Genomic DNA, 144,179 nt, shown 5'->3' with positions numbered 1-144,179 from the left:
TCACCACTTACCAAAACTTAGCTCAAAGTCAACAGAACACCTGAACAAACCCATAACTGAGGCAGGGATCAAATCAGTGATCAAAGATCTCCCAACAAAGAAAAGTCCAGGCTCAGACATTTTCACTCCACAATTATGCAAAACATTCCAAGTAGACCTAACCCAGTCCTCTACACAGTATTCAAAGCAATTGAAAAGGAAGCAACACTTCCAAACTCATTCAATGAAGCCAACATTGCCTTAATCCCAAAACCCATAAGAAAACTAACAGAGAAGGAAAACTACAGTCCGATATCCCTGATGAACATTCATGCGAAGTTTGTCAAGGAAATTCTAGCCAATAGAATAAATAAATAATAAAAAAAAAATCAGATTCATACCTGGCATGCAGAGATGGTTCAACATTCGAAATCCAAAAATGTAATATGCCACATCCAAAAACTGAAGAACAATAATCATATAATTGTATTAATAGACGCAGAAAAGGCTTTCTACAAAATCCAGCACCACTTCATGCTAAAAACCCTAGCCAGGGTAGGCATAGAAGGAACAATCCACAACACAATCAAAGCAATACATGAAAACCCCAATGCCAGCCTCAGAATGAATGGAGCAAAACTGGAACCCTTCCCACTGAGATCTGGAACAAGACAAGGATGTCTGCTATCACCACTACTATTCAACATAGTCCTGGAGGTACTCGTGGAAGCCTTAAGATAAGACAAAGAAATCAAAGGAATCCAAATGGGAAATGAACAAGCCAAGCTCTCACCATTTGCAGTCGACATGATCATTGTCATAGAATACCTAGAGACGCAATACAGAGACTGCTAAAACTTATAAGAGTGTGGTAGGGTGGCAGGGTACAAAATAAGTGAAGAAAAAACAACAACCATATTGCATGCAAACACCCCCAAGATGGAAAAAGATTTTGCTAACACCATAACATGCAAAATAACACAGAAAATTATCAGGTACCTAGGAATTAAACTCACCAAAAATGTAGGAGACAACCACAGTAAGCTTAAGAAAACAATTGAGGAGGACTTCAAAAGATGGAGAAACTTCCCAGGCTCCTGGATAGGTAAAATCAATATCGTCAAGATATCCATACTACCAAAAGCAATATACACATTCAATGCAATCCCAAAGTACTCAAAACATTCGTCATAGAACTAAAAAAAAAAAAAAAAAAGATACATAGATTCATCTGGAAACACGAAAACCACAAATAGCCATAAACATTCTGAGGAATAGGCAGTTAACAGAAGAAATCACAGCTTCGGACCTAGGGACATACTACAGAGAGGTTGTCATCAAAACAGCTTGGTACAGGCACAGGGACAGAGAGGAGGACCAATGGAGCAGAATAGAAACAACAGCTGGGAACCCACACATATACATCTGATCAATATTTGACAAAAAAAAAAAAAAAAAACAGACAACAATCCATACAAATGAGAAGGTCTCTTCAATAAATGCTGTTGGGACAACTGACTGATAGCCTGTAGAAACCAGAAGGCCAGGAGGTAGATCTGCACCTCTCACTACACACTAAGATCAAATCAAAAAGGATAAAGGACCTAAACCTACACCCAAAAACCTTCAAACTGTTGGAAGAAAATGTAGGAAACACGTGGCAAGAGCTAGGTGAAAGCCTTGAGCTTCTAAATAGCCAAAATTAATACTACTCAAGACCAAAATAAACTATTGAGACTATAGCAAACTAAAAAGCTTCTGCACAGCAAGGGAAATAATCAACAAAGTCAGAAAAAAAAAACACAGAATGGAGATGATTTTGCACACTACATAGATGATGGGGGCTAATCTAAAGAACAACCAAACCACCAAAGCAAACAAACCATTCAGAAAATCAGCATGGGAAATGGGCACATATTTCACAAAGGAACAAACCCAAATGACAAACAAACATGTGAAAAAATGCTCAAGTTCCCTAGCAAAGGGAAATTCAAATTAAGACCTCAATGCGGTAAGATCTAACACCAGTAAGAATGGCTCAGATGCAAACAACCGCCAACAACACTTGCTGGTGAGGATGTGGTGACAGGGAACCCTTATCCATTGCTGGTGGGGCTGCAGGTTGGTACAGCCTCTATGGAAATCAGTCTGGAGAACATTCAAACAACTGAAAATTTGCATATCATATGATCCAGCATTAGCACTCCTAGGAATATATCCAAAACACCTGCTGTACGAGAAACCTACGCGCAGCCCCATGTTCATAACACAATCAATAATTGCAAAAACTTGATAGCAACAGAAATGCCCATAAGCAGAAGACTGGATAAGAAAGCTATGGCTTATTTACTCCATGGAATATCACTCAGCTCTTTAAAAGAACAAAATGCATTTCTTTGTGGCCAAATGGACCCAACTGGAAACCATCATGCTAAGGGAAATAAGTGAATCACAAAAGGTTAGATATCACGTTTGACACAATTTAACTGCAAACGCTGTCAATGTGTAAAAAAGTACCAGGGAAATGTAGTTTTACATTGTTAATTAACCTTGTAATGTTGGAAAATGTTTGTTGATGTTATATGATGGCATTTAATTGGTCGAATTGATAATCTGGCAGCTGTGTCTATAGACCAGAGTTGGTATTCTCAAGAAACTGTTGAATTCGGCTGTGCAATAAGATACTGCACACTATGCAAGGTACATTTAAAGAAAAAATCTTCAACACATAAGCATACATCTAAATGAGAGTTAAAAGACGTTTTCATGTCACATCTGGATCACAGGTTAGAAACACTACTCTCTGATTGGAGGTTCATTTCTGGTAAGAGTTTACTAAATTTTGAAATACTTATCAATCTTTCCTTGTCACCTTCTAGTCAAGTCTGCTCAGTTGACCTGCAAAAGGAAACACACCAGGCAGCAGAAGGTGAGCAGCTCTTAGATCCCATTCACTAAAAAATTAATTACAATAAAAATAAAAAATAAGGAATAATCCTGTTAAGTCCCTCACATCTAAGAGGAGAAAGGACACCAAATACTATTCGCTGTCTTCTTCCTGTCCCGATCTTTCATAACAGCTAACATGATCTGTAAATCAGATAAAAGTTTTGCATCACACACACATTGAAACCTTCCAACAACCCTATGAATCTTTTACTAAATCATTAAAAAGATGAGGAATGTGTGGTATAGGAATGTGAAGTGTTTAGGGAATCGATTTCAAAAAGAAAAATCTCCAAGTGCCTGGTGGCTAAATCCTCACCTTGCACAATCCAGGGTCCCCTGTGGAAACCAGGTCATTTCTCAGCTGTTCTACTTCCTATCCAGTTCCCTGCTTATGGCCTAGAAAAGCAGTGGAGGATGGCCTCAGGACCCTGCCCCCACATGGAAGATGTTGAGGAGGCTAAAAATTCCACTCTACAGATCAGCTTGCCTCTGGCTGTTGCTGTCACTTGGGGAATGATCCAGTGGATTAAGGATTTTGTCTCTCCTTCTCACTGGAGATCTTGCTAGGAATATATATTGTTTTGTGTTTGAGTTTTTAAAACATGGTAAAATGTAACAGCAGTATTACAAAAATTTTTTAACTCACATTAATGAGTATGTAATATCTAAAAAGTATGTATGCAGAGCCTGGCGTGGTGGCGCAGTTGTTAAGGTCCTCACCTTGCACGCCCGGGATCCCATATGGGTGCCGGTTCTATCCCGGCTGCCCCGCTTCCCATCCAGCTCCCCAACTGTGGTCCGGAAAAGCAGTTGAGGACAGCGCAAAGCTTTGGGACCCTGCACCCACATGGGAGACCCGGAAGAGCCTCCTGGATTTGGATCGGCATAGCATCGGCTGTTGCGCTCACTTGGGGAGTAAATCATCTGAAGGAAGATCTTCCTCTCTGTCTCTCCTCTCTGTATATCCGCCTTTCCAATAAAATAATAATAGTAATAATTTTTTAAAAGTATGTATGCAAATTTACAGATGAGGAAGGTTAGCTGTGGAGAAGTAGCTAACAGTGCACCTGGATTCAAGCAAATTGATATAGGCATCAGCCCATCCAATCCCCTAATCAAATATTCTCTGAATAAATGCTATCATTTTCAGTTTTTATCACCATCTTTCATTTTGAACAATCATCTGATTTCACCTCTTCCTCACCTTATTTATGCAACCAAATGTTCCAGTTGTATTTTATCCTATCTGTGCTTTCTTATATTTTCCCCTTGACTGTCCACAGGTTGATAAGACATACTCTTTTAAAAAAGCCCAATTTACCTGCCTTCACATATATTGTTCTCTAGATTATCTTTCCAAATGACCGCCCCTTTTTCACTTTCATTTGTGCAGAAGAAGTTGAAAATCATCTGAACGAAAATAGCCTCAATTGATGTGATCTATCCCCAAATACACAAGAAATACAGATAATGTTTTCCCCTCAGCATTCAAACACCTCATTTAGTTCCCATATTTGCTGATACATTAAAGAATGTCGTGCACCTGAAAACACTTTCCAATCCAAAAGGATAACTAAACTGAATAGTAAGTTTCAAAATGAAACTGTTACTTTATCATTAAAGGGAAAGCCCAGCAGGCCTTCACATAATGAAATGAGTATGAAGGATACCTCAGGAACAGCAAATTTACTAAACACAACTGGGTCAAAGAAGGGTTGGAAAGCAATTTTTCATCCTAAAGAATCAAACATCTCAGAAGTGGATTCTACACAAAACTTCGGTAAGAAAAATAATTTCAAGAGTTGTCTCTTCAGGCCCACTATGAAACCCAAGGAGGGTGAGGAGTGATGAGGATGATCAAGCTGTGAGAGGTGCAATTGCATGCTTGCGTCACACTCAATGCAAAACAAATAGAGCCTCTAGAAACATGATTACATTTTAGGCTCATTGGGGGCTGATCTAAGAAACAAAATGGGATAAGGTTACTTAGGCTATGTGCAAAAACTTTACAAAGAGGAAGTCAATTTTCCTAGGAGCGAAGTTGCTACTTAATATGCTTGTTTCCCATGGGTTCCAGAATCAACCCTCTCTCTGACTCTACCATATTGTTAATATACAACTTAGTGTTGCTTGTTGATGAGACACATGATTCAAGTCTTTCCATCCTTTAGTGAGAACTGGATACAGCTTTCTGATCTGAGGCTGGATTGCCTGCTCTCAAAGTTACTTAATCAGTGAACATCCCTACCTCTCTCTGCGTTCTACATGCTCTGTTTGTCTCCCCTGATCTGTTGATCTCTATGTGTGTCTTTCTTTTTCTTTTAAATAAACAGCTGTTCAAACGTCAGGGGAAATGAATGACAACCAGAGATTTTTCATGAAAAAAAAAAAAAAAACAAAATCCATACAGCTTTTCTTGACTTGAAAGCCCTATATTTTAATAAAACATTAAACACGAAATTACCGATAACTTCACTTAGTTTCTCCATCTCAGAAGTCAGAAGAAAGGATGAGAATGAAAAATCCCAGATGTACAACGTACAAGAAAGAGTGGGAGAGACATTCAAAGAGTTCAGTGAGAGTGAGGATGATGATTACCTGTGTAAGTGACCCTGTCTACATTCAGAACTCTACTATCAACACCTGCTGGAATGGACATGGGGAGAAAGGTATGCTCTTTCGCTACTGGTGGGAGAGTGGGCTAATATGATCACTATGGAAGTCAGGATGGAGATTGCTAAGAAACTGAAAATGGACTTGCCATATGACCCAGCTATCCGACTGATGGAAGTATATTCAAAGGAAATGAAATCTGCATGTGAGAAGGGAATTGGTAATCCTTTATCTACAGCAGCACAATATACAATAGCAATGACATCAAATCAGCACAGATTCCCATCCATAGAGGATTGGATTAAACAATGGCTACTGTGGTTACAGAAAATGGTTGGACACCACCATCAACTCAGAGATCTGACGCTTCCCAAAGGCTGCCAATTCTATGTACAGGCTGATGATGGACAAAAGCCAACATTCTCTCTCCTATCAGTGCCCAAGCAGAGCTGATGCCAGCGCCCTTGTCAGAGGGAGTAGAAGACCATTGTCTCCACTACCCTGATGGTCTTTCACACTTGCAGTCCTCTCTTCTCCTGTCTAGTCCTCCACTGAACACCATAGTCCCAGGAACTGACTTCTCTTCACATAAAAAAGGTCTGTTTGTACTTGGTTGGTATTTTCTTTTGTCATTAGAACTAACAGAAACTGTGCTACACCTACTCCATGGAACATCACTTGACCACTAAAAAGAATGAAATTCTCCCCTTTGTGACAATATGGACCCAACTAGAGACCATTGTACTCAGTGAAATAAGTCAACCTCAGAAGGACAAATACCATATGTTGTCTCTGGTATAAGGCAAACCACATAGAATTATAAGATCAATATCCTTTCAATATGCTGTCTGTGTTATGTGTCAGGTATTTTGGTTTTAATTTTCATTCATTCAAAGAAAGTATTTATATTCCCTTACTGATTTCTTCACTGACTCAATTACACAGTAGCATCATTGCCTTCAAAAAGATTTTTGATTTTATATTTCATTTCTTCAATAACACTTTGATCATTCAGAACTATGGTATTTACATTTTTGTTACAGTTAATTTTCTGTTTTACGTCCTGCTGTTGATCTTATTTTATGGCTTTTCTTTTATGGGGATGTACAATAACTGTGTGATAGAGACTAATGTATTGAGATGAGAAGATACTAATCCATATACATGTTTAATTCCAAAACAAAGATGTACTCTCGGTGAGACTGTTCCAAACATTGTCAAAATAGAATGCTGCCATTGTCCATGTTATGGATGCTCTTGGCTATTTTGAGTGGTATGCAGTACTGCTGTATTTTCTCTGTATCTTCTCCTTATGAAATGTTGTTGTGTGTTGTTTTGTGTCTTCCAGGAAAGCTGCAAATCTTGTAACTGGGTAGCTATTTAGATATTTTCCTATCTTTAATTTGCCTTTTCATTGTTGAACGGATAGTTTCTTTCTTTGTTTCTAAAGTGTACATACTTATTTGGAAAATCAGAGACATCGCCCAAGTGCTGCTTCCTTCCTCAAATGACTGCAATGTCCAGAGCAGAGCAGTTAGGAGGCTGGTATCCAGGAGCTTCTGAAAGTTCTCTCACATGCCTTAAGGAACCCAAGGGCTTGGACCATCATCTGCTGCTACCTTCCCATGCATGTTAGCAGGGAACTGATTCAGAAGTAGACTGGCAGGACATGAAAGATGAGTGTTTTCTACATGAAATGTCCTAGCAATAGGCTGAGTGAAATTTAAACATGGATGTGGAATGAGCATGAAGTCTGTGTAATGGCAACAAAGAATTATTTCACAAAGAGATCATAAATAAAAATACCACAGAGTTTAAAAAATTACATTTAAAAACATGAAGGCATTATGATAGTATTCACTAGTTACTGATTTGAAGTATATGTTCAAACTTTCCACACTCTTGCTATTGTCTTTACTACTGTGAAAATGAGAAGAGACTATACACATTCCACATGTTCTGTTCTAAGCAAGCCCTGCTTTACTTATCCCCTCAGTTTTAAATTTTAAATCATATGATATTTGCTGAAGAATAATACTGAAAAAGTAAGGGATCCACATGATACATACTGCAAAATCATGACAATGTATTGTCAAACAAGATTATGAAATTCATGGGACTCTTTAGCCACCTGACTCCAACATGGGTAACACACAAAGTGCACGTTGCACAATAACTTTATGGTTTATATCTTGGCAGGGTCTTAAAGCATATGAATAACAACTGAGCATTAGGTATGGAGCCATGATAATAATACACCTTATTACCCTATTGTAACCTGTGAAAGAATGGGAGAGCAGAGAAATCTTCTACCTTTTTAGAATGTGTGAGGAAGATGTGAATTATAACACATCAAGAATATAAGAGGTAACTTACACACAGCAGACTCAAGTCTGTATTAGCCATTAGCAAAAACTATAAAGACAATAAGTGGGATTCCAAAGTGATCCTGACAGCCTCTTCACAGGAGGTCATATGCAGAGCAGGGGTGGGTAGATCCCAGAGTGGAGCAAGAGGACAGGAGAAGTCTTGAATTCCAACCCTGGAGACTTCTGGCTAATCACCCATGACTATCAGTGTTGGCACCAAGAGCTATATCCCACTGCCAAGGGACCATGGGAAATTGGAGTTCCTTCAGAGGCCGAGAAATCTGAGGACACCCACTCCCTTTTGGATCTCCCACGTGGGATGGAAGAAGCTCAGATCCTTCTTTACAGTATCTAACGTCAGCAGAACAAGAGCCAGGATCCCTGATTGATCCTCAGAAACACAAGAACAGAAATCTTCATTTAGGTCTCGGGAGAGGATCTTTCTCTGGTCCTTATTAGTTCCAACTTTGGCTCCCACCCTCTCTTGCAGTGATCATCAGGGTTGCTCTGGAACTCCCCACAGCCAAATTTGATCAGATAGACAGAGACCAATATGGAAAGCTTAGAACAGACAGGAAACTGTCAGCATGGACTCCCATATTCCTTACTAGGTAGGACACAAAGTTTAGTTACGCCACAATAGGGTATTGAAGATTTCTCTGCACACCCCTCCAAAAACTCCTCCATTGTTAACATATGGCTTATTTTATCTATAAGCCTGTTTGAACTATCCTAAAATTTGCCAAGTTTAGTAAAAGCATGTTTTAATAGCATAATCTGCTAAATACTAAAATGAAAATAGATGGCTGAATGATAAATAAAATCATTTTAAGGTGTACAGCAGCCAGTTGTTTTTAAGCTAAAATTGAGATGTCAATGAAGTAATCAGAGGATGTGGTTAAGAATTTGCATTTTGTAACACATTGGTCACTCAGTACTATGTCAATTAACTGCATAATACTGTAAATTTTTGTTGATGTTATGTTGTGGCTTCTCATTGGAGGGGATGGGCTTGTGTCAGCTCTACTTTCAGACAAGAGAGGGTCTCTGCAGGAAACTACTGAATTCATCTGAACAATAAGAAGTTGAACTCTATGCATGCTATATGCTCACAACAAAGGAATCATGACTGGATATAAACTGTACTACTGCAACAATCTGGAGGAATCCACCATGGATTGAGGACAAGGTCAGGGTTGGGGAGAATCCCAGAGCCTATGAAACTGGGTCATAAAATAAAAAATTAAAAAAATAATAATAAAATAAATATAATTGACAGAACAAAAGACAAATCAATGAACCACTCCAGGTATTTGTTCACAATTAAAAGCTAAGAAATCTAAAAGTCTAAAGTGGACTATGTCATCCAGGTTTTTTCAAGAAAAACAGATTCAAATAGGTAAACTTTTCTAAGTTAAGGTGTCCTTTTTTTCACTTTAGAGAGTTCTCCCTGATGATTTCTCTTCTGTATATACATTTAAAAGTATAAAGTATAAAGTAAAGTATACAGTATAAAGTATAAAGTAAAGTATACATTTAAGTATTAAATACATTATTTCCTGTTTTATTTCTGTTCTGTGAGATGGGACTTGAGGAATCTAGATCAGGTGGGGCCGTTAGACTCACTCTTTCTCTAATTAGCATTCATTAAGTCATTTTTGCATAAAAAATGTCCTAAACACATGGACGTTGCATTAACTTGGTGTCCTGACAGTAATGGTTTTTAGTCTTTTAAAAATTATACACTGTCCAAACAACTTGATACAGAAGGTCTTTAATTTATGAGACATGAAGACATATCAAGCACAGTGGGGGAAAAAGAGAGAGAGAGAGAGAGAGAGAGAGAGAGAGAGAAGATAGACAGTTTCTGGGAAAAACCCTGTTATGCCATGGGTTAAGACAGTAACTGTTGTGCCTACATTACAAGTACTGGTTACCCTACTGCCACTGCCACACCAGTTGCTTCCCCATTCATCCTGGGAAGTTTCAGAGGATGTCCTCATTCTTTGAGTTCTGCGCCCACGTGGAAGGCCTGTTGAAGCTACTTCCTGCCACTGTGTCCTTTTTATCTCTCCACTCCACCCTTTTTCTTGGTATCTCTGTCTTCTGCCCCTTCTCCTCTTCGTGTCTCTGCCTCTCAAATAGAAAATAATCCTAATAATCTTTACCAACTAAACAAAACAAAACTGGAGATGTGGATGAGAGAAGGAAGCTGCATTTGGAAAATTGCTTCTGTGATCAATTCCGGGAGAGGCTAAGAAACAATGAAGACACCTCTACCTTTCTAGGTCTGGGACTCCTATGATCCAGGAGAAAGATCCAAGAGAAAGGACTTCAAAGATTGTCTTTGGGAAATCTGAGTTGTGCAGCATGTGTGGTAGGCTAGAGTTAGGGAGTGTATGCAACACCAAATTCTCTAGCAGAAAACTGAATGAAATTTGGAGTTTAGGGAAACTGTGTGTGCTTCAAGGCCAGTCAGGAGAGAAGGTGGATTAGGGTTTCGAGGATGACTAGTGAGGAAAGAAGGAAGAAAGCATGCTTGTCAGAACAAATATGGTATCTACACCTTGGATGTGGGACTTAATTGATCTCATGAGAGAGATACATGTTTGCAGGGAGAGCCCTTGCAGAGTAGGGATTCAAGCAGGATGGAGGCTATCAGAGAACAGATGAGATTCAAGTGTAACAGCACATGGGAACTCAGCATTTATCTCTCCCCCAGGTATGTGAACTGTGCCCGGAATGATGAGGAGCAGAATTTGGTGGTCTTCCAATACCCCAGACAGATATTTTACCGCACCTGCCAAGTCATCAAACCAGGCTGTGAGCTTCTAATATGGTATGGGGATGAGTATGGCCAGAAGCTGGGTATCAAAGGAAGCAGTGGAAAGAAACAGAAGGGAAGAAAAAGGAAGAACTCACAACAGTGAGAGATAAGTAGCACTGTTGCTTTTAAAATTAGTAAAGGAGTCACCTGGGGAATATTGGCCGTTCAACTCTAAGGAGTCAAATGGAAAGCGATGGCTGTCAAAGTCCAATTCAAATGTGATTTCAATTTAGCAAAAACAAAGACCTACTTCTCAAAAGTAGAAAAGAGTTATAAAGAGACTCAAGCAAAGAGAGAGATAAGGAGAAGGAGAGAGAGAGAGAGAGAGAGAGAGAGTGAGAGAGAGCAGGAGATATCACCAGCTGCTCTTTTACCCCAAAGGCTGCACAAGGGCATGGCATGGCAGCCTAGTGGCTAAAGTCCTTACCTTGGACATGCTGAGATCCCATATGGACACCACTTCATGTCCTGATGATCCACTTGCCTTCCAGCTTCCTGCTTCTGGCCTAGGGAAGCAGTTGAAGACAGCCTCCAGCTTTGGGACACTACAGTCACAATGGGGACTAGGAAGACATTCCTGGCTCTAGACTTTGGATTGACACATCTCTGGCTATTGAGGCCACTTGGGAGTGAATCAAAAATACAAACGGGTTTCCTCTATGTCTCTCCTCCTCTTTATATACCTGAGTTCATATGTATTTTTTGAATTAGTGTGTATATGGTATTAAATGGTATTTTATGGTGTAATATTATATTACATTATATCACATTATATTATATTTACACTATTTTTTAAGGCTTCGTCTGCCAAGACTAACTCTGGCTGAAGCCAGGTGCCAGGAATGCGTCTGAGTCTCCTATGTATTTCAGCACTTTAAATATTTTGTACTCATTCCTTGGGTACCTTAAAAGAGCAGGGGATTGAACATGGAGCAGCCAGATTTCAATCTAGTGATTATATGGTCTGCTAGTGTCATATTGACTTGAACCAGTGTGACCTTATACTCACCCATTTTTTTTAATGCGTTTCACTCCTGGGAGCAATTGATCCGCGTTTTTATTTAGTTCTATTATTTTTAAAATAATTTGTGCACAAAAATATCCCAGAACACACCTTTTATTGATTGATTGATTGGTTTACTTTGTGTTATATTTTTGAAAAATATTTCCAGAGTTTATTAGGGCAAAAATGTTCATACCAAGAACAGTGGCTTTTCCTGACTGGCCTTCAATCCAAACTGGTTCTTGCTGTTCTATGTTTCAGCCCAGCAGTGGCTTGTCCACACTCACAGATGGCTGACACATGGCCCAGTAGGTGTTGAGACCTAGCGTAGACATTCCTACATCTACCCTAGTCCTCCAAGACACCAAACAGTGTTGGAGTCTGGCCAGGCTTGGTGCATTAAGTTCTAGTCCACACTTGTGCCTGGGTAGACTACAACTGTATCCTGATAAGAATGCAGCTCCCATTCCAGCCCACACACCACTTGGTGGGAGCCTCAGCCCATTCACGGTGTTCCCTTACTTCCCACCTGAGCCTGTTCCCAGCAATAGATTGCATGCATTCCAGTGGTTGCTCAGACTCAGTTTGGCTCAGGGACTAACCTGTCCTGATTTCGGCCTTAAACACTGTGGCTTAGAGTCCCCAGCCCACGCTGACAGTAGGTGCAAGAGCCTAGTTTGTCGTGACCTGTGTTCCATCCCGGTTACTAGTTTCAATTATGGGCTAAGATTTGCTCAGTCTTGCCTAGGATACCCCCATTGTATTTCCTATTGACACATTAGCTAGCTGATGGAGCTTCGTTATCCAGTTTTCTGACTCCCAGGTCTTGACCACATGTTCACCAGAGGGGTTATGGCTTACCAGAGGAATTTCCTATGTTTCTCCATTTGATCCACTCCCAGACCCAGTTCTCATGCATGCCATTGTGTTTTAGACCTGGTTCTGGCGCAATCTGGCCTTCCATTGTTCCTGTATGAGTTGCAACCCAGCTCACGCCGCACCCTACTCAGGATGCACATTCAGGTGCTGCTGCCTCAACCTGTCTAGACTGTTGTGCATTTCCTGACCTGTGCTTGGTGGCATGCTCTTTGGTCACACCTAGCTTGGTCCATAACCACCCCAAATCTTGAGCTTCCCATGGGTCTTAAATTTCCATGAGGTTTTGTCCACTCCTCCTCCACAGAATCTACCTCAAGATATGGTTCTCGAGTGCTACTTAATGTCATGTCCCTTCCTAATGTGACATATCTCCTGATCCATCATCATGTCAGGTAATAGAATATGATCCTTCTGGAAAAGCCCCAAACTTTAGCTTTTGCATGGACTGGTGCCAGTGGTCAGTATTATTCTGTAATTACAAGTTTGTCTGTAATTACAAGTTCTGCAAAGGAAGAATTACTGTCATTGGGAATCTTTAGGATTTATTCACATCTCAGAAGCACAGTGAGATCAACCTGGAGCTACTTTAGCAGCAATTCAATGAATTAAAATCCCAGAGCCCCTGGATGGGAGCCAGCAGACAGAACCTGGCGCCAAATGGCACAGTGGCCCATGGACAGCTACCCATGTGCATGCGGTTGCTGTAGTTTGTGTTCTGAGTTTCGAGACACTGTGGCCTGGGACCCACCAGCAGCCAGGAGACTGCAGGAAGTTTAAACCCCCAGGCCCATGTTGTGTCCATCCCCAATCCCTACGTTAGTGGCTGGTGAGCTCCATGCCTGCCAAAAACCTCACCCATTGGTGTATTACCCTGCAGGAAGCAGGCACCAGAGCCCAGGCAGGCTCAGGGCTAGCTCAACACGTGCACGCTGTGGCTATAGTTTCAAAACACCTTTTTGAAGCACACAATACAAAAAAAAAAGTTCTTGGTTACTTTGCTGCTCTTCTGCTATGAAAGTTTCTTTTGGATCATGAACAGTGCATTTTAAATTCTCTTCATGCTTCCAAAAAAATGGCATATGTTTTTATTTACTCATTGTTTCAAGGCGATGTTATCATGTGAATTCTGTGCTTAACACTGTCCATGGAAATGGAGATTTGCTGAATAATACAATTGAGTGAAATATGAGTATGAGCACAGCCAAGTGTTTCAAATTAGGTCTGGTTTGCAGTTTTGCTTCTTTAAAAATCTTTGTGAATTACTTGATCCTTTATAAGAGAGAAGAGAGAAATCTACCATCTGCTGGTTCACTTCCAAAATAGACCCCACACCCTGGACTGGACCACACTTAGGTCTGTGACAAAAAATTTCTTCCAGGTTTCTCATAGAGTGGCATCCACAAACAAGGCCATATTCTGATGTTTTCCCAAATGTACTATCAGGGAAGTTGCTCAGCAGCAGCACAGCCAGTCCTCCAGCATTCATATATACAGGCTGACAGCACTGCAGTCTGAGGCTTAATGTACCTCACCGCCCTACTTTTTTTCTCCTGTCTAGATTCTCCTGATGGAAACACTCTTGTGGAGATTTGCGTCATCACACTGAGATTGACAGAGTTTTATGTGTGTAAACCTAGCAGAGGGCAGTAGGTTGCTGAAATTGGGGTTAGAGAGCTAGACAGTCAATGGAGTGATGTATGTTTGATGTGGGAATTTCCAGTGCATGGAAAATAGGCAGACGGAGATTGGTCAATACAGAGCAGTATGACACCTGAGATAGTCTTTCTCATATTATGTGTGGCACAGAGGAGAAAATATTCCCTGGCGTAGGCAAGAGGCAATGGTTGTTGATTGTCTCAGACTCAGGAACAAGCATTACTGCCCCCTGCCTAGCCACAACAGTAACACAAAACACTTATTTTGGGTTGATAAACACAGATCTACTCATAGGTCCTCATCGTAAACGAAATATGTCTTCCAAATTTGTTGATTTCCTGGTGATGTGGCTTCTTCCTTCATAGAGCTCTTCCTGTTCATAAAGAATGTCAAGAATGAAATTCCATCCTGAGAGATCAGAGTGTTTTATAACACCAGGAGATAGCCTCAAGTAACTTATCAGACAAAGTGATAGGAATCCAAGTGACGGGGGTGGAAGAGAAAAGTACAGGGAAACATGAATGAAGAGAACATCTGCAAGGGATGTGATAGAGGTCCCTGAAGTTGAAGCAATGAAGAACGTCTAAGAGTGAAACTGAAGAATGGTACTTTGGATGCATTGGATGAATGGTTTATATGTGAAAAGATCTACTGATACAAACATTTTGGATTCCTAAAGCTGTAATAGAAAAAAAAAAAAGAGGATGATATGACTTACCACACAGGAACACTTGGTGGATGCCAGCTGTTCCTAGTACATGAGGAACAAATAATAGAACAGGCTTAATCCAAGTGAAAGCAGGCAGCTGTGCTGCTTGTCTGTATCTGTCCTAACCTCAAACCATCTTATTTTAGGAGACATAAAATCAGAGATCCATCCTGGTCAACTATGTTCTCTTGCCTTCTCCAGTCACAAGTCCCTCATTTGACATATCATCCTTAGTTACTGCTCTTGGGACTTCTCAGAAGCAGCTGCAAGACAACTCCTGTAACTAGTGAACCATTCTCAAGGGGATGAACACCATCTGATCTACATAGATGCCATGACACAGTTAAGGACAAGAGGTCCATAAGAATTCCAAACCCATTTTGAAAACAAAAAAGCAGAGGGAGAAATAAGTGGTGCTTTTTCTGCCAGTCTCTACCCAAATGTCACTGGAGGCCTTGAGTGAGAGTGAGAAAGAGGATGATCCCATAAGAGCCTAGGCAGTGAATGCAGAGGAAACATCCAAATCTTCCGTGAGGGTAGCATTCCCAAACAGAGTAGGAGCTAAATATGGCAACTGTTTGCAAGGCATCCGTGATATGTCTCAGATTATTATCAGTCAGAAGTTTGCAATCTGGGAAGAAACCCAATGTGTGCAAATAAATGGAGCAAGGCTTCACATAAAAATCACACCTCACCAGGGACTGAATGACTCATAAGGGACAAGCTCTCAATTTGAAGGGAGTGTGGGAGGGTTTTCACAACGAAGTCACATTTCAACACACACCAGATGACTCCTGATACATATGATCAGTATCATAGAAGGCATGTGATTGCAGGGAGTGTGGGTAATACTACACTCATCAGGTTATTAAAAAACATATGTGGGAAGAAACACCATGTTTGTCAAGAAAAATAAAAGAGTACTAAATTGATCTAACAGCCAACACAGCCAGAAGCCTTTAGCTCAGAAAGAACTTGAGATATATGAGTCAGGAGTTTCTCCAACAGTGTACAGGCTGAGGAAATGCTTAACCCTTTTTCACTTTTGATGATGAGAAATGGTTAGAGAAACAGAGAAGTGTTGCTAGAGATTAGGGGGATGTTGACTTGCAACACTTAGACACATTTTCACCAACCTGTTCTGTTCATGCTAATAAATGTTGTCTGCATACACATCTGAGGATCAAGTTACATGCCACGTCTCCTATTACTGTTTTGGACAGAGGTTTTAGGTCAGGTTTCCATAAGACTTCCTGGAGCTGTAAAAATGTATTTCCTTTGGGTGAAAGAGCGGTGTATCTGTTCAAGGAACTTGGGAGAGAAACCTGTTTGTGAATATGCATTGGGGTGTTTAGGAGCGAGATCTTATATCCAGGGAGAAAGGATTGCCTCTTTTTGACTTTGGCTCTGACACTCCCCCAGGAAATGGCATCTTCTGGTTCTTCTGCCTGCTCTTTCCAGGCTCTTTAGCCTCTGTGTTGAAGCCCAACAGATGGAAGGTGTAATTACATGTCAGTGTTTTTATGACTATGTGGGTGTCATGGAAATGTGCACTTGTGTGCATGTCAGGGATTTGTAAGGACAGATGTGTGTATGTGCCTGTGTTCATGAGTAACATATCGGTGTGTTTGTCTCTCCTACATGTTAATTATCCTCTTTCATCTGGGTCTTTGTGGAAGAACCCAATGCTCCTGAGACAGAAAGGGTCCCAGTATTATTTGCAGGTGTGTCTGAAGGTAGAGAACTCATATTGAGTATGATGGGGGCTGGGGAGAATCAGAGAGAAAAGGTCCAAAGTTTCAGGGCCTTTGCAATCATGTGTAGACACACTACAATTAATAATCATTCTACACAGATGCTGCACCCAGTTCAGGGACACCTGTGGCTCCCAGGAGAGGGCTGCTCAGAACTATAGATGAGCTGGTGCCAGTTCTGGGTCTAGGTGGAGAATAACTCAGGTAGTACAAGGGCTTGGGTAGCAGTACTCATTTGTCTCACCAGAGAAGAATTAGACAGTATTAAATGGCATATTTTCAATGGTTAGGGTGAGAAAGTTTCAATTTTTGCTGAGACTTGATTTGGGCCATGGGATGTGTTCTAATCCTAAAAAGGGTTTCTTTCACTGATGAGTCAAGTCTGTACTTTGTAGATATTAGTAAAATATTATGCAAAATGTCTGTGAGGTACATCTGCTGGATAGCATGATTTGACTTTATATTTATTGGCTTTGTATCTGGATGATTCATTCTAAAATATTGTTACTATTTTGTGATATAGTTCTATGAGCTCTGGGATATCCCCTCCTATTTAACCTTCCCTTCCCCAAACTCACTTCCCCTCAAATGATTTCTTGTACAGTCTTACGATAGTATAGTTCTTCATAAACAGTTATAAGGTCACTCTTGCAGACATACACAGACAATAGCAGAAAGTCCAGCATGCTATTGCCATGACAAATTTTACAATTTCATTGGGACTACACCTTTGATCTGCAAGCAGAGATGTGTACTGCTTTTGATCCTCACATGCAGATATGACAGTGTCCATTAGATCGTTATTGTACTTCCTCTTAGATGAAAAGCCACAAAATCAACATCAGGAAGAAAAATAGAAATTAACAATGCCATGAAGTTACATAACATGCTACTGAATGACTAATGTGTCACTGAAGGAATTAAAGGAAATCTGAAACTTTCTTGCAGAAAACAATATGATCTATGAGGGAGTAAAGAATTGATTATGAGAAAAAAAGTTTTGAAGAAATGAAAATAAAAACAAAATCATCAGAATCTGTGAGTTAGTGTTTCTGCTGATCTTTGTTAGTGAGTTATGTCTCCTGTAGAAAATAGATAGAAGATTTTTTTTTTTAACCCAGCCTGCTAATCTATGGCATTTGATTGGTGGGTTTAACCATTTCCATTCAGGATTAATATAAAGAGGTGGTAATTTGGCACTGTCACTTTAGCAATGGGATATTCATTGTTTGATATTTTCCTCGTTATTTTACTGAGATGTTCTTCACATTTACCTTTACTTTTTGTGGGTGCTACTCCTTTTCTCCATCAAGAGAGTATCTTTTAAAGTATAATTTGCAGAGCAGGTTTGGAAGAATTGTATTCATTTTCCTCTTAGATGTTACATTTTATTATGTTTCTTATAATGAAAACAAACTTCAAAAATTTACTGGGCACTGTTGTTTTAGACCCACTATTGGAAAAGTACTTCATAGAAGTCCCCACAACCTGACTGGAAACTCAATGCTACAAAACAATCATATCAGCATCTAATTGCACAAATATACAGTACTGAAATGTCCAACAAAATTATCTTATATACTCTGAGCTCTGATTTAGTGGGTTAAATCCAAGCTTTTTCATGAAAATTCCAAAGCCCTTGATGGCTTGATTATTTCCTATGGCCAAGCATGTCGCCGGTTCTTGGCTCTTTGTAGAGATTGGTGTTCTCTAACCTTAAGGTTTGCAAATGAAAATCTATTTGCTCCAAATACTTTAGCACTTGTTTCTTCTCATACTTCCTGGAGAGAGAAAAGCTCCAATTTAACACTCCACATATCCTCAATGTACAAAATGGAAAAGGTGAAAAGAGGGGATTGGAAACCCTAACCCTGACCCTGACACTAACCTTGACCCTGACCCTAACCTACATGGACCCCCATGTGCACAGCAGCAAAATCAATAATTGCAAAAACTTGTAAGCAACAGAAATGCCCATAAGCAGAAGACTGGATAAGAAAGCTATGGCTTTCTTACTCCATGGAATATCACTCAGGTCTTTAACAAAAACTAAATGCATTCTTTGTGGCCAAATGGGCCCAACTGGAAACCATCATGCTATGGGAAATAAGTGAATCACAAAAGGTTAGATGTCACGTTTGCCTTAATTTAACTGGAAACGCTGTCAATTCTTATAAAAGTACCAGTGAAATGTAGTATTATATTGTTAATTAAACCCATAATGTTGGAAAACATCTGTTGATGTTATATAATGGTATTTAATTGGTCAAATTGGTAATTTGCCAGCTTTGTCTATAAACCAAAGTTGGTCTCCTCAAAAAACTGTTGAATTCAGCTGTGCAATAAGACACTGGACATTATGCAAGGTACATGGTGTATATTCTCTTGTATAGACAAATCTTTACTTACTTTTATGGGATAACTTATTTATAAATTATGTAAATTTTCCTCTTTGCTCTGGTAGTAGTTTCCTGCGTGTAGCTGTTTCATGTGCTTCCAGTGATCCTCCGACTTCCTCTTTGGCATTGCATAGTCATCCCTATGTATATATCTTATAGAATGTCTCTGGTTAAAATATTCAGGATTATATTTAATGGTAGGAATGACAATGTACCTTTTTATTGGTTCAAGATCCTAGTGTAATTCCCTAGAAACTTGGCCACATTCAATATCCTGCTGGGATGTGAGTCCTAAATGCAGTCCGTTAACATATTAAGAGATATTCCTAATTGCAGATTTTGCTTTAGGATTTGAACATGAATACAGGTCATTTGTACCTTTCTTAAAAAGTTAAGTATTTTTGCTGTAAAGGTTGATGTACAGAGAGGAGCAGAGACATAGAGAAAGTTCTTCCATCTAATGATTTAAATACCACGTGAACAACAATCGCTGGAGTTGAGCCAATCTGAAGCTAGGAGCCAGGAGCATCTGCTGGTCTCCCATGTAGATGCAGGGTCCCAAAGCTTTGGGCCATCCTTGACTTCATTTGTAGCCCACAGGCAGGGAGTTGGGTGGAAAACAGGGCCGCCACAATTAGGCACAGCCCCCATATGGGATTCTGACATGCAAAAAGCAAGAACACTAACCACCATGCTATACCAACAGGCCTGCAGGTTGTATCTTAAAAAAATGCTTTTTCTGTGAACTGAGATTATCATGGCTTTCATTTTTTCATAGGCTATAGCATGTGTCACATTTACTGCCTTCCACTATCAAACAAACACTGCATAATGATGTTTATGGTGAACTGTGGGATTTGATGAGTAGTGTTTTCCTGAGGATTTTTGCAATGAATTCAATCAGGGATAGTTCTCTGTCTAGTTTCATTGTGGTTTGTGATTAAGCAAATCAATGCGCTTTGGGATTAAGCACAAAATTCTCAGAAGTTTGAGAGGATTTCTGCCTTAAATTCTTTAGAATATCTAGAGAAGAATTGCTATTGATTATTGGAATTTATGGTAGAAGCTCTCATTGAAGCCATCTAAGCTGAGCTGCTTTAGGTGGTCATAGTCATAATTCCTTCATCTGTAACTACCTCAGTTATTTCTCTATTTAGGTCAACTATGTCATCATGGCTGAATATGGCTATATATTTAGAAATTTCCCTATGCTTGTTTGTTGCAAATAATGTTGTAAGATGACAATAGCAGGGGGACTTGGAGCTTGGGCTTGGCTGGGGAGAGGGGGCTGTGCAACGCTGGCACTGCTGGCAGAGGAGTGCAGGGACAGGGAGTTGTGTGTGACACTGAGAAAAATAGTAACAGACTTTCTGTGTGTATGTGTGTCTGTGTGAGAGACAAAGAGAGATACAAAGAGAGAAACACAAAGAAAGACAGAGAGAGAGATGGGACTGTTGGGAAGTGTGGGAGGTGGCAGGAGGAGAGCCGAGTACCCCAGAGTCTTAGCTCTGGTCAAGACCCTGACGGGGTCAGTCATTTCCAATGTAGTAAGGAGCCAAAACCCAGGCACTAACCACCGGATAAACCCATCCAGCAGTCTGAATGGCTTGGGTGTTGGCCTGTGCATGGTGTGGGGCTGAGCAGCCTGCACCACAGGTGGTCTTGGCTAGCCTCAGCGCCACTCAGCTTGGGCAGCACCCTGTGAGCAAGAGTAGGTCCTGGAGAGCTGAGACAGACCTGCAGGACCCTACTCACAAACTGTGGGCAAGGCTGCAGTTTGCCAGACATGGAGAAGGGATTGTGGCAATGTTCTGCTGAGGATCCAGTGGTGTGGTACAGCCAGAAGCACATTGCTGCTGGACTGGAAGATGAGGTGGTACTAGCAAAGCACCCCCGTGCAAGTGCAAGTTCAGGCCGCAGTCCAGAACAGAACATTAGGGTTGTCCGCAGTGGAATGTGCAACCCCTGTAATCCTGAGCATGGCTGCTGGTGCTGTACCTCAAGGGAGGCGAGGCCTGGAATCAGAGGCCTGGTGAGCTGAGGTCCAGCCTGTTGGGCAGCACATGGAGCTGTGGAAGGGGAGGCAGTGTGACACATGCTGCAGGCTCCATGTTCACTAGTGCCACGGGTGTCTCCTTGACCCCAAGCAGATTACATACCACTTCAGCTAAGGAGTGTCAAAATGAGAAGGATGAAGATGTGCTGAGCTATGTGATTGGCTTGGAGGTGGGGACCCGTGGGTGTGAGTTGTTGCTGGTGCAGTTGTTGGGTGGTGGAGAGAGTGGGTCCTGGCCCTGGAGGTTTGCTGGGAGGAAGCAAGAGTGTGTTCCCAGGGATGTGGAGAAAGTGGCGGGATGTGCCTCTGGGCACAGTGTGCTCACCTTGCTCCCTTTGGCAGGTCAATGAACTCAGCTGTGGCCAGGGGCACTGCAGGATATGCTTTTGCTTCTAGCTGAATCCTAACTTCTGCAACAACAAGATCTACAAGGATCAGAGACTGTATGGTAGGGAAGCCATAGACAGTGGATTCAGTGTGTGTCTTGTCCCGTCATGGGTCCTTTTTGAGATCCCATTTCCACAGGGTACAGGTCTGCATGTTCAGTGCAACCCAGGGATTCTGTGTCTGTGATTTTGATCCAATCAGCTCCAACCTGGGCTCCTGCCCACCGATCTTTGTGGATTGGCTGATGAACCCTGCCTTTCCAGGCACCAACAGGATTGCCAAGATGAGGCCAACCCTCATATGCATCATCTCACTCAACTCCAGAGCCTTTGCTGGCCTCAGGCAGGAATGAGGCTGCCAGAGGTGGATGAGGGCCTTGAACTAGAGCTAGTGAGGTGGGTTGGTGATGTATGCTTACAGTAGGCAATGGTTCCTTCAAAGATGCTCAGGTGATCTTAGGTCTTTCTGGCTTACATGCTCTCCTTCCCCTACCATTGCCCAGATCATCTGCAATAGCCTAGGCTCAATGCCATGCTGTATTCTCCCTGGGAGTTTGTCAGCTTGGTGGGAACCATACAGAAGTAAGGTGAGTAACCAGTGGACTGGAGCATGAGCATTCCCTCAGGCGAGAGGCTGGGAAGCCAGGTGCGCTTTATCAGTAGACCTCTTGCAGACAAGAGATATCTAATTCTCTTAGACACGCAGAGGTCTTCTGCACACTTATGCCAGGGCAAATAGGTGGGAAGCTTGAATCTTGCAAATCCTTTCCCTTTGTCATAAAGACTGGCAGGTCTACCCTCTTGCAGCCAGGCTTCAGCCCTCACCCACTTCTCCCTCTGTCAGACACCAAGGGCTTTACTCTGGTGCTAATGTTGTTGACCTCTGCCACCAGCATCCCATTCTGCCATCAGCATCCCAACTCGCCTGGGAGCTTTGACAAAGCCTGGGCTGCCTGCCTTGCAGATACACTGAGATGTGTGCTGGGTCTGGTGTGGTTGTTGGAGATTCAGGCTGGGCTTGCATTCAGGTGAAAGAGCACAGGTCATCGAGAGCCGGAGCATAAGTGTCTGCACACTGGAGGCAGCCTACCAGGAGCACATTAGTCCGCAATGCGACTGTGGACGACATGGCAGCAGAGGCACGGTCTTGCAAGGCACCTGGGATCACTCCACCACCCTGCATAACCCGCCTGGGTAGCGTGGCAGCATGAGCACAGCTGGGGTTTTTTGGAGCCACATGGGACCTTGCCCTGCCTTTGTGCCTTGACCCAGGTGTGTGCAGGAGGTGGAGCCAGAGGAGGAGGAGCAGGAAGAGGAAGTGGAAGACAATTGAAATTTCCAGTGGCCCACACAGAGAATGAGACGTTCGTCATTGCCAGTGTGTTGGTGTTGTTGAGTTGCCTCGCATCTTCCAACATGCACTAAGAATTTTCCCCAGTGAGCACCCTCCTCAGCAATTCTGCTGGAGTCTACACAGTTGTGGTGCACAAACCAGTTGAAAATGCTGACACTGTTCTTACAAGCCATGAACGTGGAGCTTCACCCATATACTTCTGAAGCCACTTAATTGGAGAGGAACAATACGCTCTATACACTAGGGGATTAGAGTGAAGAACAGAGCTGGATCACATCGCCAGTTACCTGTCACCCATGTCCAATATCTAGTCTCTAAGAAACATCTCACCATTGATGTTAGCTTGTTATTCCTTAACAATCACTGCGTTAGAGAAGGAGGGATTGCTGCAGAACAACCTGATCTTGAAGCTATTCTTGAGATGCTTGAGTATGGAATGCTGTTAGGATAAGATGAAATAAGTTGATTTTTCACCAATGAGTCTCCTTTCAACTGTTCTAAACTACTTCTATGACTCACAGTGCCTTCTGCATAGGACTAGCCTGAAATTAGCCAAGGAACTGACCTGTAGGTTGTTCAAGTATCTAAGGATATATTCATCCTTATCACAGATGATGGGCGAAATTTGGAAATGGTTCACCAGCTATCTATCAAGGAACATTCACAAGAAAAACTCAGTGTGTGTGTGTGTGTGTGTGTGTGTGTGTGCGTGTGCCTGTGTGTGTGTGTGTACAAGAGAGTCAAAAGCAAGGCAGAATATAGAAAAAACAGTCAGTGCAAATTAGAATCCATTTTTGTTGGCTGCTGCTTAATATATTGTTACATAGATTTTTCATCTTCCAATACTTGTTCCGATATGTCCTTTTCACAGCTCATAGGAAATAAATGAAGAGCAAGCCTCACATTCTCAGAGCTGTTTGACCATGCAACAGAATCATAATTATTGAACTGGATTCCCATCATGTAGAACCACAATTCAGACCTATACAACGCACAGCTGGGTTATTAATATTACTGGATCACAATGTCCTAATACATCCTCAAATAAGAGCACCTGGAACATGTTGATCTTTAAGTGAATGAGAGAATGAGGGCCTCTGTCCTCAGTGTAGTGAGAGTCCTGATCCTTGTGAGTTAAGGATGAACTGCCACCGAGAAAATTGTATCTCTGTGTGCCCCAGGTTGTTACTGGCAAACTAGCAGCAATGGAAAAGACAAGAACCTCATTTCTCAGACAAGATAACAGAGTGAAGCCCAGGTCTTTGGCAGCACAGGTATTAGGAAAGCATTTCTCCTGGCTTGTGGTTTCATTGTCATTCTCTTTAGAGTCACATTGGCAGACGATGGCCACAGCCGTGTGATACAATGTGGAGTCCTTGAGCCTCTGTGGACACCACATTCATTCATCTAGAACAGGGACCAACGAGAATGGTTTGACACTGCGTTGGGGTTGGCCCTTGTATGTAGTGGTCCGTTTGCTCAGTGATGTCCAACTATTCGGGACAGATACATGGCAGAAGCTGTCGTGCATCTTGGACTTGTGGAGTAGCAAATGTTGGAGTCTGGAGTTTAGACTCTCAGACATCAGGGTGGGAGCCAGTCATCCCCCAAAGAATGACAGAGAGTCTCGCTGGTAATGCAAACAGCAAACAGAGTTTATTGCGCCAGCATACTGTTGCCAAAATACACTTGGGTTACACAGACCAGCCAAGCCTGGCTGTAGGACTCCAAACAGCCCAAGACAGAAGCTTGTATAGGCCCTTTTGGGCTGGGAAATACATCAAAAGCAACAACCTTAGACATTTTCATTGTTATGGCCTTCCGGGCACAGGCAGCCTGTTCCATTCCCATAACCACTATCATCCCATTCTCACACCCTTATCTTCCTCCTGTTCCTGGGACCAAAGAAGAACTGTGTCCTTGCCCACCTGTACCTGGGTCCTCATAGTTGTAAGGCTGCAAAGAATGATTTATCACTAAAGCGCAGTCCTCACAAAGTCCTCGTGCCTCCTGGCCTAGCAAAGAATCAGTTTCTTCAGCACAAGGGAATCTGACACTGCCCAATAGAAGCATTCTGTTTTAGCATTCTAATATACTATCATAGCATTTACATACACTGCAAAACTCCCCTCTTCTCTGTTTATACTGAGGAAATTTCCTCAGCACAGGGCTACTGCTGATATTGCTGTTGGAAGACCAGCAACTGGACAAGTTTGAAAAATAAATGTGGGGCTTGTAGAGGGAGGGGTTGGAGCAAGGAGTTGGAACGTAACAGAATTAACGGACATAACGATTGTTAATGGAAGATCAGAATAAAGTGCCTCGGAGACTCTCTCTCAAGTTTTGGGTTGATTTCTACCGTGGAACAGGAGGACACCCGATAATTGGTGCTGTGACTCTTATAGAAGGTAACTGGCGCTGTGAATCAGATAGAATCAGCAGATGAACGACAGGAAGGTAAGCTGAGCAGATTGCTCTGGGTGCCGCATCCAGCGGGAATTAGTTTACAACTGAGCTTTTTGCTCCGGAAGCCACTGATAGCAGTGGGGATGTGCATCTCAAGTTCATGAGGTAGTGACGAGTCAAGTTTGCAGATCTAGCGACAAATCAAGTTAGCGGGGCAGCGACCATTAAATCTCAGGTCTAGCGACCATTCAGGCTCGGGTCTATTGGCCATTCAGATTCATTCAGTTTCACTCCTTATTGTGTTTATCAGCCATTCACAATCTCACTTTGCCGCCATTTGGGGTCTAGGTCTAGTGCCCATTAAGGTTCGAGGTCTAGCGCCCATTCACAATCGCACATAATGATTGCTCAATTTCACGGTTTAATGATCAATTTTGTAATTTAACGATCAGTAAAGTTTGCAGGTTAGCAACGATCCAAGGCGTTAGAAATATGGACAATTTAACTTCTTCAGTGCATATGCAGCCTTTATTGCAGAAACTGCTGACAGTGTTGTTGTTTTTGCAAACTATGCAGAGGATCACTCCACAGTTTCTGGAGGAGGGTCTTTTGATCCTGCCACAATTGCAGCACTTAGGCAGAGACTTATCTAAGGCAGAACAGCAGGAGTCCCTCCATCTAGGAACAGTCAGGTTCTGGACATTGATTAAGTCTTGCCTGACAGATGGCACTGATAAATTCAGAAGACTTATACATGAAGGTGAGAAAGTATTATGGAGACACAAAAAAAAAAAAAAAATAGAATGAAAGGTTAAAAGAACTTTAATGATTTCTAGAATGTATTGGGGCATATTAATTGGATCCAAAAATATTTTTGTGTTATTATCAATGCCAAAATTGTGTCTTGTTTTTAATCTCAGCCTTGCTTTGGGGTTAATCCCTGTGGCCTTATGCCTACTCATATTTGGCAGATGGATGTTACCCATGTTCCCAGTTTTGGTTATCTTTCTTTTGTTCATGTCTCTATTGATAGCTGCTCTGGGGTTCTTTATGCCTCAGCTCATACAGGGGAAATTGTTTAAGATGTTATATCTCATTGCCTTCAGGCTTTTGCAGCCTGGGACATCCCTGTGTTATAAGACTGGTAATGGACCTGACTATACAGCCAAAGCATTTGATAATTTTGTTCTCAATTTGCAATTAAACGCTCCACTGCCATCCCATATAATCACTCAGGCCACGTGGTAGAGCGTGCCCATGCAACTCTCAAAGCATTATTAATGAAACAAAAAGGGGGAGTAGAAGCTACCCTATATCCCAACAGTCCTAAACATCAATTGGCTTTAGTTACTTACAATTTTAATTTTTTGATTTTGGATTTGGATGGCCATTCTGATGCCAAACGCCATGCTGTTGGTGCAGTCCCCTGCAAAGATTGGGTGATGTGGAAGGATGTTTTAATAAAACGATGGATGGGCCCGCATCCTGTCTTATAATGGATGCGAGGAACGGTTTGTGTTTTTCCGCAGGATACTGACGGACCGGTGTGGATGCCAGAATAATTGACGTGAGTGATAAGAAAGCCGGAGGAAGATGACAGCGTGGACGTGGTGGATGCTGACCAGCCTGATGTTCATTCAAATGCCGAGAGGAGACAGCCAGAATTTCCAGCTACAAATGCACCATAAAAGGTATGCAGCAAATATTGCCTTGCTGTCTAGGACCTTGGAAATGGCCCCCAGAATGGACTGCTGTCAAAGTACTGTGACTCCTACAAGAGTAGCAACTGGTGTTGGTGTGACCAATTTATTTCCCACCTGTCCCAATTCTGCCTTTGTGGGGTATAACTATATATATAGTAACCTTGTTCCATCTGTTTCTGCTCAGTCTTGGAATGTCTGGGTACTTTGCACTAGTAGGGGTAGGTGTTCAAATATATCAGCTTTTGCATTTATTGATAAGGTAGTGATAAAAATTGTGATTATAATAGTAATAGTTCTAGAATATGGGAAGAAGTTGTTAAAGTTAATTGCAGTTGTGATGTTATCTATAATGCTATTTATGTATAGGTACAAGCTCCATTTATGTTTATTGTTTCCATGAGTGCTAATGTTACCCTTTTGAATTGCTCTGTAGTTAAGTGAGCCCTTACCCAGTGTTGGAATGGCTCTGGCAATGTGGTGCTGGTATGCATTCCACAGCTTATTCCCATGCCTGTTCAGGTGAAAGGAAGTGATCTTCAGGTTCTTGTTTATCATACATTTTAAAACAGGCATTTTATTTGTTAATCAGAGAGTGGACCTTTTGCTGGAAGCAGTGGAACAACTTCTCCATTATATGGCGACCTCTTGTGTGTTTAGTCTAACTGGAATATGTGTCACTCCTTGTATTGTCACCAATGGTTCCTGAGCATTGAATTTGTCCAGAGCGTTATCCTCTGTGCTGTCCCCTAATGGAAGCTGGTCCATATGATTTGATATTTGACATAGGAACTAAGAACCCAAATTATAGGCACAAATAGCACCAAAGTTGAGATTGCCACAGTAGAGCAATGGACAAATTGGATTCTAAATGATTTTTCCTTTGCATGCCAATGGGCCACTATAGTATCCCTGAGCCTTATCTTATTAATTATCATTCTTTGGGGGCTGTGGATGCTTCATCCTTGATCACAGCATCAGCAACAGTAACAGTGGCTGCTAGTGCAAGCTGTTCTTGCCCTTCACAGCAGAAACCCCCAGAAGTCTGGCTAGGCATGCTGGACCAGTAGCCAGAGACGGGTAAGTATCAAATACGTCTTCAAAAACCTAAGAAAGGTGCCACATTGCTAGCCACGTGGTTAGCCCATGACAGGTAAGGGAAGCCGAATCTCAGAACACTAAAGACAGGCAGGGTCCCTTGATTAATAAAACAAGACGTGGGAGCTGTTGGGGGCACTGATCATTTCTTGCCCTGTGATTGGCTCTTTGCCCTGATTGGTGTGCCTTGGTTCTCTTTAAGCTGATTGGACAGGTTTGACAGATAATCATGGGCCTAGGTGGGGAGGGTTTGGAGCATAACGGAATTAACAGACATAATGGTTTTTAATGGAAGATTGGAATAAAGCACCTGGGAGACTCTCTCTCAAGTGTCGGGTGATTTCTTTCCAGAGGGCGTGAGGACCCCCGATAGCAGAACAGGGTTCGATGATAATTTTTTGACACCATGTTGGGGCTGTCCCTTGTATGAAGTGGTTGCCCTGCTCAGCAAGGTTCAGCTATTGAGGACAGATATATAGCAGAAGCTGTCGTGCATCTCAGATTCCTGGAGAAACAAGCGGTTGCCAAAGATGGTTTTAGGGGTTGGTTTGTGTGGGTGTGGGCAGCTGTAGCAGTTTCATGCCCATAGGATTGTTAGCCAGCTGGCACAGGTGGTGTGGAGCTCCAGATGATAGGAAGCTTGCAGGCATTGAGGTGGATAGCTGGACCAACAAGCAGGCGACATTTTTCGGTGGCTGTAACCTCAGCCCTCACTCTTGCTTCACTCACCAAAGCCCTTGCAGCTGTCCAGGTACAGGGAACATCCTGATTGTCTGCCCCTCTGTGACCTCACAGGGCTCTGTGTCCATACCAGCCTTCCGATCAGCAGTCATCTGGTCTTAACCAGCCCAGAATGCTAACTCCTCAGCATTCTAGAAATGCCATTTTGACAGACAGGCCTGTTGCATAAAGCAGGCAGGTGGCTCAAGCTCTGCTTTCTGTGGTCTTCCCAACAACGCCCCTCTGCTCACATGCCACAAAAGCCCTGCCACACAAAGATCCTCCAGCCCTTCCAGGGAGGATGTCCAACCTCAGTGAATGTCACCTGTCTGTGAGTCTATGTGGCACTGGTGTCTAGTGAGTGGGAGTGGCCCAATATGCTGAAAACAGAGTGAATCAAAGGATTTTTGCAACACAGTTACTAGAAAACCATTTCTCCAGAGTTGTGGTTTCATTGTCATTCTCTTTAGAGTCACATAGGCCAAGGATTGTCATATACCTGTGCCACTGTAAGAGTGTGGGTAAAATGTTATTGTTGGGCAGGGTGACATTCCTTTTTGTAGAGAAAACTGCTACTTTGCCAGGCCGGGAGGTTTCTGGACTTTGGGAGGTTTCTACTTTAGTGATTAATCTGTTCTTTGCTGTCCTGCAACTTTGTGAACCTGGATGTACGAGGGCATTGGCACAATTCTTCTCCAGTCCCAGGAACAGGAGGAGGATAAGGGTGTGAGAATGGGAAGAGTCGTGCAGATAATGGCTATGGGAATAGAACAAGCTGCCTGTGCCTGAAGGCCATAAAAATGAACATGTCTAAGGTTGTTATTTTGATGTATTTCCCAGCCCAAAAGGGCCTTTATAAACTTCTTTCTTTTGCTTGTTTAGTGTCCGACCACCCTGGGTGGCTGGACTGTGTACCACAAGCGTGGTCTGTCCCTGCATGTGGGTGCAATATACTCTGTTTGTTGTTTGAATTACCAGTGAGAAAATTTGTGTTCTCTCCGGATTAACTAGCTCACACCCTGACATCTGGGCGGCTTTAGCATGGACTCCAACTTTTGAAGGCCCAGTGAGATTTTTGATGCCATTTTAGGGCAACAAGAGAGTTAACTGGTATCAGAGTTAAGAATTCCTTGAAGGCTCAGGTTAGACCCCAGGAGGAGACAGAGCTCCTTTGGGGGGAGGGTGAATGAGGCCCCAGGTACTGCAGAGCAACTTAATCTCCCCCAGCGTAGCTAGAAGCTCCAGGCACTGTGGCGGGATTTGATCACCACAAAAGGAGCTAGGAAGTTCCAATTACTGCAGCAAGACTTGCTGGAGGCATGTTCCAAGGAAGCCACGGAGGATACAGGGATTCAGGGGAGCAAGGGAGGCTCCAGGGATGAGGCTTCAGGGGAGGGAGCAAGGCCCCAGAGAGAGGAGCCATAAAGCTCCAGCCCAGGCAGGGAAGATTCAGGTTAGCTGGTGAGGCTCCCAGTGACCTTGGAGGGACTTGTGAACCCAGGCAGAGGGGAAAAGGCACAATTCTTTGCTCCCAAAAAGAGGAAGAAGATAAGGGTGTGAGAATGGTATGAGCCATACAGATATGGGTATGGGAACAGAACAAGCTGCCTGGAAGGCCATAAAAACGAACATGTCTAAGGTTGCTACTTCTGATGTATTTCCTAGCCCAAAAGGGCCTATATAAGCTTCTGTCTTGGCCTGTTTGCGGTCCTACAGCCAGGCTTGGCTGGCCTGTACACCAAGTATAGTCAGACACAAACATGTTGGCGCAATAAACTCTGTTTGCTCTTTGTGAAACTCTTCGTCATTCTCTGAGGGTTGACTAGCTCACACCCTAACATTAGAGGGGCTTTAGCCCAGACTCCACCACCACAACTGAGAGCCATTGAGCCACTAGGGAGACCACATTCATTTAGGTAGAACAGGGACCCATGAGAATGGTTTGACAATGCGTTGGGGCTGTCCCTTGTATCAAGTGGGTGCCCTGCTCAGTGATGTCACACTATGGGCTACAGATACATGCCAGAAGCTTTCATGTATCCGGGATTCCTGAAGTAGCAAGTTGTTGACAAAGATGGGTGTGGATGTGTGTGTGGGAGGTTTTGGCTGTTGTAGCAGTTTGATGCCCATAGGATTGTAAGCCAGCTGGCACAGGTGGTGTGGAGCTCCAGATGACAGGAAGCTGGCAGTCAATGGGTGGATGAGTTGGGCCAACAGGCAGGTGACAGCACAGCAACTTTGTTGTTCAGTGACCTCAGCACTCACTCTTGCTTCACTCACCTATGCCCATGTGGCTGTCCAGGTACAGGGCACATCCCAATTGGCTGCCACTATGTGACCTCACAGGGCTCTGTGTCCATACCAGCCATCCACTCAGCAGCTGTATGTTCATAACCGGCCTGGAATGTTATGGCCTCTGCATTCTAGAAAAACATGGTGACAGACAGGCCACTTTGGCCTGTTGCCGAAAGCTGGCAGGAAGCTCAAGCTCTGCTTTCTCTGTTCTTCCCACCAATGTTCTTCTGCCCCCCACCCTGACACACACACACACACATCCCCACAGGCCCTAGCAGGGAGCATGTTCAGCCTCCGTGGAAGCCAGCTGTCCATGAGTGTTTGGGGTTTGGGTGTCCACTTAGCAGGAATGTGCCAATATTTTGAAAACGAAGTGAAGCCCAGTGCTTGAAGAAGGAAAGTTGAACTAAGACCCCCCCACCCTCCAGAAAATGGTGTGTGGTAAAATGAATCAGAACTGTTTAGGGCACAATCTTTCATGTCTCTTATGCAGAAATATTTAGTGAAATGTGGAGCAAATATAACTAGGCACAAATTGCATTCTTATTTACAGATTATTAGTAAATATTATTGTTGGTCTCTATATGAATGGACACTAGAAAATTAATTTAAGAATTTTACTTACAAAAATGTTGAAAAGTCCAGAAGAATAGAAGATATCCAAGTTAGTTTTGGGATTATATCAGCTTTAATTAGAGGTGTTATAATTTTAGAAGTGGAATCTGCAAGAAACTCCTCTAAGAGGAGATATACCAAAATGTAGCTAAAAAAGAAGTGTTTCATAATACGGACAAGAAAGAAAGAGAAAAGGAATCCTTAAGGGACTCACTTAACAGGAAAGGCTACTGTAATATGGCTAAAAAGAAATGCCTCCTAGTACAGATGAGGAGGATAACAAAGAGCATCTTGTGAGAGATTTCCCTAACGGGAGAAGCCACCGTAATGTGCCTAGGAAAGAAATGGCATGTACCACAGATGAAGAAGATGAAAAAGAATGTGTGAAAGACCCTCCTGTGAGGATATGCCACTGTAATGCAGCTAAAAGAGAAAGGCCTTATGCTGCAGATGTGGAAATTAGGAAAAGAAAACTCAGGAGAGATTGTCCTAATGGCACATGTTACCATAATGTGACTGAAAATGAAATGAGAACTAAGAAATAGAAGAAAAATTTTAGTGTTAAACCACAGGATTTCTCTAGTGAGGTAAATGAGGATGGGATGAAAAACAATTAAACATCAGCCCAGGGCCTGGCACGGTGGCGCAAGTGGTTAAAGGTCCTCGCCTTGCACACCCCGGATCCCATATGGGCGCCGGTTCTAATCCCGGCAGCCCCGCTTCCCTTCCAGCTCCCTGCTTGTCGCCCGGGAAAGCAGTCTAGGACGGCCCAAAGCTTTGGGACCCTGCACTTGCGTTGGAGACCCGTAAGAGGCTCCTGGCTTCGGATCGTCATAGTATCGGCCCGTTGCGCTCACTTGGGGAGTGAATCATCAGACGGAAGATCTTCCTCTCTGTCTCTCCTCTCTGTATATCCGCCTTTCCAATAAAAAAATAATAAAAATAAATCTTTAAAAAACATCAGCCCAGCCATCTCACTCTTTAATCTGATCAAAGACATTTCCAAATGTCTGATATTCCCCAGAGATCTCATGAATTCTGATTGCTTTTTCTAATCATACTTAGTCAAGAAAACAATCAATCTACCTATGAAAACCTAGATGTTAATGCCATCAAAGCTCTTAAAAAGGCTTGTGTGTCCTACAGACCTACTTCTTCCTATATGTAGAAATATTTAAATGCCTGGAGCCAGGAAGCAAACTGAATTCATGATGATTTTTAAGAAATAGCAAAAAATAGGGCTTTCTATACTCCAAACTGTGGGTTTCCCTATGACTCATTTGATTTGGAAGTGCAGCAGAAACATTCTTCAATGCAATGCTGCCCCTTGAGAAGATGGAGCCTTTAGTGGAACTGCCTCTAAGAACTGAAAATCTAAATTTGTTTAATATTCTTCTTATTCCACTAAAGATCAAGAGTGCAGACAAATCCTCTACCTTCTTAGGATGTTTGAGGAAGACTTTAAGTGTAACTTATTATTCATAGATAACAAATTCTTAACTGCCTTAGAATTAGAAAAGCCATATTAATTTGTCCTAGGATCCAAGGATGACTCTGACACTCTCTTAAAGGAGGTTGTGTATACAAAGCAGGAGGGAATCTCAGGGAGGAACAGGAGGATAAGAGGAGCTCCCTATTGTAGTCCCGGAGACCCCTGCAGGCCTGTCATGTGCTTTCACTGCAGAAGCAGTAGAAACCTGCCTCATCAAGGACATCAAGAACCATATCCTGACTGCCAAGGAGATCACAAGAAGGTGAGTGCCCTTGGAGGTTGAGAACTCTGAGATCAGTCCGTTCCTATTGAATCTCCCACACGGGATTGAAGCAGCACAGTTCAATTTTCACAGGGTCTGGTGACATCAGAACTTCAGCCAGGAGCCCCGGGTGGCACTCAGAGACAACTGGACTCAGAGGAGGAGCTTTCTCTAGTTCATACCTACCTCCAGTCCTGTCTCCCAGCACTCTGTTACACCAATCATTAAGGTTGTTTCTTCACTCACTAAGTTGTTGGGGATTGCCCTGCTCACCTGCCTAAATATATTCTATTCCTCAATTGTTAAATACAAAGCTCTGTAAAAACCATGCTTTTCACTACGAACTTCAAAGTTTAAGTTTTGGAATAAGAATCTCCCTGACCTGAAAAGCTTTATCAATTTAAAACTGTTAGTGCTAAGCAACATGTAACTGTATAGAGACTTTGATTGTATTCAGCTGTTATGTATGATGGAGGTTAATGTTGATACATTCACTGTTCCTGTGCAACTCTGATTTAGGTTAAATTCAAAAACATTTTAGCTCAGGAGAAATTATAGCTGTTATTTTTCTACCTTCCAACAAGGACGATTAGATGCATCTCCTGGAGAATACCTGGCAGCTATGGCACCCTCTATGCCCATTTCTCAGGTTCAAATAGCCAGAGTGACCACCAGCCCCTATGCCTGATATGCAGCCAGTGGTCATTTTCTGGGTAAAATGATGTTGAGTAGCTAGATGTAATGATAGGCAGTTACGGTGTGTAGTCACTGGTGAAGTCATGTTTGTATGATATGTAATATTATTAATCCCTCTTTTTCTGCTCTTCTGAGAGCATGTTCCGCCAGCTACAACTTTCAGGCCTAATTGTTTAAAGCACAAAAAGTGGATTTGTAGGAGGACATTGTGACCACAGAAGGTTAGTGAGCACAGAATTACAGACCATTGGACAGCATTTACATGAGAACAAAATGGCTACATTTTGCATACCTGATGGGAGACCATTTGCATAGAAACAAAAGAGTGGACAGTATGTGTGTAAGAAACTTGGTGGAACATAACAGACAAAAGGAGTTCCAAACAAAAGCATAGAGACTGTTACTGGGTTTTGTTAATGAAATCATTACTTCCTTTCTTAACCCATATGACCATCAGTGTATAAATTCTGCAGCCACTAATAAACTTTGGGGTTTACCATCAGTCAGGGTCCACGAGTGTTGTTATCAGCTATGTACACCAAGTCCATTGCTGTGGATATAGACAGCAACACTTGCTGGATGTGGGGGTTCGGGTGCGAGGGTGGGCCATTGTACAGGTGGACACCCATAGGATTGTAAGCCCATTGCCACAGGTTGTGTTGAGCTCCAGATATCAGGAAGCTCAAGGGATGGATGTGGATGAGTTGGAGCAACAGGCAGTGACAACACAGAAAATTGTTGGATCGTGACCTCAGCTCTCACTTGCTTCATTCACCTAAGCCCATGCGGCTGTCCAGGTACAGGGAGCATCTAGATTGGCTGCTAATATGTGACCTCACAGGGCTCTGTGTCCATACCAGCCATGGCTGCAGCAGCTGTCAGGACATAACAGGCCCCAAATGCTATGTCCTCAGCATTCAAGAAAAGCCATGGTGACAGACAGGCCTGTCTTGGCCCAGTGGAGAAAGTGTGCATGTGGATCAAGATCTGCTTTCTCTGATCTTCCACCCAATGCCCCACTGCTCACTGCCACTCCCCCCCACACACACACATCCCCAAGGGCCTTGCAGGGAGCATGTCCAGCCTCCGTGGAAGCCAGCTGTCTGTGAGTGTATGGGGCTTGGGTGTCTACCGAGTGGGAGTGTGCCAATATACTGAAAATGGAGTGAAACCCTCAGCTTTTGCAACACTGTTACTAGGAAAGTGTTTCTTCACGGTTGTGGTTTCATTGTCATTCTCTTTAGAGTCAGGTAGGCAGAGGATGGCCATAGCCCTGTGCAAGAACAGAGAGACCTTGAGAATTTAGGAAGACGACATTCATCAAAGTAGAACAGGGACCCACGAGAATGGTTTGACACTGTGTTGGGGCTGTTTCTTGTTTGATTTGTGTGGCCTGCCCTGCGAGCTCCAATTATTGGGGAAAGATACAAGCCAGAAGCTGTCGTGCATCTCCAATTCCTGGAATGACAAGCAGTTGCCAGAGAACGGTGTGGGGATATGCCAATATTCTGAAAACGGAGTGAATCCCAGGTTTGCAACAGTGTTGCTGGGAGATCATTTCTCCCGAGTTGTGGTTTTATTGTCATTCACTTAAGAGTCACTTAGGCCAAAAATGGCCATAGCCCTGTGCCACAAAGAATGTCCTTGAGTCACTACGGAGAGCACATTAATCTAGATAGAAGAGAGACACACAAGAACATTTTGAAACAGTGTTGCGGCTATCCCTTGTCTGAATTGGCTTTCCTACTTTGTGAGGTCCAACTATGGGAGACAGCTACATGCCAGAAACTATCATGCATTTCAGATTCGTGGAGTAGGAAGCAGTTGCCAAAGATGAGAGTGCGGGTGTATGTCTGGAAGGAAAGGATTGCTGTTGTAGCAGTTTGACACACAGAGGATTGTAAGCCAGTGGGCACAGGTGGTATGTGTTGGAAGGGAAGATAAAATGCTATTTTTGGGCAGTGTGGTGGTTCCTTTATATAGACTAAACTGGTACTTTGCCAGGCCAGGAGGTTTCTGGACTTTGGGAGGATTCCGCTTTAGTGATAAATGTGTTTGTTGCTGTCCTGCAACATTGTGAACCCAGGTGCATGGGGCAAGGGCACAATTATTCTCCAATCCCAGAAACAGGAGGAAGATAAGGGTGTGAGAATGGGATAAGCCACACAGATAATGGGTATGGGAACAGAACAAGCTGCCTGTGCCTGAAGGCTAAAAATGAACATGTCTAAGGTAGTTACTTTGATGTATTTCCTAGCCCAAAGAGCCTATATAAGTTTCTGTCTTAGACTTACTCAGGGTCTGACCACCACGTTTGGCAGGCCTGTGTGCCCCAAGTGTAGTCAGACCCAAGCATGCTGGCACAATAAACTCTGTTTGCTGCTTGAATTACTAGCAAGACTCTTTTTTTTTTTCTGGGGTTGACTAGTTTGCACCCTGACATCCAGGGGGTTTTAACCCGGACTCCAACATTTGGAGACCCCAGCGAGATTGTCGACCCCCTTTTTAGAGACCAAATCATGGATTGGAGTCAGAGTCAAGTATTTCTGGACTGCTGGGGTTAGACCCCTGAAGAAGACAGAGACTCCAGTGTGAGCTGAGTGAGGCCCTCGGTTCTGCAGAGAGACTTAATTTCCCCAGAGGGTAGCTAGGAAGCTCCAGGCACTGCAGCTGGATTTGATCATTAGGAGGGGATCAAGGAAGCTCTAGGTACTATTGTAGGATTTGATCATCATGGAGAGGAGTGAGGGAATCTCCCAGGAAACCAGGGAGGCTTCAAGGGAGAAAGAAAGGCCCCAGAGATGAGGCTAGAGGAGGGAGCAAGCAAGACTGCAGGGAGAAGGCTTCAGGGCAGCAAGCAAGGCTTTACTGACCATGGCGGGACTTGGTCATCTCATTTAAGAAGCATAGAAACCAACTGCAGGGCAGGAGCAAGATACATCCTAGAGAAAGTTTTCAAGCTCCTTGATCATTCACAATTCAAGTGGATGCTGTTCAAGGCACTTCTAGTTAAAGAAGTGAATATGGAGGGGTGGTGAATATGTGGAGAAGTGCATAAAGTGGGCCAGTCCGAGTGAAAGTTGGCTTACTGTGAAAGTTTGTGTATTTGCAGGCCTAAACTGGGTGTGTTATGTGTCCTTGTCTTGTAGTCCTGTTTTATTTTAGGCTTGAATTCAATGGCTGAGAAGTTTCTTACTACTTTTGAGTGTTGGCTAAGGAATGGCTTCTAGGCAGCAGGATCTGGCTGGGAGCATACTCTTCAGTTAATTTAATTCTTCCTAGTATGAGAGATTTTGGTCCATTTTCTGGGGTGGAAGCTGATTCTGACTAGGAGTGTGGACTCCTATGTGACTTTTGTGGTGTATTTTACTGATATTGGTGATTGGTTCGTGTGCTGGTTTATCAGGGTTTTTGTGTTATGGTGACTGACTTCACTAAAGAGCTCTCAGTGGTTAGCAATGTTCTCTGCTACTTTTTGGTGTTAAAAGTTATCACAGGTTTCTAGTGGATCAGATCTGGCCTACTTGTTGGCATGCTCTGTTCTCCTGACTTTGGGAGTTCCATAGGATCCATGGAACTCTCAAGGAAAGAGACAAAATTTGGATAATTCAGTTGCTGTTTGAAATAATCTGGATTGTAATCTAACAATGTTATGAAATTATGTAAAAATGGCTGCTTCATGTGTTCTATAAAGTGGTGGATAGTTACATGGTAACAGAGCATGTATATTGATATTTATGTCTGTTGGTCAAATTATTTTAAATCGCAGGTTGTAAATTATCTCTGCTCTTATTTATGCAAAAGTACTGTTTCTAAGATTTTGCCTTACAAGAAGACAATGTTTTAAAGGATGTGTGGTAAAATTGTCTATATTGTGTGCAATCTTCTAAGTATTTAACCTTTTTTAAAGCAACATAATTGAAATTGAAGTTAATCCCTTGTCAGAAGTTCTTCAGTACCCTTGACTTTGATAAACCATGGGACAAGAATACGCAGCAGGCCTATAAGCCCAGGAAAAAGGAGGGGCATGCTTGGAGCCTAACCTTTAAAGAATTTGGGACTTTAGAAACTTGACCTTGGTCTCTGCCTTCATTTAAGAAGAGGGAAGTTCCCAAATCAGCTGGAAAGATGTTAACAGTTTCTGGTCCTGAAGCTGGTTTTTGTTAAGGGGTTGTCTTAAGGATTTCAAAGTTTGTTTCAAAATATAGCTCCAAAGATTTCACAGATAAAGAATGGTTACAAGCCTAAGAATATGCTCTTGGTGAGAAGATTATAAAAGGAAATTATTAAGGAAGAGCATTAATGTGTGGTAAAATATTTTGTCCTACATGAAAATGGCTTGGAAAAGCTAGGACAAAATTGTTAAACTTTAAACATGTTGAAAAAGAGGTGAAGAAGTCATAAAATTTGAGAAATGAATCTTGCAAATTTTATGTGGAACTGATTATAATTTTTGAGATATTGTTACAGCACTATTTAAGTATTACTGACATTTGAACTGTTATCTGTATGCAAAATAGCTTTAAAGTGTACATCTATGGAAGTGCTCCTAAATACCTGACAATGGAAATCTCGAGTTTTGAGGATTGTTAATGGAAACAAATTGATAAGTTTGTTCATTGTCTATCCAACTTCCGTAAGTTCTATTGTTGATGTATGTGTGGTCATTTTATCTAATCTGTTACTGTTTCAGTCAACCTGACCCTTCAGATTTTTGAGTTTCTTGTATGGGCCCCTAGGAATCTCAAAGTCATAAGAATATTTCTCAAAGACTACATCTTTTGGTTAGCAAGGAGGATTGTGTAGAAAAAATTGGTTACAAAAATGATTTTAGAAAACCTTGCCATTGGGGAGCCAGGATTAATTGCAATCTAGAAAGGCTGCAGAAATGGTTGATATGAAAATATACATGAGAGGAACTCCTTGGTCCTCATTCTAAATGACAAATCAACAAAAAGATATTTCTTCCCCCAAGCCGAGGAACAGAAACTAACAGACTAAGAAAAGGCACCTGCTGGATGAAGAAACTGATTGTTGATATGTGAATTCCTCATACCGGCCTTCCCAATCCCTAAGTGACCATCTGGTTGCAGAATTATCAGTTGTGATGGTTAGGCACTTAGGTCCATAAAAAGTACAGGAGTGTATAAAGTCCTACAAGTAGTTTTGCAGTGCTATCTGAAATATAAATGCCTCTACTTGCTTAATGTTTGATAATTTGAAACATGATGTAACTCTAAGCAATTGAACTTTAAAATACGTGGCAAGCTATGTAGTCATATGGCTATATGTATAAGAGAGTTCAATGATAGTTCAGATGTCAGGAAATGTTAAAATGCTCCAAATGGAAAACAGTTTTTACAGCAGACTCATAGACTGGCATTCTGGAGTAGCACTCAGTGGCCTCAGAGTCAGCACAAGAGGCATTCTGGTCTGACAACAGTGCCAGCAAGAGAGCAAGCATATGAGCTGTGGAAAGCCCAGGATGCTGATGCAAGCGTGTTGCTCTGTGAAGGGCCTCAGTGGTCCATGTCCTGGTGCTAAGAAGCAGCCATCAAAGATGGTTGTGCTCTTCTCTCAATAGAGAAGAGAACTTCCACTTTGTGTGTGGCCTTGTCTAATGCCTCTTGGTGTTGGTGTGTATTCAAGTAGCATCCACAGCATAAGCATCATGTGTCAAAATTCTCAGGTAAAACGTACATCACACATAAGAGTGCACATTTTTTAAATTCACTAGAATCACTGTGTACTGACTTTCCATGCAGGTCTTGTATATTCAGAGTTATATTCAAAATATATATTATTAAAAAGCATAGATTTTTCTAAGTAGTAACTTATGGATCTAGAGAGTCTTATTAGTAGGGGGAGCTTAGAATACCAAAGCTCCAGCAGCCTGTTTGTTGGCTGGCATATGTCCAGTGCCACAACTTGGCCTTGCTGGAATAAGAAAACTCTATAAAATCTTGTTAGAACAGTACAAACTGCTAAGTTATTGCAAATAAAACAAGTTAAATATTTTGATGTGACTATCAGGTCTTGCAACAAAATGATTTCAGTGCTGTGTTTTATGTTCTAGGATGTACGTGTCATCCTAAAACTCTTAGGTGTTACAACAATTGGTAAAGTAAACTTTCCTTGACATCGAAAATGAAACAAAGGACACCTCAGCCCATATTGGGTGGGATGATATATGTTTGTGCCCCTCATTGGTACAACAGTCACTTCACTACCTGGGAGCGAAACCAGAGTTCTGTCCTCCATTCAAGATTTAACAAAGAAAAGCAGTGGAAATGCCAGGCTGTACATCAAACACTTATGTCTTCTACCTTCTTTCAAGAACTGCTAGAAGGACCCCATTCTGCTCCTGTTACTCAGCACAGCACCACCTCTCAGCCAAAATTAGCCAAGAGTAGATGAGGACATCCATCTTCCCTTAAAGCAGCTAACATCCTGTCCTCTGTTGGGAAATATAGGAGCCAAATAAGGTTTCCAGCTCCTAAAACTGTCTTGTATAAAGTTTGTACAAGACCTTACCATTCAATTGCTAATCCTCTTACAGCAGTTTCAACAGCTACCCTGCACTGAGAAAGATTCCTCAGTATAAAATAATAGAAGGGGGGAAAGTCAGAAGGGAGGGTAAAATGCTATTGTTGGGCAGTGTGGTGTTCCTTTATATAGACTAAACTGGTACTTTTCCATGCCAGGAGGCTCCTGGACTTTTGGAGGATTCCACTTTAGTGATAAATGTGTTCTTTGCTGTCCTGCAACATTGTAAACCCAGGTGCATGGGGCAAGGGTCTCAGAAGCAGGAGAAAGGTAAGGGTGTGAGAATGGGATGAGCCACACAGATAATGGGTATGGGAACAGAACAAGCTGCCTGTGCCTGAAGGCTAAAAATTGAACATGTCTAAGGTAGTTACTTTGATGTATTTCCTAGCCCAAAAGGGCCTATATAAGTTTATTTCATGGGCTTATTCAGGGTCTGACCACCATGCTTGGCAGGTCAGTTTGCCCCAAGTGCGGTCTGTCCCAAGCATGAAGGCACAATAAACTCTGTTGCTGCTTGCATTCCAAGTGACTCTTTATCATTCTCTAGGGATTGATTAGTTCACAACCTCATGTCTGGGGGCCTTTAACCCAAACTCTAGCATGTGGACAGGAGGTGTATTGAGTAGGTCTGGCTAATGGACCCCATAGTATGTGCGAAATTGCACTGGGAGAGGTTCTGATGGAAGAGCCTGTCAACTCCTCTGGCAAGACACAGACCGTGTGGGTAAGCAAAAAAGCAAGAATGGAAACAGCCCAGATCAGGCCACAAGCAGTTTCCCACTGGCATACATTAGCCATGGATTGGGAGCAGAACAGGCAGAATCTGTTCATGTCATCACTGGCAAATTCGAGCACCAGAACAGAGTGAGTGTCCAGCCAGTTTCAGTCATGATGAAAAACCAGTCCACAATACAGAATGCCAGGATGAGGTTGTACCAGATATGACTGCAGTGCCTATCCAGCACTTGTGAGAACCAGGGAGGAAGGGGGCAGAGACAGCAGGGGAATAAACGGTGCTTCTCCTGCTGTACAGCTACTCCCACTGGAGAGCATGAACTGGGTCAGGGGCAGACCAGACTATGCAGGGCCACAACACCTGTACACCTCATGTGGACTAGATCAGGGAAAAGCCAGACTGGGCTGATTATTCCTATTGGTGCAATCTACAATTAGAGTTGGGGAGAATAGTTTAGGTGTAGCCGCAGCAGCATCAGCTGGCAAAAACTAGCACTGGGGTCTAATTCTGTCAAGTTAAACTGCATAACCACCTGGAAAGAACCAACCCAGCAATTGCAACCACCAGCTGGTCAGGCCGAAGGACTGTGCTTGCTGGTGCATACAAGAATCTGGCCTAGAAACACCTCAGATGAAATTTCTTTGGGGATCTCCCCAGCTGAAATGCCTGACTCAGAACCCTAACCATGAAAGGACAGAAGATGGAACAAGTTAGCCAACCACCTCTGCTATAGGTTGGCAACAAAATACTGGGCAAATAGAGACATTATGATGGACAATGTCAATCAGTGAATATTTTCAGCGACCTCATTGTGTTTGGAGGGGCGAGATTGGCAGCGATTAATAAGTGGTGAACTATTGAAACTACTTGAGTGAGTATCTCAGAGGATGCCAAACATGCGGGATTTGGGGTGGGTGGGAAACTGGGTAGAAATTCTCCCTCAGTATCCCCCTTTACCTCAGATACATGAAGGAAACAATATGGAAGTAGTTGGACCTCACAGAGCACAGTGCCCAATTCAAAAAAGGGACAGCCACAATGTGCTGTCAAATCATTTTTGTGGGTCCATGTTCTATCTAGGCAAATAGTGGCTCAAGGACAGTAAGTTGTGGCTCAGGGCTATGGCCATCCTCTACCTATGTGACTCTAAAAAGAGAATGACAATGAAACTGAAAACTAGGAGAAATGCTTTTCTAGTAACAGTGTTGAAAATGCCCTGGGTTCACTCCATTTACAGCATATTGGGACACTCTCAGTCTAGAGACACACAAGCTGAATAAACTCATGGACAGCTTTCTTCCATTGAGGCTGGACATCCTTCCTGTAGGTAGGGCCTGTGGGATGTGTTTGTTTGTCTGGGTGTGGGCAGAAAGGCATTGAGTAGAAGACCACAGAAAGAGATTTAGCCACATTTTTGCTTTCTGCACCTGTCCAAAGGGGCCTGATCATCCCCATGGAGTTTCCTTAACTATGACGCTGTAGCATTTCAGGCTGATTATGACAAGGTGGCTGCTGAGTGGATGGCTTGAGGTCACAGAAGGGCAACCAATAAGGATGCTCCCTGTACCTGGACAGCCACATGGGCTTAGGTGAATGAAGCAAGAGTGAGGGCTGAGGTCACAGTCCACCAAAATTGCTGTTCTGTCACCTGCCTGTTGGTCCAACTCATCCACCCCTTTGCCTGCGACCTTGCTGTCGTCTGAAGCTCCAAACCAGCTGTGCCTCTGGGCTTACATTTCTATGCATGTCAAGCTGCTACAACGGCCGACCACACATGCACCTCCACACCCATCTTTTTCAAATGTTAGCTACTCCACGAATCCAAGATGTGCAACAGCTTCTGATATGTATCTGTCCCCCACAGTTGGACCTCGCTGAGCTTGGCACCCACTTCATTCAAGGAACAGCACCAACACCGTGTTAAACCATACTCTTGGCCCTTGATCTACCTAGGTGAATGTGGTCTCCATACTGGCTCAAGGACAATCCATTGTGGCTCAGGGTTATGGCCATCCTCTGTCTACGTGACTCAGAAGAGAATGAAAATGAAACCACGAGCCAGGAGAAATGTTTTCCTAGTAACAGTGTTGCAAAAGCCCTGGGCTTCACTCTATTTTCAGCATATTGGCAAACTCCCACTTGATAGACACCCAAGCTCCATACATTCTAAGACAGCTCTCTTCGACGGAGGCTGGACATCCTCCCTGGTAGGGCCTATGGGGATGTGCTGGTATTGGGTATGTGTAAGATGACGGAGGGTCATTTCATAACACCACACAAAGCAGAGCTTGAGCAACCTGCCTGCTTTTTGCACCAGGCCAAAAGGAACCTGATGGTCGCCATGGATTTTTGTCCCATTCAGCAGAATAGTAAATGAATGTCGCAACCAACCTAGGAGAGAATGGAGGACAAGATACATGAGAAACGGAAGCAAGACAGAAAGTCTGATCCTGCTGACCAAAATTTTATTTTCTACTCAGAGATTTATAATCTGCAAAACAGGATCTATGGGTGGAGAGAAAGAGGAAACAAGCTCATGGTAAGGATTCACAACTCTCGGTAGCAATTTCTCACACCCCACTATGCTCACAAGAGGATGCCAGCAGACAGGGCATAAGCCAACATTCTGTCAAGCAGAGCTTGAGCCACCTTCCCACTTTCTCCACTGGGCATGCATTTTTGTTTCATTCAGCGGGACAATCAACTAGGGTCGCAGCCAACTTAGGAGGTAATCCGGGACAAGAGACAAAAGAAGCTGACAGCAAGACAGAATGTCTGATTAAGTGACCAAAGTTTCATTTTTTACACATTGCTTTACAGTCTGCCAAATATGATCTCTTGGTGTGCAAAAAGAGGAAACAAGCTCAGGGTATGGTTTCACAACTCTGCATGAGTAGCTATTTCCATGACCCTCCTATGCTCTCAAGAGGATGACAGCACACAGGACATAAGCCAACATTCTGTCATGAACACCAAGGGTGATCAAAGCTGGGCGATTTGCTAAATGACTTGTAAACCACAGGGTATTTCAAAACTTGGTTTCTCTTGCACTTTGCCAGCTGATGCTTTCCACTGACATTTCTTTATATTCAAAATGACTTCAATATGCCTAGATGATAAGGCTCCCAACATCTCCCGATTCTCTAATATAATAATGAAAGTGGTGAAAGGCAAAATATTCATTAAGGCAAGATAAGCATCACCTGTGTTAGGTTCATTCTGAGGAACCCTCAACTTTTACCCATCCCTGGCAGCCATGCCAGTCATCCAGGATTCCCTTCTTAAGTTGATCGGGTATCAGAAAGCTACATGTCATTGGCTAAATGCTTACTAAAAAGAAGCTTTATGACAGTCCATAGCTGGAGCTTGTATCTCCTGGCAAAGCTGCCATTAATGACAGCCTTGCCTGGAACACCTGCCCCAACCATGAAGGGCCACATCATGTTAGATGAACTGACTTGAAGACTGACACCACATGTTGCAACATGGGGGATCATCACTCAGGGAGTCAAAATCTTCCATACACAATCTATCCTCTAAATCTAGGTGATAATATGCAGCTGAATTGGTTTTGAAGCCAGGTGATCAACTTGTTGCTTTATGAAATTGGTGATTTTTATGAATGCCCAAGGACCAAAGGAAATTAAAAATCATAATTCAACCAGAGGTCCTAAAATGGTGGGCAATAAGGTAGTTAGCCAGGGAGAAGAGGAAAATGAACTTTTAGACCAACTCTCTTCTCTCTATCTATCTCTTTCTCTCTTCTCTCTCTCTCTCTCATTATTCAACACCTTCATGAACCATTTTTATGTTTCTTTCACTGCATCTGCTTTATCTACATGAAAACAACATTCCTCTTTAAGGACAGCACAAAAACCTCCTTGTTGGAGAAATACCAAATCTAAACCACAGTGATTTGGTAACACAAATTCAGCTAGGGAGGAAAGAGAATCGGTTAAATCATCAATACTCTGTTGTAAATGCTGTACATCCTCAACAATGTCTGCACGCAATTCAACATAGTGATTTTGGGAAAGAACAACAGAGGAAATGCCTGTGCCGGCATCAGCAGTGCCTAGTCCCAAAGAACAGAAACAGTAAGGGCAGTAATTGGCTCATGCTTGGAGCCAGAGGGGAAAATAGGACTGGATTCCCAAAACAGCAAAAATTCTTCAGAGGCATAATAGGACAAGTGAGGGACTAACTGGACTAACATACAAAATTCCTTATAATATAAAAAATCTTGATAGGAAAGACAGGGGTGAGACTGCCGGTGCAGGCCCACCAAGCATTGCTCGGGGGAAGAAGGTTTTGGGAATGGGCTTCTGGAATAATGTTGGAATTACACAAATAGGAAAGGAATCTAAATGGTGGGAACTATGGGAGGTAATCAAGCAAAGACCTAAACCAACAACCTGGGTTAGAGATATACCAGACCAATCATCACTGATCCACCTACAAGGGGAAAAGGAATTGGAATAATAAAAAACATCAATCAAAGCAATATCTTCATAAGGACGGGCATTTGTACAAAGCCAACAATCATTCATCAGCTCAGGTGAGGATTACCGAACTGTCAAGTCATTCTGATTAACCAAGGTTAGAATGAGGTTTTTGGAAAGAAGGGAATGTGGGTCAGGATGTGGGGAAGGAGACAATGGATGGAACAGAGAAGGAGAAATAGAAGGAAATGCGGTAGGTTGAGGGATTGAAGAAGGAATGGGAGGTCAGATAGGAGGGCGGGGTAAAGGCGGCTTCTATGCAATTATACATGATTTCGTCCATTATTGGCAGGATTTCAGCATTAACAGGCTCTTTTAACAATTTGATAAAAAAAAAAACAGTATCTGTTCCTATTTCATATAATCTAAGTCCCCAATCATGGCCTCTCATCCACAACTCCTCTGTATTTCTGTATGCTCTGGGAGTGTGGCAGATTTCTAGGGGCACACAGCAACCATTTGTAACAGGGTTTTCTGCTTTACAAATTGCCATGCTTTGGGCGGGATGTATGGGAGAATACAGATGACTCACAGAATCACCAAAGGGCATAGGAATGGAGGGGATTTCCACAGTGGGGTGACTGAAATTCTTTTTTACAGTTATTAAGTCCCGTTCTCCTGTTTTCAAATTGCGAAGCCAATAGACAGTACCTGTAGTTTCACATCCCCAAGAAGCACAAAAGTAGTCAGCAGAGCCACAACACTTGTGGAGTAGGCGGCAGTCACAATGACTCCCTGGACACACATAAAAATCAATTTCTTGAAGAAGATTTCATTGTTGGAAATTTCTGCACCCTGGGGTGTTTGAGTTCTGGAGCTACAAAAAGTCCAAGGAGAGTATTAAGACCCCACGGGTTGGTGGCTCCGAGGACAAGCTTACACAAATCCGGGGTGAAGACTTCTGACCACCACATGTGAGAAGTGATCCAAGACGTTGACCAAATGACATCGCTCGGACAGCACAACCCAGGTATACTTCCATGACTGATGAGGATTATGAGGCTGGGGCTTGAGATTCATGGCAATTATTGGTGACCTCTGAATTGGACTCTGCAGAATCCACAGGTATAGCAGCAGCAGCATCTGAAACAGAAGAAGAAGAAGGTGTCTCAGAGAGGGAGTTGGCCTTCTTTCTAGGCGGTGGTGAGCTAACAGCTTTAAGAAGCTGCTTTGGTAGCCAGCATGGTTCTGCCTTTTTTCTGTCATCCCCAGATAAGCACTGGGTCTGGTCCTTTCTATGCTCCTGTGAGGGGATCCTTCCACATGGCTAAGGCATGTGAATCTTGGATTGTGGAATGCCAATGTCAATCAGCAGCAGATCGATTATTATTATCGAGAATTTAAAAATTTATAATAAAAATGGCTTGGTTAAATCTATTCATAGGAGTGGGTGTCACGGATAAATCTGTGGAGAATTCTAACTTCTTGAGCATGTGTTTTAAGGTCTGATGTGCCCTTTCAATAATTCCTTGTCCTTGTGGATTATACGAAATGCCAGTAACATTTTTAATTCTTAGTTTAGAACAAAATTGTTGAAACTTAGCTGCTGTATACCCTGGGCCATCATCAGTTATAAGGCTGTTAAGTTTGCACACAAGTGACATGCTTTTTAGCATGTGGATAATAACATCCTTGGAGTGTTCTCCAGTAAGTGCTTTGGCATGGATGAACCCACTATAGATGTCCACTGTTACATGGACACATGAGTCTGCCAAAAGATCAAAAATGTGTTGCATCCATCTGCCATTTATCATTTGGAATTAAGCCTTGATGATTAACTCCTACATGAGCCACTGGAGAAAATGGAGCACAGGAGATACAACTTTTTTTTTAAGATTTATTTTTATTATTTTTTCATTGGAAAGGCGGATATACAGAGAGGAGAGACAGAGAGGAAGATCTTCCGTCCTATGATTCACTCCCCAAGTGAGCGCAACAGTTGATGCAATGACGATCCGAAGCCAGGAGCCTCTTCCCAGTCTCCCACGCAGGTGCAGGGTCCCAAAGCTTTGGGCCGTCCTCGACTGCTTTCCCAGGCCACAGGCAGGGAGCTGGAAGAGAAGCGGGGCTGCTGGGATAGAACCGGCGCCCATATGGGATCCCGGGCATGCAAGGCGAGGACGTTAACCACTGCGCCACCACGCTGGGCCCAGGAATTACAACTTTTGACAATCTTTCTTCCTTGTTCTCTGGTAATTTTAAACATCTGGCAAAGTGTGAATGCATTCAAGTGGTGTAAGGCATGTGTTCAGTGGGCCTTGGACACAGAGGGATCTAGGGTTAGGAATACCAGCTACTTAGCATTGTCTGCTTGGGCATTACCTTTAGCCAAGTGTCCTTTGAGTCATGTATGGGCTTTCAAATATCCTATAAAAAGGGACCTCTTCTTTCTCTAATTAAGATTATATCTGAACAAAAAGCTGAGAAGTTGTGGAAGTGGTCTTAATATATTGAACTGTCTCTAATAAAGGAATGGAATGGGCTATATAAGCATTCTCTGTATTCAAAATAAAATGGCTGTTGGAAACCTCTTAAAAAGCTGAAGCACAGCAAACAATTCAACTAATTGAGCAGACACATAAGGGGATTTTATTGGGAAATAATAGCCTTGAATGACATAAGCAGCAATTCCATTTGAGGAACCATCTGTAAAAAATGTAATTCCATCTTTCAGGGGACTATTAGAGGTGACATTGGTGAAAACTAAGGAATGATTCCTCACAAATTTTATTAAAGGGTCATTTGGATAATGGTTATCTATGGAGCCAGCAAATGATGCCCAAGCTACACCCCATTCATTGTTAATTTGGAGTGAAAAAATTTACCTGCTCTGAGGTATAAGGCACAATGATAGTATCCGGATCTTTCCCAAAATATTGTATGGCTAATTTTTTTGGCATTGAAAATTAAGGCATCTTTGGGGGAATAACAGGTGGCAAGAACCTTAACCGGTTTTGACTGTAGGGGCACATTAAGGGGTGTCCTGAAGAGGATTTACTCATTCACTTTTGCAAAAAACTCCTAGATGGGGATGTGCCGTGGCACATGCAATAAAACTTAAAGGGAGAAAGGAATCATACTGAAAAATAATTTGGGAGGAAACAACATTACTTATATTAAGGACTCTGCTTTATGCCTCAGGGCTATAGCAATCCTCAAATTACATGACTCTAAAGAGAATGACAATGAAACCACAACCTGGGAGAAACGCTTTCCTAGTAACAGAGTTGCAAAACCCGAGCTTTCACTCCATTTTCAGCATATTGGCAAACTCCCACTCGGTAGACACTGAAGCCCCATAGCCTCATAGACAGCTTTTTCGTACGGTGGCTGGACATCCTCCGTGACAGGGCCTGTGGGGATATGTTTGTGTGTGGTGTGGGTGTGAGCAGAGGGGCATTGCGGTGAAAGTCACAGGAAGCAGAGCTAGAGCTCACTCTCTGCACTGGGCCAAAAGGGGCCTGTCTGTCACCCTGGCTTTTCCAGGACCATGAGTCCATAGCAATCCAAGCTGGATATGACCAGGTGGCTGCTGAGTGGACAGCTGGTATGGCCACAGAGCTGTGTGAGGTCACAGAGGGTCAGCCAATCAGGATTCTCCCTATACCTGGACAGACGCATGGGAGAAGGTGATGAAGCAAGAGGGCTGAGGACAGGGTCTACCAAGTTGCTGTGCTGTCACCTGCCTGGTGGTACCACACCTTTACCATCATGCCTGTAAGCTTCCTGTAATCTGGAGCTCCACACCACCTGTGCAAACTGGCTTACAATCTTATGCATGTCAAAGTACCTCAGTGACCCACCCCACCACACACACTCACGCAGGCACCCCGACATGCTCCTTTGACAACTGCTTGCTACTCCATGAATCTGAGATTCGTGGACAGCTGACTTCTACGGAGGCTGGACATCCTTCCTGGTAGTACCTGTGGGAATGTTTGTTTTTGGGAAGGTGCTTTTAGCAGAGTGTCGATGGGGGAAACCCCACAGAAAGCAATGCTTGAGCCACCTTCCAGTTTTCTGCACCAGGCAAAGAGTGGTCTCGCTCTCGCCATGGCTTTTCTAGAATGCTGAGTCCACAGCATTCTGGGCTGGTTATTACCAGGCAGCTGCTTTTTTGGAGGGTGGTACAGCCACAGATCCTCATCTTCCCTGACTAATCAACCCCAGGAGAATACTCCTTTGATTAAATGTAAAAAGGGAGGCTCAGGCTGTACTTATGGCTCAATGAAAAGTGTTCGTCCTGAAGATAATATTAAGGGTTACGCAAATGATCAGGAGGATTTAACAGAGGAGAAAGATCTTTTAAAATCACAAAAATTTAGGTCAAGTGTTAAGGATGGTGAAAAAGTGCAGACAGCTGAATTACATGATATGGGTGGTCTCCTGCTGTGAATGATAAGCTTCCTAATAATTCAGTGAAGCAGTGTGAGCCCTTTCCAGCTAGACCAGATCCAGCAAAGGTTGGATTTAGAGAGGCAATGCAGCAAACACATAAGGGAGATGAGTTTTTCTGTTTTCCTGTTGTCTATGAATGGGATGAGTCTGAATGGGAACTGTTGTCTTATAAGCTTATTAAAGAACTAACGTGTGCTGTCTCTGAGTATGCGCCAAACTCCCTCTAAACTATGGCAATGGTGGAGGGACTAGCAGCAAAGTGGGTGACTTCGTATGATTGGTTTCATGTTGCGAAGGTTTGACTCACAGGAGGAAACTTCCTTTTGTGGAAAATGGAATATAAGGAATTAGCTAAGGTAGAGGTGAAATCTCAGGGATCTGTGAGGCGTGGCAAAACTCGTTTTAAATTAGCGATGCATTTAGGAAAATGTACTCATCTTGGCACTTCAGAAAAACTTACTCTGCCTAAGGAGACAATACAGCTTATCTCCTCCCTGGCACTTTGAGCATAGAAATGCCTGCCATCTCCAGATCAAAAGTCTTCAAATTTTGTAAATGTTAAACAGAATCCTGAGGAGCCTTTTGAAGATTTTGTGGCTTGACTTGCCGAAGCAGTGGGCCAGACAGTAATTAAAAATACAGCTATAGATATCAGAGTTAAACAGCTAGCTTTTGAAAATGCTACTCCAACTTGCCAGAACTTAATTCAGCCAGTGAGGACAGATTTGTCAGACTATGTTCGAGCCAGTGCTGAAGTAGCTCCATCTTACATGCAAGGGTTAACAATTGCTGGGGCTCTTCGTGGTCAAACTGCCACTGAAGTCTTAAAGAGTATGAGACACAATCAAGGAACTCAAAGGAGAAATAATTGTTATTCTTGTGGTGGAGTAGGGCATTTTAGCCTTAGTTATCCCAACAGAAATTTGTCTCAAAATTTCAGACAGAATACCTAGCCTCTTGTACTTTATAAACAATGTTTGCGAGTTATTACAAAATAAAATTTTTAATTGTTATTGTACATTATTATCTGTTTACTAATTCAGAAATGAAATACTTTTAACTAACTCTTAAAGTTTTTGTAACAAAATTTATTTAGGGAAAAGCTGTATTTGTCTAATATATGTTCCTTAAGCCATCTTGATAAAATTTTTATCATAATCAACTTTGTATTCTCCTTCATCTATATTTGTAAACCACCTGAATAACCACGCAAACTTATTTTACTACAAACAGGTTATTCTAACCAATTTATCATTTCAAAATGTTTAAATATCTTAGATCATTACAGAAACTACTTTATTGTGCTGCCCTTAGCTAATGTTGTTTTTAGATTCACATAATGTAATTCTCAGACTATCACTGAAAATGTTTGTCATCCATATGTTTGTGCTCAAGTTCACTTAATAACGAGGTTACTCATGGTACATTCTCACTGCCTTTTCAATGTACAATTTAAGCCTGTATCTTTATTTTAAATTTATTATTTAGTAGTTTTCACATGATATTCTTACTAAGAGTGATTAGCTTTCTGTTCACTTCTCTTCTACTTCCTCTCTAAAAATTCCAAAAGGCCTCTCAGAATATGCAGGTAGATCTCAAGAATTTATGTAGGTATGGCTAACTTATAAGCCTGACATCCCACAGACTGTCTTTACAGCCCTATTTCCCAAAGGCCCAGAGGAAGAGTACTGACCTAGGTACTGGGAGGAACCCTGGTGCTATGTCTCATTCTTGCCTTCCCCTGGCCAAAACAACAGAAAATGTTTCACTAGTCTCAGTGCTACCCTTGCTGAGGTCAATGGACACTTCCAGCCGGAAATGTTTTAAAGGCCAAGTTTTGCATGGATCAAGACCTGCCATGAGGACACACCACGTGTACATCTGCTGACTACCATCTACCACTTAAGACATCCCCACGCATGACTGAAACTACTTCCAAATGACTACTAATAAGTAACATTCTTCCCTTACAAGATGGAGCCTTAAGCTGCCTCTCACTTTCCTGAGATGGCTCTGTATATGCTATAACTTGTACAAAATGTGTTGTCACTAATTGTCGTAATTCTAAGCGGATACCTAGTATTTTTGGTGTCTTGAGAAGACCCTCATATGTGATGTTATGATGCTGCTTGTTATGAATTGGAATGGTTTTCAACAACTTTGTCCATGTTTTGTGGTTTATCTTTGGACCTCACTGCATTTGTTACCATTATTGGACCTCTTACAGCTGGTGCAATAAGTTCATAGGAAAGTATTGTTAGATTTAGAGCCCCAAATTTGTGCATTAGAAGAAGCAGAAATTTATATTGACAATGAAACTTAACATTTAAAAACCAGATTTGGTATCACTTGCCATAGTGCTTGCAGATGAATTTGTGTCACTCCTCTCCCTTATAATGACTCTCATGTCTCTTGGAGTGATGTTAAAACTCAGCTCATAGGTGTATGGAATGTCACATCTACCAGGATTAGCATTCAGGTATTACATGCCCAGATTTCTGCAATTTCTCACTCTCATCTTCAAGCTCTCTCTGCAGGAAGTGTTACTAATCAATTCTTACAATCTCTTTCGTCGTTTATTTCTAAAAAGACCTCTACTCATTTTTTATAAATTAGGAATCACAGTATTTCATTTTCTTTTTGTATTGTTTTTTGTCCCAGTAATCCTCTGACATTTGAGCTCCATGATTCAAGCCACTTGCAGAGAACTACGCACCCCCAACATAATAAGAAAGGGGAGATGTTGGGTTCTGTGCAATGGATGTAGCAGAGATGAAGGTGTGAAGTGTATTGTTCCATTTCAGGCAGGGCCATAAGCATCTTTCCACCTGAATGCAGCTCCACCTTCATTTGCATAAACACCAGACTACCCTGCGAAAGAATTTTAATCCATCCAGGCATTTGGTTGCTACTGTGAGGTTGCCTTTTTAATCAGTGTGAGCTTGGAGGTTATCCTGCAAAAGGGCTTTCTAGTATCCCTACTGTCTTGGCTGTCCCCATTGACCTTATGCTATTCAAGGGACCTATAATTAGGCTTTCATTCTTTCCTCATTCTTTAGATTCCCTTTTTCTTTGTGATACAAGATTGAGCTACAGGATAAGAATTGTAACAGAAACTTTATGGCTCCTAGACAAAACTAATGCCAGAATTATCCATAGAAATTCCCTACTAAGCCATGACGTAAAAGGTCTGAGCCACAGTTTGCCTGATTGTGTGTAAATAAAGCAGACAGCTTTCCCACATTGTTCATTATGAGCATGAAATCCTAGTGGTCTCTCTCTCTCTTTGTGCCTCATCCAAGCACCCTTCTTGAATACAGAACTCAGCTGGAGATGCACTCCAGTTTGAGCCTCCTGCCTGCTTTCTGCACCAGGCCAAAGTGACCTGTCTGTCACCATGGCTTTTCTAGAATGCTGAGGCCATAGCATTCTGGGCCAAGTATCAGGATATGCTACTGAGTGAACAGCTTTTAAGGACACAGTGTTGTGTGAGGTCACAGAGGGACAGACAATCGGGATGCTCCCTGATCGTGGACAGCCTCATGGGTAAAGCTGAGTGAAGCAAGAGGGCTGAGGCCAAAGTCCACCAAAGTTGCTGTGCTGTCACCTACCTGCCTGTTGATCCAAGTCATCCACCCCATGCTTGTAAGATTCCTAGCATCTGGAATTCCACACCTGTGCCAACTGACTTACAAATCCTGGGGGTGTCAATCTGCTACAACGGCCCACCCCCACACACACACATTCACACAGGCACCCCAATATGCCCCTTTGGGCAACTGCTTGCTGTTCCAGGAATTGGAGATGCACGACAGCTCTAGCATGTATCTGTCCCCATAGTTGGCCCTCACTAAGCAGGGTGACCAACTATAAAAATGACAGCCCCAACACAGTGTCAAACCATATTTGTGGGCCCCTGTTCTACCTAGATGAATGTGGTCTCTATAGTGGCTCAAGGACTCTCGCTTGTGTCTCAGGGATATGGCCATCCTCTGCCGAAGGAACTCTAAAGAGAATGACAATGAAACCACAACCAGGGTAAAACACTTTCCTAGTAACATAGTTGCAAAAGCCCTGGGCTTCAAACGTTTTCAGCATATTGGCACACTGCCACTCGGTAGACACTCAAGCCCCATACACCGATGGACAGATGGCTTTCATGGAGGATGGGGAGGATGTGTATCTGTGGGCGTGTGTGATTGTTTCTCTGTGTCCATGTGTGTGTGTGTGTTTAGGGGGGTGAGCAGAGGGGCATTAGTGTAAAGACCGCAGAAAGCAGAGCTTGAGACACCTAGTCACTTTCTGCACTGGGCCAAATGGGGCCTGTCTTTTGCCATGGCTTTCCTAAAATGCTGAGGTCATAGCATTCCTGACCGGTTATGACTAGGCGGCTCGTGAGTGAATGGCTGATATGGCCACAGAGCCCTGTGAGGTCACAGATGTGCAGCCAATCGGGATGATCCCTGTACGTGGACAGCTGCATGGGCTTAGGTTAGTGAAGAAAGAATGAGGGCTGAGGTCACAGTACACCAAATTTTCTGTTCTGTCACCTGTTTTTTGGTCCTACTCATCCACCCCCATGCCTGAAAGTTTCCTGTCATCTGGAGCTCAGCACCACCTGTGGCAGTGGGCTTACAATCCTATGGGTGTCAAACTGCTACTTCAGCGCATCTCCACACACACACTTACACAGGCACCCCAATATGCCCCTTCAGCAACTACTTGTGTTGCAGTATAGGTAAATGCTATGATAGTATATTATATTACTAAAAGAGATTGATCCCATTGGACAGTGTCAGATTCCCTTGTGCTGATGAAACTGCTTCTTTGCTAGGCCAGGAGGCATCTGGACTTTGGGAGGATTCTGCTTTAGCTGTCTCCCGAGCGAGAGAAAAACGCTTCTTTAGGGTGCGGGCACTAACATGCCAGCACTAATGGAAACACTGGGCTTCTTCTTCCATCAAAAGTGCCAATAAAAACTGAGAGGCAGCATCAGCCATAGCATTGCCCTGGGCCAGGGGCCCAGGTACAGCAGAATGGACACGAATGAAACCAATATAGAGGGGATTTTTTGTAATAACAAAAGCTGTCAAACCTGGAACAGAGCTTCATGGATGGTGGAGCATGGTAAATTATATTCTACCAGCTCCAAGAGCTTCAAAGCATTCACCACCTAGAGGCTATCAGACAAAAGATTCAATTGTTCTTTCATGACTTATCCGCTAGGCAGGATATAATGAGTGTCCACAACCCTACGATCCTTGGTAGTAGGGGTTTATGCTGATCCTCTCAGGATAAGTCTTGACCTAAATGCTCCCACTGCGGCAGCGTTAGGAGTCTCTCCTCTAGAAACCAGGGAGCGTGCTGCTCTGCTATCTGCAAAAATGAAAGTAATGTGTGTAACTTTACCGGCGTTCCATTCTTCTTCAGTAGCTTCTGCAGTAAACACTGCATGTGTGCTGAAGAAGTTGAATTCCCCATATGGTCACCACTTTCGATGAGCTTACTCTTGTCGCTATCCTGCGAACATAGAGTATGCTTCCCACTCAAGGTGGCTCCCTGAGTCTCTGCTCAGTTGCATTTTACACTCCCCACTTCTGCGGCTCCCTGGGCTCTTATCCAAAACTACGGCTTACCTTTAGTTACACTATCAGAGTCATGGCACCAGATGTCAGGGTCCCTTGGCCAGCAAGTCAAACCCAGACACTTGTTGTCTTTGTGGAACCTTTATTGTAGAGACAACATAGCAAAACTGGAGCGCAGCGGCGGCCATGCAGCCGCCGCATAGCGAGGGGTGCTCTCTCCCTCTCTCCTGCTCCCATTTCTCTACCTCCCTTATATTGGGTAACATGGCCAATCAATGTAAAGGTCACCTCTGCATACAGCGGGCAGGCCAATCCTCACTCAGATCATGCTCTGTCCACGTGCCATCCATCCACCCCTGGGACAATCACAGCAGACTTCCTTAGACTTGTTTTTTCTACCACAGAAGGAAGCAGCAGTTTGGTGCCATCCAGCTAGGGTGTGGGCTGCAGGCTCCCTACAGCCAGGAAGGTTTGGGTACCAGTATCTACTAGTCTTTGTAGACACATTTTAGTGGGTAGAAGCATTCTCTACTAAGAAAGAAATCAGTCAGCTGGGGGCTAAAATATTGTTTGAGGACATTTTACCTCAATATGGGGTTCCAGTTATGCTAGGGTGGGACAATGGCCCCGCTTTCATTAATAAAGTCCTACAAGGGCTGGCCTGAGCCATGGGAACAAATTGGAAGCTGCATTGTGAATACCATCCACAGAGCTCAGGGCAAGCAGAAAGAATGAACAGAACCATGCAGGAGACCTTATCTAAATTGGCCTCAGAGACTGGCAGAGATTGTGTGACTCTCCTTCCCCATGCCCTCTTCCGAGTTCAGAATTCTCCTTATGTGCATGGATTGACCCCATTCGAAATTATGTACAGGGCTCTGCTCCCTATTGTCCAATGATCTCTCTCTATGGATAAGACCAAAGTGGCTCTGAATTAATTGGCCAGCATGTAGGCATGGCTTACAGTGGAGTAAGAGATTTGGCCTCTGCTGCAGGCTTATTATGAAAAGAATGAGTATCTGATACTGGAGCATGGCATTGTCCCAGGGGACTGGGTCTGGGTATGACATCCTTGAGCCAAAACTCTTGAGTCACAATTGGAAGGCCCTTATGTTGTACTACCCCATCTGCCCTAAAGGTCGACGGACTTGGACCATGTGTGCATCACTCACACGAGCAAAATGCCACAGCTCCGTCCCGTGACCTGGAGACCAGCTCCTCATGGAAAGCACAACAGAATGCCAGCAACCCGATAAGACTCAAGCTGGTGAAAAACTCCGAGGCAAGCATTTGGTCTACATGTCCCTCAGACTCATGTTCAGAGTCCTTGCATCATTGTTTGGAGAGACTACCGCTGACAATCCACATCAGCCTTATAACATCACCTGGAAACTGAGAAGGCCCCATTCATGAGGTTCTTGCCTGGAAGTCAGTGTTACAGCCTCTAAACTCGTGGTGGCTGGATTTATACTTCAGCTTGAGAGACTTGACCACAAAGAAATGGTCCCCAAACAATGTACGTGTGGCAGGTTTCTATGCTTGCCCTGAATCCACTAGAAAAACTTGCAGTACATGTGGGGGTGAGAATGACTATTACTGTAGGAGTTGGGGCTCTGTATGTTCTAATGATGGGCCCCAGAAGTGGGCCATTGCTAAGTCAGATTTAATCCAACTCTTTTGTTCACCTCGTGACATGGGAAATGTGGTGTTCACCTCCTTGGCTTAAGTGGCTTAAGAATTCGTGTGGGGCCAGGTGAAGTGGCGCAGTGCTTAACGTCCTCGCCTTGCACACCTGGGATCCCATATGGGCGCCAGTTCTAATCCTTGTGGCCCCGCTTCCCATCCAGCTCCCTGCCTGTGGTCCGGAAAGCAGTTGAGGATGGCCCAAAGCTTTGGGACCCTGCAGCCACATGGAAGACCCGGAAGAGGCTCCTGGCTTCAGATCGGCATAGCATCAGCTGTTGTGCTCACTTGGGGAATGAATCATCAGATGGAAGATCTTGTTCTCTGTCTCTCCACTCTGTATGTCCACCTTTCCAATGAAAATAAAAATAAATCTTAAAAAAAAAGAATTCACGTGGCAAATCCCCACGAGACTTAGAATCAGATTCACTGAGCTAGGGAAGAGAGATAGGAGGTGGAAATCCAGACTGACCTGGGGTGTTGTGTTATATCACGCATACGCCCGCAAACCCAGTGGAACCCTCCTTGTGTTCCAGATGGTGGAGCCCATTACCCCACTTTCTTATTCCAGCAGCCCTCCTTACACCCTCCTTCCTTCCTTGCAACATCCCCACTGTTGAAGAGGAGCAGACTGAAGCTTCCCTTCTCCCAATCTGGGTCCAAGAGAAGAATGAGCCTCTGTGGAAGCTAACCTAAACATTACCAGTCCTGACCTAACCCAGAAATGTTGGTCACCCCCCATTTTACAAGGCTATCAGTGTCAACTCTAGCTGGAGCTATTCACCAGTAGTCCCAACTAAATGGGTTGATAGGAGTACCCCTCTGACTATAGCCCAAGTTAGTGGATGGGGATCCTGCATTGGCACTGTCTCTAAAGACAAGCACAGACTTTGCTCCTCAATAGCAAGCCTTGTTGGTTCAGTTAAAACTGATTGGTTATCTCCCACCTCAGGGGATTAGTGGTTTTGCTCTTGTACTGGATTAACCCAGCATCTATCTAATGCTGTTTTTAATGCAACTACTGATTTTTGTGTTTATTGTGACATTTCTTCCTCTTGGCCTGTATCGCAGAGAATGATGTACACTAACACTGGGAAACTGACTCTATCCTGAGGTTTAAGAGAGAGCCCATGACTGTTCTGACCATAGCTGCCCTGTTAGTTCTAGGACTTGCGGGCACAAAAACAGGTGATGCATCGTTAATCACCCAGACCAGAGAGATCAACTCCTTAGGGACAGCAATTGATGAAGAACTGGAGTACATAGAATGATCATTTAGCCGTTTAGAGAAATACATCAACTCCTTATCTGAGGTTGTCCTTCAGAATCATAAGGGGTTGGACCTAGTATTCCTAAGGCAAGGCGGTCTTGGGATAGCCCTGGGAGAGGAGTGAAACTTCTATGCAGACCACATTGGGGTAGTGAGGGACTCCATGGCTGAGATCAGCAAAGGTCTAGCCACAGGAAGATGGAATGAGAATCCCAGCAAAGATGCTTTGAGTCACGGTTCAACAAGAGACCTTGGCTAACTACATTATTTTCCTCTTTGATGAGACCTTTACTCATCATACTTCTACTATTACATTGTGGCCTTATATCCTGAAAAGACTGGTAAAATTTGTAAAAGACAGTGACTATTGTCCAGTTGCTGGTCTTCCAACAGCAGTACCAGCAGTTGAGGAACATTCCTCAGTATAAACAGAAGGGGGGAGTGTTGCAGTATAGGTAAATGCTATGATAGTATATTAGATTGCTAAAACAGAATGCTTCTATTGGGCAGTGTCAGATTCCCTTGTGCTGAAGAAACTGATTCGTTGCTAGGCCAGGAGGCACGAGGACTTTGGGAGGATTGCGCTTTAGCGATAAATCATTTTTGCTGAGTTGCAACTATGTGGGCCCAGGTACAGGTGGGCAAGGACACAGTTCTTCTTTGGTCCCAGGAACAGGAGGAAGATAAGGGTGTGAGAATGGGATGATAGTGGGTATGGGAACGGAACAGGCTGCTTGTGCCCGGAAGGCCATAACAATGAACATGTCTAAGGTTGTTGCTTTTGATGTATTTCCCAGCCCAAAAGGGCCTATATAAGCTTCTGTCTTGGGCTGTTCGGAGTCCTACAGCCAGGCTTGGCTGGCCTGTGTAACCCAAGTGTATTTTGGCAACAGTATGCTGGCGCAATAAACTCTGTTTGCTGTTTGCATTACCAGCGAGACTCTTTGTCATTCTCTGGGGGATGACTGGCTCCCACCCTGACGTCTGAGAGGCTAAAATCCAGACTCCAACATTTGCTACTCCACAAATCCAAGATGCATGGCCGCTTCTGCCATGTATCTGTCCTGAATAGTTGGACATCGCTGAGCAAATGGACCACTTCATACAAGGGCAAACCCCAACGCAGTGTCAAACCATTCTCGTTGGTCCCTGTTCTAGATGAATGAATGTGGTGTCCACAGAGGATCAAGGACTCCACACTGTATCACAGGGCTATGGCCATCCTCTGCCGATGTGACTCTAAAGAGAGTAACAATGAAAGCACAAGCCATGAAGAAAAACTTTCCTAGTAACAGTGTTGCAAAAGCTGAGGGTTTCACTCCATTTTCAGTATATTGGCACACTCCCACTCGATAGACACCCAAGTCCCATACACTCATGGAAAGCTGATATCCACGGAGGCTGGACATCCTCCCTGGTACAATCTGTGGGAACAAGTGTGTGTATGGAGGGGTGTGAACAGTAAGGCATGGGGGAAAGACCGCAGAAAGCAGACTTTGAGCCACCTGCCGGCTTTCTGCACTGGGCATAAAGCTACCTGTCTGTTGCCATGGCTTTCCTAAAATGCTGAGTCCATAGCAATCCATGCAAGTTATGATCAGGAAGCTGCTGAGTGGACAGGTGGTATGGCCACAGAGCCCAGTGAGTTCATGGAGGGGCAGCCATTTGGGATACTCCCTGTACCTGGACTGCCACATGTGCTTAGGTGAGTGAAGCAAGATTGAGGGCTGAGATCACGTTCCAACAAAGTTGCTGTGATGTCACCTCTATGTGGGCCCAATTCATCACCCCATGCCTGTGAGATTCTTGTCATCTGGAGTTCCACACCAAATGTGGCAGCTGGCTTACAATCCTATGGGTGTCAAACTGCTACAATTACCCAGCCACACAAAAGACAGTCACACAGGCACCCCAAAATGCTGCTATGGCAACTGCGTGCTACTCCAGGAATCTGAGATGCATGACAGTTGCTACCATGTATCTGTCCCCCATAGTTGGACATCGCTGAGAAGGGTGCCCACTTCATACAAAGGACAGCCCCAACATAGTGTCAAACCATTCTCTTGGTTCCCTGTTCTACCTAAACGAATGTGGTCCCCAGAGTGGCTCAAGGACTCCCAATTGTGGCTCAGTGCTATGGTCATTTTCTGCTGAAGTGATTCTAAACAAAATAACAATGAAACTGCAACCCGGAAGAAATGCTTTCCTAATAAAAGAATTGAAAAAGTCCTGGGCTTCACACCATTTTCAGCATATTGGCACACTCGCACTCATTAGAAACCCAAGCCCGATAAACTCACAGACAGCTGTTTTGCACCAAGTTTGGACATATTCCCTGGTATGGCCTTTTGCTCTGTGTGTGTGTGTGTGTGTGTGTGTGTTTTGATGGAGGTCAGCAGATGGGCGTTGGGAAAGACCACCGAAAACAGACCTTGAACCTCCTGATTTCATTTGCCCCAGGCCAAATTGGGCCTGTCTGTCACCATGGCTTTTCTAGAATGATGAGGCTATAGCATTCTGGGATGGTTATAACCCAGTGCCTTCTGAGTAGACAGCTGGTATGGCAAAATAGGTCTGTGAGTCACAGATGCGGAGCCACTCGGGTTTCTCCCTGTACCTGAACAGCCGCAAGGGCTTAGGTGTGTGAAGCAAGAGTGAGCATTGAGCTCAAGGTGCCCCAAAATTGTTGTGCTGTCACCTGCCCTTTGGACCAACTCATCAACCCACATGCCTGCGACATTCTTTTCATCTGGAGCTCCACACCACCTATGGCAACTGGCTTACAATCCTAGGGGCGTCAATGTTCTACCCACCCACCCACCCCCTGGCACACACTCAGACAGGCACCCCAAAGTGCCCCTTTGGCAACTGCATGCTACTCCCAATTCCAAGATGCACAATAGCCTCTGGTATGTATCTGTCCCCTATAGTTGGACCTCGCTGAGGAGGATTCCCGATTCATACAAGGGACAGGACCAACGTGGTGTGAAAGCATTCTCATGGGTCCCTGATCTAAATAGATGAATGTGGTCTCCTTAGTGGCTCAAGGACTCCCATTGTGGCTCAAGTCTATGGCCATCCTCTGCCAATGTGACTCTAAAGAGAATGACAATGAAACCACAAGCCGTGAAGATGCTCTCCTAATAACTGTGCTGCCAAAGACCTGGGCTTCACTCTGTTATCTTGTCCGAGAAATGAGGTTCTTGTCTTTTCCATTGCTGCTAGTTTGCCAGTAACAACCTGGGGCACACAGATGTATCATTTGCTCGGTGGTAGTTCATCCTTAACTCACAAGGATCAGGACTCTCACTACACTGAGGACAGAGGCTCTCCTTCTCTCATTAACTTAAAGATTAACATGTTCCAGGAGCTCTTATTTGAGGATGTATTAGGACATTGTGATCCAGTAATATTAATAACCCAGCTGTGCGTTGTATAGGTCTGAATTGTGGTTCTACATGATGGGAATCGAGTTCAACAATTATGATTCTGTTGCATGGTCAAACAGCTCTGAGAATGTGATGCTTGCTCTTCATTTATTTCCTATGAGCTGTGAAAAAGAAATATCGGGACAAGTATTGGAAGATGAAAAATCTATGTAACAATATATTAAGCAGCAGCCAACAAAAATGGATTCTCATTTGCACTGCCTATTTACATATTCCCCTTGCATTTGGCTCTCTTGCACACACACACACACACACACACACACACACACACACACACACACACACACAAACTAAGTTTTTCTTGTGAATGTTCCTTGATAGATAGCTGGTGAACCATTCCCAAATTTCGCCCATCATCTGTGATAAGGATGAAGACATCCTTAGCTAAATGACCAACCTATAGAGAATATTGTTCCTCTCCAATTAAGTGGCTTCAGGATCATATCGGTGAGGCTCCAAGGTGCATGGCTTGTAACAGTGTCAGCATTTTCAACTGGTTTGTGCACCACAACTGTGTAGACTCCAGCAGGTTTGCTGAGGAGGGTGCTCACTGGGAAATTTCTAAGTGCATGTTGGAAGTTCGGGGCAATTCAACAATGAGCTAATTTCTCCTTTTGTCTAACAGATAATCTACGAGGATATTTGGGTCAAACATCTGCCATATTATCTTGGGACTTAGGCAGCTGATGATGGAATGCAGAAACATGATGAGCAGCTCGTGACGTTTGGTAAGAGCTTGTGTGTAGGGACATGGTCCCTTATTTTCTAAAAGATGTACCTGAGGCTTAGTGGAGACAAATGGGATTCACTACATTTTGGTCAGCCTGGGTATCAGAGTGAAGCTGATGTGGGGGAGAAGTATGATACAAAATGGCTAACCATTGTGTGTACACATACATGTAGGCATACTTTGTGGCCACCCTCGCAGATACTAAACAAGCTTGAAGTGTCTTCACTTTAGTAGAAATATTCCTGGCCATACATGTCAAGTCCATTTTCAGCTCAATACCAGAAGTTATATTTTTGATTCTTTAAACATTGCTGTCATCATTGATTCTCGAAATATCCGTGAATATTTAGGTTGTGTTTTGGCCCTTAGACACATTAGGAGTTTAGGTTTTAATAATATATGTCCTTGTATTTTATATATGTCCATGTATTCTTTCAGTGAACATTAGCAATTGCTCTGGAATAAGGGGGAACTGATTTTAATCTCTCTCATTAGTGCACTCTTGTGGGAGCACTAATGAAGGGTCACATGTGAGTTTTGGAGAGCTTTCTATGCAGATCCTTTCCAGTTTGATACACATTTAGTGTTGTTCTGAGAGGACATGCGTCCTTATGAATTTATGTGTTTCAGAGAGCTTTTCATTTGGAATGGAATCTGTTGGAGACTGTTAAAACCCTGAAAATCCTGGTATGGAATATGCAAGCTTGTCTGCCACATCACTGAAGGAAGATACAAACCTCAAGTGCAAGTTGGGAACAGTTGTGTTAACCCAACCTAATACAATAAATTCTGTGACGTGCATGTTGTGTGTGTGTTCCAGTGATTCTGCACCAGATTTGAGAAAGAAATGTAGATCAAGTCCACATGAGATTTCCTATTCCAAGCCTGTGATGAGCTATTCTGTACAGTTTTTGGACTAAGACCCTTGTCAATGTGGGTTAAGCCTGCCCCCAAATACCAGTTCCAGAATAAGTATTTCAAAACACCTTTTGTATTCGAAGCAGAGAGAAAAGAGGAAGCAGGGATATTTGAGTTCTTCTGTGTTGAGTCCAGTTCCTACAATAGAAGCCTTGTGATAAAATGCTCCAAATAAGGAATTAGTGATGCTCCTCCTCACATTCGGGCACTGTACTGGATGGCAAGCTCCCTGGTTTGGTGCCTCTGTGACTTTCCTTGGGATTCCAGGGTTACAGAGATATTGCACTGTGAGACACATGCCCCTGCAACCAGCTTGTGAGTGTGGCACAGCCTGTCCTCCCCCTTGGTTTGAAGGGAGCCATTGTACCCTACAGCTCTAGAAGCTATACCCAATACAGGAGCGCTGCCTGGGTCCAACCTGATATGCCACATAATGGCCAGCTGTGCAGAGCCCCTAGACCACCTAAGGCTTCTGCTGCTGCTATTACAGGCACAACCCCTAACCCTACCTTGCATACATGTGTGCCTCTCAACCACTGTGAGCACCATCTAAGCCAGAGGAATCCCCTGTGGACAGCACATTGTTGAAGCTCTGGTCATTTAATAGACACAAAGTGTGTTTCCAGTGGCTGTGGAGGGGTGGGGAATGAGGGAAATGGAGGGACACCACCTTTGAAGAAAGGACACGCCATCACACTGGCAATGACGAATGTCTCATTCTCTGTGTGGGCCACTGGAAATTTCAATTGTCTTCCACTTCCTCTTCCTGCTCCTCCTCTTCTGGCTCCACCTCCTGCACACACCTGGGTCAAGGCACAAAGGCAGGGCAAGGTCCCATGTGGCTCCCAAAAAACCCAGCTGTGCTCATGCTGCCACGCTACCCAGGCGGGTTATGCAGGGTGGTGGAGTGATCCCAGGTGCCTTGCAAGACCGTGCCTCTGCTGCCATGTCGTCCACAGTCGCATTGCGGACTAATGTGCTCCTGGTAGGCTGCCTCCAGTGTGCAGACACTTATGCTCCGGCTCTCGATGACCTGTGCTCTTTCACCTGAATGCAAGCCCAGCCTGAATCTCCACCAACCACACCAGACCCAGCACACATCTCAGTGTATCTGCAAGGCAAGCAGCCCAGACTTTGTCAAAGCTCCCAGGAGAGTTGGGATGCTGATGGCAGAGTGGAATGCTGGAGGCAGAGGTCAACAACATTAGCACCAGAGTAAAGCCCTTGGTGTCTGACAGAGGAAGAAGTGGGCAAGGGCTGAAGCCTGGCTGCAAGAGGGTAGACCTGCCAGTCTTTATGACAAAGGGAAAGGATTTGCAAGATTCAAGCTTCCCACCTATTTGCCCTGGCATAAGTGCGCAGAAGACCTCTGCATGTCTCAGTTGATGAGATATCTCTTGTCTGCAAGAGGTCTACTGATAAAGTGCACCTGGCTTCCCAGCCTCTCGCATGAGGGAATGCTCATGCTCCAGTCCACTGGTTACTCACCTTACTTCTGGCACAGTTCCCATGAAGCTGACAATCTCCCTGCGTTAGTACAGCATGGCATTGAGCCTAGGCTATTACAGATGATCTGGGCAATGGTAGGGGAAGGAGAGCATGTAAGCCAGAAAGACCTAAGTCACCTGAGCATCTTTGAAGGAACCTTTGCCTACTGTAAGCATACATCACCAACCCACCTCACTAGCTCTAGTTCAAGGCCCTTGCCAACCTCTGGCAGCCTCATTCCTGCCTGAGGCCAGCAAAGGCTCTGGAGTTGAGTGAGATGATGCATATGAGGGTTGGCCTCATCTTGGCAATCCTGTTGGTGCCTGGAAAGGCATGGTTCATCAGCCAATCCAAAAAGCTGGCAGGGCAGGAGCCCAGGTTTGATCAAAATCACAGACACAGAATCCCTGGGTTGCACTGAACATGCAGACCTGTACCCTGTGGAAATGGGATCTCAAAAAGGACCCATGACTGGACAAGACTCACACCAAATCCATTGTCTATGGCTTGCCCACCATGCAGGCTCTGATCCTTGTAGATCTTGTTGTTGCAGAAGTTAGGTTTCAACTAGAAGCAAAAGCATATCCTCCAGTGCCCCTGGCCACAGCTGAGTTCCTTGAGCTGTCAATGGGAGCAAAGTGATCCCACACTGCCCAGAGTCACTTCCCTCCCCTGTCTCCACATCCCCGTCCAAATTCTCTTGCTTCTTCCCAGCAAACGTCCAGGCCCAGGACCCACTCTTACCATCATCTAACCCCTGCACAATCAACTATGCACGCCCAAGCCTCCCCACCTCCAGGCCAATTACGTAGCTCACCACATCTTCATCATGACATATTGATACTTCATTTTGACACTCCTCAGCTCAAGTGGTATGTAATCTGCTTGGGGTGAAGGAGACACCCGTGGCACTAGTGAACCTGGAGGATGCAGCATGTGTCACACTGCCTTCCCATCCACAGCCCCATGTGCTGCCCAACAGGCTGAGCCTCAGCTCACCAGGCCTCTGATTCCAGGCTTCGCCTCACTGGAGGTACAGCACCAGCAGCCATGCTCAGGATTACAGGGGTTGCACCCTCCACTGCGGACAACCCCAATGCTCTACTCTCGGCCACAGCCTGAACTTGCACTTGCCAGGAACTGCTTTGTTGGTACCACCTCAACTTCCACTCTGGCAGCAGTGTGCCTCTGGCTGTACCACACCACTGGATCCTCAGCAGAACATTGCACTTTCCCTTCTCCAGGTCTGGCTCACCACAAACTTGCACACAGTTTGTGGGTAGGGTCCTGCAGGTCTGCTTCAGCACTCCAGGACCTACTCTTGCACATAGGGTGCTGCCCAAGCTGAGTGGAGTTGAGGCTAGCCAAGACCACCTGTGGTGCAGGCTGCTCAGCCCCACACCATGCCAAACCCAAGCTCCAAGCCCCCGTGCTATCGTCATCTTACAACATTATTTGCAACAAACAAGCATAGGGAAATTTCTAAATATATAGCCATTTATTCAGCCATGATGACATAGTTGACCTAAATAGAGAAATAACTGAGGTAGTTACAGATGAAGGAATTATGACTATGACCACATAAAGCAGCTCAGCTTAGATGGCTTCAATGAGAGCTTCTACCATAAATTCCAAGACTAATCAATTGCAATTCTTCTCTAGATATTCTAAAGAATTTAAGGCAGAAATCCTCACAAACTTCTGAGAATTTTGTGCTTAATCCCAAAGCGCATTGATTTGCTTAATCACAAAGCACAATGATACTAGACAGAGAACTATCCCTGATTGAATTCATTGCAAAAATCCTCAGGAAAACACTACTCATCAAATCCTACAGCTCACCATAAACATCATTATGAAGTGTTTGTTTGATAGTGGAAGACAGTAAATGTGACACATGCTATAGCCTATGAAAAAATGAAAGCCATGATAATCTCAGTACACAGAAAAAGCATTTTTTTTAAGATACAACCTGCAGGCCTGTCGGTATAGCATGGTGGTTAGTGTACTTGCTTTATGTATGTCAGAATCCCATATGGAGGCTGTGCCTAATTGTGGTGGCCCTGTTTTCCACCCAGCTCCCTGCCTGTGGGCTACAAAAGTAGTCAAGGATGGCCCAAAGCTTTGGGACCCTGCATCTACATGGGAGACCAGCAGATGCTCCTGGCTCCTAGCTTCAGATTGGCTCAACTCCAGCGATTGTTGTTCACGTGGGATGTAAATCATTAGATGGAAGAACTTCCTCTATGTCTCTGCTCCTCTCTGTACATCAACCTTTACAGCAAAAATACTTAACTTTTTAAGAAAGGTACAAATGACCTGTATTCATGTTCAAATCCTAAAGCAAAATCTGCAATGAGGAATATCTCTTAATATGTTAACGGACTGCATTTAGCACTCACAGCCCAGCAGGATATTGAATGTGGCCAAGTTTCTAGGGACTTACACTAGGATCCTGAACCAATAAAAAGGTACATTGTCATTCCTACCATTAAATATAATCCTGAATATTTTAACCAGAGACATTCTATAAGATATATACATAGGGATGACTATGCAATGCCAAAGAGGAAGTCGGAGGATCACTGGAAGCACATGAAACAGCTACACGCAGGAAACTACTACCAGAGCAAACAGGAAAATTTACGTAATTTGTAAGTAAGTTATCCCATAAAAGTAAGTAAAGATTTGTCTATACAAGAGAACATACACCAGTAAGAGACAACTACCAGGGACCACAAAATGTAATAAACTTTGTATACACAAATGGCACCATGCAATAGAAAGAACTTGTAAGCTCTATGAAATTTACAAATGAAAAAAACGTGCTTGTATATTTGTTGTATGAATTCAAATGTCTTTACTCCCAAGAGCAAGCTACAGATTCAGCATGATCCCAGTTGAATTATGCACAACTTCCTTCCATCTGAAAATTCACTGGGACAAAATCGCATGGCACTGAGTCCTGCTAAAGGGGACATAGTGCATATGAGAAAAAAAAGGACTTAGAGAGAAGAGCAGATTTAATGAGGGTAGCCTGAGGGAACTCTGTCAGCAACTGAAGGAAAGTTGGCTCACCCAGCAGTTTTATTCTGAAAAGATTTCTCACCTTCAGTGCCTACATGTCTTCAGGGACAACACGAGATTGCCACAGCACAGGAGGATGGAGAGGATTAGCATGAAGCTCCAGGCACACAAACTCTTCCAGTTTGTTCTCTCAGTAATACCCACTTGCAAACACACTGACACTTTCCACCCTGGGCTCTGTCACAGGGCTTCTCTTTCCTAGTTGCAGACTTTGTCAAGTGGCATCACCTGGGGAGACTGATGTTCCAAGGCTCCCACTTCACATGCTTCTGGTGTCATCTCAAGCTGCCTGAATTTTTTATTTTGTTCTTCTTGTAAAGGATTTAACTATTTTCCTGGAATGATAGATCAATAGAGAGGAAATAGAAAGATCATCCATCCACGGGTTCACTCCCCAATTGGCTGCATGGCCCAAGGTGAGCTGATCCCAACACAACAGCCAGAAGCTTTCTTCTCACAAATCAGTTGAGGGATCCAATGTTTTACAACTTATACTTCTTTCTTATTTTTCATTTTTTATTTTTTTCTTGCATTTAATATTATAACAATGTTTTATACGCTCTGATGTCCCCTCTTCTCCTCCCATTGCCCTTCTTCCATAGTGGTTTGCTCTACTTTATTGCAGTGTTATAGTTCAAATCTATTCTTTATTCTTTTAAGGCAAGCATGTACCTTGCATAGTGTCCAGTACCTAATTGCACAGCTGAATTCAACAGTTTCTTGAGGAGACCAACTTCGGTATATAGACATAGCTGCCAGATTATCAATTCGACCAATTAAATGCCATAATATAACATCAACAAAAGTTTTCCAACATTACAAGGTTAATTAACAATGTAATACTACATTTCACTGGTACTTTTTTACACATTGACAGCGTTTCAAGTTAAATTAAGGCAAACATGTGATATCTAACCTTTTGTGATTCACTTATTTCCCTTAGCATGATAGTTTCCAGTCGGGCCCATTTGGCCACAAAGAAATTCATTTCGTTCTTTTAAAGAGATGAGTGATATTCCATGGAGTAAATAAGCCATAGCTTTCTTATCCAGTCTTCTGCGTATGGGCATTTAGGTTGCTTTCAAGTTTTTGCAATTATTGATTGTGCTGCTATGAACATGGGGTTGCATGTAGGTTTCTCGTAGAGCAGGTGTTTTGGATATATTCCTAGGAGTGCGAATGCTGGATCATATGATATGCAAATTTTCAGTTGTTTGAATGTTCTCCAGACTGATTTCCATAGAGGCTGCACCAACCTGCAGCACCACCAGCAATGGATAAGGGTTCCCTTTTCCTCACAACCTCACCAGCAAATGTTGTTATCAGTTGTTTGCATATGAGCCATTCTTACTGGTGTTAGGTCTTACCGCATTGATGTCTTAATTTGACTTTCCCTTTGCTAGGGAACTAGAGCATTTTTTCACATGTTTGTTTGTCATTTGGGTTTGTTCTTTATGAAATATGTGCCCATTTCCTGTGCCGATTTTCTTAGTGGTTTGTTTGCTTTGGTGTTTTGGTTATTCTTTAGATTAGCCCCCATCCACCTATGCAATGTAGTGTGCAAAATCTCCCATTCTGTGTTTTTTTTTTTTTTTTTTTTTTTACTTTGGTGATTGTTTCCCTTGTTGTGCAGAAGCTTTTTATTTTTTTTTATTGTTGCTTACATTGTATTATGTAGTACAGTTTTATAGGCGCTGGGGATTCCCCCCACCCCTCCCATACCCCTCCCTCCATAGTGGATTACTCCACCTGTTGCATAACCATAGTTCAAGTTCAGTTGAGATTCATTGCTTGCAAACACATGCCTAGCATAAAGTTCAGCGTCTTATTGGCCAGATAAGTTCAGTGGCCTCTTGGGGAGACCTTCTATGGTCTGAAGTTAGGTCTAACAGAGTAAAGATCCGGTCAGTTAAAAGCCCCAACAAAACCTCAGTATCAATATACAACATTATGGAATTAATTGACATAGTATTGGGTAAACAATATGTTAAAAATAATGCAAGTTCCATTCTTCTAAACATCTGGGTTGAGACAGTATCAATGTCAAGTTCAAAAAATAACAAACAACCAAACAAAAAATTACAGGTTAAATTAAGGCAAACATGTGGTATCTAACCTTTTGGGATTCGCTCATTTCCCTTTGCATTATAGTTTCCAGTGGTGCCCATTTAGCCACAAAGAACTGCATTTTGTTTTTTTAATAGGTGAGTAGTATTCCATGGAGTAGATGAACCAAAGCTTTCTTATCCAATCTTCTGCTGAGGGGCATTTCGGTTGCTTCCATGTTTTTCCAATTACTGATTGTGCAGCTATGAACATAGGGATGAATGTTGGTTTGTCGTAAAACAGGTGTTTTGGATATATTCCTAGGAGTGCTATTGCTGGGTCATATGGTATGCAGATTTTGAGTTGTTTGAGTGTTCTCCAGACTGATTTCCATAAAGGCTGCACAAATTTGCAGCTCCACCAGCAGTGGAGTAGGGTTCTCTTTTCCCCGCATCCTCGCCAGCAAGCGTCGTTGGTGTTCTTGTTTATGTGGGCCAATCTTACTGGTGTTAGGTGGTACCTCATCAAAATAAGAAGTTAGCAGGGGAAATCACAATCCCGGACCTCTGGACATACTATAGAGCAGTGGTTATCAAAACAGCCTGGTACTGGCACAAAGACAGAAAGGAAGATCAATGGAATAGAATAGAAGCACCAAAAGGGAACCCACACAAATACAGCCAATTAATCTTTGACAAAAAGACCAATGACAGTTCAAGCAAGTGGGAAGCCCTCTTTAGTAAATGTTGTTGGGACAACTGGCTGATAGCCTGTAGAAACAAAAAGATAGACCCACATCTATCACCATACACTAAGATCCAATCTACATGGATAAAAGACCTAAACCTACATCCAGAAACCTTCAAATTATTGCAAGAAAATGTAGGAAATACCCTGCAAGACCTAGGAGTAGGTCCCGACTTTCTAAGAAGGACACCAAAAGCAATAGCAGTTGAGAACAGAATAAACAAATGGGACCTCATCCAACTAAGAAGCTTCTGTACAGCAAGAGAAACAATCAACAAAGTAAAAAAGCAACCCACAGAGTGGGAGAAGATCTTTGCACACGATATAGGCGATAGGGGGCTAATTACCAGGATATACAAAGAACTTCAAAACAACCAAAAAACCAAAACAAACAAGACACTCAAGAAATGGGCACGGGAAATGGGCAAACATTTCACAAAGGAACAAGTCCAAATGGCAAACAAACATATGAAAAAATGTTCCAGCTCCCTAGCAATAAGGGAAATCCAGAAGCTTTTTAGTTTGATATAGTCCCAATCATTTATATTGGTCTTGAGTACTATTAATGTTGGCTTTCTATTCAGAAAGTCAAGGCTTTCACCTAGCTCTTGCCACGTGTTTCCTACATTTTCTTCCAACAGTTTGAAGGTTTTTGGATGTAGGTTTAGGTCCTTTATCCTTTTTGATTTGATCTTAGTGTATAGTGAGAGATGCAGATCTATCTTCTGCTTTCTACAGGCTATCAGTCAGTTGTCCCAACAGCATTTATTGAAGAGACCTTCTCATTTGTATGGATTGTTTTCTGTTTTTTTTTTTTTGTCAAATATTGATCAGCTGTATATGTGTGGGTTCCCATCTGTTGTTTCTATTCTGCTCCATTGGTCCTCCTCTCTGTCCCTGTGCCTGTACCAAGCTGTTTTGATGACAATCTCTCTGTACTATGTCCCTAGGTCCGAAGCTGTAATTTCCCCTGTTAACTGCCTATTCCTTAGGATGTTTCTGGCTATTTGTGGTTTTTCGTGTTTCCAGATCAATCTATGTATCATTTTTTTTTTTTTTTAGTTCTATGACGAAGGTTTTGAGTACTTTGTTTGGGATTGCATTGAATGTGTATATTGCTTTGGTAGTATGGATATCTTGACGATATTGATTTTACCTATCCAGGAGCCTGGGATGTTTCTCCATCTTTTGAAGTCCTCCTCAATTGTTTTCTTAAGCTTACTGTGGTTATCTTCAAAAAGTTCTCCTATGTTTTTGGTGAGTTTAATTCCTAGGTACCTGATATTCTTCTATGTTATTTTGCATGGTATGATGTTAGCAAGATCTTTTTCCATCTTGGGGGCTGTTTGCATACAATATGGCTATTGTTTTTTGTTCACTTATTTTGTACCCTGCCACCCTACCACACTCTTTTATAAGTTTTAGCAGTCTCTGTATTGCGTCTCTAGGTATTCTATGAAAACGATCATGTCGACTGCGAATAGTGAGAGATTGGCTTGTTCATTTCCCATTTGGATTCCTTTGATTTCTTTGTTTTGTCTTAAGGCTTCCACGAGTACCTCCAGGACTATGTTGAATAGTAGTGGTAATAGCAGACATCCTTGTCTTGTTCTAGATCTCAGTGGGAAGGGTTCCAGTTTTGCTCCATTCATTCTGAGGCTGGCATTGGGGTTTTCATGTATTGCTTTGATTGTGTTGTGGATTGTTCCTTCTATGCCTAGCCTGGCTAGGGTTTTTAGCCTGAAATGGTGCTGGATTTTGTCAAAAGCTTCTACTGCACCTCTTGATACTATTATATGATTATTGTTCTTCAGTTTTTGGATGTGGCATATTACATTTTTGGATTTTGAATGTTGAACTATCTCTGCATGCCAGGAATGAATCCTACTTGTTCTGAATGAATGATCTCTCTCTCTCTCTCTCTCTCTCTCTCTCTTTTTTTTTTTATTCTATCGGCTAGGATTTTGTTGAGAAACTTAGCATCAATGTTCATCAGAGATATCGGTCTATAGTTTTCCTTCTCTGTTAGTTTTCTTATGGGTTTTGGGATTAAGGCAATGTTGGCTTCATAGAATGAGTTTGAGAGTGTTGCTTCCTTTTCTATTACTTTGAATAGTGTTTAGAGAATTATGTTAGTTCTGCTTGAAATGTTTTGTATAATTCTATAGTGAAAACGTCTGAGCCTTGACTTCTCTTTGTTGGGAGATCTTTGATCACTGATTTGATCCCTGCCTCAGTTATGGGTTTGTTCAGGTGTTCTGTTGACTTTGAGCTAAGTTTTGGTAAGTGGTGAGAGTCCAAGAACCTTTCCATTTCCTGGTGGTCTTCTAATTTATTGAAGTATAGTTCATTGTAGTACTTTCTAATTATTTTCTTAATGGTTGCAGTGGTTGTCTTTATGCTTCCTTTTTCATCCTTCATGCTATTAATTCTTACTTTCTCTTTTTTTTTTTTTATTTGTCAGTCATGCCAGTGGGGTGTCTATTTTGTTTATCTTCTCAAGAGCCAGCTTTTTGATTCATTTGTTTTATGTATAGTTTTTATTTTATTTCTATTTGGTTTATCTCCTCCCTTGTTTTGATGATTTCTTATATCTTATTTCCTTTTGTTTGAAGGGTCAATTTGTTGCTCTTTCTCTACTTTCTGGAGGTGGATGTTTAATTCTTGTAATTGGTATCTTTCTTGGGCTTTGACATAGTCACCGATCGCTATGAACTTACCACGCAAGACTTCTTTCGCATTGTCACACAAGTTCTGGAATTTTGTATTTGAGTTTTTGTTGGTTTCCATGTACATGTTTTGATCTTGTCCTTTATTTCTTCTCTGACCCACTGCTCATTTAGTTGTTCAGCGTCCAGGTGTTTATGTACTTCCTGGGGCATATTGATTTCTTGATATCCTGTTTCACTCCATTGTGGTCTGAGAAGCTGCATGGAATGACTTCGATGTTTTGAAGTTAGTGAGGCTTGCTTTGTGCCCTATCATGTGGTCAATTCTGGAGAACGTGGCATGCACTGCTGAAAAAAAAATGTGTATTTTGTATCTGAGGGGTGGAGGTTTCTATAAATGTACACCAGGTCCATAAGTTCTATTGTCTGTCTGAGTTCTACGTTTCTCTGTTAAGTTTCTGTTTTGTTGATCTTTCTATTGCTGTTAACTGGGTTTTGCAGTCCCCCAGGATTCTTGTGTGTTCCCTGTTAATTCTACCAACAATTTCTTCACGTACTTCTGTGCTACTGTGTTTGGTGCCTAGATGTTAATAATAGTAATCACTTGTTGTTGGAAGGTTCACCTCAGCAATATGAAGTGTCCATCTCTCTCTCTTTTGATGTTTTGTCACATTGAAGTCTAAGTCATCTGAGATTGGAACAGCTACTATTGCCTTTTTTTCTCTTCTATTGGCATGAAGTATCTTTTTCCATCCCTTCTCTTTCAGTTTCTTTGCATCTTTTTTGGTTAGATGTGTCTCTTGTAGGCAGCATATGGTTGCATTCTCTTTATTAATCCATTCTGTTAATCTGTGTCTTTTGACTGATGAATTTAGGCCATTTATGTTTAGTGATAAAATTGAGAGGTTGTGATTTGGAGCTGCCATGTGCATGAGTAAGCGTGCTAGTGTGTGTGTTTGCCTCTATTGGAATCTCTGATTAGTTGATTTTCCTCATATGGTTTTTAGTGGGGAGGTCTTCCCATTTGCCATTTTGGTTCCGGTTTTCATTTTTTCTTTCTGGGTTAAGCACCTTCCTAAGGAGATTTTCTAGAGCTGGTTTCATACTGGCATATACTTCGAGTTTTTATTTACTGTGGAAGAATTTAATTTCATTTTCAAATGTGAACGAAAGCTTCACTGGGTACATTATTCTAGGTTTGCAGTTGTTTTGTTTGAGGTTTGAAAGGTTTTACTCCATTCTCTCCTTGCCTGCATTGTTTCTTCTGAGAGATAGGCTGTGATTCTGATTTGCCTTCCTCTGAAAGTAATCTTATCCTTTCTTCTTATTTGCCTTAGGATAGTTTCCTTATATTCACTTGAGGGAAGCATGAGGATCACATGTCTGGGCGAGGTTCTCTTGGGGTTAAATTTGTTGCTGGTTCTCGGACCTTCCTGAATTTCTGCTGGATTTATATTTCCAGTGTTTTGGAAGTTCTCCTGTATTATTTCATTGAACGTTCATTTTAACCCTATCTCTTTCTCCACTCCTTCTGGAAGGCCGATTATTCTAATATTTGATTTTTGAGGTTGTCCTTCATTTCCTGTATGCACCTGTTGGCTTTATTCAGGTTTGTCTCCAAGTGTTTGATGAGCTGCTGACTTTCATTCTCATTGTCTTCCATTCCAATATTCTGTCAACTGCTGTGTTCATTCTGTTAGTTAGGCTTTCAATTTTGTGTTCAAGATCGAGGATTCCCTTTTTGAATTGGTTTATTTCTGCAATGACATGTGTTTTTTTAATTTCTTGAACTCTTCCTAGTGCTTCTCGCTGTCTCTAATGAATTTCATCACTATTTTCTTAAATTTCTGATCTGATAATTTCTCTATGTCTTCATCTCACATCTCAGAAATTGAGATTAGATTTTGGTTATTTTGGGCGGGGGTGGTCTTAATCTTTCTTCTGTGTCATGACTTTTTCTGATACTTCTCCTCATTGTGTTGTTTCTTGTCATATTGCAATTTTAACCTCTAACTTGCTTGTCTATGGTTGCTGCCTTCAGTGCTGTAGCCTGGAGGTGGTGTGACACAGCTACTGATGAATGGTATGTTGTCACAAGCATAATACTTCTTGCTGCATTGGGGACCGTAAGTGATGTTGGGGTGTGTGGTGGGTTGTTTTGTAAGCCTCTGAGATTATACCTCTGCAACCTGGCTCCATGGCAGCTAGTTGTTTAGGTGCTTTCTTACATTTTCCAACAGGGGATAGAGTGTGGATGAGAGACTTTGTAGATTTGGGCTTCTTGTCTTTGCTCTGGGTAAATATAAAGCTTGAGGTTCCACACCCTACTACACTCTCACAAATGTGCTCTGCTGTTAGGAAACATACTGCTGTGGCCTGCTTGCCTACGTCTCTACCCTGGTCAGCAGACTTTGTTGAGCTGGGTCAGAAAGCTCTGTGGGCCAGGCCCTAATGTAAGGCTATTCTTCCTGCTACACTTTCTCAAAGGCACTGCCCCACTGTGAGACACATTGTCATCTTTCTGTTAGCGCACACCTCTGTCCTGGTCAGTTGACTCTGTTTAGTGGTGCCCCGCCTGTAGGAAAGGAGCTGAGCACAGCAGGGGGTCCAGCCTGAGCTTCCAGCTACCTGATGCTCAGAATCCACAGCCCCAAGCTGGGTTAGGAAAACTCTGTGTGCCCTGGCCTCGTGAGGCTCCCTGTTACACTCTCTCAAATGCACTGACCCACTGTCATGTCTCTCCAAGCCAGCTAGCCTCTGCATTTGTCTTATTTGTCTGACTGTGGAGCAGTGCCGCCCCACCTCTGGAGTTGGAGCTGAGCATACCAGGGGGTTCTGCAGGAGCTTCCATCTACCTGCTGCTTGGATTCCTTAGCCCCTAGCTGGGCTAGGAAAGCTCAGCAGCCTGGACCTAGTGAGGCTCTGCTCTTTGTTGTACTCTCTCAAAAATGCGCCCCAGTTGTAAGGTACTCATCTGTATCTTTGCTTAGCCTACACCTCTGTCTCGGTTGGCAGACTCTGTGGTGTGGTGCCCCACCTCTCAGGCCTTACCTGTTCAGGCTGAGCACAGCAGGAAATTCCGTGGCTAACAGTTTGAAGCTGAGATTCTGAGACCCAACCCAAGATCGATGCTGCAGCCCCTCTGCACTTTCTCAATAGTGCTGACCTGTTGGATGTTATGCTGCTGGGACCCAGTTCCCTGCTTGTCCTCAACCTCTGCAGAAGTTGAATTCCCCTATGTTCAAACCTGTAGCCACCTCTAGGGTTTCCAGGACTCCAGTGGTTTGTGGCTCCAGCTCATGTGGGGACTTGTTTTTGTAGCTGCCTTTTTCTTCCCTGGATCGGCTGAGACTGCATGGGCCTTCTCTCTGCCTGGGACTACAACTCATCAAGCTTTGCACAACGTGCTGCTTTACTTTTCTTCTTTTTCTGGCTGTCCCTCCAAGCTCTGTTGATCTTCTTACTTCAGTGAGTTCCAGTGACCGTCCCACTCCTCTCCCTACAATTGTATGTCCTGGTTTGTTCCTCTGCTGGATGTGTCCTACTCTCTCCATGCTCCACCGTTTATCAGCTCTCAGAGGTCAGCCACCATTTTTCCCGCTCCCATCATTCAGTTTAGAGGCACATTGACAGAGGATGGACATAGCCCTGTGCCACAACAGACAGTCTTTGAACCACTATTGAGACCACATTTGTCTAGGTAAAAGAGAGACCCAGAGTAATGCTTTGACACATAGCTGGGGCTGTCCCTTGTATGAAGTTGTCGACATGCTCAGCGATATCCAACTATGAGCTGCCATACATTCCAGACACTGTCGTGCATCTCTATTCCTAGAGTAGTAGCAAGCTGTCTCCAAAGGGGCGTGTTGGTGGTGCAAGTGTGTGGGGGTGGGTTTTTGTAGAAGTTGGATTCACATAGAATATTATCCAGCTGCCACAGGGGGTGTGGAGCTCCAGATGACAAGAAGCTTGCAGGCATGGTGGTGGATTAGTTGGACCAAATAGCAGATGACAGCACAGCAACTTTGGTGGAGCTTGAGCTCAACGCTCACTCTTGCTTCACTCACCTACATCCATTTTGCAGTGCTTATACAGGGAGCATCCTGATTGGCTTCTCCTCCATGATCTCCAAGTGTTCTGTGCTTGTACCAGCTGTCCAATCAGCACACGCCTGGTCATATGTGGCCCCAAATATGGCCTCAGCATTCTAGAAAAGCCAGGGCAACTGAAAGGCCCCTTTTGTCATGGTGCAGGAAGCAGGCAGGTGACTCAAACTCTGCTTTCTGACATCTTTCCTTCAGTGCCCCTCCAGCTTCCCGCTACTACTCCTCCCACCCAGACACATATCCCCTCAGGACCTACCAGGGACAAAATCCAGCCTCCGTGTAAGCAAGCTGTCCGTGAGTGTATGGGGCTTGTTTGTCTTCTGAGTGGGAGTTTGCCATTATCCCTAGTTGTTTTGCAACACTGTTACTAGGAAAGCATTTATCCTGGATTGTACTTTCATTGTCAATCACTTTAGAGTCACGTGGACAGAGGATGGCCATAGTCCTGTGATACAAGGGAGAGTGCTTGATCCTCTATGCTGATCACAATCATCTTGGTGGAACAGGGAGAGACCCACAAGAATGGTTTCACACTACTGTGATCTGTGCTGTGTGTGTGTAGGCATGAAATTTTAAAGAGAACAGCTGAGCTTTAGGGTTAATGTTATTGATAATGTGTTGGTGATTAGGCCATTATATGCACACAGGAGTACAATTAAACCCATGCCATTTCTGGAAACCTTTTTATGTACATACTGATTGCCCTGAACTTGTAACCAGATAGATAGCATGCCTTCTGCTAAATGGCTTAATAAGAAATTTACAAAGTAATAGATATAATAGAAGTGATAGCTGAAACTGTTATCTCAATAAATATAGTCATTGTTATCGCAAAGGCTAGCCTCTCTTTGCAAACTTTTGGAGCATAGAAAATGTAATTATTTTAGCTGCTTTTATAATTTTTAGCTGGGGGAATTAAGGATGCTTTTATTAATGAAAAAAGCTTTGTTGTTTATGGGGTTGTAGGAGTCTATAGTTGTGGGGGGATTTAACATTTGAAGTTTCTGTTTTAGATTTTAGGTTTTTCCCTTGTAAATTATTTTTACCGTTAAATAATGGGTAAATTATAGAAATAGAAATGTGGTAGAAATGTACTACTGATTAGCAGGTACTCTCATGTGCCTTGGCCTTGAAGTTCTGCCTGTTACTCCATGGCTACAGTTGAAGAGTAAACAATGGTTTGCATTGAAGAATGTGAATACAGTATTTTGCAGAATTATCTTTAGGGGCAACTGTTTAGCCTTGAAGTGCAGAAGAAATAACCAAATGTCTGTACATGCCCCCTTAGCCTTGAAGTAAAAATAGATAGTTACTTGTGCAGAAGCTATGAGGTGTCTCAGTCAATGAAAAGCAAAGCTTTTCCTTGAGCTGTTGTGAGAATGCACCAAGTGTATGTGTCTGTGTCTTTCTTAATCACAAACTCCACACACCCTTCCTGAGCTCTGAACTTGGCTGAGCTGGACTCCAGCATGACAAAAATTTGGGGCTGTCCCTTGCATGAAGTGAGTGCCCTGCTCATCCAGGTCCAACAATGGGGGACAGATACATGGGAGAAGCTGCCATGCATCTTGGATTCCTGTGGTAGCAAGAAGGGTGTAGAAGGAGGTGTGGGGGAGCACGGGGGTGGTGTGGGAATTTGTAGCAGTTTAAAGCAAAAAGCATTGTTATGTAGCTGCCACATGTGCTGTGGAGCTCCAGATGACTAGGACCCCGCAACCATGAAGGTGGATGAGTTGGACCAACAGCACAGCAAATTTGGTGGACTGTGACCTCAGTCCACACTCTTGCTTCATTCAACCTAGACCATGTGTCTGTCTAGGTACAGGGATAATCCCGATTGGCTGGCGTTCCATGACCTCACAGACCTCTGAGGCTGTACCAGTCATCCATTTAGCAGCAGCCTTGTCATAACCAACCCAGAATGCTATGGCCTCAGCGATCTTGAAAAGCCATGGCGAGAGACAGGCCCCTTTCAGCCTATTGCAGAAAGCAGGCAGGTGGCTCAAGATCTCAAGGATGTGAAAAAATTCTGTGAAGGCAGGGTTTCTAGAGACTCAGAGTGCTTGCACTCTCTCTTGTCATCTCTGGTATGCATGAGTTCTCAAATCTCCCTCTGGGATAGAAGGATTCTGACTTTCTCAGTCTCTTTGACACCCCAGAGCCACTCAACTAACAGCAGGGTACTTCAGGTCTTCAATTACAAGGTCAGCTTAACTCCAATGAGCCCCATTGCTGCGTTTCTTCCAAGCACAAAAGAACACAGCCAGGTGCCAAAAGCCTCCCATAGTTTAACATTGCAAAGAGGGCAGGGATAAGCAAAGCAGTTGTGCACAAGTCCAGGGTTTCTGTAGCTGAAATCAATTCATATACTGTGAGAGGAATTGGGAAGAATGATACTAACTGACATGGGCAGCAATGTTGCCCATTGGCAACGGCCCATTACCCACTCACAACATGATTCCTGTAGAATGTCTTTTCCCAAGTACATGTATGCTGTTCCATGGCCCAAGAATTTAAATTTCCTTGACTATTGCACTCACTGATCCTCACATAGAAGTCAACACAACCTTTACAAAGACAATGCTTTCTGCTAGCCCTGTTTCAAGCAAGTTAGGAAAAGGGTTTGCACATTGTTAGCATTACATAGAGGCAATGTTATACGGAAAGCATTTGTAACCTACCACAATCATTTACACAGTTAGATTGAATGAAGCCTTTATCCTGTTCATCAGTAAGAAAGCCAGGCTTATGCCCTTTTTGGGATTAATTTCCTTGACTTATGTCTTGTTATTCATATATATATAATATTAATACTTAATATTGTTACTAATATTAATAGCAATAATTGTGCATATACTTTAGCATGGGCCACATGCCCTAGTTTCCCAGCTGCTCTGTTTCATTGGGTCAAATGTGAGATGTTTTGCTGAGGTAGAAGACAGTATATAGTGATGTTAAAATGGTCCTGTATGAGATGTGGTGGAGGAAGATAGCAGTTAGCCTGGACATTTCTCAAGCATTCAGAGGAACAACAGTCTTCAAATTGTTCAGCAGAACCACGGGACAGCAATCAAGTTGCTTCAAGGAACTGAAGACAAAACTCATTCCAGCTTTTAAGATGTGCTCTGAGTGGCGGTGTCTAAGCCCAGACATTCTTGTGGAAGCTCCAGAAAGTGAAGAGCTATTCCTTGAGGATACTCACCTTAGGTCTGTGATTTAAGAAGAGACCTTTAAACTTTTATCCCAGCAGTCCATGATGGACAGATCATTTTCTCCTATCGATGGATTCACTCATCAGGAACAGAATAGTCATCACGCTGTGGGGTTTCCTAGAAAACTTTGGCAAATAGTGGAAATCTCAGAATTCAAATTGATTTGGTGGGACAAAGGAGGAACCTCCATCATGATAGATGTAGAGTAATTTCACACAGACGTGTTAGAGATGAAAAGTCATTTCAGAATCTTTGAAACGTGCAACATGAAGAGCTTTGTTTGAGAACTTAACCTTTATGGATTCAGGAAGATGCAATCAACTTTTCAGAGATTGGCTTCCCTTTTCCACTTTATGCCAGAATGTTGTGATGTCTTAAGGATAAGCAAGGTGATTAAGATTTCCATTCCGTTGATTCCAAGGAAATATATAATGTGTATTTATAGTGCTAAATTCTTGTAAAGGATCCAGAGTAGGAAGCCTGAAGGATGCTTTCAAATTTAACATGGGATATTTACTATTTTGTTGTTGCTGTTGTTGTGGAAGATGTTATTCTTAATAAGTTCAGTAGCGCTGTGCATTTTGTATGTACACTGCAAGAACATGGTCATGTTGGTGTGCTGTGTGCTGGAATCTCCTTTTTTTCTTTTTTGGCATTTTAGCAATCTTGAACCAAACTGTGCTTCAATGAACTAAGCATAGGAAACTCATACCAAGAACAATATCAGAATAATCTTACTCTCCCTCATTCTCCATCTATCAATGTGTGTGTGTGTTTGTGCATAGCTGCTGAAAGGAACTTTTTGCCATGATAATAAAAGACTTTAAGAACACAAGATGAAACATTAATATTACACTCAGAACATTCAATACATGGCTTATAAAGTGCTGATACAAATGGTTAGGCAAAATTTTCCAGTTACCAAATATCTTAGCTCCTTGACAGGGCATTTCTGTTTTTCAGAGGATGAAACACCTGTACTGATGCATATATTCAGCCACAAATTGTTAACCATGATTCCACATCAGTAGAAAAGCCAAGTGTAGCTGTCATGTGTCTATGCAGTCGATAGTTAGCACAGTTTGTCTTTGTCACATGTTCACTTCCCTCCTGGCTAGAAATATTGCTGATGCATGTTTAATTTTGTTGCAGGTGCAGTTCTTCCATCATCCACATTTCAAACAAGGCTGTCCTCAGCTTTTATGACATAAGAGTGGGCATTGAAAGAAAGAGTGGGCCCTGGAAATCTCACTTCAAAAACTGCTCAACACCCGGTGCGGTGGCGCAAGTTGTTAAAAGTACTCGGCTTGCACGCCCAGGATCCCATATGGGCGCCGGTTCAATCCCAGCAGCCCCGCTTCCCTTCCAGCTCCCTGCCTGTGGCCTGGGAAAGCAGTTGAGGACAGCCCAAAGCTTTGGGACCCTGAACCCGCGTTGGAGACCCGTAAGAGGCTCCTGGCTTCGTATCGTTATAGTATCGACCCGTTGCGCTCACTTGGGGAGTGAACCATCGGACGGAAGATCTTCCTCTCTGTCTCTCCTCTCTGTACATCCGCCTTTCCAATTAAAAAATAATAAAAATCAATATTGAAAAACTGCTCAAGGAGTCACATCAAGCAGGGGACTTTTTAACAAAGAGTAATGGAAATGCAAGCGTTGTGCCACGGAACAACATCAATTCTCAAAACTATGCATGCTTTGGTGCATCACCTTGCAGATGCAGTCCATCTGTAGCTGACACTATGTTTCCTAAAACTGACGCAATAAGAGGAACCTTTTCAGCTCTGTCATCATCCTTTGCCATACCATAAAACATCAAGGACACACTCACACTTGAGATTTCTCCACAGTTGACTTCAAGTCAGTTGGTCTCATATGGTCAACATCCTCATTCTAGATACTCTGAGTGTTGTTTCAACCACACATTCTTATTTGGACAACTACACAAGGATGCCACACTGCACCCATTCTTACCCAATTATGCTGCAGCCATCTGGGTTTCCCTTCACATACATGGAATTCTGGTCCCATCCACAATCATCTCATCCCCCATTTCTTGTAGGCAATCCACACATCCCCAGGAAAATGATGACACAGCCATCTTTTCCTTGCTCTCTTACTCATTTGATAATAACCCCACTAATACTACAAACTGACTGTAAAAACTGCTATTACAACTTTGCCTTTCCTCTGTGGAAGCATTTCATAAAATTTAGCCAGTGGGTGAATGCTGCAAAGAATATGCTTGAATAATTTTGCAATAAAAGTATCAATACTTATGCTTCATGGCTTATATGTTTCATTCTCAGCGTGCATTTGGGATGCAGCAAAATGGGTTATTGCCAGGGAACAAGCTGAAATTCATGCTGAGTGCTCAAGAAGGATAAGTGACAAAGTAACCACTTCCATACTTGTTACAGATGTAGCACTACTTACAGAAATCACGAGTACCTTCTTTCTCAAAGTAAGAAGGTGGGCAATGGTTGTTAAGCATTTTGGTTAGGTATCAGTAAAAGCTGTGAGGGGGCAGGGACTGAATTCATCATAATCCTTGGCTCAGGCATCCTGCCCCTCCTGCCCTGCCTGCTTCTATGTTATGCCTGCCCTATCTGACTAATTTACAGATTCTGCGGAGACTGGTTTGGACAGGAGCATCCCAGTTTGGATGTTGTACCAGATTTTTCAGCCTCGAGATAATTTTGGGAAAGTGAAGTGAAATGATTTGATACTCCAGCTCATTCATTTCTACCGCTGGAGTAACTGGAGAAGAATCAAGTGCCAAAGGAGCTCATCCTTTTCAATTTTCCTTCACAAATTCTGCAAGGCAAGAGTCAGAGTGTGCATAACTCTCTTCTGTGGAGAGAGCCTGGCTTCAGGCACTCATTACTGTCCAGTCAATTCAGATGGTGAAGCCGTATCAGGGGTCTAGTGATGCAATCACCCTCATCCATGCACAGCATTCCTAAATTCAGGTCAAGGCCAGGGTCACTGAGAGGAATCAATGTGTCTCAGAAAACAAGATGTGGGGAAGGCATAGTAGCACCAAGATAGCTTTGACTATAATAATTCAGTTTCTCAGTAGAGACACACTGCTACATTTCCTTGTGTGCAGTATCTTGAAGTACACATTAGAGTGAGCCCTGTTCAGCATCTGAGGAGCACAGACACATCTGTGGTAAGCATTGGCAGAAAGTGGCATGAAATCTATAACTTTTTGGTGATAATATCTGGTACAATGCAGTTGTTATGAGATAAATCAATGCCCAACAATTTTTTCCAATTCTGGCTGCCCCATTTTACTATCCAAATGTTTTTCTCTAATGTGTAAGTAAGGTGGAGAACTCTGATAGCAGATATAACCTTACTTTCTGCTCTAAGGTATCATGGCATCATAGTTTATTAGCATATTGAGAAGGTAGATTGAAATGCTCCTTGGCTTGTGTAGTTTTTATTGAGCAGTGGCTATGCATACGGCAATGTACTTCATATCCTGGGACTATGCAAAGTTTAAGCATCCCTGAGTGAAATTTAGAGATCCCACCTGGTTCTCCTGAACTCACTTTCCGATACATTGTTCAGTTGGAGAACGTGATGTCTTCTGGAGGATTTTGCACTTGTGTTCATAAGGAGTATAGGTGTGTTTGCTGTAATGTTGTCTTTCTTTCCAGTTTTGATATTAGGTGATGATGGAAGGAATTATGAAGGATTATCTTTCTGATTGCTGATTTGTTGGTCTTTTGTAGGAAACTCACACCCCTTTACACCCTGCTATACCCTTCTTTGGCAGCTGCTTTCAACCCCAAGATTCCAAGATGCACAAAATGTTCTGACATGGGTCTGTCTCCAATAGTTAAAGCTTGCTGAGCAGAGTGCCTACTTCAAACAAGGGACAAACCCAATGCTCTTTCAAAACATTCTCATGGGTCCCTGTTCTACCTAGACGAATGTGGTCTCTATAATGTCTCAAGGACTCTCCGTTGTGGCACAGGGCTATGGCAAGCCTCTGCCAACATGACTCTAAAGAGAAGGACAATGAAACCACAAGCCAGGAGAAACGCTTTCCTAGTAACCTTGCTGCAAAAGCCATGGACATCATGACGTTTTCAGCATATTGGCACACTCCCACTGGGTAGACACCACGCCCATACTATCACCGGCAGCAGGAATCCACGAAGGCTGAACATCCTCCCTTGTAGAGCCTGTGGGGGATGTGTGTAGGGGGGAGGGGAAGGATGGGGCTGGGTCTGAGGGGCATTGGGGGAAGACTGCAGAAAGCAGAAATTAAGCTACCTTCTAGCTTTTTGCACAGCGCCAAACTGGCCTGTCTGTCGCCATGGCTTTTTAAGAATGCTGAGACCTTAGCATTCAGGGCCACTTATGACCCAAGGGCTGCTGAATGGATGGCTGGTACAGCCACAGAACCCTGTGAGGTCAAAGAGTGACAGGCAATCGTGATGCTCCCTATACCTGGGAAAGCCTCACAGGCTTAGATGAGTGAAGCAAAAGCGTGGGTTGATCACCACCCATCAAAGTTGCTGGGCTGTCACCTGCCATTTGGTCCAATTCATTCACCACCATGCCTGCCATCTTCCTGTCATCAGGAGCTCCACTATGGGGGGCTCCCATCCCGCAGAATATATCACCCGAAACTGCAGGATGTCTCAGACTCACTTTAATCAAACCATTATGTCCATTAATTCCGTTACGCAGAACCTCCTTCTCCCCCCGCAAAGCCCCTGGTTTATATAACAATCCTATCCAATCAACTTAAAAATCACAATTGGATGATGTGGAAGGATGTTTTAACACAACGATGAATGGGCCCGCATCCTGTCTTACGACGGACGTGAGGAGCAGTTTGTGTTTTTCCGCAGGATTCTGACAGACTGGTCTGGGTTCCAGAATGTTTGAAGCGAGTGATAAGAAAGCTGGAGAAAGATGAGCCTGTGGACGTGTTGGATGCTGACCAGCCTGATGTTCATTCAGATACCGAGAGGAGACAGCCAGAAACTCCAGCTAAAACTGCACCATAAAAGATGTGCAGCAAATAGTGCCTCGCTGTCTAGTGCCTTGAAAATGGCCCCCAGAATGGACTGCTGTCCAAGTACTGAGTCTCCTACAAGAGTAGCACCTGATCTTGCTGTGACCAATTTATTTCCCACATGTTCCAATTCTGCCTTTGTGGAGTATAACTATACATATGGTAACATTGATCAATCTGCTTCTGCTCAGTCTTGGAATGTCTGGGTACTTTACACTAGTGTGGGTGGGTGTTCAGATATATCAGCTTTTGCATTTTTTGATAAGTTAGTGATAAGAAATTGTAATTATTGTAGCAATAGTTCTAGAATATGGGAAGAAGTGGTTAAAGTTAATTGCAGTTATGATGTTATTTATAATGCTATTTATGTATGTGTACAAGCTCCATTTACGTTTATTGTTTCCCTGAGTGCTAATGTTACCTATTTGAATTGCTCTGTAGTTAAGTGATCCCTTAACCAGTGTTGGAATGGCTCTGGCATTGCAGTCTGGTGTGCATTCCTCAATTTTTTCCATCATATGTAGACCTCCTGTGTGCTTAGTCTACCTGGAATGTGTGTCACTCCCTCTATTGTTACCAGTGGTCCCTGAGCATTGAATTTGTCCAGAGTTATCCACTATGCAATCCCCTAATGGAAGCTGGTCCATATGATTTGATAATTTGATGTAGGAACTAAGATCCCAAATTATAGCCATAAATAGCATCAAAGTAGAGATTGCCATGGTAGAGCATTGGACAAATTGGATGGTAAAGGATCTTTCCTTTGCACACCAATGGGCCTGTATATTAAGCCTGGGTCTTATTTTAGCACAGCATCACCAGCAGTAACAGCAGTTGCTAGTGCAAGCTGGGCTTGCCCTTCACAACAGAGAATCCCCAGAAGTCTGGCTAGCAATGCTGCACCGGTAGCCAGAGACAGGTAAGTATCTGATTGGCTTCACCAATCTACGACAGGTGCCTCGTTCCTAGCCACATAGTTAACCCAAGACAGGTAATCAAGCCTGAACTCGGAACACCTAAGGCAGGCAGGGTCCCTTTCATAATAAAACAAGAAGGGGGAGCTGTTGGGGGCACTGATCATTTTCTGCCCTGTGATTGGCCCATCGCCCTGATTGGTGTGCCTTTGGTATCTTTATGCTGATTGGACAGGTTTGACAGTTAAGCAGGGGCTTGGTGTTTAAGGGGCTGGAATGTAATGGTGATAACGGTAATAACAGTCACAGTGGTCATAACTGGTCACAAAGGTGATAACACTCACAACAGAAGATCGGAATAAAGTGCTTTGGAGGCTCTCTCAAGTGTCTGGTGATTTCTTCCGCGGGACGGGAGGACACCCAATAGACTCCAATAGTTTTTTTTTTTTTTTAATTATTTGATTGTTTGAAATTTTGATATTCTGCGTGGAGGAGAGGCAGGGAGGATGATCGTCTGTCTGATTATTTACTCCCCAGTTGAATGCATAGAATGCATAGGCTGATGCTATGCCATTTTCAAGTCAGGATCCAGGATCTTTTTCCTGGTATCCAATATTGGTGCAGGGTCTCATAGCTTTGGGCTGTCCTTGACTGCTTTTCCAGGCCATAAGCATGGAGCTGCCAGGATTAGAATTGGCACCCTTATGGGATCCTGGCACGTTCAATGAGAGGACTTTAGCCTCTTGTCCTCACTGTCTATGCCCATAGAAATGCCTTTATTTTTTTTTAAGTTATTTTTTTATATACCAATATGAAAAGTCCCTGGGACGACTGTGGAGACCCTTGAGGTCCCAACAAACACGATGAAGTGGACGGATGTACCCCGATGACACCATTCTGATGGGTCATTTCACACAAGTGTGCTCTCCATGGCCTTTCCAGCTCTGTTAGTGATCATTCGTTCTTCCAGCATTTGTTGTTGTTGTTGTTGTTGCAGTGGGATTTTAATTTTTTTAAATTATATTTTTGATAATCTTTATATAGTTAATTGGGGTGAAAAGGTTCAACAGCTAAAGGAAATTGGGTAAGACTATTGTTTACTTCATGTTTAAAGGAAGGGTGTTAAAGGAGAAGGCCCACCCTATTTCCCACCCTTACTAGGTCCTGGATGTAGTGTATGCTCTGAGGTCCTTGTTGAAGTGGTTTTGATAGGTCACCAGTTCTAAATTGCTGCCAATCTTGCCACTCCAAGCACTATGAGGTCTTTGAAGAATCCACTGATTGACATAGTCCATAGAGTCTCCGTTTGTCCTGTATTTCACTGCCAACATATAGCTGAGATGGTTGATTGACCTATTCTGTCTTCTCTCTTTCTTGGTTAGGGTTCAGAGTTGGGCATTTCAATTGGGGAAATCTCAAAAAAAACTTTGACTGTGGTGTTCTCACACCAGATTCTTGTATGTGTTAACAGGTGCAGGACCCGGCTCATTCCATCACCCCAATCAGCTGGTTGTTGCAATTGCTGGGTTGATTCTGTTTTCAGCCTCAACTTCCACTGGAACCAATGGGTGTTGCAGTCCAGCCTAGTTCTACCCAGCACATTCTCGGCCCTTGAATAACCAATTGGGAGATGCAGCATAGTTGTAGTGAACCGCAATAACCCCCACCAGGCCCGCCCCCTAGCCTGGTTTGCCAGTATGTGTAGCAGACCAGTCCAGTCTGTCCCACACCCCATTTTATCCCAGCCCCTGTCCTTGTTTTCTTACCCTCCCATAGAAGTGGTAACCCAAGAGGGAGGGGCCCACTATTTCCCTATGTGGCCTCTCCCAATTCCAGCTTATGCACTCTCCAGGTAGTTCTGTGGTTGGCCTTGACAGAACTAGCCCCTAGTGAGAGCTTCTGCCAGAAGATGCTGTGGTTAAGCCCAAAAAACACTCACCCACTCTAATTTAGTTTGTGCCAATAGGAATAATCAGTCCAGCATGGTTTTTCCCTGATCTAGTCAACATGAGGTGAACAGGTGTCATAGCCCTGCTTAGTCTAGTCTGCCCCCATCCCAGTTCATGCTCTTCAGTGGAAGTAGTTGTCCAGCAAAGGAACCACCCTTTATCCCTTTGCTTGCTGTGCCTCCTCTTTTCCTGGTTCTCATGTGTGCTGGTTGGGTGCTGAGGTCAATTCTGTTATAGGCAACCTCACATTGACATTCCGTATTGTGCACTAGTTATTGCGACTGAATCCGGCTCAGCACACACTATTCTGGTGTTCGAATTTGCCAGTTGATGATGTGAACAGATTCAGCCTGGTCATCCATGATCCATGCCAGATGTATGCCAGTGGGTAACATTCCTTTACCTGTTTCTTGCACTTATTGCAGTGTCTGTGTTCTGCCAGAGGAATTGTCCAGGCTCCTCCATCAGAACCTCTCCCAATTCCAGATTTTGGCTTACCAGTGGGTGCATGAGCCAGCCCTACTCAGTTCACCTCCTGTCTTAGCAGGAACAGTGGCTTTTCCTGACTGTCCTTCAACCCAAACTGGTCTTTGCTGTTGGATGTTTCAGTCCAGCCATGGCTTGTCCATGCCCACATATGGCTCACATATGGCTCAGTAGGGGTTGATACCTTGCCCAGTCCATCCCACATCTACCCTCTTCCTCCACAACAACAGAGGGTTTTGGATTTTGGAATGGCCCAGTGCATTGAACCCCAGTCCACATTTGTGCCAAGGGAGACTACAACTGCTTCCCATTCAGAACGCAGCCCCATTCCAGGTCACAAGCCTTTTGGTGGGAACCTCAACCCAGCAGGGTTTCCCCTTAGCTCCCAAACTGGGCCTATTCCCAGTCATAAATCACACACATGCCAGTGGTTGCTCTGATTTAGCTTGGCTCAGCCCCTCACCTGTCCCAACCTCTACCTTAGACACTGTGGCTTAGCGTTCCTGGCTAATGCAGACCAGTAGGTACAAGAGCCTAGCTCAGCATGACCTGTGCTTCCTCCTGATCTTAGTTTTGCTGGTGGGCTAAGATTTGCTCAGTCCTGCCGGGTCTACCCTGTTCCATTGCCAATTGACACATTACCCAGCTGTTGGAGCTACTTTGCCCAGCTTGTCTGACCCCCAGGTCTGGACCACATGTTCACCAGTGGGAGCTATGATTCACCAAAGGTGTTGCCCAAGTTCCTCCGCTTAATCCACTCCCAGACCCAGTTCTCATACATGCCATTGGATATAGGCCAGGTTCCAGTGAAGTCTAGCCTTCCATTCGTCATTTTTTGAGCTAGTGTATTTTGCAGTCTGGCCCACCCCACACCCTATTCAGGATGCACATTTGTGTGTTGCTGCCTTGAGCAGTCCAGAGTGTTGGGGGTTCCTTTACCTGTGATCGATGGCAGGCTCCTTGGTCACACCTAGCTTAGTCCATCAACACCCAAATCTTTGGAGCTAACAAGTGCAGATAGAATAGCCACAGGGTTTGGCACACATCCCTCACAGAATCTGCCCCCAATTATGGTTTTAGTGCTAGTTAATGTAATGGCCCTGATTATTGTGACTCTTCTCTGGATCCAACATCATGTAAAGTAACAGGGTAGGATTCTGCTGGAAGAGTCTTGAGCCATACCTTTTGCAAGGAGAGGTATTTGGCAGGCAGCATTGTTCAGTGATTACAAGATTTTCAAAGGAAGTGTTACTGTCATAGGGGATCTTTATGATTGCTTCATGTAGTAGAAATATATTGGGTTCAATCCAAATGTAACTAAGCAGAGATTCAAAGAGCCTACATCCTAGAGCTCCCCAGCCAGGAAGCCAACAGGTGAAACGTGGCAAAAAATGGAGGGAGCACTGGCCGCCCAGGAACAGCTCATCACATGCATATGGTGGCTGTCATCATTGATTCAGGAATGAGACAACCAAATTGAGACCCACCAGCAATGAGGAGACTGCTGGAAGTTTAAAATACAAGGCTCAAGGCTAAAACTGAACGACAAAGTAACCACAACCCAGGAGAAAAGCTTTCATAGTAACAGTGTAGCTAAAGCCCTGGGCTTCAGTCCATTTTCAGCTATTGGCACTCTCCCACTAGGTAGGCACCCAAGCCCTGTACTTACAAGGAGAGCTGGCTCACTGAGGCTGGACTTTGTCCATGGTAGAGCCTGGGGATTTGTCTGTTTGTGGGTGATGATGTGATCAGAAAGGCATTGGGGGAGGACCACAGAAAGCAGAGCTTGAGCTACCTGCCAAGTTTCTGCACCAGGACAAAAGGTACCTGTCTGTAGCCAGGGCTTTTCTGGAATGCTGAGGCCATAGCATTATGGACTGGTTATGAGCAAGCAGCTGCCAATTGAATGGCTGGTACAGCCACAGAGCTCTGTGAGGTCACAGATGTGTAGCCAATTTTGAAGTTCCCTGTACTGGGACAGCCACGCGGCCATAGGCAAGTGAAGCAAGCGTGAGGGATGTGGTCATTATCCACCAAAGTTGCTGTGATGTCACCTGCCTTTTGGTCCTACCCATGTACCCCCATGCCTGCGAGCTTCATGTCATCTGGAGCTCCACACCAACTTTGGCAGGTGGCTTAAAATCCTATGGGCGTCAAACTGCTAAAACCGCCATCCCATACACACGCACCCTAAAGTGCCTTCTTGCATGCCCATTTTGGCAGCTGCTTTCAACCCCATTAATCCAAGATGCACAAAAGCTTTGGAATGGATCTGTCCTCCATGGTTGGACCTTGCTGAGAAGGATGCTAACTTCATACAAGGCACAGCTCCAATGCGCTGTCAAACCATTCTCGTGGGTCCCTGTTCTACCTAGACATATATGGTCTCCATAGTGGCTCAAAGACTCTCCATTGTGGCACAAGGCTATGGCCATCCTCTGCAAATGTGACTCTAAACAGAATGACAATGAAATAACAACCCAGGAGAAAGGTTTTCCTAGTAACAGTGTTGCAAAATCCCTGGTCTTCATTCCGTTTTCAGCATATTGGCACACTCCCACATGATAAACACAAACCCCACACACTCATGGACAACTGGCTTTCAAGGAGGCTGGGCATCCTCTCTGGTACGGTTTGTGGGGATGTGTGTGTGTGGGAGGAGTAGGGGGTGTGTGGAGAGGGGCGTTGGGGGGAAGACCACAAAAACCAGAGCTTGAGCCTCCTTCCAGCTTTAAGCACCAGGACAAAAGGGTCCTGTCTGTCACCATGGCTTTTCCAGAATGCTGAGGCCATTGCATTCTGGGCTGATTATAAGCAGGTGGCTGTTGACTGGATTCCTCATGTGGCCACAGAGCTCTGTGAGGTCACAGAGGGCAGCCAATTGTGATGTTCCCTGTACCAGCTCAACCACATATGCATAGGCTCGTGAAGCAAGGCTATACTCTATGTGACTCGAAAATGAATCACAATGAAACCACAACCTGGGAGACACACTTTCCTAGTAAGAGTGTTGCAAGATCCTTGTGCTTCACATTGTTTTCAGCACATTGGCACATTCCCACTTGGTAGAAACCCAAGCTCCAAACACCCACGGACAGCTGGCTTCCAAAGAGGCTGACACCCATCCTAGTAGGACATGTGGGGATTTGTGTGTGGGGTGGAGGGCAAGAGTACTCTAGCGGAAGAGCATTGGGGGGAAGTCCACAGAAAACAGAGCTTGAGCCTCCTAACAGATTTCTGCGCCAGCCCAAAAGGGGCCTGTCTGTCATCATGGCCTTTCTAGAATGCTGAGGTCATAGCATTCTGTGCTGGTTATGACCAGGCTGCTGCTGAGTGGACTAATAGTACAGCCACAGAGCCCTCTGAGGTCACAGAGGGCCGCCAAATGTGATGCTCCCTGTAACTAGACAGCTGCATGAGCTCAAGTGAGTGAAGCAAGAGTGAGGGCTGAGGTCACGGTCAACCAAATTTGCTGTGCTGTTGGTCCAACTCATCCACCCCTGTGCCAGCAAGCTTCCTGTCATCTGGAGCTTCACAGCACATGTGGCAGCTGGCTTACAATATTATGGGCATCAAACTCCTACAATGCCCCACAGCAACCCCGTGCTCCCCCACATGTCCTTCTACGCCCTTCTTTGGCATCTGCTTGCTACCACAGGAATCCAAGATGTACGACAGATTCTGGCATGTATCTGTCCCCCATTGTTGGACCTGGCTGAGCAGGATGCCCACTTCATATAATGGACAGCCCCAATTTTGTGCCTGCCAGAGTCAAGCTCATCCAGGTTCAGAGCTCAGGAAGGGTGTTGGAGTCTGCAATAAAGAAAGGCACAGACACATACACTTGGTGCATTCTCACAACAGCTCAAGGAAACACTTTGCTTTTCATTTACTGAGACACCTCATAAATTCTGCACAAGTAACTGATTATTCTATTTTTACTTCAAGACTAAGGGGGCATGTACAGACATTTGGTTATTTCTTCTGCACTTCAAGGCTAAACAGGTGCCCCTAAAGATAATTCTGCAAAATACTATATTCATATTATTCAAAGCAAGCCATTATTTATTCTTCAACTGTAGCCATCGATCAACAGGCAGGACTCCAAGGCTAAGGCACATGCAATTAACTGCTACTCAGTAGTCATACCAAATTCTATTCCTACAATTTACCCATTATTTAATGGTAAAAAAAAAGCTTTACAATGGAAAAACCTAAAATCTAAAAGAAAAACTTCAAATGTTATATCCCCCCACAACTATAGAATCTTACAACCCCATAAACAATGAAGCATTTTTCATTAATAAAAGCATCCTTAATTCCCCCAGCTAAAAATTATAAAAGCAGCTAAAACAATTACAATTGCAAAGTGAGGCTAGCCTTTGCGATAACAATGACTATATTTATTGTTATAGCAGTTTCAACTCTCACTTCTATTATATCAATTACTTTGTAAAATTCTTATTAAGCCATTTAGCAGAAGGCATGCTATCTGTCTGGTTCCGAGTTCACAGCAATCAGTATGTACATAAAAAGGTTTCCAGAAATGGCATGGGTTTAACTGTACTGCTGTGTGCGTATAATGGCCCAATCACCAACACTTTATCAATAACATTAACCCTAAAGCTCAGCTGTTCTCTTTAAAATTTCATGCCTCCACACACACAGCACAGATTGCAGCATTGTGAAACCATTCTCGTGGGTCCCTGTTCTACTTAGATGAATGTGGTCTCCATAGAGGATCAAGGACTCTCTGTTGTGGTACAGGGCTATGGCCATCCTCTTCCACGTGACTCTAAAGTGAATGACAATGGAAGTACAAACTAGGATAAATGCTTTCCTAGTAACAGTGTTGCAAAACAACTGCCCTTCACTGTTTTCAGCATATGGCACACTCCCAAGCCCCATACATTCACTTATTGCTGCATTTCATGGTGGCTGGAATCCTCCCTGGTAGGGCCTGTGGGGATGTGTGTCAGTGTGGAAGCAAGAGTCAGTGTGAGCAGAGGGGAACTGAAGGAAAGATGCTAGAAAACAGAGCTTGAGTCACCTGCCTGCTTTATGCATCAGGACCAAATGGGCCTTTCTGTCAACCTGGCTTTTCTAGAATGCCTAGACTGTAGCATTCCGGGCCAGTTATGATCAAGCAGTGGCTGAGTGGACGGTTGCTAAGTCCACAGAGCCATTTGCGTTCATTGAGGGGCAGCCAATTTGGAAGTTCCCTAAATAGGGACAGCTACACGGGCTTAGGCGAGTGAAGCAAGAGTGAGGGATTGAGGTCACAGTCCACCAAAGTTGATGCGTTGTTACCTGTTTATTGATCCACGTCCTCCACCCCCATGCCTGCAACTTCCTGTCATCTAGAGCTCCACACCAGCTATCACAGCAGGCTTAGATTCCTTTGGGCATCAAACTGCTACAAAGGTACACCGCCCACACTTGCACCACGAACACGCCCCTTTGGCTACTGCTTGCTACTACTCCAGGAATCAAGATGCACGGCAGTGTCTGGAATGTATTGCAGCCCATGGTTGGACTTCACTGAATAGGGACCCCACTTCATACAAAGGAGAGCCCCAATGGAATGATAAAAAATTCATGTGAGTCTCTGTTCTACCTGGATGAATATGGTCTCCATAGTGGCTCAAAAATTGTCCCTTGTGGCACATAGCTATGGCCATCCTCTGCCTACCTGACTCAAAAGAGAATGACAATGAAACCACAACCCAGAAGAAACGTTTTCATAGTAACAGTGTTGCAAATGCCCCAGCCTTCACTCTGTTTTCAGCATATTGGCACACTCCCACTTGGTAGATAACCAAGCCCAATACACTCACAGACAACTAGATTCCACGGAGACTGGACATCCTCTCTGGTAGGGCCTGTGGGAATGTGTGTGTGGGGTTAGGGTTAAGCTGAAGGGCGTTGAGGGGAAGACCACAGAAAGCAAAGCTTGAGCCTCCTCCCAGCTTTCTGCACATGGCCATAAGGGGCTTGTCTGTCACCATGGCTTTTCTAGAATGCTGAGGTGATAGAATTCTGTGCTGGGTTTTACCAGGCAGCTGTTGAGTGGATAGCTAGTATGGCCACAGAGCCCTGTGAGGTCACAGAGGCAGCCAATCAGGATGCTCCCTGTTCCTGAACAATAGCATGGGTGTTGCAAGAGAAGCAAGAGTGAGGGCTGAGGGCAGGGTATATCAAATTTTCTGTGCGGTCACCTGTCTGTTGATCCAACATGTCTAACCCCAATGCCGGTGAGCTTCCTCTTATCTGGAGATCTGCACCACCAGTGACATCTGGCTTACAATCCTATGAGCATCAAATGGCTACAAAGCCACATCTACACACGTACCCCCACTACCTCTTTGGCAAGTGCTTGTTACTCCAGGAAACCAAGAGGCACGCAGCTTCTGGTATGTATCTGTCCCCCATAGTTATACCTCACTGAGCAAACTGCAATCTTCATACAAGAGAAAGCCCAAACTCGGTATCAAAGCATTCCTCTGGGTCTCTGTTCTACCTAGATGAATGTGATCTCCATCGTGGCTCAAGGACTCTTCATTGTTTCACAGGGCTATTGCCATCCTCCACCTACGTGACTCTAAAGTGTATGATGGTAGCGGGAAGAAGATGTCTGAACTCTCAGAGCTGATAAACGGTGGAGCATGGAGAGAGTAGGACACATCCAGCAGAGGAACAAAACAGAAGACACAAAATTGCAGGGAGAGGAGTGGGATGGTCACTGGTCCTCACTGAACTAAGAAGTTCAACAGAGCTTGGAGGGACAGCCAGAAAAAGAAGAAAAGGAAAGGCAACACAAGGTGCAAAACTTGGTGAGCTGTGGTCCCAGGCAGGGAGAAGGCCCACGCAGTCTCACCCAATCCAGGGAAGACAAAGGCAGCTACAAAAACAAGTCCCCACATGAGCTGGTGCCACAAACGACTGGAGTCCTGGAAACCCTAGAGGTGGCTACAGGTTTGAACATAGGGAATTCAACCTTTGCAGAGGTTGAGGACAAGCAGGGAAGGGGGTTCCAGCAGCATAACTTCCAACAGGTCAGCACTATTGAGAAAGTGCAGAGGGGCTGCAGCATCGATCTTGGGTTGGGTCTCAGAATCTCAGCTCCAAACTGTGGATTAGCCATGAAATTTCCTGCTGTGCTCAGCCTGAGCAGGTGAGGCCTGAGAGGTGGGGTACCACACCACAGAGTCTGCCAACCCAGACAGAGGTGTAGGCTAAGCACTGGCATAGATGTGTACCTTACAACTGAGAGAGTACAACAAAGAGCAGAGCCTCACTAGGCCAAGGACCAGGCCGCTGAGCTTTCCTAGCCCAACTAGCGGCTACGGAATCCAAGCAGCAGATAGATGGAAGCTTCAGCAGAACCCCCTGCTGTGCTCAGCTCCAACTCCAAAGTTGGGGCGGCACTGCTCCACACAGTCAGAGGACAAGGACAGATGCAGAGGCTAGCTGGCTTGGAGGGATATGACAGTGGGTCAGTGCATTTGAGAGAGTGTAACAGGGAGCCTCACAAGGCCAGGGCACACAGAGTTTTCCTAACCCAGCTTGGGGCTGTGGATTCTGAGCCTCAGGCAGCTGGAAGCTCAGGCTGGACCCCCTGCTGTGCTCAGCTCCTTTCCTACAGGCGGGGCACCACTAAACAGAGTCAACTGACAAGGACATAAGGTGTGCGCTAACAGAAAGATGACAATGTGTCTCACAGTGGGGCAGTGCCTTTGAGAAAGTGTAGCAGGAAGAGTAGCCTTACATTAGGGCCTGGCCCACAGAGCTTTCTGACCCAGCTCAACAAAGTCTGCTGACCAGGGTAGAGACGTAGGCAAGCAGGCCACAGCAGTATGTTTCCTAACAGCAGAGCACATTTGTGAGAGTGTAGTAGGGTGTGGAACCTCAAGCTTTATATTTACCCAGAGCAAAGACAAGAAGCCCAAATCTACAAAGTCTCTCATCCACACTCTATCCCCTGTTGGAAAATGTAAGAAAGCACCTAAACAACTAGCTGCCATGGAGCCAGGTTGCAGAGGTATAATCTCAGAGGCTTACAAAACAACCCACCACACACCCCAACATCACTTACGGTCCCCAATGCAGCAAGAAGTATTATGCTTGTGACAACATACCATTCATCAGTAGCTGTGTCACACCACCTCCAGGCTACAGCACTGAAGGCAGCAACCATAGACAAGCAAGTTAGAGGTTAAAATTGCAATATGACAAGAAACAACACAATGAGGAGAAGTATCAGAAAAAGTCATGACACAGAAGAAAGATTAAGACCACCCCCGCCCAAAATAACCAAAATCTAATCTCAATTTCTGAGATGTGAGATGAAGACATAGAGAAATTATCAGATCAGAAATTTAAGAAAATAGTGATGAAATTCATTAGAGACAGCGAGAAGCACTAGGAAGAGTTCAAGAAATTAAAAAAACACATGTCATTGCAGAAATAAACCAATTCAAAAAGGGAATCCTCGATCTTGAACACAAAATTGAAAGCCTAACTAACAGAATGAACACAGCAGTTGACAGAATATTAGAATGGAAGACAATGAGAATGAAAGTCAGCAGCTCATCAAACACTTGGAGACAAACCTGAATAAAGCCAACAGGTGCATACAGGAAATGAAGGACAACCTCAAAAATCAAATATTAGAATAATCGGCCTTCCAGAAGGAGTGGAGAAAGAGATAGGCTTAAAATGAACGTTCAATGAAATAATACAGGAGAACTTCCAGAACACTGGAAATATAAATCCAGCAGAAATTCAGGAAGGTCCGAGAACCACCAACCAATTTAACCCCAAGAGACCCTCGCCCAGACACGTGGTCCTCATGCTCCCCTGAAGCAAATACAAGGAAACAATTCTAAGACAAGTAAGAAGAAAGGATAAGATTACTTTCAGAGGAAGGCAAATCAGAATCACAGCCTATCTCTTAGAAGAAACACTGCAGGCAAGGGGAGAATGGAGTAAAACCTGTCAAGTCTGGAAACTACAACTGCAAACCTAGAATAATGTGCCCAGTGAAGCTTTCGTTCATATTTGAAAATGAAATTAAATTCTTCCACAGTAAAGGGAAACTCGAAGTATATGCCAGTATGAAACCAGCTCTAGAAAATCTCCTTAGGAAGGTGCTTAACCCAGAAAGAAAAAGTGAAAACCAGAACCAAAATGGCAAATGGGAAGACCTCCCCACTAAAAACCATATGAGGAAAGTCAACTAATCAGAGATTCCAATAGAGGCAAACACACACACTAACACATGGCAGCTCCAAATCACAACCACTCAATTTTATCACTAAACACAAATGGCCTAAATTCATCAATCAAAAGACACAGATTAACAGAATGGATTAATAAACAGAATGCAACCATATGCTGCCTACAAGAGACACATCTAACCAAAAAAGATGCAAAGAAACTGAAAGAGAAGGGATGGAAAAAGATACTTCATGCCAATAGAAGAGAAAAAAAGGCAATAGTAGCTGTTCCAATCTCAGATGACTTAGACTTCAATGTGACAAACATCAAAAGAGAGATGGACACTTCATATTGCTGAGGTGAACATTCCAACAGCAAATGATTACTATTATTAACATCTAGGCACCAAACACAGTAGCACAGAAGTACATGAAGCAATTGCTGATACAATTAAGAGGGGACATAGAGAACACACAAGAATCCTGGGGGACTGCAAAACCCAGTTAACAGCAATAGACAGATCAACAAAACAGAAACTTAACAGAGAAACAGTAGAACTCACAGAAGAACTATTGGGTTGGTGGACATTTACGGAATTCTCACCAAGCTTGGCATCTTCTCCAGAATTGACCATATGATGGGGCACAAATCAAGACTCACTAACTTCAAAAACATTGAAATCATACCATGCAGCTTCTCAGACCACAATGGAGTGAAACTGGAAATCAAGAAAACAATATGCCCCAGGAAGTACATAAATACCTGGACACTGAACAGCAAGCTACCAAATGAGCAGTGGGTCAGAGAAGAAATAAAGAACAAGATCAAAACATATACATGGAAACCAACAAAAACTCAAATACAAAATTCCAGAACTTGTGTGACAATGCGAAAGAAGTCTTGCGTGGTAAGTTCATAGCAATTGGTGACTATATCAAAGCCCAAGAATGATACCAATTACAAGAATTAAACATCCACCTCCAGAAATTAGAGAAAGAGCAACAAATTGACCCTTCAAACAAAAGGAAATAAGAAATCATCCAAACAAGAGAAGGGATAAACCAAATAGAAATTAAAAAAAAAAAAAATCTATACACAAAACGAATGAATCAAAAAGCTGGTTCTTGGAGAAGATAAACAAAATAGACACCCCACTGGCATGACTGACAAATGAAAAACAAGAGAAAGCAAGGATTAACAGCATCAAGGATGAAAAAGACAACATAAGAACTGACACTGCAACCATTAAGAAAATAATTAGAAATTACTATGAACAACTATACTCCAACAAATCAGAATACTACCAGGAAATGGAAAAGTCGTTGGACCTCCACCACTTACCAAAACTTAGCTCAGAGGCAACAGGACACCTGGACAAACCCATAACTGAGGCAGGAATCAAATCAGTGATCAAAGGTTTCCCAACAAAGAAAAGTCCAGGCTCAGACGTTTTCACTATAGAATTATGCAAAATATTCCAAGCAGACCTAACCCCAATCCTTCACAAACTCTTCAAAGCAATAGAAAAGCAAGCAACACTTCCAAACTCATTCTATGAAGCCAACATCACCTTAATCCCATAACCGGATAGAGAACTGAGAAGAAAAACTACAGACTGATATCCCTGATGAACATTGATGCCAAGATTCTCAATAAAACCCTAGCCAAAACAATCAAAAAAAAAATCAGACAGATCATTCATTCATATCAATTAGGATTCATTCCTGGCATGCAGAGATGGTTCAACATTCGAAAATCCAAAAATGTAATACACCACATTCAAAAACTGAAGAACAAAAATCATATAATAGTATCAATAGACACAGAAGAAATTTTCGACAAAATGCAACACCACTTCATGCTAAAAACCCTAGCCAGGCTAGGCATAGAATGAACAATCCACAACATAATCAAGCAATACATGAAAAACTGAATGCCAGGATTGTATCTAAGGGACCAAAACTGGAACCCTTCCCACTGAGATCTAGAAAAAGACAAGGATGTCTGCTATCACCATTTCTATTCAACATAATCCTAGATGTACTTGTGGAGGCCATAAGACAAGAAAAAGAAATAAATGGAATTCAAATGGGAAATGAACAAGTCAAGTTCTCACTATACATGGATAACATGATCCTTTACACAGAAGAACCTAGAGACTCAATACAGAGACTGCTAGAACATATATGAGAGTTTGGTTGAGTGGCAGTGTACAATATAAATGTACTTATGTACAAAACAAAAAACAATAGCCATATTGTATGCAAAGAGCCCCCAATTGGAATAAGATCTTGTCTGCACCATACCATTCAAAATAACACAGAAGAGTATCAGGTACCTAGGAATTAACTTCACCAAAAACGTAGGAGACTTCTTTGAAGACAACTACAGTAAGCTTAAGAAAGAAATTGAGGAGGACTTCAAAAGATGCAAAAAACACCCCAGGCTCCTGAATAGTTAAAATCAATATCGTCAAGATATCCATACTACCAAAAGTAGTATACCGATTCAATGCAATCCCAAACAAAGTTCCCAAAACATTCTTCATAAAACTAAAAAAAAAAAAAAATGATACATAGCTTGACCTGGAAACACACACACACACACACACACACAAAAAAAAAACACAAATAGCCCGTAAACTTTCTGAAGAATAGGCAGTTGACAGGGGGAATTAGAGTTTCAGACCTATGGACATACTACAGAGAGGTGGTGGTCATCAAAAAAGCTTGGTACTGGCTCAGAGATAGAAAGGAGGACAAATGGAACAGAATAGAAACAGCATATGGGAACCCACACAGATACAACCAAGTAATCTTTGACAAAAAAAAACAGACAACAACCCATATAAATGGGAATGTCTCTTCAATAAATGCTGTTGGGACAATTGGCTGATAGGCTGCAGCAACTGGAACATACACCTGCATCTCTCACCATACACTAAGATCAAATCAAAATGAATAAAAGACCTAAACCTACACCAAGAAATCTTCAAATTTCTGGAAAAAAAAATGTAGGAAACACTCAGGAAGGGCTAGGTGTAGGCCCTGAGTTTCTGAATAGAAAGCCAAAATCAATAGTATTCAAGACCAAAATAAGCAATTGGGACTATATCAAACTAAAAAGCTTCTGCACAGCAAGGGAAACTATCAAAAAAATTAAAAAAAAAAAAAAAAACATAGAGTGACAGAATATCTTTGCACACTATGTAGATGGTAGGGGGCTAATCTCCAGAATATACAAAGATCTCAAGAGAAACCAAAACACCAAAACCAAACCACTCAGAATATGGGCATGGGAAATGGGCAGACATTTCACAAAGGAACAAACCCAAATGACAAACAAACATGTGAAAAAATGCTCAAGATCCCTAGGAATAAGAGAAATCCAAATTAAGGCATCAATGTTGTAAGACCTAACACCAGTAAGAATGGCTCATATACAAACAACTGCCAACCACACTTGCTGTCAAGGTTGTAAGGAAAGGGAACCCTTATCCATTGCTGGTGAGGATGCAGGTTGGTGCAGCCTCTATGGAAATCAGTATGGAGAATAATCAAACAACTGAAAATTTGCATATCATTTGCTATGATCCAGCAATAGCACTCCTGGGAATATATCCAAAACACCTGCTCCATGAGAATCCTACATGCATCCCCACGTTCATAGCCACACAATCAATAATTGCAAAACTTGGAAGCAACAGAAGTGCCCATCAACAGAAGACTGGATAAGCAAGCTATGGTTGATTTATTCCATGAAATACTACTCAGCTCTTAAAAAAAAAAAAAAAGTAGTTCTTTGTGGCCAAATGGATCAAACTGTAAACCATCATGCTAAGGGAAATGAGTCAATCCCAAAATGTTAGATACCACATGCTTGCCTTAATTTAAGTTGAAATGCTGTCAATTTGAAAATGGGTACCTGTGAAATGTAGTATTATATTGTTAATTAACCACATAATGTTGGAAAAGGTTGGTGATATTTTATTATGGCATATAACAGGTCACAATGATAAAATGTGAGCTATGTCTATAGAACAGAGTTATTCTCCTCAAGAAAAGTTGAATACAGCTGGGCAATAAGATACTGGACACTATGCAAGGCACATCCCTGCATCAAAAGAAACAAGACTAGATTTGATCTGTAACATTGCAATAAAGTAGAGCAATCCACCAGAAGGGGAGGGCAAGGAGAGGAGAATGGGAACGAAAAGAGACTATGAAACATTGTTATAAAATTAAATGCATTTTTAAAAATAAACAATGAAAAACAAATTAATTAATTAAAAAAGTGAATAACAATGAAACTACAAGCCGAGACAAAAGCTTCCCTAGAAACTGCGTTGCAAAATCCCTGGGTTTCACTCCATTTTCAGCATATTGGCACACTCTCACTCGGTAGACACCCAAGCCCCATACACACACAGAGAGTTGGCTTCCATGGAGGCTGGACTTCCTCCCTGGCAGGGGCTGTGGGGATATGTGTGAGCGTGGAGTGGAGGATGTGAGCAGAGGGTCATTGTGTGGCAGACCTCAGAAAGCAGAGCTTGAGCCACAAGTCAGCTTTCGGTACTTGGCTAAAAGGTGCCTGTCTGTCGCCTTGGCTTTTCTAGAATGCTGACATCATAGCAGTCTGGGCTGCTTATGACTAGGCTGCTGCTGAGTGGATGTCTAGTAGGGCAACAGGGCCTGTGAAGTCACAGAGGGGCAGCCAACCAGTATGTTCCCTGTTCCTGGACTGCTGCATGGGCTTGGATGAGTGAAACAGGAGTGAGGGCTGAGGTCATGATCCACCAAGTTTGCTGTGCTGTCACCTGCCTGTTGCTACAACTCCTCTAACCCCATGCCTGCAAACTTGCTCTTATCTGGAGCTCCACACCACCTGTGGCAACTGGCTTACACTTCTAAGAGAGTCATACTGCTACAATGGCCTACCACCACCTCCGCACCATACATGCACCACAACATCCGATTTGGCAACTGCTTCTGCTACTCCAGCAATCTGAGAGGCACGACAGCTTCTGGCATGTATTTGTCCCCCAGAATTTGAACTCACTGAGCAGGACACCCATTTCATACAACACAACTACAACAATTTTTGACATGTATCTCTCCCCCATAGTTGAGCTCAATGAGCTGGGACCACACTTCAAACAAAGAATATCTCCAACGCAGTGAAAAACCATTTTCATTGGTCCCTGTTCTACATAGATGAATGTGCTCTCTGTAGTGGTTCAAGGACTGTCCAGTGTAGCACAGGACATGTAAAGTTTCATATCAACCATTACTGGAGCCTTTCTGGATTGCAACAAATCCTAGCTTTCCTCCAGCAAGATTTCCTAAAGTCATTTTTGTAACAAAATTTTTCCATACACTTCTCTTTGCCTATCAAAACATGAATCTTTGACAAATATTCCTAGGACTCCTAGAAGGCCCCACATAAGAATCTTAAAAAGCAGAAGTCAAGTTGAATAAACAGTAACAGATTAAATACAGTGACCACACAAATATCAATAATAGAGCTTACGAAAGTTGGATAGACAATGGACAATGTTATCAATTTGTTTCCATTAACAATCCTCAGAACTCGAGACTTCCATTGTCAGGTATTTAGGAGCACTTCCACAGATGTACATTTTAAAAGTATTTTGTAAACAGATATCAGTTCAAATGCCAGTAATATTTAAACAACGCTGTACCAATATCTCAAAAGTTCTAATCAATTCCACATCAAACTTGCAAGGTTTATTTCACAAATTTTATGACTTCTTTACCTTTTTCTCAACATGTTTAAATTTTAACGATTTTGTCCTAGCTTTTCTTAGCCATATTCCTGTAGGGCAAAATATTTTTACTACCACAGCAATGCTCTTCCTTAATAAATTTCCTTTTACAATTTTCTCACCAAGAACATATTATCAGGCTTGTAACCATTCTTTATCTGTGAAATCTTTGCAGCTATATTTTGAAACAAACTTTAAAAATCTTAAGACAGGGCAATTGAAAACGCAAACCTGCTTCAGAACCAGAAGCGGTTATCTCTTTCCTTCCAGCTGATTTTGGAACTTCCCACTTCTTAAATGAAGGCAGAGACAAGGTCAAGTTTCTAAAGTCCCAAATTCTTCAAAGGCTAGGCTCCAAGCATGACCTTCCTTTTTCTTGGGCTGATAGGCCTGGTGCATCTTGTTCTCCTCTGTTTTATTGAAGTCAAGGGTACCGAAGAACTTCTGACAAGGGATTAAACTTCAATTTCAATTCTGCTGCTTTAAAAAGGTTAAATAATTAAAAGGTTGTACAATACAGACAATTTTACCACACATCTTTTAAAAACTCATTGTCTTCCTGTAAGGCAAAATCTTAGAAAAGCACTTTTTATAACCTGTGATTAAAAATACTTTGACCAATAGACATAAACATCAATAAACATGCTCTGTAACCATGTAAATCTCCACCACTTTACAGAACATATGAAGAAACCAATTTTGCATAATTTCATAACGTTGTGAATTTATAATAAAGATTGTTTCAAAGAGCAACTGAATTATTCAAATTTTTTTTCTCTTTTCTTGAGAATTCCACTCCCACTCAGTAGACACCCAGGCCCAATACACCCACAGAGAGCTGGATTCCACAGAGGCTGGGCATCTTCCCTGGCATGGCATGTGGGTGTGTGTGTGTGTGTGGAGTGGTGGTAACCAGAGGGGCGTTGTGGGGAAAACTATAGAAAGCAGAGCTTGAGCCACCTGTCTGCTTTCTGTACCAGGCCAAAACATGCCTGTTTTTCACCAAGGCTTTCCTAGAATGCTGAGGCTTTAGTATCCTGGGCTGGTTATGACTAGGTAGCAGATGAGTGGATGAGTGGTGAGGCCACAGAGCCTTTTCAGGTCACATAGTGGCAGTCAGTGGGAATGCTCCCTACACCTGGACAGCTGCATGAGCTTAGGTGAGTGAAGCAAGAGTGAGGGCTGAGTTCACAGTCCGTCAAATTTGCTGTGCTGTCACTTGTTTGTTGATCCAACTCATATACCTCCATCCCTTGAACTTTCTTTTATCTGGAGCTCTACATCACCTATGGCAGGTAGCTTACAATCCTATGGGTGTCCAACCCGGTCAACGGCCCACCCCCACACACATGTTCCACCTCACGCGACTTTTGCAAGTGCTTGCTGTCCCTGTCCGCAACGATGGACTTGGTGTACATAGCAGATAATAACTTGTGTGGACACTGACTCATGGTCAAACTGAAGTTTCTTTGTGGCCGCAGACTTTATACACTGAGTGTCATATGGGATAAGGGAGGAAGTACTGATTTCATTAACAAAACCCAGTAACTGTTTCTTTGCTTTTGTTTGGAACTCCTTTTGTCTTTTATATTCCACCAAGTTTCTCACACACATACTGTCCACTCACCCATTCTTATACAAATGATCCCCCATCAGGTATACAAAATGCAGCCATTTGTTAGTTCTCATGTAAATACCATCCAATTCAGTGTAATCCAGTGCTCCCTGACCTTCTATGGTCACAATATTCTCCTACAAATCCACTTTTTGTGCTTTAAACAATTAGGCCTGAAAGTTGTAGCTGGGGGAACATGCTTTCAGAAGAGCAGAAAAAGAGGTATTAATAATATTACATATTATACAAAGATGATTTCACCAGGGACAACACACCCTAACTGATCATCACTATACCTAACTCCTCAACATCCTTTTTTACCCAAAGAATGACCATTGGGTGCATATCAGGGATAAGGGCTGGTGATCACTCTGACTATTTGAAGCTGAGAAATGGGCATAGAGGGTGCCATAGCTGCCAGGTATTCTCCAGGAGATGCATCTAATTCGTCCTTGTTGGAAGGTAGAAAAATAATAACTATAATTTCTCCTGAGCTAACATGTTTTTGAATTTAACCTAAATCAGAGTTGCACAGGAACCATGAAAGGATCAACATTAACATCCATCATACATAACAGCTGAATACAATCAAAGTCTCTATACAGTTACATCTTGCTTAACATTAACAGTTTTAAATTGTTTAAAGTTTTTCAGGGAGAATCTTATCCCACAATTTAAACTTTGCAGTTTGTAGTGATTAAGTACGGTTTTTTCAGAACTTTGTATTTAACAATTGAGGAATAGAATATATTTAGGCAGGTGAGCAGGGCAATCCCCAACAAATTAGTGAGTGAGGAAGAATTTAACTCTATATCCTATTAGTCTCTAACTAAAATAATTTTGGAGCTCAGAAGCAATCCGGATGATTGGTGTAAGGTAGGGCTGGGAGCCAAGGCTGGAGCTAGGTAAGAACTGGAGAAAGCTCCTCCTCTGAGTCCAGTTGTCTCTGAGTGCCACCCAGGGCTCCTGGCTGAAGTTCTGATGTCACCAGACCCTATGAAGAGGGAACTGTGCTGCTTCAATCCCATGCGGGAAATTCAATAGGAAAGGACTGACCTCAGAGTTCTCAACCTCCAAGGGCACTCACCTTCCTTGTGATCTCCTTGGCAGTCAGGATATGGTTCTTGATGTCCTTGATGAGGCAGGTTTCCACTGCTTCTGCAGTGAAAGCACATGACAGGCCTGCAGGGGTCTCCGGGACTAGGATAGAGAGCACCTCTCATTCTCCAGCTACTGCCTGAAATTCTCTGTTGCTCTGTATACACAGCCTCCTTTAAGAGGGTGTCAGAGTCATCCTTGGATCCCACCACAAATTAATATGGCTTTTCTAATTCTAAGGCAGTTAAGAATTTGTTATTTATGAATAATAAGTTACACTTAAAGTCTTCCTCAAATATCCTAAGAAGGTAGAGAATTTCTCTGCACTCCTCACCTGTAGTGGAATAAGAGGAATATTAAACAAATTTAGTTTTTCAGTTCTTAGAGGTAGTACCACTGAAGGCTCCATCTTCTCAAGGGGCAGCAGTGCATTGAAGTTTGCATCAGACAGGCCATAAGTAAACCCACAGTTTGGAGGATCCATGAGAAAACTGTAGAGACAAGAGCATAATCTTTCCCATGGATTATTAATTACCCAGAATATCAATCATTCAGTTGTATTATCAAATATATCATGAGGTCAGCGATAGTTGTGCCTGGTGCAACTATCTCTTAGAATCCCCCATCACCTGGAGTAGGGAGGGGTCTGGCCTCCTTCTTCTCCAATGTTTCCTTATGGGATGAGGTCATGAAGCTGTCTTACTGCAGGTGCTTCCTCCAGTATGAAGTGGGCACCCAACTCAGTGAGGTCCACCTTTGGGACAGATACATGCCAGAAGCTGTCATGCATTGCAGATTCCTGGAGTAGCAAGCAGTTCCCATAGGGGTGTGTTGCGGTGCCTGTGTGAGTGTGTATGTTAGAGTGTGGGCCTTTGTAGCAGTTTGACAACCATAGATTGTTAGACACCTGCCATAGCTGATGTGGAGTTCCAGATGACAGAAAGCTCATAGAAATGGAGGTGGATGAGTTGGAGCAACAGGCAGGTGACAGCGCAGCAACTTTGGTGGAATATGATCTCTGGCCTCATTCTTGCTTCACTCACAAAAGCCCATGCAGCAGTCCAGGAACAGGGAACATCCAGATTGGCTGCCCCTCTGTGACCTCACAGAGCTCTGTGTCTGTACCATTAATCCACTAAGCAGTCGTCAGGTCAAAACCGACAAGCAATGCTATTGCATTCGGGAAAAGTCATGGGCCCCTTTTGGCAATGTGCAGAAAGTGGTCAGGTAGCTCAAGCTCTGCTCTCTGTGGTTTAACCCCCAACGTTAATCTTCTCACCCAATTACACACACATACACAAACACACACACACACATTACCACAGGCCCAACTAGGGAGGTTGTCCTGCCTCCATAGAAGCCAGTTGTCTGTGAGTGTATGGGGCTTGGGTGTCTACCGAGTGGGAGTGTGCCCATATGCTGAAAACGGTGTGGAATGCAGGGCTTTTGCAACACTGTTACTAGGAAAGCGATTCTCTTGGTTGTGGTGTCATTGTCATTGTCATCATTGTCATTCTCTTTAGAGTCATGTAAGGAGAGGATCACCATAGCCCTGTGCCAAAAGTGGAAGTCCTTGATCCTCTGTGGAGACATTTGTCTAGGAAGAACAGGGACCCATACAAAGGGTTTGACACCGCATTGGTGTTGTCACTTGTATGAAGAGGCTGACCTGCTAAGTGAGTTACAACTATGGGGGACAGATACATGGGAAAAGCTGTCATGTATCTCAGATTGCTGGATTAGCCAGCAGTTGCTAAAGGGCCTGTTGGGGTGCCTGTGTAAGTGTGTGTGTGTAAAGGTGTTGGTCGTTGTAGCAGTTTGACGCCCATAGTATTGTAAGCCAGTTGCCACAGGTGGTATGGGGCTCCATGTCAGAGAAGCTGCAGGCATGAGGGTGGATGAATTGGACCAATAGGAAGGAAGGAGACAGCATAGAAACTTTGGTGGACCATGACCTCAGCCCTAATGCAAGCTCAATTCACCAAAGCCCATGCGACAGTCCAGGTACAGGGAGTATCCTGATTGCCTGCCCCTCTGTGACCTCACAGGGATCTGTGGCCATACCAGAAGTCCATTCAGCAGCGGCCAAGTCATAACAGACTGAAATGCTACTGCCTCAGGATTCCAGAAAAGTCATCGAAACAGAGTCCACTTTTATCCCATTGCAAAAAGTGGGCAGGTGGCTCAGACTCTGCTTTCTGTCTTTTTCTGCTTAGGCACAAATGCTCATGCCCTTACACACACACAGACAGACGAAACCCCACATGCCCTACCAGGGAGGATGCCGCCTATATGGTAGCCATCTGTCCATGAGTGCAAGGGCTTGGGTGTCTACTGAGTGGGAGGGTGCCTATATGCTCAAAAAGAGAAAAGCCCAGGGTTTTTGCAGCACTGTTACTATTAAAGCTTTTATCCCAAGTTGTGGTATCATTGTCATTCTGTTTCAAGTCACGTAGGCAGAGGATTGCCTTAGCCCTCTGCAAAAACAGGGAGTCCTTGAGCCACTATGGAGAGCACATTTGTCTAGGTAGAACTGAACTAAAGACAATGGTTTGACACCACGTTAGAGCTGTTTTATGTATAAAGTGGGGTCCCTGCTCAGTGCGGTCCAACTATGGGGACAGATACATGGCAGAAACTGTCATGCATCTTGGATTCCTGTAGTAGTAAGTTTTGCCAAAGTCGTGTGTTGGAGTGCCTATGTGAGTGTGTTGTGGGTGTGGGCCATTGTTATCAGTTTGAAGTCAATATGATTATAAGCCAGTTGCCACAGGTGGTGTGGAGCTAGAGATCAGATGAAGATGGCAAGCATTGGCTTGGATGAGTTGGACCAACAGGCAGGTGACAGCACAGCAACTTTGGTGTACAGTAACCTCAGGCCTCACTCTTGCTTCATTCACCTAAGCTCATGCAGCTGTCCAGGTACAGTGACCATCCCGCTTGGCTGCCCCTCTGTGACATCACAGGGCTCTGTGGCCATACCATTAGTCCACTTAGCAGCCACCTGGTCATAACCAGCCTGGAATGTTGTAGCATCAGCATTCTAGAAAAGCAATTGGGACTGACAGGCCCCTTTTGGCCATGTGCAGAAAGTGCTCAGGTGGCTCAAGCTCTGCTTTCTGTGGTCATCACTGAATGCCCTACTGCTTACACCCTCCACTCACACACACTATCTCTCTAGCATACACACACACACACACACACACACACACACACACACACACACACACACACACACACACACATCCACACAGACCCTACCATAGTGGATGCCCAGCCTCCATGGAAGCCAGATGTCTGGAATATATGGGGTTTGGGTGTCTGAAGGGTGGAGTGTGCCAATATTTTTAAAACAGAGAGAAGCCCAGGGCTGTTGCAACACTGTTACTAGGAAAGTGCTTCTCTTGGGCTGTGATCTCATTGTCATTCTCTTTCAAGTCATGTAGGCAGAGGATGGCCGTAGCCCTGTGCCACAAAGGGGAGTTTTTGAGCTACTATTAAGACCGCATTTGCTAGGTAGAGCAGAGGCCCACGAGAATGGTTGACACCGCATTGTGTCTGCCCCTTTTATGAAGTGGGCACCCTGCTCAATGAGGTCCAGCTATTGGTGACCAATACATGCCAGAAGCTGTCGTGTATCTCAGATTCCTGGACTAGCAGGCAGTTTCCAAAGAGAGGTGTTGAGGTGCTCGTGTGAGTGTGTGTAGGAGTGTTGGCCATTGTAGCAGTTTGTTGGCTCTAGAATTGTCAGCCCATTGCCGCGTGTGGTATTAGCTCAAGATGACAGGAAGCTTGCAGGCATGGGTGTGGAGGAGTTGTAGCAACAGCAGGTAACAGCACTGTAAATTTGGTGGAGCGTGACCTCAGCCCTCACTCTTGTTTTACTCATCCAAGCCCATGTGGCTGTCCAGGAACAGGTAGCATCCCGATTGGCTGCCCCTCTGTGACATCCCAGGGCTCTGTGGACATGCCAGCTGTCCACTAAGCAGCCGTACCGTCATAACATACCAAAATGCTACAGCCTCAGCATTCCAGAAAATCCATTGAACTGGCGCTAACGTTTTGACCTGGTGCAGGAAGCATGCTCAAGCTCTGTTTTCTGTGGTCTTCCCATGAATGCCCTCGGCTTACACCCTACACACACACACACACACACACACACACACACACACACACACACACACACACACACATCCCTAAATGCCCTACCACGAAGGATGTCCAGCCTGTATGGAAGCCAGCTCTCTGTGAATATATGGCGCTTGGCTGTATAACGGTTGGGAGTGTGCCAATATTTTGAAAACGGAGTGAAGCCCAGGTTTTTGAATCACAGTTAGTAGGAGAGTGATTCCCCCGTGTTGTGTGTTCATTGTCATTTTCTTTAGAGTCACTTAGGTAGAGGATAGCCATAGCCCTGTGCCACAATGGGGAGGCCTTGAGCCACTATGGAGACCATATTTGTCTAGGTAGAGCATTGTCCGACGAGAATGGTTTGACAGTCATACCAGCCTTACTGATAGCTTCTGTTGGGATGTGTATGTGTGTGTGTGTGTGTGTGTGTGTGTGTGTGTGTGTGTGTGTGTGTGTGTGTGTGTATGGGCCTGAGCAGAAGGGTATTGAGGAAACAACACAGAAAGCAGACATCGAGCCCTCTGCCCACCCTTTTAGGAAAAAGCTGCCTGTCTGTTGCCATGGCTTTTCTAGAATGGTGATGCATTATCATTGCGGGCTGGTTATGACTAGGTGGCTGCTGAGTGGATGGTTGGTACGGACACAGAACCAGTGAGGTTATGAGGTTACAGGAGTGCCAGCCCCTCGTAGCCCAACAACAAGTGTCACAAAAGGCTTAAAATTATAGGTGTCAAATTTCTACAGTGGCCACGCAAACACAGTCACATAGGCACACCCGTTGTGGCATAGGGCTATCGTCATCCTTTCTGCCTATGTGACTCTAACAAGAATGACAATAAAACCACAACTCGGGAAAATATCTTTCATAGTAACAGTGTTGCAAAAGCGAAGTACTTCACTCCGTTTTCATCATATTGGCACACTCACATACTGTAGAAATCCAAGCCCCATACACTCACAGACAGCTGGATTCCATGTAGGCTGGGATTCCTCCCTTGTAGGGCTTGTGGGGATGTATCTGTGTTTGTGTGTGAAGGCTGGGGAACTGAGGGTGATTATGGAGAAGATCACAGAAAACAGAGCTTGAGCTACCTGCCTGTTTTCTGCACCGGACCTAAAAAGGCCTTTTTGTTAGAATGGCTTTTAGGACTGTTGAGGCTGTCACATTGCGGGCCAGTTATGACCAGGTGACTCCTGAGTAAATGGCTGGTACAACCACAGAGCCCTGTGAGGTCACAGAGGGGCAGCAAATCAGGATGCTCCCTGTACCTGGACAGCTGCATGGGCTTAGGCGAGTGAAACAAGAGTGTAGGCTGAGGTCACGTTCCACCAAATTTGCTGTGCTGTCATTTGCCTTTGAGCCAACTCATACACCTCCATGCTTGTGACCTTATTGTGATCTGGAGCTCCACATCACATAAGCCAGTTGGCTTACAATCCTATGGGCATCAAACTGCTACAATGACCCACACACGCATTTGGCAACTGTTTGCTACTCCTGTAATCTGAGATGCAGGACAGTTTCTGGCATATATCTTTCCACCATTTTTGTACCTTGCTGAGGAGTGCACCCATTTCATACAAGGGACAGGCCAATGCAGTGTCAAATCATTCTCACGGGTCCATGTTCTACCTAGAGAAATATGGTCTCCATAGTGGCTCAAGGACTGTCGGTTGTATAACAGGGCAATGGTGATCCTCTGCCAAACTGATTCTAAGATAAACTATAATGAAATCACAAAAAAGGAAAAAAAAACTTTTGTAGTAACTGTGTTCCAAAAGCCCTGGGCTTCACTCCATTTTCACAACATTGGCACTCCAACTCGGTAGACACCCAGGTCCCATATACACACGGAAAACCGGCTTCCCTGGAGGCTGGACATTATCCATGGTTGGCCTGTCGGGATGTGTGTGTGTGTGTGTGTGTGTGTGTGTGTGTGTGTGTGTGTGTGTGTGTGTGTGTGTGTGTATGTGTGTATGTGGTCTCAGCAGAGTGGCATTATACGGAGGGCCACAGAAAGCAGTGCTTGAACCACCTGTCTCCTTTCTGCAGCAAGCCAAACAGGCCTGTCTGTCACCATGACCTTTCTAGAAGGCAGAGGCCCTAGCATTCCAGCCCCTTTTGTCCTGGGGGCTACTGAGTAGATGGATGTTATGGCCACAGAGCCATGTGAGGTTACGTAGTGGAAGGCAATTGGGATGCTCCCTCTCACTGGAAACCTGCATGGATTTAGTTGAGTGAAGCAATAGTGAGGACTGGGGTCATGGTCCACCAAAGTCGCTGTGCTGTCACCTGCCTATTGGTCCAACTCATCCACCTCCATTGCTGCGAGCTTACTTTCATCTGTAACTACATACCACCTGTGGCAGCTGGCTTACAATCCTATGGCGTCAAACTGCTAAAACTGCCTACTCCCCCAAAGAGACAACACCTCTCCCCCCACTATCACCTTTTTCAACTTCTTGCTACTCCAGGAAACTGATTTGTGAGACAGCTCCTGACATGTGTCTGTCACCCATAGTTGCAACTCGCTGAGCAGGGCACCCACTTCATACAAGGAACAGCCCCAAATTGGTGTCAAACCATTCTCGTGGGTCCCTGTTCTATCTAGACAAATGTGGTCTCCATAGTGGCTCAAGGGCTCCCCGTTGTGGCACAGGGCTATAGCCATACTTTACCTACTTGACTATAAAGAGAATGACAATGAAACCACAAAACAGAAGAAATGCTTCCCAGTAAATATTTTGCAAAAGCCCTGGTCTTCATTCCATTTTCAGCATATTGGCACACTCCCATTGCATAGAAACCAATCCCCATACACTCACAGACAGCTGGCTTCGACAGAGGCTGGACATCCTCCCTGGTAGGGCCTGTGGGGATGTGTGTTTGTGGTGGGTGAGAAGAGGTTTGTTTAAAGGAAAGACCACAGAAAGCAGAGCTTGAGCCACCTGACCACTTTCTACATTGGCCCAAAGGGTCCTTTCTGTTGCCATGGATTTTTTAGAATGCTGATACCATTGCATTCCGGGCCGGTTATCACCATGTGGTCGCCAATTGGGAGTGCAGGATAGCAGTGTGAAACTGCTGTGAGAGAATTAGCAATTGGGTGGTATCCTTTACAAATATTATGCAAGACAGTTTTAGTAGAAACTAGAAACCTTATTTGGCTGTTATATTTCCAAACAGAGGACTGGATCCCAGCTGCTTTTAGGGAAAAGGAACATCTTTGTCTACTCTTGGCTCCCTCTTGCTGAGAGGGGGTGTTGTGTTGAGTAAGCACACTAGTAGGGGTGTCCATCTAGCAGTTCTTGATAGAAAGTAGAAATCATCAATTGTTTGATGTACACCCTTGCATTTGAAGGTCTTGCCTTCATTGAAGTCTGGAATGAATAGCAAAACTCTGGTGGGAACTCTTAGGTTGTGAACTCACTGTTGTACCAGTGAGGGGTGCAAACCTATATCATTCCACCAAGTAAGGGCTGAGGTGACCTCTGTTTCAGTTTCAATGTTAAGAAGAATATAAGCCCTAAGAGTTTTAGGATGACATATATAGCCTAGAACATAAAACATAACACTGAAATAATTTTGTTGCAAGACCCCCTACTCACATCAAAAGATTTAACGGATTTTCATTTATAATAACTTAGCAGTTTGTAATATTCTAACAAGACATTACAGTACTTTTCTATTCCAGTAAGGCCTGGTGGTGGCACTGGTCATATGGCAGTCAACTTACAAGCTACTGAGAGCCACTGTACTAATAAGATTCTCAAGATTCATAAGTCACTACTTAGAAATAATCTATAAATATTAATAATATATTTTAATATAACTCTGAATATACATGTTCCACCTGGGAAGTCAGCACACAGTGACTGTAGTGAATTTAAAAAATTGTGACTGTTATGTGTAATGTCAGTGATCATATGAGGCTCTTGACACATACTGCTTTGCTTGTGGAAGCTTCTTGAATTCACACCAACCCAAACAGGCAATAGACAAAGACACACACAAAGTGGAAGTTCTCCTCTCCATTGAGAGAAGAGCACAACCATGTTTGATGGCCGCTTCTTTGCACTGGGCTGTGGACCGCTGAGGCCCTTCAAGGAGCGACACTCTTGCAGCAGCATCCTGGGCTTTCCACACCTGATGCACTTGTTCTCTTGCTGGCTTTCTTGTCAGACCGGAGTACCTTTTGGGCTAATTCTGACGCCAGTGAGTGCTACTCCAGACTGCTAGTCTGTGAGTCTGCTGTAAAAACTGATTCCCATATGGGAGCATTTTAACATTTCCTGACATTTGAATTATCATTGAACACTCATACAGACTAATGTAGATGTCAGAATGTTTGACACGAGTGATAAGAAAGCTGGAAGAAGATGAGCCTGTGGATGGGGTGCATGTTGCCCAGCCTGGTGTTCGTACAGATGCCGAGAGGAGACAGCCAGAATCTCCAGCTATGGGCAATAGGGAAAGCATGGCCATTCCCTCTTCCACTGAGAAGCAATGGTTATGACTATATCCGTTCCCCGACTGCCCGAGGAGCAAATGTATTAGCACTATAAAAGGGGTGCGGCAAATAGTGCCTCGCTGTCTAGGTCCTGGGAAAAGACCCTCAGAATGGACTGCTGTCAAAGTACTGTGACTCCTAGAGGAGTAGCACCTGGTCTTGCTGTGACCAATTTATTTCCTAACTGTTCCAATTCCATCTTTGTGGGGTAAAAGTATACATGTGGTAACCTTGTTCAATCTGTTTCTTCTCAGCCTTGGAATGCCTGGGTACTTTACACTAGTTAGGGTGGATGTTCAGATATATCAGCTTTTCCATTTATTGATAAGGTGGTGATAAAAAGTTGTAATTGTAGCAGTTATAGTTCTAGAATATGGGAAGATGTAAAATTTAATTGCAGTCATGTTATCTATAATGCTATTTATATTTATATCTATAATGCTATTTATTGTATGTGTACAAGCTCCATTTATGTTTATTGTTTCCATGAGTGTTAATGTTACCCTTTTGAATTCTCTGTAGTTAGGAGAGCTCTTAGCCAGTTATGGAATGCCTCAGAAACTGCGGTGCTGGTACACATTCCAGAACTGAATCTATGCCATTTGAACTGAAAGAAAGTGATTATCTGGTTATTGTATTTTGACTTAGGAAAGAATATCCCAAATTATAGTCATAAAGCAGCAAATTAGAGATCGCCATGGTAGAGCAATGGACAAATTGGATGCTAAAGGATCTTTTCTTTGCATGCCAATGGGCTGGGATAGTAGGCCTGGGCCTTATCTTATTAATTATTGTTCTTTGAGGAATGTGGATGCTTCATCTTCGAGCACAGCATCAGCATTAGCAGCAACAGCAGCGTCTTCTTGTGCAAGCTGTGCCTGCCCTTCACAACTGAGAATCCCCAGGAGTCTGGTTAGGTATGCTGGACCGGCAGCCAGAGAAAGGTAAGTATCTGATAGGGTTTCACCAACCTAAGACAGGTGCCCCGTTCCTAACCATGTGGTTAGCCCATATGAAAGGGGAGTCCAATCTCAGAACACCTAAGACAGGCATGGTCCCTGTATAATAAAAGAAGAAAACTGAGCTGTTTGGGGTACTGATAATTTTCTGTCCTGTGATTGGCCCTTTGCCCTGATTGGTATGCCTTGATGACCTTTAAGCTGATTGGATATGATTGACATATCACCCAGGGGCTATTGGGGTTTGGTCTTTTGAGTAACAGATTTAATGTACACAACGTTTATAAGGAAGATCTGAATAAAGCTCCTCTGAGACACACTCCAGTGTAGGCTGATTTCTTCTGAGAGAAGGGAGACCCCAATATGGTTCTTTGTAGCTGTTTGACACACATAGGATTGTAAGGCAGCTGCCACAGGTGGTGTGAAGCTTCAGATGACAAGAAGCTTGCATGCCTGTGGAAGGAGGAGTTGTAGCAACAGGCAGTTGACAGCACAGCAACTTTGGTGGACCATGACCACAAGCCACAGTCTTGCTACACTCACCTAAGCCCATGAGGCTGTCCAGGTACAGAAAGCTTCCCGAATGGCTGCCCATCTGTGACTTCACAAGGCTCTGTGGCCATACCAGCTGTCCACTCAGCAGCCACCTGGTCATAACCGTCTCAGAATTCTGCTGCCTCACCATCCTAAAAAGTCATGGTGACTGAAAAGACCCTTTTAGCTCAGTGCAGAATGTGGGAGGGTGGCTCAAGCTCTGCTTTCTGTGCTCTTTCACCTCATGCCCCTCTGCCTACCCTCCTACAAACAAACACATTCCCACAATCCCTACAAGGGAGGATGTCCTGCCTCCCTGGAAGCCAACTGTCCATGAATATATGGGGCTTGGGTGTCTGCTGAGTGGGAGTGTGTCAATAACCTGAAAATGGATGGAAACCCAGGGCTTTGCAACACTGTTACAAGGAAAGCATATCGTCTGGATCCTGGTTTCATTGCCATTCTCTTTAGAGTCACAGAAGCAGAGGATGGCTATAGCCCTAAGCTAAAATGGGGAGTCCTTGAGACACTATGGAGACTACCTTAGTGTAGGTAGAACAAGCACTCACGAGAATGATTTGACACTGTGCTGGGTATGTGTGCTTTGTATGAAGTGGGCAGCCTGCTCAGTGAAGTCCAACTATGGGGGACAAATACATGCCAGAAGCTGTCGTGTATCTCAGATCTCTGGAGTAGCAAGCAGTTGTGAAAGAGGCGTGTTATGGTGCCAGTGTGTTTTATTTGTCTGCTGTTTGGCTGTTGTAGCAGTTTGATGCCCATAGGATTGTATACCGGCTGCCACAGCTGGTGTGGAGCTCCAGATGATGGATGCTCACAGGCATGGGGTTGAATGAATTGGACCAAGAGGCAGAAGACAGCACAGAAATTTGGTGGACCGTGATCTCAGCCCTCACTCTTGCTTCACTCACATAAGCCCATGTGGCTGTCCAAGTACAGGGAGCGTACTGATTGGCTGCCCCTCTGTGACTTCACAGGACTTTGTGGCCATAACAGATGGGAGCTTAGCAACCACCTATTCAAAATCAGCCCAGAAATCAATGACCTCACATTCAGAAAAATCTATGCCGACAGTCAAGCCCCTTTTGTCCTGGTGCAGAAAGTGTGCAGGTGGCTTAAGCTGTGATTTCTGTTTTCTTCCCCTCAACTCCAGTCTGCTAACACCCCTCCAAACACTCACACTTACATCACCACAGGCACTACCAGGGAGGTTGTACAGCTTCCAGGGAAACCTGTTTTCCGTGAATGTAGGGGGCTTGGGTATGTCCTGAATAAGGTGTGCCAATATGCTGAAAACCAATTAAAGCCCAGGGCTTTTGCAACACTGTTACTAAGAAAGCATCTTCCTGAGTTCTGTTTTCATTGTTATTCAGTTTAGAGTCACATAGGCAGAGGGTGGCCATAGCCCTGTGCAAGAAGGAGTCCTTGAGCCACTGTGCAGACCACATCGTCTAGGTAGAACTGGGTCCCACGAGAATGGTTTGACACAGAGTAAGGTCTGTCCCTTGTATGAAGTGGGTCCCCTACTCAGTGAGATACAAACTTGGTTGACAAATACATGCCAGAGGCTCTGGGAATTTGTAATCCTGGAGAAGCAAGAAGTTGCGAAAGGGGTGTGTTGGGGTAACTATGTGAGTGTGTGTATGAGGTGGTAGTCCGTTAAAGCAGTTTGATGCACATAGCATTGTAAGCCACCTCTCACAGGTGGTGTGAAGCTGCAGATGACAGGGACCTTGCATGCATGGAGGTGGATAAGTGACAGCACAGCAACTTTGGTAAACCATGACCTCAGCCCTCATTCTTCTTTCACTCACCTAAGACAATGACAAGAAGCTTGCAGGCATGGGTGTGGAGGAGTGGTAGCAACAGGCAGGTGACAGCACAACAACTTTGGTGGGCTCTGACCTCCGCCCTCACTCTTACTTCACTCATGCAAGCACATGCAGATGTCCAGGTACAGAAAGCTTCCAAATTGGCTGCCCCTCTATGACCTCACAGGGCTCTGTGACCATACCTGCCACCCATCCACAGCTGCCTGGCCATAACCAGCCAGCAATGCTACTGCCTCAGCATTTTAGAAAAGCCATGGCGATAAACAGGCCCTTTTGGCCCAGTGCAGAAAGCTGTTAGGTGGCTTAAGCTTTGTTTCTCTAGCCTTCTGCACCTCACCACTCTGCTCACACCCAACACACACACACATCTGCATAGGCCCTATAAGGGAGGATTCCAGCTTCTGTTGAAACCAGGTGTTTGTGAGTCTTTGAGGCTTGTGTGTCATTTGGGTGGCAGTGTATTAATATGCTGCAAATGGTGTGAAGCCCATGGCTTTTGCAGCAATATTGGTAGGAAAACATTTCTTCGGGTTGTGGTTTCATTGTCATTCATTTTTAGTCAGATATCCAGAGGATGGCCATAGCCCTGTGCACCAGTGAGAGTCCTTGAGCCTGGATGGAGACCACATTCTTCTAGGTAGATTAGGGTCCCATGAGAATGGTTTGTCACTGAGGTAGGGCTGTCTCTAGCATAGAGTGGGCATGCTGCTCAGTGAGGGCCAACTCTGGGGGACAGTACATTGCAGAAATTGTCGTGCTTGCCAGATTCCTGGAGTAGAAAGGAGTAGCCAAATGGTCCTGTTCAGGTGATGGGTCATTTAGCAATTTCACACCCAGTGGATTGCAAGCCAGGTGGCACAAGTCATTTGGATCTCCAGATGACAGGAAGCTAGCACGCATGGGAGTAGATGAATTGGACAAACAGGCAGGTGGCAGCACAGCAAATGTATAGTAAAGTGTGACCACAGCCCTCACTCTTGATTCATTCATTTAAGCCCATGCACCATCCAGGTACAGGGAGCATCCCGATTGACGGCCCATCTGTGATGTCACAGGGCTATGGCCATTTTAATCATCCACTACCAGCTACCTGGTCATAAACAGCCTGGAATGCTATGGCCTCAGCATTCTAGAAAAGCCATGCCGATGGACAAGCCCCCTTTTGGCATGGTGCATAAAGCAGGCAGGTGGCTAAAGCATTGCGTTCTATGGTCATACTCCCAACGTGCACCTGCTCACACCCAACACATGCAAAAACATCCCTTAAGCCCTCCCAGGGAGGATCCAGTTTCTGTGGAAGTCAGCTGTCTGTGAGTGTATTGGGTTTGGGTGGCTACCGATTGAGAGTATGCCAATATGCTGAAAACAAAGTGAAGTCCAGAGTCTTTGCAACACTGCTACTAGGAAAGCATTTCTCCCAGGTTGTGGTTTCATTGTAATTCTGTTTAGAGTCATATATGCACAGGATTGCCATAGCCCTGATCCACAACCGGGAGTCCTTGAGCCACTATGGAGACCACATTTGTCTAGGAAGAACATAAAGCCATGAGAAGTGTTTGACTCCCCATTGGGTGCTGTCCATTGTATGAAGTGGTCGCCCTGCTAAATGAGGTCCAACTATGGGCGTCAGATACATGGCAGAAACTGCTGCGCATCTCAGATTCCTGGAGTAGCAAGCAGTTTCCAAAGCCTGTTGTTGGTGGGTTTGGGTGGGCCATTGTAACAGCTTGATATCCTTAGGATTGTAAGCCAGCTGCTACAGGTTGTGTGGTGCTCCAGATGAGAGGAAGATCACAGGTAAGTGGATGGAAGAGGCAAACCATCAAGCAAGTGACAGGCTAGCAACTTTTGTGGACAATAGCCGCATCCCTCACCCTTGCTTTACTCACCTAATTCATAGGGCTGTCCAGGTACTGATACGTACAAGCTTCTGTCACTGAATACACTCTGCCTCATTTTAACTTTATATTAACAGAGGGTACAAATCTGCTCAAGAAATGTTCTGACAATTCACCCCTCTTAACCTGACCTTCTGTCAGGGGGCCTGCAGCATCCTGAGTGAAGGCCTAGCCATGCTGCAAGAAGCAAGAGAGAAAATCCTACCTTTTTCAAGCAAAACGTTGGGCGCCACTTACTGGAGTCCAGCTCCAGCTGAGCTCAGAATTCAAGAAGGGTGTGTGGATACAGCCCAAAAAGAGAGAAAGGTATTGACCACTAGGTTTTCATGATCATAAAGGACGAGGCAGGAATGTTACCCACTTTATTTATACAAAATCAAACGCTGGCTCAGACATTTTACGTCATGGTCAAGTGGGCAATTTCTAAGGATAATTTTGCCATCAGTTTTATCTAGAAGCAATTAAGTTCCTGCTACAATTCTTATCCTTCAACTCAATCTTGTATCACAAAGAAAAGGTGAATCTAAAGAATGAGGAAAGTTTGAAAGCTTAAATAGAAGTCCCTGTATTAGCTTAGCTCAAGGGGACAGCCAAGACTGTAGGAATAATAGCAAGCATTTTGCAAAATTAACTCCAAGCTTACATTGAGTAAAATGCCAGCCTCACAGTAGGGAACAAATGCCTGGATGGATTAAAATTCTTAGACAGGCTGGTCCAGTGCCCATGTAAAGGGAGGTGGAGCTGAATTCAGGTGTTTGTAGAGCTATCTGCCGGGTGAGCCCTGCAAAACAGAGGGAAGTTCCTTGCACTCCTCCCTGCGATGGAACAATTCCCTTCACAGCTTCCTGTCCGCCACATCAGCTGCAAGGAAGAAAACTGGCTCAAGCTCTGCTTTCTGTGATCTTCCGCTAAATACACCTCTACTCACCTGCCCCCCCCCCCCGACACACACACTCATCCTGACAGGCCCTACCAGAGAGGATGTCCAGTCTCAGTGACAGCCAGCTGTCTGTGAGTGTATGCGGCTTGGGTCTACCAATGGGATTGTGCGAATATACTGAAAACGGAGTGAAGCCCAGGGCTTTTGCAACACTGTTACTATGAAAGCATTTCTCCCTTGTTGTTGTTTCACTGCCATTCTCTTTAGAGTCATAAAGGAAGAGATTGTATATAGCCCTGTGCCACATCAGACAGTCCTTGAGCCACTATGGAAACCAAATTCATCTAAAGAGTAGAGGATAACATGAGAGTGGTTTGACACCATGTTGGGGCTGTTTCTTGTAAAATGTGGGCTCCCTGCTCAGTGAGGTCTAACTATGGAGGACAGAAATAAGCCAGAATCTTTCGTGCATCATGGATTACTAAAGTAGGAAGAAGTTGTCAAAAGTGGGTTTGTGTGCTGGGCATTTGTAGCTGGTTGATGCCCAGAGAAATAAGCAACCTAGCATAGATCGTGTGGAGCTCCAGAAAACAGGAAGCTCATAGGCATGGAAGTGGATGAGTTGAACCACCAGGCATGATACAGCACAAAATTTTTTAGTGTGTGACCTCAGCCCTCATTCTTGCTTCACTCAACAAAGCCCATATGGCCTGGTGCAGAAAGCGGGCAGGTGGCTCAACTACTGCATTATGTGGTCTTCCCCCAAACACCCTCAAATAACACCCACTCCCTCCACACACACATCCCCACAGACCCTACTAGAGAGGATGTTCAGCTTCCCAGGAAGCCAGCTGTCCCTGAAAATATGGGGTTTGGGTGTCCGTGAGTCAATGGGGCTTGTGTGTCTGCCAAGTGTGAGCGTGCCAATATGCAGAAAGCAAGTGAAGCCTAGAGATTTGACATCTCTATTACTAGGAAAGCTTTCTCGCCTTTTGTGGTTTCATTGTCATTTTATTTTGAGTCACATAGGCAGAGGTAAATTATAACGCTTTGCCACAATGGAGAGTCTTTGAGCATCTTGGGGACCATATTCTTCCAGGTAGAACAGGGACCCACGAGAATGGCTTGACACCGCATTGGGGCTGTCGCTTGTATGACCTGGGCATCCTGCTCATCCAGGTCCAACTATGAGGGACAGGTACATGCCAGAGCTGTCGTGTATCTTGGATCCCTGTTGTAGCAACAGTTGGCAAAGTAGTGGTTTTGTTTAGAGGCATGGGCTGTTGTAGCAGTTTGACGAAAGTCAGATTGTATGCAGGCTGGAAAAAGTGATGTGGAGCTCCAGATGACAGGAACCTTACAGAAATGGGAGTGAATGAGTTGGACCAATTGGCAGGTGACAGCACAGCAACTTTGTCGCACCGTGACCACAGCCCTCTCTCTTGCTTCACTAACATAAGCCCATGTGGCTGTTCAGGTACTGGGAGACCCTGATTGGCTGCCCCTCTGTGAACTCACATGGCTCTGTGGCTGTATCAGCTGTCCACTCAGCATCCACCTTGTCATAATTGGCCTGGAATGCTATCACCTCAACATTCTGGAGAAGCCATGGTGACAGTCAGGCCCCTTTTGTCCCAGTTCAGGAAGAAGGCAGGTGTCTCAAGCTCTGCTTTCTATGGTCTTTCCCCCAAAGCTCCTCAGCTCACAGCCAACGACACCTCTCACAACACACACACAGATCATCACAGGTCCTACCATGGAGGTTGTGCAGCTTCCATGGAAGCCAGCTGTTTTTGAGTGTATGGGACTTGCATGTCTACTGAGTTGGAGTGTGCCGATATGCTGAAAAAACTGTTAAGCCTTGGCCTAGGACATCACTGTTACTAGAAAGTGTGTCTCGTGTTGTGGTTTCATTGCCATTCAATTCATGTGAAGTAGGCATAGATGGCTGTCACCTGAGCCATGAGGGGGAGTCCTAAAGTCACTACATAGACCACATTCATCTAAATAGAAGAGGGAAAAAGGATAGGGGAGTGACACCGCATTGGGGCTGTTCCTGTAAGAAGTGGGCGCCCTGCTCAGTGATGTCCAATTATGGGGGACAGATACATGCCAGAAGCTGTCTACATCTTGGGATTCCTAGAGTAGCAAACTACTGCTAAAGCCTGTTGTTTGAAGATAGGGGCAATCGTTGTAGCAGTTTGATACCCATAGGACTGTAAGCCAGCTGGCAAGGTCGTTTGGAGCTCCCAATTAGAGGAAGCTCAAAAGGCATAGGGGAGGATGAGTTGGACCAACAGGCAAGTGACCGCACAGCAACTTTGGTGGACCATGTCCTCAGCTCTCAGTCTTGCTTCACTCACCTAAGAACATTGGTTATCGAAAAACAGGTAGCATCCCAAATCCATGCCCCTCTGTGACCACATAGGGCTCCATAGCTGTACCAGCCATCCATTCAGCAGCTTCCTTGTCATAACTGGCCTGGAAATCTCTGGCCTCAGCATTCTAGAAAAGCCATGGCGACAGACAGGCCACTTTTGGCATGCTGCAGAAAATGGGCAGGTGGCTCAGGCTCTGCTTTTTGTGGCCTTCTTCCACCAAAGCCCCTCTGCTTGCACCTACCCACCACACACACATATACCCACTGGCTCCACCAGACAGGATGTCCAGCCTCCATTGAAGCCAGCTGTCTGTGAACATATGGGTCTTGGATGTCTACCGAGTGGGAATGCACAAATATGTTAAAAACAGAGTGCAACACTGTTACTAGGAAAGCATTTTTCCCGAGTTGTGGTTTCATTGACATTCTCTTTAGAATTACATAGTCAAAAGATGGCCATAGCCATGTGCCTCAATGGAGAGACAATGAGACACTATTGAAACCATACACATCCTGGTGAACAGAGACACATGAGCATGTTTAGACACTGCATTGGGGCTGTCCCTTGCAGGAATTGGGCGCTCTGCTCATTGAGGTCCAACTACAAGGTCTGATACATGCCAGAAGCTGTCACACATCTTAGATCATCAAGCAGCAAGCAGTTGCCAAAGGGTTGTTTTTTGGGGGGGCATGCGTGTGTTTCCAGGTGGGCTGCAGTAGCAGTTTGACACACATAGGAGTATACTCAAGTGTTGTCAGCACTGACTAAGTATTGCTCTGTGATTGCCACTTTGCCCTATTTGGCATGCTTTCATGGTATATAAGCTGACTTGACAGGATTGATATTTAAGCCAGGAACTTTGGGGAGGTGGAGGAGCTTTATCGTTATGGAGTTAACGGACATAATAGTTTTAATGTTAGGTCTGAGATGCTCTCACTTGTAGAGTGATTTCTTACACAATATTTGAGACCCTGATAACTGGCACTGTGATTTGGATAGAAGACAGCAGGTGAACAGCAGGAGGGTAAGCAGCTGAGCAGATTGCCTAGGGAGCCACCTATAGCGGGAATTAGTTGACAATTGGGCCTTTTACTCAGGAAGCCACACTAGATGTCCATGCATGTCAAATTTGCGGTTTAGCAATGAGTCAAGTTCGAGGTCTAGGGAGGAGTAAAGTTCATGGGTTCAGTGACAATTAAAGTTCGCAGAGTAGCGACGATCAAATGAGTTAAAAATATGGGAAATTTAACTTCTTCAGCATGCATGCACCCTTTATTGCAGAAACTGCTGACAGTATTACGGTTTTTGCAAACTCCGCAGACTATCACCCTGGGGTTCTGGAGAAGGGCCTTTTGACCCTGGGGCAGAACAGCAGGAGCCCCTCCCTCCTGGAATGGTCGGATTCTGGAGGTTGATTAAGTCTTGCCAGACAGATGGCACTGTAAATTCAGAGGACTTCTACAGAAAGGTGAGAAAGTCTCACAGGAGATGGAAAAAAAAAAAAAAAAAAAAAAAAGAAAGGAAAAAAAGCAAAAGAAAAGAAAGAAAAAAGAAGAAAATCTATTGATACCTGCTCTGGTGTCCTTAACCCTCAGTTCATAAAGAAAAGAAGGTTCAAGAGGTTATTTCTCATTACCTTAACGTTTTGCAGCCTGGGGTGTCTTCCAGTGTTAAGACTGATATAAGACTGATAATGGGCCTGGCAGGATGGAGCAGTGTTTAAGGTCTTCACCTTGCATGCCTGAAATCCATATGGGCACTGAATCTAATACTGGCAGCCCTGCTTCACACCCATCTCCTTGCATATTCTGTCTGAAAGCAGTCAAGGAAGGCCCAAAGCTTTGGGACCCTGAACCCACATGGGATCTGGAAAAGGTTTTGGCTTGGTTTGGCTCCAGCCATTGTGGCCGCCTGGGGAGTGAATCATCAAATGGAAGATCTTCCTCTCTGTTTCTCCTCTATATATCCGCCTTGCCAGTAAGAATAAATTAAAAAAAATAATAATAAATAAGCCTGATAATGGACCTGCCTATACAGCCAAAGCATTTGATAAGTTTTGTTCTGAATTTGTGATTAAACACTCCACTGGCATCCAATATAATCCCTTGTGCCAGGCTGTGGTAGAACATACCCATGCAACTATCAACGCATTATTAATAAAACAAAAAGGGGGAGTAGGAGCCACCCTATATCCCAATATTCCTAAACATCAATTGGCTTTAGTTACTTATGTTTTTAATTTTTTGATTCTGGATTTGACCGTCCATTTGGCTGGCAAATGCCACACTGTTGGCACAGGTCCTTGTAAAGATTGGATGATGTTTAAGAACGTTTTAACACAACAATGCATGGGCCCACATCCGGTATTACGATGCATGCATGGCATGGTGTGTGTTTTTTCGCAGGATTTTGAAGGGCCGGTATTGGTGCCAGAATGTTTGACAAGAGTGATAAGAAAGCTGGAAGAAGATGAGCCTGTGGACTGGGTGCATGTTGCCCAGCCTGGTGTTCATTCAGATGCTGAGAGGAGACAGCAGGATCTCCGGTTATGGGCAATAGTGAAAGCATAGCCATTCCCTCTTCCACTGAGAAGCAATGGTTATAACCTATCAGTTCCTCAACTGTGCCTGAGGAGTAAATGTATTAGCACTATAAAAGGGGTGCGGCAAATAATGCCTTGCTGTCTAGGTCCTGGGAAAAGACCCCCAGTCTGGACTGGCTGTCAAAGTACTGTGACTCCTAGAAGAGTAGCACCTGGTCTTGCTGTGACCAATTTATTTCCTACCTGTTCCAACTCCAACTTTGTGGGGTATAAGTATACATGTGGTAACCCTGTTCAATCTGTTACTGCTCAGCCTTGGAATGCCTGGGTACTTTACATTAGTATGGGTGGATGTTCAGATATATCAGCTTTTCCATTTATTGATAAGGTGGTGATAAAAAGTTGTAATTATAGCAGTTATAGTTCTAGAATATGGGAAGATGTTAAATTTAATTGCAGTCATGATGTTATCTATAATGCTATTTATATTTATATCTATAATGCTATTTATTGTATGTGTACAAGCTCCATTTATGTTTATTGTTTCCATGAGTGTGAATGTTACACTTTTGAATTCTCTGTAGATAAGTGAGCCCTCAACCAGTGTTGGAATGCCTCAGAAACTGTGGTGCTGGTACACATTCCACAACTTATCCCCATGCCTGTTCAGGTGATGCTATCCCCTAATGGAAGCTAATCCATATAATTTGACTTAGGAACGAATATCCCAAATTATAGTCATAAAGCAGCAAATTAGAGTTCGCCATGGTAGAGCAATGGACAAATTGGATGCTAAAGGATCTTTTCTTTGCATGCCAATGGGCTGGGATAGTAGGCCTGGGCCTTATCTTATTAATTATTGTTCTTTGAGGAATGTGGATGCTTCATCTTCGAGCACAGCGTCAGCATTAGCAGCAACAGCAGTGGCTTCTTGTGCAAGCTGTGCCTGCCCTTCACAACAGAGAATCCTCAGGAGTCTGGCTAGGCATGCTGGACCGGCAGCCAGAGATTGGTAAGTATACGACACATCTTCACCAATCTAAAACATGTGCCATGTTCTTAGCCACGAGTTTAACTCAAATGTGTAGGGACGTCTAAACTCGGAACACCTACGACAGGCACAGTCCCTTGTATAATAAAAGAAGAAATCTGAGCTGTTGGGATAGTGACAAAGTCCTGCTTTGTGATTTTATCTTTGCCCTGATTGGTGTGCCTTGATGATCTAAGATAAATGGTTAGGATTGATATATAAAGCATAAATTTTAATGAGGGGGAGGGGTTTCTGTGTAATGGAATTAATGGACATAACTGTTTTAACGAAGGTCTGAAAAATGCACGTCTGCGATGCTCTACAGTGTCCTGTGATTCTTTCCACAGAATGAGAGACCCCGATAAGACAACTGGCAAAGGTGGTGTGGAGCTCCAGATGACCATAAGCTCACACGCATGGGGGTGGATGAGTTGGACTAACCGGCAGGTGACAGCAAGGCAACTTTGGTGGACTGTTACCTCAGCCCTCACTCTTGTTTTACTCACCTAAGTCCATGAGGCTGCTCAGGAACAGGGAACATCCTGATTGGCTGCCCCTCTGTGACATCACAGGGCTCTGTGGACATACCAGCTGTCCACTCAGCAGCTACCTGTCATAACCCGCCAAGAATGCTATGGCTTCAGCATTGTAGAAAAGCCTTGGCCACAGAAGTGCCCATTTTTGCCAGGTGCAGAAAGTGGGCAGGCGGCTCTAACTCTGCTTTCTTTGTCCTTTTTTCTTTCCACTAACTCCTCAGAGCTCACACACCCCCTCGCCCCCACAAACACACATCCACACAGGCCCTATCAGTGAGGATTTCCATCTTTCATTGAAGCCAGGCGTCTGTGAGTGTATGGGGCTTGGGTGTCTATTAAGTGGGAGTGTGTCAATATGCTGAAAACGCAATGAAGCCCAGAGCTTTGCAATACTGTTCCTTGGAAAGTGTTGCTCCTGGGTTGTTGTTTTATAGACACTCAATTTAAACAAACATAGGCAGAGGATGGCCATAGCTGTGTGCTTCAATGAGGATTCCTTGAGCCACAATAAAGACCATATTCATCTGGGTAGATCAGGACAATGAGAATGGTTAGACATTGCATTGGGTATGTATCTTAAATGAAGTGGTTGTCTGCTCATTGAGGTCTGTTAGAGTGTGAGTAAAATACTATTGTTGGGTAGTGTGAATTTCCTTTGTATAGAGAAAACTGCAAATTTGCTATGTCAGGAGTTGTTTTATTTTATTCTTGAATTTGATGCGTGAGAAGGATCCCACTACTTCTGAGTGTTGCTGGTTAGCCAAGGTGTGGCTGGGAGCAAAACTCTTCAGTTATTTTAACTCTTTCTAGTCCAAGAAATTTTGGTCTCTTTTCTGGGGGTGGTCTCTGCGTCTGACAAGGAGTGTGGAATCCTATGTGCCTTTTCTGGTGTATTTTAATGATATTGGTGATGGATTCAAGTACTAATTCATCAAGGTTGTATGTTATGGCAACTGACTTCAGTGTTGAGCTCTCAATATTTAGTAATGTTCTCTGCTACTTTTTGGTGTTAAAAGTTAACACTGGTTTCTAGTAGATTGGACCTGTCCTAATGTTGGCGTGCTCAGTTCTCCTGACTTTGGGAGCTTCATAGGATCCATGAACCTCTCAAGGAAAGAGACAGACTTTGGGTAATTCAGTTGCCCTTTGAAGCATTCTGAATTATGAACTCAAAATGTTATGAAATTATGCAAAATTGGTTGCATATGTTCTACAAAGTGGTGGAGATTTACATGGTTACAGAGCATGTATATTGATGTTTATGTCTATTGGTCAAATATTTTAATCATAGGATACAATTTATCTGTGTTCTTATTAATAAAGAAGTATTGTTTGTAAGACTTTGCCTTACAGGAAGACAACAAGTTTTTAAATAATGTCTGATAAAATTGCTTATGTGGTGAGCAATCTTGCAACAATTTAACCTTTTTAAAGCAACAGAATTGAAATTGAAGTTTAATCCCTTTTCAGAAGTTCCTCAGTACCCTTGACTTCAATAAAACAGAAGACAGGAAGATACACCAGGCTTATTAGCCCAAGAAAAAGGAAGGTCATGCTTGGAGCCTTTGAAGAATTTGGGACTTTAGAAACTTGACCTTGTCTCTGCCTTCATTTAAGAAGAGGGAAGTTCCAAAATCAGCTGGAAGGAAAGAGATAACCGCTTCTATTTCTGAAGCAGGTTTATGATTTTAATTGCCCTGTCTTAAGATTTTCAAAGTTTGTTTCAAAATATAGCTGCAAAGATTTCACAGATAAAGAATGGTTACAAGCCTGATAATATGTTCTTGGTGAGGAGATTATAAAAGGAAATTTATTAAGGAAGAGCATTGCTGTGGTAGTAAAAATATTTTGCCCTACAGGAATATGGCTAAGAAAAGCTAGGACAAAATCGTTAAAATTTAAACATGTTGAGAAAAAGGTGAAGAAGTCATAAAATTTGTGAAATAAACCTTGCAAGTTTTATGTGGAACTAATTATAACTTTTGAGATATTGGTACAGCATTGTTTAAGTATTACTGGCATTTGAACTGATATCTGTTTACAAAATACATTTAAAATGTACATCTGTGGAAGTGCTCCTAAATACCTGACAATGGAAGTCTCGAGTTTTGAGGATTGTTAATGGGAACAAATTAATAACTTTGTCCATTGTCTATCCAGGTTCCGTAAGCTCTATTATTGATATTTGTGTGGTTATTTTATCTAATCTGTTACTGTTTCAGTCAACTTGACTCTTCTGATTTTTGAGAATCATATGTGGGGCCTTTGGATTCTCAAATTTACAAGATTATTTGTCAAAGATTCATGTTTTGGTTGTCAAAGAGAATTGTGTAGGAAAATTTGGTTACAAAAATGACTTTAGGAAATCTTGCTGGTGGGGACCCAGAATTATTTGCTGTCCAGGAAGGCTGCAGAAATTGTTGAAAGGTGCTTTTTCCCGAATTCAAGGTATAGAAAGAAAGTGACGAAGAAAAAGCACCTGCTGGGTGAACAAACTGTTTGTTGATATGTGAATTCCTCAAACCATCCTTCTTGATGTGTAAGTGACCATCTGGTTGTAGAGTTATCATTTGTGTTGTTTAGGCATTTAGGTCTAAAAATATACAGCAATATTTAAGGTCCTACAAGTAGTTTTGCAGTGCTATCTGAAACATAGATGCTCTACTTGGTTATATTTGATAATGTTTTTAATGTGTGTGTTACCTGATATGCATACACATGTTTATGTGGCAAGATATTTAGTCACATGGCTATACGTATAAGAGTGTTCAATGATAATTCAAATGTCAGGAAGTGTTAAAATGCTCCCATATGGGAAATGGTTTTTACAGTATACTCACAGACTGGCAATCTCGAGTAGCACTCAGTGGCCTTAGAATCAACCCAAAAGGCATTCTGGTCTGACAAGAGAGCCAGCAAGAGAACAAGTGCATCAGGTGTGGAAAGCCAAGGATGCTGCTGCAAGAGTGTTGCTCTGTGAAAGGCCTCAGTGGTCCATGTCCTAGTGCAAAGAAGCAGCCATTAAACATGGTTGTGCTCTTCTCTCAATGGAGTGGAGAACTTCCACTGTGTGTGTGTCCTTGTGTAATGCCTCTTGGGGTTGGTGTGGATTCAAGGATCTTCCACTGGCTAAGCATCGTGTGTCAGGAGCCTCAAGTGATCACTGACATCACACATAAGAGTGTTAATATATTAAATTCATTAGAGTCACTGTGTACTGACTTCCATGTGGGACCTGTATATTCAGAGTTATATTAAAAATATATAGCAGGTCTTGCAATAAAATATTTTCAATTGTGTGATTTATGTTCTGAGCTATATATATATATCATCCTAAAACTCTTAGGGCTTACAATAATGGGTAAAGCAAATTCTCTTTGACACAGAAGCCGAAACGGAAAGTTGGCTCACCCATTCTTTGCATTTAGTCAACATGATTCTTTTGTTTTTCTGAGATTCCCATATTGGTCCCTAGAAGTCTAAAATCATAAGAATATTTGTCAAAGATTACATCATTTAGTTGGGAAAGACTATTGTGTAAAACACTTGTTTAAAAAATGACTGTAGAAAATCTTGCTGTTGGAAAGGCAGGATTAGTAGTAATCCAAAAAGGCTCCAGAAATGGTTGATATGAAAATATACATGAGGGGAACTCCTTGGTCCTCAGTCTAAATAACACACCAAGACAAAAAACAAAAGATGCTTTTCCCCTCAATTCAAGGGACAGAAAGTAACAGACTAAGAAAAGGCACCTGCTGGGTGAACAAACTGTTGATATGTGAATACCTCAAACCTTCCTTCCTGATGTGTAAGTGACCATCTAGTTGTAGAGTTATCAGTTGTGATCGTTAGGCATTTAGGTCTAAAACTGTACAGCAGTATGTAAAGTCCTACAAGTAGTTTTGCAGTGCTATCTGAAACATAGATGTCTCTACTTGGTTAATGTTTGGTAATTTGAAAAATGAATACTTTGTTTTTTAGGTTTCAGCAGACCAATTGTATCCATTTAAGCTAAAGTTTAGCAATAAACTGTAGTTATGGTTTATTCAGATATGTATAAGAGTGTTCAATGATAATTCAATTGTCAGGAAATGTTAAAATGCTCCCATATGGGAATTGGTTTTTACAGCAGACTCACAGACTGGCAATCTCGATTAGCACTCAGTGGCCATAGAATCAGCCCAAAAGGCATTCTGGTCTCACAAGAAAGCCAGTAAGAGAGCAAGTGCATCAGGTGTGGAAAGCCCAGGATGCTGCTGCAAGTGTTTTGCGCTGTAAAGGGCCTCAGTGGTCCACACCCCAGTGCAAAGAAGCAGCCATCAAACATGGTGGTGCTTTTCTCTCATTGGAGTGAAGAGTTTCCACTTTGTGTGTGTCCTTGTCTAATGCCTCGTGGGGTTGATGTGGATTCACGAAGCTTCCACTGACTAAGCATTGTGTGTCAATAGCCTCAAGTGATCACTGTTGTCACACGTAAGAGTGCTAATTTATTAAATTCACTAAAGTCACTGTGTACTGAGTTCCCTTTTGGGACCTGTATATTCAGAGTTATATTAAAAATATATATTATTAATATTAATAAAATTTTCTAAGTAGTGACTTAAGGATCTTGAGAGAATTATTAAGAAGTGGAGCTTAACATACAGTGGCTCTCAGTAGCTTGTTATTTGACTAGCATATGACCAGTGCCACAACTTGGCCTTACTGGAATAGGAAACTTCTGTAAAATCTTATTAGAATATTACAAACTGCTAAGTTAGTGTAAATAAAAGCCAATTAAATCTTTTGATGTCACTAGTGGGTCTTGCAACAAAATGTTTACAGTGTCATAATTTATGTTCTAGGCTATAAGTTTCTCTTAGGGCTTTAACTCTCCTTCACACGGAAACTAAATACAAAAGTTGCCTCAGCCATTAATTGGTGGAATGAGATAGGTTTGTGCCCCTCATTTGTGCAACAGTGAGTTCACAACTTAAGAGACCCCACCTGAGTTCTGCTATCGATTCCAAACTTAAACAAAGAAAAGCCTTTCAAATTCCAGATTGTACATCAAACACTTGGTGATTCTACCTTCTATCAAGTACTACTAGATGAACCCCCTACACTGTTACTCAACACACCGCCACCTCTCAAGCAGATGTAGCCAAGATAGAGGATGCAGTCCCTTTTCCCTAAAAGCAACTGGGTTCCAGTCCTCTGTTTGAAAATATAAGAGCCAAATAAGTTTTTCAGTTCCTAGTAAAACTGTCTTGTATAACATTTTCTAAAGGAACATACCATGCAATTGCTAATCCTCTAATAGCAGTTTCAACAGCTGCGCTGTACTGAGACAGATTCCTGAAAACAAAAAAGTGGGGTGATGTTAGAGTGTGCGTAAAATGCTATTATTCGGTAGTGTGAATTTCCTTTGTGTAGACAAAACTGCTACTTTACTACGCCAGGGGTACCGGGGTACCGAGAGCTTGGGAGAATTCCGATTTGGTGATAAATCTGTTCTTTGCTGTCCAGCAATTTTGTGAACCCAGGTGCAGGAGGGCAAGGGCACAATTCTTCACTGGTCCCTGGCACATGAGAAAGAAAAGGGTGTGAGAATAGGATGAGGCAGATAATGGGTATAGAAACAAAACAGGCTGCCTCTGCCTGAAGGCCATAAAAACAAACATGTCTAAGGTTGTTACTTTTGATGAATTTCCCAACCTCAAATTGCCTATATGCTTCTGTCTTGGGCTGTTCAGGGGACATGACCCTGCTTGGCTGGTGTGATGTATCATCAAGTGTGGTCTGACCTCAGCATACTGTCACAATGAACTCTGATTTTTGCATTACCAGTAGGACACTTTTGTCGTTTTCTTAGGGTTGACTATTACACACTCTGATATTCAGGGTTTTTAGCTCTGATTCTAACAGTGGCTGCAGAATGGATGGCTGGTATGGCCACTGAGCTCTGTGAGGTCACAGAGGAGCTGCCAAACGGGATGCTCTCTGTACCTAGACAGCCACATGGACTTTGTGTGTGAACCAAGAGTGAGGGCAGACATTACGATACACCAAAGTTGCTGTGCTGCCACCTGAGTGTTGGTCCAACTCATCCACCAGCATGCCTGCAGCGTCCTGTCATCTGGACCTCCTCACCACCTGTCACAACTGATTTACAATTCTATGGGCATCAAACTGCTACAAAGGTGCACTCCAAGCACACACACTCACATGAGCACCCCAATATGCCTCATAGGCAACTGCTTGCTATTCCAGGAATGTAAGAGGCATGACAGCTTCTGGCATGTATCTGTCCTAAATGGTTGGACCTCACTAAGCAGGGTGCACACCTCATAAAAGGCACAGCCCCAGCACGGCCTGAAACCATTCTCCTGGGTTCCTGTTGTACATAAACGGATGTCGTGTAATTAGTGGCTCAAGGACTCCTTTTATGGCACAGGGTATTGGCCATTCTTTGCCATCATGACTATAAAGAGAGTGACAATAAAACCACAATCTGGGAGAAGCGCTTTCCTAGTAACAGTATAGAAAAAGCCCTGGATTTCACTCCGTTTTTAGCATATTGGCACGCTCCTACTCGGTACACAACCAAGCCCCATACACTCAGGACAGCTGGCTTCCATGGAGGCAGGATAGCCTCCCTGGTACGCCCTTTGGGGGATGTGTGTTTGTGCATGTGTGTTTGTGGAGGGTGAACACAGGGACAGTGGTTGAAAGACCACAGAACGGCAAGTTTGAGGTACAAGACTGCTTTCTGCACCTGGCCAAAAGGGGCCTGTTTGTCGCCATGGTTCTTCTAGAATCCTAGGCCATAGGATTCTGGGCCAAGTATGACCATGCAGCTGCTGAGTGGATGGCTGGTATGGCCATAGAACACTTTGAGATCATAGAGGGAACCAATCAAGATGCTCCCTGCATCTGGACCCCCTCATGGGCTTAGGTGCGTGAAGCAAGAGTGAGGGCTGAGGTCATGGTCCAGCAAAGTTGCTGTGTTATCACCTGTATGATGGCCCAACAAATCCACACCCATGCCTGCAAGATTCCTGTCCTCTGGAACGCCACACCACCTGTGGGAGCGCACTTACAATACTATGGTGTCAAACCACTACAACAGCCCAAATGCTCACACACACACTCACACAGTCACTCCAACACTCCACATTGGCTACTGCTTGCTACTCCAGGAATCCGAGATGCATGACAGCTTCTGCCATTTATCTGTTCCTTATAGTTGGAGCTTGCTGAGCAGAGCACCCACTTAATACAGGGGCCTCAATGCCATGTCAAACCATTCCTGTTTGTTCCTCTTCTCCCTACAGGAAGGTGGTTTCCATAGTGCATCAAAGACCCCCCGTTGTTGCACAGTGATATGAAAATCCTGTGCTTCCACAACTTTAAACAGAATGACAATGAAACCACAAATCAGGAAAAACACTTTAATAATAACATTATTGCAAAAGCCATGGGCTTCATTTCATTTTCTCCATATTGGCACACTCCTAATAAGAGATACCCAAACCTCATACACTCACAGATTTTCAAGTAGGCTTAACATCCTCCCTGGTAGGGCCTGTTGGGATGTGAGTGTGTGTGTGTGTGTGTGTGTGTGTGTGTGTGTGCATGTGTGCATGTGTGTGTGTGTGTGTGTGTGTGTGTGTGTGTGTGTGTGTTTGTGTGTGTGTGTAAGGATGTGCTTAGAAGAGTATTAGTGGGAAGAGCACAGAAAGCATAGACAGAGTCTCCTGCCCACTTTCTGCACCTGGCCAAAAGGAGCCATTCTGTCTCCATGGGTTTTCCAAAATGCTGAGACTGTTCATTGCAGGGCAGTTATGAACAGGTGGCTGCTGAGTGTACGGCTGCTATGTCCACTGAGCCCTGTGAGGTCACAGAGGGGCAGTAAATCTGGATGCTCCCTGTACTTGGACAGACTCATAGGCTTAGGTGAGTGAAGCAAGAGTGAGGGCTGGTCATGGTACAACAAAGTTGGTGCGTTGTCAGCTGCATGCTGATCCAACTCATCCATTCCCATGACTGTGAGCTTTCTGTCATCTGGAGCACCACACCACTTGCCTTATAATCCTATGCATGTCAAGTTGCTTCAATGATCCACTCCTCATACACACAGTCACACAAGTATCCCAACATGCCCTTTGGCAACTGCTTGCTCCTCCAGGCATCTGAGTTGCACATCATTTTATGTCATGTATCTGTCCCCCATATTTGGACCTGTCCACTTGTGACCAGGTTGTACAATTGTGACCACTTGTACAATGAACAGCAACAAGCAAGTGTCAAACCATTCTCCTGAGTCACTGGTCTCCCTAGACAAATGTTTCCTCCATAGTTGCTCCACAACTCCTCATTGTAGCATAGGGCTATGGCCATCTTCTGCCTATGTGACTCTATAGAGAATGACAATGAAACCACAAATGGGTAGAGACACTTTAATAGTAAAAGTGTTGCAAAAGCCCCGGGCTTCACCTCATTTTCAGCATACTGGCACACTCCCACTTTGTTGACACCCAAGCCCAGACACTCACAGATAGCTGGCTTCCAAGTAGGCGGGACATCATCTCTGGTAGGGCCTGTCGGGATATGAGTATGTGTATGTGTGTGTGTGTTTGTCTGTCTGTCTGTCTGTATGTAGAGTAAGTGAGCAGTGGGGAGTTGGTGGGAAGACTACAGAAAGCAGAGCTTGAGCCACCTGCTCGCTGCCTGCACCTGGCCAAAAGGGGCATGTCTGTCAACATACCTTTTCTACAATGCTGAGGCCAAATCATTCTGGGCAGGTTATGACCAGGTGGCTGCTGCATGGACAGCTGATATGGTTATAGAGCCCAGTGAGGTCACAGAGGGGCAGACAATGGACCTGTTCCCTGTACCTGGATAGCCTCATGGGCTTAGGTGAGTGAAAAAAAAGTGAGGGATGAGGTCACAGTCCACCAACGTTACTGTGCTGTCACCTGCCTGTTTGCCCAACTCATCCACCCTAATGACTGTGAGCTTCCTCTTATCTGGAATTCTAAATCATCTGTGGCAACTGGTTTAAAATTTTTTGGGCCTCAAACTGAAATCATGGTCCACCTCCCCACATCTACACTCACAAAGGCACCCCAACACTTCTCTGTGACAAATCCAGGAATTTGAGATGAATGACAGCTTCTGGCATGTATCTGTCCCCCATAGTTGGACCTCGCTGATCAGGATGCCCACAAACAAAAGGGATAGCCAGAATATGGTGTCATACCATTCACATGGTTCCCAGTTCTACCTGGATGATTGTGGTCTCTATAGTCTCTGAAGAACTCCCCGTTGTGGCACAAGGCTATGGCCATCCTCTGCCTAGGTTTCTCTAAAGAGAATGACAATTAAAGACAATCCAGGAGAAATGCTTTTCTTGTGAAAAAGTTGCAAAATTCCTGAACGTCACACCATTTTCAGTATATTGGCACACTGCCACTCAGTAGAAACCAAAGCCCCATATACTCATGGATAGCTGGCTTCCATGGATGGTAGACATCTTCCCTGATAGGGTGTGTGGGCACGTGTGTGTGTGTGTGTGTGTGTGTGTGTGTGTGTGTGTGTGTGTGTGTGTGTGTGTGTGTGTGTGTGTGTGTGGAGTGGGGCGTGAGCAGAGGATCATTGGAGGAAAACAAGAGAGACTAGATATTAAGCCACCATGCAGCTTTCTGCACTTGGTCAAAAGAAGCCTTTGCGTCTCCATGGCTTTTCTAAAATGCTGTTGCCATAGGATTCTGATCCGGTTATGACCAGTTGGCTGCAGAGTGTGTGGCTGCTATGTCCACAGAGCCCTATGAGGTCACAGAGGGGCAGCCAATCTGGATGCTCTCTGTACTTGGACAGACTCATAGGCTTAGGTGAGTGAAGCAAGAGTGAGAGCCGAGGTCATGGTAAACCAAAGTTGCTGTGCTGTCTTCTGCCTGTTGGTGCAACTTATTCACTCTCATACCCGTGAGCTTTCTGTCACCTGAGGCAACTGCTCACAATCTGATGGGCCTCAAATTGCTACAAATGCCCATCTCCACACCTTCACTCACAGACAACAGCCCAACATGCCCATTAGCAACTGCTTTCTACTCCAGGAATCTGAGATACACACAGCTCCTGACATGCATCTGTCCCCCAGGTTGGACCTTGGTGAATAGGGTGCCCTCTGCATACACATGATATCCCCAAATCATTGTCAAATGATTCTTGTGAGTCCCTGTTCTACCTAGATGAATGTGGTATCCATAGTGGCTCAAGGACTCCCAGTTATGCGAGAGGTTTATGGCCATCCTCTACCAATGTGACTCTAAAGAGAATGACAATGAAACCACCACGTGGAAGAAACACTTTCCTAGTAAATGTGTTGTTGCAAAATCCCTTGTCTTCTGGCCATTTTCTGCATATTAGCACACTCCACCATGGTAAACATCCAAGCTTTTTATACTCACAGACAGCTGGCTTCCACAGAAGGTAGACATCCTCAATGATAGAACCTGTGGGGATGTGGGTGTGTAAGTTTGTGTGTGTGTGTGTATGTGTATGTGTTGTGTGAAGGCTGTTCAGCAGAGTGGTGTTGGGGATAGGACCAGAGAGATCAGAATTTGAGCCAGCTGCCTGCTTTTTGCTTTGGGGCAAAAGTGGCCTGTCAGTTGTCATGGCTTTTTTAAAATGCTGAGGCTGGAGGATACTGAGCCGGTCATGACCAGGCAGCTGCTGAGTGCATGACAAGTACAAGACCACAGCCCTATGAGGTGGGAAGCCAATTGGGGAATGCTCCCTTTACCTGCACAGCAACATGGACTTAGGTGAATGAAGCAAGAGTGAGAGCCAGGGTTTTGGTCTACCAAAGTTGCTGTGCTGACACCTGCCTGAAGGCCCAACTCATCCAACCCCATGCCTGCAGCCTTCCTGTCATCTGGAGCTCCACACCAACTTTGGCTACTGCTAACAATGCTATGGGGATCAAATTGCTACTACGGCCCTCACACCAAGAGACACTCACACAGGCACCCCAACATGCACCTTTGCCAACTGCAGGAAACAGAAAGGCATGACAGGTTCTGGCATGTACCTGTCCTCATAGTTAAAGCTCACTGAGTTTGGTGCCCAGTTCATACAAGAGACAGACCCAACGTTGTGTCAAAAAATTCTCGTTGGTCCCTGTTCTACCTAGGCGAATGTGGTCTCCATAGTGGCTCAAGGACTCCCCATTGTGGCACAGGGCAATTGCTATCCTTTGCATATATGTCTCTAAACAGAGTGACAATTAAACCACAACCTGGGAGAAACACTTTTCCAGTAACAGAGTGGTCAAAGCCCTGGCCTTCACACTGTTTTCAACATATTGGCACACTTCCACTCAGTAGTCACCCAAACCTCATACACTCATTGACAGCTGTCTTCTACAGCAGCTGCACATCCTCTCTGGTAGGTCCTGTGGGGATGTGTTTCTGTGTGTGTCCAGGTGAGGTGCCAAGGGATGTTGGGGGAAAGACCACAGGAAGCAGAGCTTGAGCCTGTTGGTGTACGTGCAGTGGATGTGGGTGACATGAAGTTGTGAAAGCTAATTTTCCATTGCAGGCAAGGTCATAAGTAACTTCCAGCTGTTTGGCAGGACCTCTTGTCGTATGTCTATACAATCACCTTAATGAAGCTCCACCTTCTTGTACATGGACACGGGACCACCCTGAAGAAAAAGATAAATCCATCCAGGCATTTGCTTGATACTGTGAGACTGGCTTTTTACTCAATATGAGTTTGGAGTTTGTCTTGCAAAAGGGCCTGCTATTATTCCTACAGTCTTGGCTGTCCCCATTGACCTTATGCTAATCCAGGGACTAATATTTAGGCTCTCATTCTTTCCTCATATATTTCTGTCTCTTTTTGTTTGTGTTACAAGATTGAGTTGTTGGATAAAAATTGTAGCAGGAACTTTTATTGTTTCTGGATAAAACTGATGGCAAACTTATCCTTAGAAATTCCCAACTTGCCCATGACATAAAAAGTCTGAGCCAGCGTTTGACTGATTTTGTATAAATAAACCCTACAGGTTTTCTGCATTATCCTTTATCATCATGAAATCCTACTGCTCCATCAGTCTCTTTCATTGCATCTCATCAATGCACGCTTCTTGACTTCTGAGCTCAGCTGGAGCTGGACTCCGGCAAGTAGCACCCAAAGTTTTACTCAAAAAAAAGTAGGTATTTTCTTTCTTGTTTCTAGCAGCATGGATAGGATTTCATCCAGAGTGCTGCAGGCCCCCTGACAGAAGGTTAGGCTAGGAGGGGTGAATAGTCAGAACATTCCTTGAGAAGTTTTGTACCCTCTGTTTCTATAAAGTTAAAATGAGGCAGAGTGCATTCAGCGACAGAAGCATATATGCTGATATTAGTAAGCATACTTTATTAAAGAAAGGAGAAAAGGTTAGCAAAATCAGCTTTCAAAATTTTTACAGTTTATATGGACAATTAGTTCCTGGTTCTCAGACGAGGGAATGCTGGATTTACAATCATGGGATTAGGTAGGGAATGACATGAAGAGGTGGTACTAGAGTCACGGTGTGGCTGCCATGGCATCCTTTGCACATGGTCTTTGCAAAATATTGAAACAAGCTTTGGATGCAGGGACAGATGTGTAAGCCACATCTTTTCTGATTGCACCACCCCAGGAGCATACGCCCTTGATTAAATGGAAAAAGGGAGGCTCAGGCTGTACTAATGGCTCAATGAAAATTGTTCGTCCTGAAGATAATATAAAGTGTTATGAAAATGATCAGAAGGATGTAACAGAGGAGAAAGAAGATCTTTTAAAATCAGAAAGATTTAGATCAGGAGTTAAGGATTGTGAAAATATGCAGACAACTGAATTACATGATGGGTGGTCTCCTGCTGTGGATGATAATCCTCCTAATTATTCGGTTAAGCAGTGTGAGCCCTTTCCAGCTGGACCACATCCAGCAAATGTTGGACTTAGAGTGGGCAAAGCAGCAGGCACATAAGGATGGTGATTTTTTTCTGTTTTCCTGTTGTCTATGAATAGTGATGTGCCTGAATGAGAACCATTGCCATATAAAGCTTATTAAAGAACCAAAGCATCCTGGCCCCGGTGCGGTGGCGCAAGTGGTTAAGGTCCTCGCCTTGCACGCCCAGGATCCCATATGGGCGCCAGTTCTTTCCCACCAGCCCCACTTCCCATCCAGCTCCCTGCCTGTGGCCCGGGAGAGCAGTCGAGGACAGCCCAAAGCTTTGGGACCCTGCACGAGCGTGGGAGACCCGGAAGAGGCTCCTGGCTTTGGATAGGCATAGCATCGTCCGATGCGCTCACTTAGGGAGTGAATCATCAGACGGAAGATCTTCCTCTCTGTCTCTCCTCTGTATATCCGCCTTTCCAATAAAATATAATAAAAAATAAATGTTTTTTAAAAAGAAAGAACTAAAGTATCCTGTCTCTGACTATGGGCCAAAATCCACGTACACTATGGCAATGGTGGAAGGATTAGCAGTAAAGTGGATGACTGCGTATGATTGGTTTCAGGTTGTGAAGTCTCTCCTCACAGGTGGAAACTTCCTTTTGTGGAAAATGGAATATTAGGAAATAGCTAAGGCAGAAGTGAAGTCTCAGAGATCTGTGAGGCGTGGCAAACCTTCCCTTACCTTAGACATGCTTTTAGGACAGGGCATTCATCTTGGCATTTCAGAACATCTTACTCTATTTAAGGAGACATTACAACTTATCTACTCCCTGGCATTAGGTGCATGGAAATGCCTGCCATCTACACATCAAAAGTCTTCAAATTTTATAAATGTTAAACAAAAGCCTGAGGAGCCTTTTGAAGATTTTGTGGTTTGAGTCACTGAAGCAGAGGGCCGGAGAGTTATTATCAATACAGGTACAGATCTCTTAGTTAAAGAGCTAGCTTTTGAGAATGCTACTCCATCTTGCCAGACCTTAATTCAGCCAGTGAGAAAGACAGCCGATGTTTGGACATGTGCTGAAATAGCTCCATCATACATACAAGGGTTAACAATTGCTGGGGCTCTTCAGGGTCAAACTGACACTGGAGTTTTAAAGAACATGAGAGGCAATAAAGGGACTCAAAGGAGCAATAATTGCTATTCTTGTTGTGGAGTAGGGCATTTTAGCCATAGTTATGGGTCTGAAACCAGTGAGTACCACAGTGGTTTCTGCCACAGATCTGAGGGACATGAGGACCACATGAATCTCTTACATGGATCTGAGGGGCTTTTGACAACATGGGGCCCTTCCATGGTTCTGAGGAGCAGGCAAATCACACAAGACTCTGCCATGGATCTGACGGCTTTGCAGAGTGACATGAGGCTCTACTGTTGAACTGAAGGTTGCAACTCTCATTACCCAGGTGTTCCTCACCACAGGTCCCCACCTCCAAGCCAACCATGTAGCTCAGAACACTTAGCTCAGCCACGTAGCTCAGCACATCTTCATCCTGCTCATTGATGACATTCCTCAGCTCGGGGTGGTGTGTAATCCGCTTGGGGTCAAGAAGACACATGTGGCATTAGTGTACATGGAGTATGCAACATGTGTCACACTGCCTTCACTTCCACAGTCTCGTGTGCTGCCCAACAGGCTGGACCTCAGCTCACCAGGCCTCTGATTCCAGGCCTCGCATCCCTTGAGGTACAGCACCAGCAGCCATGCTCAGGATTACAGGGGTTGCACGTTCCACTGCGGACAACCCCAATGCTCTGCTCTGGACCACAGCCTAGACTTGCACTTGCACGGGGGTGCTTTGCTGGTACCACCTCAACTTCCAGTCCAGCAGCAGTGTGCTTCTGGCTGTACCACACCACTGGATCCTCAGCAGAACATTGCCACTTTCCCTTCTCCAGGTCTGGCTAACCACAGACTTGTACACAGTTTGTGGGTAGGGTCCTGCAGGTCTGTCTCAGCTCTTCAGGATCTACTCTTGCTCATAGGGTGCTGCCCAAGCTGAGTGGAGCTGAGGCTAGCCAAGACCACCTGTTGTGCAGGCTGCTTAGCCCTACACCATACACAGGCCAACACCCAAGCCATTCAGATTGCTGGCTAGGTTTCTCCGGGTGGTTAGTGCCTGGCTTCTGGCTCACTACAACAGTGGAATTGACTGATTCAGTCAGGGCTTTAGCCAGAGCTAAGACTCTGGGGGACTCGACACTCCTTCTGCCACCTCCCACACTTCCCAACAGTCCAATCTCTCTCTCTGCCTCTCTCTGCCTCTCTCTGTTACTGTCATACACACACACACACACACACACACACACACACACACACACACACACACACACACACAAAATCTGTTACAATTTCTCTCTATGTCACCCACAACCTCTCCCCTCACCCCTTTGCCAGCAAGGCCAGGCTTGCAAAACCCCCATCCCAATGCATCCCCTACCTAAAATCTC

Source organism: Ochotona curzoniae, unplaced genomic scaffold (genome assembly GCF_017591425.1).
Source record: "Ochotona curzoniae isolate NIBS_2020 unplaced genomic scaffold, NIBS_Ocur_1.0 contig_1758, whole genome shotgun sequence".
Classification (NCBI taxonomy): domain Eukaryota; kingdom Metazoa; phylum Chordata; class Mammalia; order Lagomorpha; family Ochotonidae; genus Ochotona; species Ochotona curzoniae.
This window is presented reverse-complemented; position numbering follows the sequence as displayed.